At 47.6% G+C, this 132,648-nt stretch overlaps 4 protein-coding genes across 12 annotated transcripts; 1 reads left to right on the top strand and 3 right to left on the bottom strand.

The window, feature by feature from the left end:
• Positions 1-13,651: 13,651 nt before the first annotated feature.
• On the bottom strand, positions 13,652-35,344 carry LOC116967253 (LIM domain-binding protein 1-like). Of its 7 annotated transcripts, none has more exons than XM_033013721.1 (11): positions 35,238-35,344; positions 32,906-33,005; positions 30,292-30,336; positions 29,747-29,822; positions 28,813-28,915; positions 27,139-27,311; positions 25,152-25,274; positions 24,763-24,846; positions 24,312-24,435; positions 23,601-23,746; positions 13,652-14,577 (listed from the first exon to the last, which is right to left on the bottom strand). In XM_033013721.1, the coding sequence occupies exons 2-11, from the start codon at positions 32,923-32,925 to the stop codon at positions 14,551-14,553; spliced, it is 921 nt and encodes a 306-aa protein (XP_032869612.1). In that variant the 5' UTR covers positions 32,926-33,005; positions 35,238-35,344; the 3' UTR covers positions 13,652-14,550. The 7 variants fall into 7 exon arrangements, with proteins under 7 accessions (XP_032869612.1, XP_032869605.1, XP_032869609.1 ...); XM_033013714.1 differs by having other exon boundaries at positions 13,665-16,674; XM_033013718.1 differs by having other exon boundaries at positions 13,665-16,674; positions 29,747-29,819.
• A 1,358-nt stretch (positions 35,345-36,702) lies between these two features.
• ykt6 (YKT6 v-SNARE homolog) lies at positions 36,703-48,790 on the top strand. 2 transcript variants are annotated; one of them, XM_033013722.1, is made up of 8 exons: positions 36,703-36,787; positions 39,534-39,669; positions 39,750-39,832; positions 40,326-40,426; positions 41,706-41,810; positions 42,949-43,014; positions 43,957-44,058; positions 45,159-48,790. In XM_033013722.1, exons 2-8 carry the CDS (start codon positions 39,566-39,568, stop codon positions 45,192-45,194), a joined length of 597 nt encoding a protein of 198 aa, XP_032869613.1. In that variant the 5' UTR covers positions 36,703-36,787; positions 39,534-39,565; the 3' UTR covers positions 45,195-48,790. The 2 variants fall into 2 exon arrangements, with proteins under 2 accessions (XP_032869613.1, XP_032869614.1); XM_033013723.1 differs by having other exon boundaries at positions 36,716-36,778; positions 39,532-39,669.
• A 2,458-nt stretch (positions 48,791-51,248) lies between these two features.
• Positions 51,249-74,638, bottom strand: npc1l1 (NPC1 like intracellular cholesterol transporter 1). The gene is made up of 19 exons (XM_033013699.1): positions 74,424-74,638; positions 70,985-72,501; positions 69,913-70,013; positions 68,857-69,029; positions 67,779-67,907; positions 66,456-66,638; positions 64,481-64,595; positions 63,517-63,644; positions 62,689-62,826; positions 62,340-62,429; positions 61,168-61,358; positions 60,137-60,264; positions 58,306-58,435; positions 56,678-56,733; positions 55,746-55,896; positions 54,611-54,842; positions 54,252-54,365; positions 53,244-53,406; positions 51,249-52,307 (listed from the first exon to the last, which is right to left on the bottom strand). The coding sequence occupies exons 1-19, from the start codon at positions 74,475-74,477 to the stop codon at positions 52,060-52,062; spliced, it is 4,041 nt and encodes a 1,346-aa protein (XP_032869590.1). The 5' UTR covers positions 74,478-74,638; the 3' UTR covers positions 51,249-52,059.
• An 18,495-nt stretch (positions 74,639-93,133) lies between these two features.
• Positions 93,134-128,804, bottom strand: LOC116967493 (rab11 family-interacting protein 1-like). Of its 2 annotated transcripts, none has more exons than XM_033014107.1 (7): positions 128,725-128,804; positions 127,211-127,614; positions 108,105-108,550; positions 106,145-106,937; positions 99,357-101,396; positions 94,993-95,152; positions 93,134-94,051 (listed from the first exon to the last, which is right to left on the bottom strand). In XM_033014107.1, the coding sequence occupies exons 2-7, from the start codon at positions 127,564-127,566 to the stop codon at positions 93,833-93,835; spliced, it is 4,014 nt and encodes a 1,337-aa protein (XP_032869998.1). In that variant the 5' UTR covers positions 127,567-127,614; positions 128,725-128,804; the 3' UTR covers positions 93,134-93,832. The 2 variants fall into 2 exon arrangements, with proteins under 2 accessions (XP_032869998.1, XP_032869999.1); XM_033014108.1 differs by having other exon boundaries at positions 128,668-128,785.
• Between the last annotated feature and the right edge of the window lie 3,844 nt (positions 128,805-132,648).

Here is a 132,648-nt window from a genome sequence, read left to right as displayed (position 1 = left end):
TGTTTGTAACTTGTTCAGCTGCATGGCTTCAGGCACTAATGCAAATCTTAAAACATTATATAATCAGTAACCCTTGGACAGCCAATTCAGACTAGGCCCGCTGAAACAGAATTCAAATTCGGCGATTTCCCAGTCAAATCGCAATTTGGAATTAGGCCGTTCAGCCCCTTGAGTCTGTGCTAGCATTCAATACAATCAAGGTTGATCTGTGATCCCAACTCCTTAAGACCTGAAACAGTCCCCTGTTTGGCATGGAGAATGTGAACCCTCACAGTCAGGTTAGAGGACAATAGTTGCAGGAGTAGAGGCCATTCGGCCCTTCGAGCCAGCACCGCCATTCAATATGATCATGTCTGATCATCCACCATCAGTACCCCGTTCCTGCTTTCTCCCCCATATCCCTTGATTCCGTTAGCCCCAAGAACTAAATCTAACTCTTTCTTGAAAACATCCAGTGAATTGGCCTCCACTGCCTTCTGTGGCAGAGAATTCCACAGATTCACAACTCTCTGGGTGAAAAAGTTTTTCCTCATCTCAATCCTAAAGGCGGTGCAGGCTCGAAGGGCCGAATGGCCTACTCCTGCACCTAATTTCTATGTTTCTATGTTTCTAAATGGCCGACCCCTTTATCCTTAAACTGTGGCCCCTGGTTCTGGACTCCCCCAACATGGGGAACATTTTTCCTGCATCTAGCCTGTCCAATCCCTTAAGAATTTTATATGTTTAATGAGAATTCAAGTGGAGTAAAAAATGGGACTAGTGTAGATTAGTGCTTGATGTCTACTATGTTCTGTTGTGCTGAAGCAAAGCAAGAATTTCATTTTCCTATCAGGGACACATGACAATAAACTCACTTGAACACTTGAACTTGATAGTCAGCATGGACTCGATGGGCTGAAGGGCCTGTTTCTGTGCTCTGTCACTCTGTGACCCCCAATATCTTGAAAAATCAGCCTTCAATCTAACTTCCCCGAACAACAAGAGCAGTTTGTGTAACCTTTGTCACAATTTAATAGACTACAAATATCACGCATGAAATTCCAGCCTGCATTCCCTGCAAGGTTAACAGATCCTCCCCCAGGAACGGAGACAGCGCTGAGAGTTCTCCACTTGTTATTTAGACACAGAAACACAGAAACATAGAAAATAGCTGCAGGAGGAGGCCATTCGGCCCTTCGAGCCAGCACCAACATTCAATATGATCACGGCTGATCATCCACAATCAGTACCCCATTCCTGCCTTCACCCCATATCCCTTGATTCCTTTAAATCTAACTCTCGCTTGAATACATCAGGGCTTTGCACAAACATTCACCCACACCACCACTCCCCTTAACAAACCCTGAGTGCTCAGGATACGAGGGCCAGAGTTCCATCCTCCTCCGGATTATCTTGCAGCTTCATCATACTACACTAGGCTGGGAAGTACCATTCAAGAGGCATTTAGTCAGACGCATGTACAGGGGATAATAGACAGAGAAGGAGAAGAGACTTGGCTCGAAACGTCACCATTCCTTCTCTCCAGAGATACTGTCTGACCCGCTGAGTTACTCCAGCTTTTTGTGTCAATCTTCGGAGAATAGAGAGGGCAGATATGCAGACTAAATAGTATGCAGAGATATTATGGGCCGAAGGGCCTGTCTCTGTGCCGTAGGGATCTACAGATTCTCCTCAGGTAATGAACACCTAACTTATACAAACAGACACAGAGTGCTGGAGTAACTCAGCGGGTCAGGCAGCATCTGTGGAGAACATGGATAGGTGACGTTTCACAGAGTGCTGGAGTAACTCAGCGGGTCAGGCAGCATCTGTGGAGAACATGGATAGGTGACGTTTCACAGAGTGCTGAGAAACTCAGCGGGTGCAGCAGCATCTATGGAGCTAAGGAAATAGGCAACGTTTCGGGCCGAACCCCTTCCGGGTTTCGGCCCGAAACGTTGCCTATTTCCAGAAGGGTTTTGGCCCGAAACGTTGCCTATTTCCTTAGCTCCATAGATGCTGCTGCACCATAACTCAGCGGGTCAGGCAGCATCTGTGGAGAACATGGATAGGTGACGTTTCACAGAGTGCTGGAGTAACTCAGTGGGTCAGGCAGCATCTGTGGAGAACATGGATAGGTGACGTTTCCTTCCTTGGACCTATCTTAATCATGGACTCAGAATAGACACAGAACGCTTCATGGATTGACGCATACAAACAGGACTGAAAGGAGAATGTATTTATATTTCTGCAGAATCCTTCACGGCCACTGTGAAGGTGGGAATGCCGGGTATGTCGGGAAGTTCAGCAGAGAGCTGCAGGTCTGAGAAACCACGAGAGAAAACTGAAGACCTTCTGTGGTCAGAGTTGTAACGCAGTGGCAACTGGCAACATTCACTGTTTGTAACGTTGAACAAGGGATAAACACTAGAGGCATAAAGCATGGATCATAAGTGATAGGAGCAAGATTAGAACAAACATTTTAATTTTATAACGAGGGGTAGACTGTCTCCTTCAATGTAGTGAACCATGAATAAGTACATGTTCCAACCTGCATTATCGGGTCATTTATGTGTGTGGGTATTTAGTGCCGACTGGCATCTATCCACACTTCAAGTGTACTAAAGTACACGGATTATCTAGAGACTCGTGTGCAATGTAAAAGTACATGGAACGTGTGGACCGGATTATAAATAAGTCTCTCCTTGGTTTGACATCACAGACAGAAGATGCCTCTGGCAAGGTAGAGTGACTCAGCATCAAAGATCAGTAGAAATCCTTGTCACTCTTGTCAACGTGTCCTGGTTTTCTACCGATACTCAGACGTCTGCTTTGCGCAATGAAACTCTGCTGTTGCTCAGGGCTGGAGAGGTTTGCATGCCAACCAGAACAATAAACATTTGTACATTTCGTTCACTGTCAGAAGTTGAAACTACATTCTCTAAAGTAACTTTTTTTCTGGCTTCATCCCCCTTGTGATGAATTGGTGAATCGAAGGTCGACAGTACTCGCTGGAATTTAGAAGATTGAGGGGGGATCTCATAGAAACTTACAATATTCTTAAGGGGTTGGACAGGCTAGATGCAGGAAGATTGTTCCCGATGTTGGGGAAGTCTAGAACTAGGGGTCACACAGTTTAAGGATAAGGGGGAAGTCTTTTAGGGCCGAGATGAGAAAATCATTGTTCACACAGAGAGTGGTGAATCTGTGGAATTCTCTGCCACAGAAGGTAGTTGAGGCCACAGTTCATTGGCTATATTTAAGAGGGAGTTAGATGTGGCCCTTGTGGCTAAAGGGATCAGGGGGTATGGAGAGAAGGCAGGTACAGGATACCGAGTTGGATGATCATATTGAATGGCGGTGCAGGCTCGAAGGGCCGAATGGCCTACTCCTGCACCTATTTTCTATGTTTCTATGTTTCTATGACAGACAAAAATGCTGGAGAAACTCAGCGGGTGAGGCAGCATCTATGGAGCGAAGGAAATAGGTGACGTTTCATTGTGATCATGGCTGATCATCCCCAATCAGTACCCCATTCCTGCCTTCTCCCCATATCCCCTTGACTCCACTATCTATAAGAGCTCTATCTAACTCTCTCTTGAAAGAATCCAGTGAATCGGCCTCCACTGTGGCAGAGAATTCCACAGATTCACAACTCTCTGGGTGAGGATTCTTGCCGACGATCCTGATGTTGTCCAGCTGTGGTTTGTCGCAATTCCCCATCGCAGTCTGTAGGGAGCTGCACTGGGACACAATTCCCACCGTTGCAGTCATCAGGATGAACAGGCTGTTCATAAACTGTCCCTAGTCGACTCACAGCGGGGTAGAATCCAGAGGGAGTTCCTGGGGAGAATGAAATGGGATTAGTAGCAGGTTTGGTGCAAATCAGTGCTTGGTGGCCAGCAGGGACCCGATGGGCCGAAGGGCCTGTTTTTGTGCTGCATGGCTCAATGATTCTGCCACCTGAGATATTATTTCGGAAGTTGAACTAAATAAATGCCCCAAAAGAGAGTAGGTGATTTCCGATGGGATTTTAATCAAATTTAAACAAAGGAATGTGGAGGCACTGAGCTGGCAGCTGCACAAATTCCTTACTCAAATACAAATTACAGGGTAAATCGCAAAGTGTTGGTGGAACTCAGCGGGTTGGGCAGCATCTGGGGAGAGAATGGATAGGCAACATTTTGACTCAAGACCCTTCATGAAGGGACCTGACCCCAATCGCCATCAGTCGATCCCTTCCCCAGATGCCTCCTGACCCGCTGACTTCCACACCAGCATCTGTGGGCTATTGTGTCCCAGAATTAAAGAGTGATACAAATTCTAACAGCAAGGATCAAAACGTGTCAATATTTCAATAAATGGTCCATATCATTATATTGGGAATTCTGAGTCACAAACAGAAACAGGAACTTGCCCCATTTGCACAAGACCCACCTGCCTGAGTTTGGCCCATATCCCTCTTAACCTGTCCTATCTATGTACTTGTCTAAATGTTTCTTAATTGTTGGGATAGTCCCTGCCTCAACTACTTCCTCTGGCAGCTCGTTCTAGCCACCCAAGTTCAAGTGAGTTTATTGTCATGTGTCCCTGTATAGGACAATGAAATTCTTGCTTTGCTTCAGCACACAGAACATAGTAGGCATTGACTACAAAACAGATCAGTGTGTCCATATACCATGATATAAATATACACACACACATGAATAAATAAACTGATAAAGACAAATAACAGATAATGGGTTATTAATAATCAGAGTTTTGTCCGAGCCAGGTTTAATAGCCTGATGGCTGTGGGGAAGTAGCTATTCCTGAACCTGGTTGTTGCAGTCTTCAGGCTCCTGTACCCACCTGCCTTTGTGTAAAAAAGTTTCCCCTCAGTATATCCAACTAAATCTTTCCCCCCATCACCTTAAACCTATGTCCTCTGGTTCTCGATTCCCCTACTCTGGGCAAGAGACTCTGTGCATCTACCCGATCTACTCCTCTCATGATTTTATACACCTCTATAAGATCACCTCTCATCCTCCTGCGCTCCAAGGAATAGAGTCCCAGCCTGCTCAACCTCTCCCTGTAGTTCAGGCCATCGAGTCCTGGCAACATCCTCGTAAATCTCCACGCCCTTTCAAGCTTGACAACATCTTTCCTAGCACATGGTGACCAAAACTGAACACAACAGTCTAAATGTGGCCACATTGGTCTCACCAACATCTTCTATAACTGCAACATGACCTCCCAACGTCTATACTCAATACACTTACTGATGAAGGCCAATGTGCCAAAGCCGTTTTGACCGCCCTACCTACCTGTAACGCCACCTCCAAGGAACTATATACCTGCACTAAAGAAGGGTCTCGACCAGAAACATCACCCATCCCTTCTCTCCAGAGATGCTGCCTGTCCCGCTGAGTTTCTCCAGCATCTTGTGTCTATCTACCATTCACTGTTTAGAACTTTAAATCCTGCTCTTTTTAGACTTTCCAAAATGCAACACGTAACTCTTCCCAGTATTAAATTCCTTCAACCATTCCCAACCAACCGAGATCCTGCTGCAATTTTTACAATACCACCCACTTTAGACAGACACAAAAAGCTGGAGTAACTCAGCGGGTCAGGCAGCATCTCTGGAGAAAAAGAACAGGTGACGTCTCGGCCCCGATTCCTTCTGGGTTTTTCTCGCCTCCAGTTTATTTCCTGCCACACCCCCTCCCCCCACCTCGACTTTCCGTCTGAAGAAGAGTTCTGACCTGAAACGTCACCTATTCTTTTTCTCCAGAGATGCTGCCTGACCTGTTGAGTTACACCACCCACTTTAGCGTCATCTGCAAACTTGCTAATCATACATAGAAACATGTAACATAGACAATAGGTGCAGGAGGAGGTCATTTGGCCCTTCGAGCCAGCACCGCCATTCATTGTGGTCATGGCTGATCATCCACAATCAGTAACCCGTGCCTGCCTTCTCCCCATATCCCTTGATTCCACTAGCCCCGAGAGCTCTATCTAACTCTCTCTTAAATCCATCCAGTGACTTGGCCTCCACTGCCTTGTGTGGCAGGGAATTCCACAAATTCACAACTCTCTGGGTGAAAAAGGTTTTTCTCATCTCAGTTTTAAATGGCCTCCCCTTTAATCTTAGACTGTGGCCCCTGGTTCTGGACTCGCCCAACATTGGGAACATTTTTCCTGCATCTAGCTTGTCCAGTCCTTTTATAATTTTATATGTTTCTATAAGATGCCCTCTCATCCTTCTAAATTCCAGTGAATACAAGCCCAGTCTTTCCAATCTTTCCTCATATGACAGTCCTGCCATCCCGGGGATTAACCTCGTGAACCTATGCTGCACTGCCACAATAGCTAGGATGTCCTTCCTCAAATTAGGAGACCAGTGCTTATTCATCCAAATCATGGATGTAGCTGACAAACAGCAATGGGCCCAGCACTGAACCCTGAGAAACACCATGACACAGACCCCTAGTCTCCATCCATCCACCTCTGCATTCTTCCATGAAGCCAATTTATATTTATTCAGCTAAATCTCCTTGGATCCCGTGCAATCTAACCTTCCAGAGCAGCCTACCATGTTTATAATAGTCTCTTAATACTATTGCACTTCATCTGTTTATTTATTGTGTACATATGGTCTATGGTCAATAGACACATTGAACCTTTATCTGCCGTTGTGTATTATGTTTACATATTGTGTTGTGCTGCAGCAAGCAAGAATTTAATTGTCCTGTCTGGAACACATGACAATAAAACTATCTTGACTCTTGGAACTTTGCCAAATGCCTTGCGGCAATCTATGTATACAACGTCTACAGCTCTGCCCTCATTGTGTACAGTTTTGGTCTCCTAATTTGAGGAAGGACATCCTTGTGATTGAGGCAGTGCAGCGTAGGTTCACGAGATTGATCCCTGGGATGGTGGCATTGTCATATGAGGAAAGATTGAAAAGACTAGGCTTGTATTCACTGGAGTTTAGAAGGATGAGGGGAAGGGAGGAGGGTCTTATAGAGACATTTAAAATTATAAAAGGAAGCTAGATGCAGGAAAAATGTTCCCAATGTTGGGCAAGTCCTGAACCAGGGGCCACAGTCTCAGAATAAAGGGGAGGTCATTTAAGACTAGGGTGAGAAAATACTTTTTCACCCAGAGAGTTGTGAATTTGTGGAATTCTCGGCCACAGAGGGCAGTGGAGGCCAAATCACTGGATGGATTTAAGAGGGAGTTAGGTACTCTAGGGGCTAGTGGAATCAAGGGATATGGGGAGAAGGCAGGCACGGGTTATTGATTGGGGACGATCAGCCATGATCACAATGAATGGTGGTGCTGTATCGAAGGGCTGAATGGCCTCCGCCTGCTCCTATTTTGTCTGTTTCCATATTAACATTTTTGGTCAGAGTTTAAATATATCTCAAATCACGTAATGGGTATAAACTGCGGAAAACCTGACCTCACCCTAACCTCTTTGTTTCTGCCACCCTCCCTCCACCATCCCCCCTCCCTCCCTCCACCCTCCCTCCTCCCTCCCTCCACCCTCCCTCCCTCCTCCCTCCACCCTCCCTCCTCCCTCCTCTCTCACCAAATTAAAGCAAACTTGTTTTCTCACATTCCCAGCTCTGGTAAAGGGCACCCAACATTGAAATGCTGTTTGTTTCTGACCACAGGCGCTGAGAGTTTCAGGCAATTGCTCTTTATATTTCAGATTAACCATTTTTAAGTTTTTCCTCAGTTTGCTTTGCCTTGAAAGGAGTATTTCTGTCTTCCTTCTGATGGTCGTGCATTTCTGTTTGCGATCATTGTGAACCGAGGCCACACATGTTTTAGAATGTAGAAACAAGGAACTGCAGATGCTGGCTTGCACAAACGGACACAGAGTGCTGGAGTAACTCAGCGGGTCAGGCAGCATCTGTGGAGAACATGGATAGGTGACGTTTCACAGAGTGCTGGAGTAACTCAGCGGGTCAGGCAGCATCTGTGGAGAACATGGATAGGTGACGTTTCACAGAGTGCTGGAGTAACTCAGTGGGTCAGGCAGCATCTGTGGAGAACATGGATAGGTGACGTTTCACAGAGTGCTGGAGTAACTCAGCGGGTCAGGCAGCATCTATGGAGCTAAGGAAATAGGCAACGTTTCGGGCCGAACCCCTTCCGGGTTTTGGCCCGAAACGTTGCCTATTTCCAGAAGGATTTCGGCCCGAAACGTTGCCTATTTCCTTCGCTCCATAGATGTTGCTGCACCATAACTCAGCGGGTCAGGCAGCATCTGTGGAGAACATGGATAGGTGACGTTTCACAGAGTGCTGGAGTAACTCAGCGGGTCAGGCAGCATCTGTGGAGAACATGGATAGGTGACGTGTTGGTTTGGGACCCTTCTTCATACTGATTGTAGGGAAACAAAGCTGGAAGAGAGGAGAGGCAGGACAAAGTGGGGCAGGTACCAGGTGGACACAGGTGAGGGGGAGGTTTGATAGGCAGATTGTTGGAACAGAAAAGGCCTGAGAGTAAAGCAGAAGGTATGAGACAGTCCATCTTCCAGTATGAGACTGCCCAGTCCATCATCCAGACTTTGACACAACCCCTCCCCACCCCGACATCAGTCTGAGGAAGGGTCTCGACCGAATGTTCCATCGCTCCATAGATGCTGCCCCACCCGCTGAGTTTCACCTGCTTTTTTGCCGACCTACCATTCCTTCAATGTTCAGTTTTTAACACTTGTTCATTTTTTGGGGGTCTGATTGTCACTGGCATCTCTATTTGTCTCTGTCACTTCATCCCTAACTGGTCTAAGTGGATTAATGTATGATGAATGTACACAAAATTGCTGGGGAAACTCAGCGGGTGCAGCAGCATCTATGGAGCACCATCTCCTCAATGTATGATGAATGTTTGACGGCGCTGGTCCTGTACTCACTGGAGTTTAGAAGGATGAGGGGGGGGGGGGACCTGATTGAAACTTACCGAATAGTGAAGGGCCTGGATAGAGTGGATGTGGAGAGGATGTTTCCACTAGTGGGAGAGTCTAGGATCAGAAGGCACAGCCTCAGAATAAAAGGATGGAGATGAGGAGGAATTCCTTTGGTCAGAGGGTGGTGAATCTGTGGAATTCATTGCCAAGTCATGCCTCAGCCATGCCTGCACTCTCCCCCACAATACAAGAACACCTGAACCTTTAACAGGCAGACAGTATCTGGTTCATGTAACATTGAGTTTGTGGGGTTGCACTGCCACTCTGTGGCGAGGGCTGGAATTACCAGAACTCAGCGGGTGAGGCAGCATCTATGGAGAGAAGGAATAGGCGACGTTTCGGCTCGAGACCCTTCTTCGGACTGTACACAGTGAACTTTCGGTGGATACAAATTGCTGGAGTAACTCAGAGGGACAGGCAGTTGTAAACGCTGCCCAGTCCATCATCGGCTCTGACCTCCCCACCATCGAGGGGATCTTATCGCAGTCGCTGCCTCAAAAAGGCTGGCAGCATCATCAAGGACCCACACCATCCTGGCCACACACTCATCTCCCCGCTACCTTCATGTAGAAGGTACAGGAGCTTGAAATCTGCAACATCCAGGTTCTTAAACACAACTTCAAACAAACTATGAACTATAACAGCCTATTGCACTTTATCTGTTCATTTATGTGTGTGTATATATATTCTATGATATATGGTCACACTGATCTGATCTGTATTTATGCCTAAATATCCTGTTGTGCTGCAGCAAGCAAGAATGTCATTGTCCTATCTGGGTCCCATGACAATAAACTCTCTTGAATCTTATAGAAACGTACAAAATTCTTAAGGGGTTGGACAGGCTAGATGCAGGAAGATTGTTCCCGATGTTGGGGAAGTCCAGGACAAGGGGTCACAGCTTAAGGATAAGGGGGAAATCCTTTAGGACCGAGATGAGAAGAAACTTTTTCACACAGAGAGTGGTGAATCTCTGGAACCCTCTGCCACAGAGGGTAGTTGAGGCCAGTTCATTGGCTATATTTAAGAGGGAGTTAGATGTGGCCCTTGTGGCTAAAGGGATCAGGGGATATGGAGAGAAGGCAGGGATGGGATACTGAGTTGGATGATCAGCCATGATCATATTGAATGGCGGTGCAGGCTCGAAGGGCCGAATGGCCTACTCCTGCACCTATTTTCTATGTATCTATGTATCTTGACTTGACTCATCTGTGGAGAACATGGATTGGGGACGTACGGGGCAGGAACCTTCTTCAGACTAGCATCTGCAGTTCCTTGTTTCTACGTAAGATTGCACACTCTGGTTTACTCTCCAGTGATGCCCAATAGGAGATGAAGCAATATTAAAGCAAATAGTACAATGATCTTCATCATAACGAGAATGGAACACAAAGGGAAGTTTTGTTGAGATGTTACGAGGCTTAGAGACTAAGCTATAACTTTGGTCTCCATAAAGGAGTTAAACTTACCTGGGTGTATTTGTAGAACCAACTCATCAGATCGTTGTTGGGATGTAAACGTTGTCTTAGGCGGGGACCAAGGAGCTTTAACCTCTGTAGTTTGGTGTTTAGAAGCTCGAGATACGACTTCACCAAGGTGTACATGCTGAGCGGAGACATGATCGACATTTACAAAGTATTTCCACTCAATGGAGATCCAGGGGAGGGCACAGTCTCAAGGTGAGGAGTTGGCCATTTGGGATCAAGGTGTTTTTTAAGCATTGTTGCAAATCTCTCGACTTCTTCACCCGAGAGAGGAGCAGATGCTCAGTCACGGACCTGGCATTGACGATAGACACAAAGTGCTGGAGTAACTCAACGGGACATACAGGCAGCATCTGTGGAGAGAAGGAATGGGTGACGCTTTGGGTCTTCACACTGAGGAATATTAGTGGCTCCATCTCTTGGACTATCCCGTTGTGTCCATCTCGTTATTATAAATGGCATTGTGGCAGTCGAGAAGCACAACAAAATGCAACCAGGGCTGGCTCTGACTTTGGGACAGATCTGAACACAAAAGTGGATCACACACACTAAAGGAGGGAGCCGCGAAAGCCGAAAGAGACATTAGAAGCAAAGAGAATAAAGAATTGTCAGAGACATGTAGCTGAGAAAGGTTTTTATTTCAAATAGCTTAACAATTGTTAATGGAACAAAACAATAAGTCAATGTTCTAGTCTGTAGGGATCTGGTATAAAAACGTGTAATACTTCTGTACATGTTCAGAAACGTAAAAGTGGGCTCATTGTTACTTCATCTCATGCCCAGCATAAAAACAACACTGCTGGAGCTTCCAGGTCAAAGTCACACACGATTTCACTGTCTACTGAAGAGTGCTGGTTATGGAACAAACTAAACAGGACAGCGTGGGGAAGACCAAAAGAGTTCCTTTAATCCTAGATTTCATTATCACAATGTGTCCATTTCATCAGAACCTTACCTCAAGTGACAGTGGGGCACCACTGTCGATGGCACAGCAGCCTCAGTTCACAGTGGAAGACCCCGTAACATTTTAGCATAAGTAATGTCCAAAGCAACATACCGACCCCCCCTCCCTCCCCCACTTTCTCCAGGGGGTTAATAGGGACCAAGAACAAAGTACAACTGTTGCCCAAACCCGCCAGCCTATCACCCTGAATGATTCCTGCAATACCGCTCTATCCAGGCATCCACCATCCTACAGGACACTTGACACTCTCTGTTCCACACTGAGAGTGGTGAGTCTGTGGAATTCTCACAGAGAGTGGTGAGTCTGTGGAATTCTCACAGAGAGTGGTGAGTCTGTGGAATTCTCACAGAGAGTGGTGAGTCTGTGGAATTCTCACAGAGAGTGGTGAGTCTGCGGAATTCTCACAGAGAGTGGTGAGTCTGTGGAATTCTCACAGAGAGTGGTGAGTCTGTGGAATTCTCAGAGAGTGGTGAGTCTGTGGAATTCTCACAGAGAGTGGTGAGTCTGTGGAATTCTCACAGAGAGTGGTGAGTCTGTGGAATTCTCACAGAGAGTGGTGAGTCTGTGGAATTCTCACAGAGAGTGGTGAGTCTGTGGAATTCTCTGCCTCAGAGGGCGGTGGAGGCAGGTTCTCTGGATGCTTTCAAGAGAGAGCTAGATAGGGCTGTTAAAGATAGCGGAGTCAGGGGATATGGGGAGAAGGCAGGAACGGGGTACTGATTGGGGATGATCAGCCATGATCACATTGAATGGCGGTGCTGGCTCGAAGGGCCGAATGGCCTACTCCAGCACCTATTGTCTATCTAGTATCTATTGAAAACAATTACCCCAGTGCAATGGACAGGATTCGGTGAGGGCAACGAACATCAAAAGGTCCAGAGTTACAAGTTACCGAACATCTCATCAGGGAACTGTTTAGTAAACGGCACCAGTGATCTCGTGTGAGATTCACAAGTAAATGTTTGAGTTTCATGCTTAGGGAAAGAATCATTGGTTGAACAATAGTTAATAACCAGGAGTTTATTAAATGATTCAGTGCAATGATATTATAATGGCCAAAGATGGTAAACTTGGGATGAGAGTCAGCTGGTGACCAGACCTTTATCACATACATGCTACATAAACGCCAGGTCAAAGAAAATAAATGAACTTCAATTTTATACTAAGGTAGACAAACATGCTGGAGAAACTCAGTATCTATGTAGTCTCGACACGAAACGTCGCCTATTCCATCGCTCCATAGATGCTGCCTCACCCGCTGAGTTTCTCCAGCATGTTTGTCTAGCGTAAATAAAATAACCATTCCTGACGGGCGCAAGATGCAATATTTACACAGAGGAGAAAGGGAAGTTTAGGTCATTCAGAATGCTGGCACAGCAGAGCGTGCAGTTGTTCAGAGCACTCTGTTCTCCCTTGCTGACTTCACCATATAAATGTGGACAGACCCAATTCATTGCTCTGCTTTCTAAAGACGGTGTGTGGGACGGTGAACCCTGCAGGACTGGACAGCTTTTAGCTGGCTGTCTGACTGATTAAAGGCTGCAATTCAGAAAACAAATCTCGGACCTCAAGACACAGAAGAGTATAAACTAGACAACTTTGTTTTCTAACGGTTCCTTCCCAACATCTAAAAAGCTATATGCCAGAGAGAGGAATGAGCAGTACTATTTATTCTTCACTGGGAGAAATTCTCTCAGCTCTTTCCATTGGATCTCAATAACAGGGTAACGATCTGAACCAACACATGATGACTTGGGATAAAGCTACAGACACACTGAAGATAATTCAATACACTGAATATCCCAGACACACAAGATGCGTCTCTCACTGTGGATATAGGTGCGTCAGTCTGACTGGCCGCGTGCAACTGTTGCACATCAGGATGCATTTATTGGGCATCAAGAATGACATGCATGGTAGTGGACATGTCAGAGCAGTGACCTGGAAGTCCATCTGAAGCTGACAATAACATATTTACATACGGGAGACAAATCTGATCCCCAAAAAACTATAAAGACAAAGCACAAATTATTAACAGGTTATAAAAGGGAATAGCTGATGCTGGGATCTGCCCTGCTACCACCCAACCAACTGTAACCTGTCTCACAAGGACACAAGCTTCAGTAACAAGTTCAAGTGTGAGATGTGCAGAAGACTTGAAATGACCTCCCTGGTGTCACACCAGCCGGCGATCGAGGTGCACAGCTGCCCCAAATAAAAAAAACATTTGACATCCTTGAATAGCTATTTTTCCCACCTTTTTTTGGGGGGGGTGGTGGGGGGAAACCTCCCTTCTTTTAATCCCAGAGGAAGACAGTGGAATGGATATTCAGCATAATGAATTCTGAAGCAGGTTGATTTGACCCCCCCCCCCCTTGCTGCTGGGTCTGAGGGTTTTTCCAGGGTTTTCTAGTTTTACACAATGCAGCAGAGTCCAATGTGGGCAACATTTATCAGAAGCAGGTGGGCAGCTGCATCCAAAGTGTAGGTCTATCAGTATAGCAGGCACGACCCTTCTGCACAGCTCAACATGTACTGTACAATCAGCACTGGCTCCGTTAGTGACATATTAACAGTAAATGGACAAGACACTCCCTTTGTTCATTTCCCTTTTTCACTTGCATTCATTTACTCATCCGAATTTTCTTGTAATCGGACGTATTTAATATTTTATTTTTAACAAGTCGACTGTTCTTTTATGAAAGGTCGCCAATCACTATCTATGTGACAGGAAATGGGACAATGGTTGTTAAGGTAGACACAAAATGCTGGAGTAACTCAGCGAGACCCTACTTCAGCCTCAAGTCTGAAGAAGGGTCTCGACCCGAAACGTCACCCTTTCCTGCTCTCCAGAGATGCTGCCCGTCCCGTCCCGCTGAGTTACTCCAGCGTTTTGTGTCTATCTTCGATTTAAACCAGCATCTGCAGTTCGTTCCTACACAATGGTTGTTACGAGCTGTGCAGTGTGTACTTGCACTCCACGACACCATGCTGTGGACTGACCGGATGTAGTTCTGCATCCACAATTCTCCCGTGAAGCGAGTTCCGGGGAGACGGTGAGCATCAGCCCTGGACCGTTCTCACACGCCTCTCAGATGCCGAGCAACAGCGACATTGTCGGAGGCCTGGGATCAGGAGTCTGTCCTCTCAGCCTAAGAGTGGTGCATGGCATGGAGGATCTAAACAGACGGGAGAAATAAAAAATGACAAAGGAAAAACTGACCGTGAAGCCATCATTCATATCTCAGCAAGTTCTGGAATTCCTGAAAATTCCCAAAGAAATTCCAGAACTTCCGTAGCTGCTGGGGTTGGCGGGCGGGAGTGGAGAAGGGCAGAGCTCGCAGAAGGGAGTGAACCTTCCATTGTGATAAATCTTGACTCCAGATTTGTTTCACCAGCGGGACAAAAGTGACTGTGGGAAAAGTTCTTCTACTTAATTTACGTGGAACTATTTGAAAACCTGATGGGATTTAAGGAGCAACTTTTCAATTACTTGTTTTTTTGACAATGGGGTCCAAAACTTAATTTCAATTAAGATAAACTGTACAAGTCAAAAATTAACCCGTGCATTACAATAAAATCAATTCATCATCATTTTACATTTACAGTATCATACAGCACACCACCAAAGTATCAGTTGATTGCAGGGCAGAAATAAGTGCATTAATATCAGAACCACACACAAATTAAACAAAAGCCCTCTGTTTAAAATCTTGGTCCGCTTTTACAGGAAGTTCCAACAGAGCTCTTCAAAAATATTCCCACTTACTTTACTGGGCTAAATGCACTGAAGGAATATCCAGGGTTACTATTGCATTACATTTTCTGGGAAGAAAACCTTGGATTTAATTTTCCGTTAGGAAGAATCAATGGGTCGGAATCATCTTCCACCAGATTACAAAGAGGTTCAGTTAGTGCTTTCACATTTTGAAACCAGAAGAAAAAAAACAGGAATATAACTAACGTGGCAACTTTGGTGTCTCACAACTAATTACATTAAATGTCATTCTTAATACTTGTAGTTCTACTAATACAAAAAGAAACATTCTACCAGGGCTTGAATAATGCAACCAGATTGTATTCAAGAGAGAGTTAGATTTAGCTCTTAGGGCTAAGGATGTTGGGGAAAATGCAGGAACGGGACAATGATTTTGGATGATCAGCCATGATCATATTGAATGGCGGTGCTGGCTTGAAGGGCCGAAGGGCCTCCTCCTGCTGCTATTTTCTATGTTCATTCAGCAAGTTTCAAAATGTGAAAGTACATTCTGAAATTAGAGCTAGTTAGCTATCCCTTCACCAGCTAAACGAGGAAGTGACGATTGATCAAACACCCCTTATTCAATCAACTGGGAGTCCAGTTCATGGCAGCGTCCAATATATATTGAAGCTAAGCCCTCTATTAAACATGTGGCAGAAAGCACTGCACAAGTCTCAGTGAAACTAACGGCGAGGTTAGAATTTGAATTCAGACCTCTTGCTAGAGGCCAATGTGGAGGCGTCAATCCCCTTGGTCCAGCCTTTTCTCGTTGATCTTTCTGCTGTTACTCTTGGTGGGAGATTTCACTGCCCCTCAGTGGTGGGAGAGTTTCACTGCCATTGTGATTCTTCACTATCACCCTTCACTCAAGTGGAACGCATCAAGCGTGAGCAGACTGAGCGATTCCCAACTCACTGTTGACCCCAAGCCAGTTACCGTCCCAGTGAGAGGTCAATGCAGCACTCTCTCAGAAACTGGATAGGAATAAGGAGCAGGAAACAAGCCTAGCCCTCATGGTTGCATTCCACAGAGGCAGGCTAGATTGGGTATTGAACCTACATTGAAGGACCCTATTCAACGCAATACATCTAATGGGTGCAGTTTCACCCTCCTCACCCCCCCCCCCCCCCCCCAACAATAAAAAAAAGTAATGCACTTACTTTATGCCCTGGATCACTGTTCAAGAAACATTTTGTTCACAACTGAATACTTGCTTGTGCCGCAAGGGGTTTAAACCTTCGAATGCATCAGTCCCTGCAAATTCTTAAGATAGTTACTAGAGCTGTCAGTGCGGTTACTGAGACGTGGGGTTATCGGACTTGCTCTCCTGGCTCGATGGTGCTTTACTGTTCCAGGGACTGCTATTCCCCAAGGCTGGCAAGTTACGGAAGTCGTCCTCGTCATCGATACCATTGGCGGCATCATACTGGCCGTTCTCTAACCGCGTGATTAGACGCTCATCCTCGTCACCGAACTCCCCACCCATTAGTGCTGGCTCACCCACAACCATAACGTCCTACAATGAGTAGGTCGCAGCAATTAAACCACAGCAAAGACCACAAGAGAAAAGTTCCTCACACTTCAACTCAAGCACTTTCCTTGAATATAACCCAATGATTCTGTACGTACATGTGGAATGGGAGGAATAGGCCCAGACAATTTGGTTTTATTGCTAGTGTGTGTGTGTGTGTGTGTGTCCGTGTGTGTGTGTGTCCGTGTGTGTGTGTGTCCGTGTGTGTGTGTGTCTGTGCGTGCGTGTGTGTGTGTCTGCCTGTGCATGTGTGTCTGTGTGTGTCTGTCTGTGTGTGTGTCCGTGTGTGTGTGTGGCCGTGTGTGTGTGTCTGTCTGTGCATGTGTGTCTGTGTGTGTGTGTGTGTCTGTCTGTGTGTACGTGCGTGCGTGTATGTATATGTGTGTGTGTTTGTCTGTGTGTGTGTGTGTGTATACGCGTGTGTGTGTGTGTGTGCGTGTCCGTATGTGTGTGTGCGTGTCCGTATGTGTCTGTGTGTGTGTGTGTGTCCGTATATGTCTGTGTGTGTGCGTGCGTGTCCGTATGTGTGTGTGCGTGTGGGGAGGTTGGTCCTGTTGAATAAAACCTATCGACTAGGTCTAAGATTTTTCCCTGCTGTCAGAGTTAAGTAATGTGAAAAGTGGCTTCAGCAAGATTCATTTTGTTCCCAAATTTATCTTATGTGTGTTTACTTCTGTGCAGAAAAATACCATTTAAAAACGTTAGCCGAGTCACCTGGAGCATCAGATTGGTCACGTGAGCTCATGCACAAGCAGTGATCATATCTGCTTCTCTGAGGGAAGATTTGTAAATGGCCTGCTAATGGAGCTCTCTGCAATGGGAACAGCTTTGACCGCTGAGAAAGATCTCATCCCGTTCCACAGCAAGAGAGGCAATGCTCCACATCAAAGCTGGGAATGGAGGGATATACATCATGTGCAAGCACATAGGATTAGTTTATCTAGGCAACATTGTCGGCAGGCATTGTGGGCTGGAAGGGTCTCTGGGCTGCACTTCCAATGTTGTGTGCACCACTTCCTAACCCTATTTCACACGAGGTTAATTTAATAGTCCCAATATTTTCTTCTCAATGCCCTGAACTTTATACCCATATGTGCTGAGAACATTTGCTGGGAACTTAGATTTGCATAGAACCTTTCATGTCCCTTTGAGAACAGCCCAAAGTGCTTTATAGCCAATTAAACTAATCTCCTCTGCCGAAGAAAGACAAAATGCTGGAGTAACTCAGCGGGACAGGCAGCAGCTCTGGAGAGAAGTTAGGGGTGACGTTTTGGGTCGAGACCCTTCTTCAATCTGAAGAAAGTCACCCATTCCTTCACTCCAGAGATGCTGCCTGTCCTGTTGAGCTACTCCAACATTTTGGGTCTATCTTCGGTGTAAACCAGCATCTGCAGTTCCACCCTACACACAATCCCCTCTGCCTGCAGGCTATGACTAGTTTAAGGAAAGCATTGCATGTACATGTTATTAAGACATCTTTTCTGAAGAAAAACATGGGTCCAGTTGAAATGCAACAAAAAAAAAAACTCAATGGGTCAATAACCGAGCCAAAAAGCCGACCATTCCTTTGCTGCTTGACCCGCCAGTTGTATTTTTAGCTGCAGATTCCTGCATCTGTAGTTATTTGTGTCGTGGATCATGATGTTGCGTGGATCATAATGTATGTGTACGATAATGTTTCTTTCTAATCAGTCATCAATGCCCCACATCCATGCAGTGTTGATAGTGTTATTGGCACCCTACCAATGTCTACTGATTCCCCTTTAGTGTTGGGATCAGGTCAGGCCTCTACACAACTGACAATTTTAATATCTTGGATACTTATGGATACAAATTGGACATAAAAACATACAGAAATCTCAAAAATGCTGGACAACCCATCTACCAAATTTCAGCTACATTTGATGTCTGTTTAGGGTGCAGCTCCAACACGATGATCTTCTTTGCACTCATAATTCAATGTCTATTTGTTACAATAATTTGTTCAGGGAAGCTTTTAAAAAAAATAGTCTGGAGTTAACTCAATTCTACATGAAGTGGGAGAGAGGTAGATGTGATCTGGCCATTAACTTTTTTCATCGGGTTCAATTCCTGTTACCTTTCTTGGGTAGGGCAGAGTTACATCAGGGACTAGTTTGACCCCCAGTATCATGCCCCCCCCCCCCCTCACCACCCACCCCAGGGTCGTCTGCACCAATATTCATGACTAGGGTTTATCTGGATTATTCCAAACAAACCTCCAACGTTATAAAGAGCTACACTGTGCATAAAAGTTACTTTAAAAAAAAGGCTTTTCTGTGTAAAAAGTACACCAGTAACTGGCCAAAATCTGACCTGGAAGCTAAATGACCTTAACCCTGTGCAAACTAGTTCTCAACATTTTTGGACAGCTACATAGCCCTGACCCAGTAATTCACCGCTGAATTCTGGAAGGGCCAAATCTGGAGTTAAAAATAGAATGACCACTGATCTACCGAGGACAGCATTGCTCGGTTTGTCTCTCCCCCATAAAAGAACAAGCTATGAGCTTTATGAGTCTGATTCTCAAAGTGCAGAGTTAAATGCTGATGGGCTCAAGGCCATTCATTGTCACTCAGTCCCATTACCAAACCAGGCACGGATAGAATCAAAGGCTGGTTTTTGATTCAAGGAATAGAACTTATTTGGTTAGATTCGGGGGAAATCCTAACAGCATTAAAATGATCCCTTTAAGTAGGTTTGTACCTCTCTGTATCTACAACATGGAGGATAAGACAAAAACCAATCTTCTGAGTTTTCGAAGCAGTCTGCCTTGTCCCCAGCTGCCGAGACCCACCTAGTGTCTAATAACGTTCTACTTTGGCCCAGTGCTGGAGCAGGGTCACAAACCCGACCCTTTTAGCTCAGCAAGTTACTCTCAGGCTGAACCTGCAAGAGAAGAGGGCAATCTTAATCAAAAGTTGGTCTTGCCAAACTCATTCTCTACTTATTCGCCACATGCAAATCCTCAGCAGAGTTTATTTGGGAGTTTGTTTTTTTTAAATAGTTGAGAATGACTTGAATTTTTTTGAAATTTTTTTTTTAAAGATATTTTATTGAAAGTAAATTGCAGAAATCTGCTGTGTTCTTTAGCAAAGGCTTGGCGTGGGCAATTGTTGTTCATTCCCCTGTTCTACAATAATGGCTTAAAAGACTATGTGAATTTCAATCAATCCAAAGGAGTGTGGTCAATGTTGTTCATGACACTGTGTTTAAGAAGGAACTGCAGTTGCTGGAAAATCGAAGGTAGACAAAAATGCTGGAGAAACCTACAAAATTCTTAAGGGGTTGAACAGGCTAGATGCAGGGAGATTGTTCCCGATGTTGGGGAAGTCCAGGACAAGGGATCACAGCTTAAGGATAGAGGGGAAATCCTTTAGGACCGAGATGAGAAAAACATTTTTCACACAGAGAGTGGTGAATCTATGGAACTCTCTGCCACAGAAGGTAGTTGAGGCCAGTTCATTGGCTATATTTAAGAGGGAGTTAGATGTGGCCCTTGTGGCTAAAGGGATCAGGGGGTATGAAGAGAAGGCAGGTACAGGATACTGAGTTGGATGATCAGCCATGATATTGAATGGCAGTGCAGGCTCGAAGGGCCGAATGGCCTACTCCTGCACCTATTTTCTATGTTTCTATGTTAAACTCAGCGGGTGCAGCAGCATCTATGGAGCGAGGGAAATAGGCAACCTTTTTGGCACGAAACGTTGCCTATTTCCTTCGCTCCATAGATGCTGCTGCACCCGCTGAGTTTCTCCAGCATTTTTGTCTACCTTGTTCATGATACTGGTCACTGACGTCCAATGCAATGTCCGCTAGTAACACATATTAATCGTTACTGTATCAAGATGGACTGAACATTGACCGCATGATATTACTAATCCAGAATGAGGAAAGGAGCCAATGATATTACTTCGAAGGTGGACGCAAAACGCTGGAGTAACTCAGCGTGTGAAGCAGCATCTCTGGGGAGAAGGAATTCCCGACCCGAAACGTCGCCCATTCCTTCTCTCCAGAGATGCTGCCTCACCCGCTGAGTTACTCCAGCATTTTGTGTCCACCTTTGATTTAAACCAGCACCTGCAGTTCCTTCTTACACAATCATATTACCTCTCTCTGTAAAGACTGATTGATCCAATTATTCTTATCTCATTTAATTTCATGGAAGCCTTTGATGACACAAACTGGGCCTTGCAGGATGAGTGATGAAAATGTTGTCCCTCTAATACAAGAAATGTAGCCAATCAACCCACAACATTGACTGATCAACAACCTATTAACTTCCCTGGCAGCTGAGAGTTTTGCAGAGCCAAACCATTCAGGATCTGGGACTCTGAAGAAGGGTTTCGGCCCAAAACGTTGCCTATTTCCTTCGCTCCATAGATGCTGCCTCACCCGCTGAGTTTCTCCAGCATTTCTGTCTACCTAGGATCTGGGACTCACTGATGCCCTCGACCTGCGCTGTAACCAAGATTGCAGCTGCTATGTGCAACTTATCAGCCACACACCATGAAATTAGTTCAACTGGTCTGCACTGAAAAAGGAGCCACTATCACAGTTTTTCAGTTTTCTAACACTCACATACCCACAGATATACCTAACCCTCATTGCAGAGTAGGACTTTAAGGCAGCAAAAAATAAGGCAGGGACAATTCAGATTAAAAGGGAGTTTGCAACTGGAGTTTACAAGATCAATAGGAGTGATGGTTCTGCATTGCTTTAGGTCAGTGAGTGCTTGTGGTTTTTAGTAGCAGTAATGCTATAATAATTCATAAATCTCACCATGTAAAGAACACAGCAGGTCAGTACTACACCGAAAACAGACACCTCCATAAACCTTACTTCCCACACCTTAGAACATTTAGTGTTAGGACTAGTTAAACATTCGACACGGTTGTTAGAAAGCGAGTACAAGCGACTACTGACAGCTTCAGAAAGGGCAGCCGCCATCTCCAATCACAAACTGTTCGGTGTGTTTGAAGATGGTTCTATGGTTGAGGCCAGTCAGCTGCCAGAGAGGATGTAAGGGTGTCAAAGCTGGCTGGTTAGCTACCCCATCTATATAGGCATCTCAAGCACAGACCCACACATGAATCCAGCAGACCTGTTTACACAGCACTCACACCATAGTTACAACAGAGAGGAAGGAGACTGAACTTTACTGCTTTCCCTCAGTGGGGAAACGTTGATTCCGCTGTGTGGGGGATGTTCATGGCAAATTATATGGTGTATTCTGTTCTGTTTATTCGTATGGCTGTACGGGAACTCGAATCTCACTGTACCAATTGGAGCATGTGACAAGAAATGTAACAAAGTTGATTTTCCATTCAGACCCAAAAATGCTTGGCTTTTCTTAGTTATTTTCCAAAAGGAATTGGTTGCCGAGTTAGGCCTAGGGTTCTGAGGTAAATGACAGCACCTTAAGTAGGAAATCAGGCAACTCTATTTATCGAGATGTTTTATTGTCATGTTTCATCCTCTAGTTTGGCTAGCATATCATTTATCTGTTCCTCGACTTTATTCTCCTATATAATAACCATATAACAATTTACAGCACGGAAACAGGCCATTTCGACCCTTCTAGTCCGTGCCGAACACGTATTCTCCCCTAGTCCCATATACCTGCGCTCAGACCACAACCCTCCATTCCTTTCCCGTCCATAATCCAAAGAACCCCATTACAGTTTACAAGGTCATCTTTGTAGAGCTGCATAGGAACTGTAACTTAATTAAATTTCACCACTACCCTCATCACAACTTCAACTATTTTTTCCAAACTGTATATTAGTGTTGTCAGGTCGGGGGGAGTTCCCCCCGCAACGGGTACCATGTAATCCTGTGCTACCTGCTCCATGGTCGGATAGTCGGCGACTAAACCGTCTCCCCCACCTGGTTTGCCAGGTGAGGAGGGGGCTGTGGACCCCCAGCAGGACCAAAAACAAGACCTGTCAAAGGGCGGATGAGCTCCTAGCGAGCCAACGGCCATCCACACTTCAGTGGAAGTTGCGATCACTGTCGTACACGGCATTGTAAGGAATGATGATAAAGCACACACACGAAAATCCTATTAAATCCTATAAATTGCCCTGAGTGTGTCAGGAGTGGATGGGGAAAGTGGGATAACATAGAGCTAGTGTGAACGTTGATGGTCCGCCTGGACTCGGTGGGCTGATGAGCCTGTTTCCGTGTTTATCTCTAAACTAAACGTCGAAAGCAGCATCTATGGAGCGAAGGAATAGGCGACGTCTCGACCCGAAAAATAGATGCTGCCTCACCCGCTGAGTTTCTCCAGCATTTTTGTCTACCTTCGATTTTTCCAGCATCTGCACAGTTCCTTCTTAAACACACTTTTGTAGTATGATTGCTGTTATTTATCTGTTCCACATTAACGGGACATGAGGCTTGTCCATAGAAACATAAAAATTAGGTGCAGGAGTAGGCCATTCGGCCCTTCGAGCCTGCACCGCCATTCAATATGATCATGGCTGATCATGGCTCCTCACCTGGCTGTCCACTGCATATACATTCTGTACTAGGAAAGAAACTAGAGATCTAATCCAAGACAGAAAGCTTCACTTATGTCCAGCACATTGAACTCATAAGGTCATAAGTGATAGGAGCAGAATTAGGCCATTCGGCCCATCAAGTCTACTGCGCCATTCAATCATGGCTGATCTATCTCTCCCTCCTAACCCCATTCTCCTGCCTTCTCCTCATAACCCCCGACACCCATACTGATCAAGACTCCACCTCAATGATCTACTGGACCTGTTGCTTGCAAACTGCCCCAACTCACCCATAGTGTGTGTGTGTAAAGAGGCTGGCTGGTTTCACAGTGTTAGTGACAGCCAAGACAGTGCTCAACACATTTACAGAAGGATGTTTACAGGTACCTGAGTGGACAGACTGAAGCCTGTGGCAGGGCTGCTCTTCCTTTTGCTGGCTCCACTGCTGGTACTGGATGCCCCAACACTGGCCACGTTGCCTCCAGATTGTTTCCTCTTTCGCCGCTTAGCGGTCGGTGGTCTGACAGGTTCGGCTGGGTGAAGACAAGAAGAAAAGCCGAACAGCAATTGCAAATTATTATGTGCGACGGACATTAGTTCCCCAGTGGTGGAGCACAAATGTTCATAAATACACACTTTCAGCAAATGGGTGAAAGATGGTCTGGAGTAAATACTTCAGTCTGAAGAAGGGTCCCGAATCAAAACCTCCCTATCCATGTTGTTCAGAGATGCTGCCAGGTGTTGCAGATATTCCCAGGCATTGGTCGCTTGCACCCCGGCCACTCCCTCTTGTCCCCTCTCCCATCAGGCAAAAGGTATAGAAGTGTGAAAACACACACCTCCAGATTCAGAGACAGTTTCTTCCCAGCTGTTACCAGGCAACTGAATCATCCTACCACAACCAGCGAGCAGTCCTGAACTACTATCTACCTCATTGGTGACTCTCGGGCTATCTTTGATTGGACATTACTGGCTTTACCTTGCACTAAACGTTATTCCCTTATTCCCTGGTTCGATTGTAATCATGTATTGTCTTTCTGCTGACTGGTTAACATGCCGGCAGTCTGACGCCTCTCCTCTGCACCTTCAACCACTTACCAGGTGGAGCCACCATCCGCTGCCACTTCTGAAACAGGCAGGTCTTCAGACAGTCGCGAGGGCTAAGGTTATAGGTCTTGTGCCTGGACATGAGTTCCTGCATTGGCTCCAAAATGACACAAAGCTGGGTTGAATAAAAGGAAAAATAGAATTCACATAATCAGACCAAGATTTCTGAAGGTTAGACCAAGTGCGTTATCAGTTATCGGAGCAAAGTCCTGAGCACAAGATGCGTTGCAGTTACCTCTTACTGAAGTTTCCTACACTTCCATTACATGTCACTCATACGAGTTAAACTCCACGGAAAATACTTCTGCCACAAATATGATCGATTAATATAAATCTTCAGGTTTGGGAAGATTATCGTTGTCCACCTGGGTTTGAAATATTCCACAACTGTTTCCACACTGTATGACACAGACCTAGGCTCGTGCTTTCTCATCACACTTACCCTGAGGTAGTTGAGAGTGAAGTTGGAGAGACCAGAGCGGGTGATGCTGTTGGATAACTGTTCCAACATTGGAGGATCCTGGGCCTGAAACAAACAACGTGCCGGGGTCACAAACACCAAATGACAAGATCGTTAACCGTACATTTCACAACAACCGCAAGTTAATATTTCATTTAACAAAAATAATATTTTGGGACCCGTAAAGGGTCTGGCCCACTTTCACGACTTGCCAGAACTCGTCATAGTCGCAGCAGGTCACCAAACATTTTCGACATATTGAAAATCCAGCGGTGCCCAGAAAAAGGTACGACTCTTTGGGCGACTACTCACCACCAAACACCGCGGGGTGACACCTGTATGTCACATATAAATAAAACTGCAACACTCACGTGTGTCGCGAGGATGCTACGTGACAGCAGCTCGCGGTTTTGTCTGATATTAAAATGCCAATTCTTAATGCGCATCAAATCATCAAAGGTAAATTCCAGGTAAAGGCGACCTTCCGTGCACACCTGAGGAAACAAGCAAGCAAGTACAAGCTAAAAAACAGCTCATGTGCAGGAAAGTACTGCAAATGCTGGTTTAAATCAAAGGTAGGCACAAAATGCTGGAGTAACTCAGCGGGACAGGCAGTGTCTGTGGAGAGAAGAAATGGGCGACGTTTCGGGTCGAGACCCTTCTTCAGACTAAAAACCAGCTCACCTCACTGCTCTTTATTTTGTCAACATTACCAAGTTTCTTCAAATTTGCTCTCTGCCGGCTCCTAAATTCAAAACATAATTCTTATTCTGCAGTGTTTAAGAAGGAACTGCAGATGCTGGAAAATCGAGGGTACATAAAAATGCTGGAGAAACTCAGCGGATGCAGCAGCATCTATGGAGCGAAGGAAATAGGCAACGTTTCGGGCCGAAACCCTTCTTCACACTGAAGGAAATAGGCAACGTTTCGGGCCGAAACCCAGAAGGGTTTCGGGCCGAAACGTTGCCTATTTCCTTCGCTCCAAAGATGCTGCTGCACCCGCTGAGTTTCTCCAGCATTTTTGTGTACATTCGTATTCTGCAACATTGTTCTATTGAAACCAAAACTCTGTTGATTCATTGTCCTACAATTTCGACCAGAATTCTCAATTAAAAACCAAACAAGACTTTAAACTAAAAAGTTGTCCAAATACTTACAGCTTGGAATTGATTTTCTGACAGTATTTGTAAATTATTTAGGTCAAATTCATCAACTTTCTACTGTGGACATACAGGAGTTTGTTTTTTTTAAGTTTACACCATATTTGAGACCCAGAGGACAAATTAAATTAGGAAAAATAACGAAACAGAATGCCTGACCCCCTGTGTAGGAAGGAACTGCTAGATGCAGGAAGATTATTCCCGATGTTGGGGAAGTCCAGAACTAAGGGTCACAGTTTAAGGATAAGAGGGAAGTCTTTTAGGACCGAGATGAGAAAATCATTTTTCACACAGAGAGTGGTGAATCTGTGGAATTCTCTGCCACAGAAGGTAGTTGAGGCCAGTTCATTGGCTATATTTAAGAGGGAGTTAGATGTGGCCCTTGTGGCTAAAGGGATCAGGGGGTATGGAGAGAAGGCAGGTACAGGATACTGAGTTGGATGATAATAATAATAATAATACATTTTATTTAATGGGCGCCTTTCAGACTTCTCAAGGACACCTTACATAGTAATCGGAATAAAAACATATAATCGGAATAGAACAGGTAAAAAAGACATCACAGAGACACAAATTAAAAACAGAATTCAATCCAAAAACAGAAAATCAAAAACACAGTGTGAAGAGAGAGCAGCGGCAGCCAAAGCGCGCCAGCGTCCACTCTCTCTTCACGGCAGCCATCTTGGACACAGACCTACAGGACTACAATTAGACAAAAAAATCATCCCCCCACAGTGGATAGCACTGTGGAGGAAGGCACAATGTCCAGTCCCCACCCCATGTTCACCCCAAAGTCAGGCCTATTGAGGCCGATGATCAGCCATGATCATATTGAATGGCGGTGCAGGCTCGAAGGGCCGAATGGCCTACTCCTGCACCTATTAACTATGTTTCTATGAACTGCAGATGCAGGTTTAAACCCGTAGACACAAAATACCGGAGTAACTCAGCGGGACAGGCAGCATCTCTGGATAGAAGGAATGGGTGATGTTTCGGGGCGAGACCCTCTTCTTTCTTCTGAAGAAAGGTCTCAACCCAAAACATCACCCATTCCTTCTCTCCAGAGATGCTGCCTGTCCCGCTGAGTTACTCCGGTATTTTGTGTCTACCTGCCCTCCTGGTTCATTATCTGTGTGTACACGGGAAATGGCAAGAACTCACACCACCCACCATTGATGGATGTATCTGCTTATCCTACCTTGGTGAAGATAGGTTTGCTGTGTAGTGTGACCATGCTGCATAGATCACAGTCCAGGATCACCAGGTTGCCATGGAATGATTCTTTCGAGTGCTTCAGGTTAAAATAAAGATCGGTCGCTCCGCCATCAAAGATGCTACGAAAATAGCGAGGGATCAGGGTCCGCCCAATTGCTTAGAAATAAGAGACAAAAACTGATAAGTTTCAAGATTGTAAACCAGGTTTTATCTCACAATGAACTTTAAACAATCTAACGTTCTGCAATGTGTTGGCATTTTCCAGCTGCTGAGGGAATAAAAACAAACAGCTGGAGGAAATCAGCATCCGTGGATAGAAATCTGTATGTCATGTTGTCACTTGCGGGCGGAGCACCAAGGCAAATTCCTTGTATGTGAATACTTGGGCAATAAACTCATTCATTCATTCAAGTGGACAGGTAACGTTTCAGCTTGACCCGCTGAGTTGCTCCAGCTGCGTCTTGTGTTCAAGGTGGCAGGACATTTACCACCTCTCACTTCTTCAGCCTGTGATCGCCACATGCTTTAAATGGACATCCACGAGAAGAGCACGGTGACATATCTCAAGGACTACAGACCAGTGGCCCTCATGGCCTTTGCGATGAAGGGCTTTGTGAGCAGTTATGACCCAAATCAACTCCTATCTCAGTAATAACTTTGAGCCACTTCGATTTGTCTACCGTCACAGCAGATGGACAGCTTTGCTCAGTCATCACCGGTACTGACCTCCCCACTGTCGAGAGGATGCAGGGAGCACTGCATCATCAGATTCCCACACCACCCTGGCCACACTCTCTTCTCACTACAACCATCGGGATAAAAGTAAGGCAGCCCGAGAATTGTTACCCCCTGATTCAAGAATAGCTTCCTCCCATCAACCACGAGGTCTCTGAACTACTCTGCATGATGCTACCTCAGCCACGATCCAAACATTACACTACTATTGCTGTGAGACGTACTTTGGTTTTTGCAATTTCATGGTCTGGTTTACTGAGAATAACAGATAATTCATTGTACATTTATTTGTTGTTGCTGCTCCATAAAGTTGCTGCAAGTAAGACCTTCACTTTCCGTAGACTTGGTTCCTCCCACACTGTGGAGTGCATTGGGCAGCAAGCTTTCGCCATCCTGTTCGGTCATGTGCGACGTCTCCCACCCTCGATAGGTTTGTGTCCCAGGCTTCCAAATCCTTCCATGTGAGTTTTGGTCAGCCTCTTTTCCTTCATACATCAGGCTGCCAGGTCGTTGCTATCTTAGGTGCACGTTCTAGTGACATTCTGAGTACATGTCCTGCAGATTTCATCTGTTGCAGTTTCAATGACAACAAAACTTTTGTATCGATGTACAGGATATTTGCAGAAGTCATTTTACGATAGTTGACCAGTGATTCATGTTTATTCATGCTAATCTTTGAGCCATGACATTATAGCACAGCCTTCCTTAGCTAACTGCTTCATCGGATGGATTTTCAAATTGACGTTGGTGTCATTTGTTTGACATGTTCAGGGTATAGAGTGATACAATGTGGAAACAACTTGCCCACTCCGGCCAACATGTCCCAGCTACACTCGTCTACCTGCCTGCATTTGGTCCATATCTCTCCAAACCTGACCTATCCACGTACCTGTCCGATACATGGACACTAGGAAATACTCACTATATCGTTTTGGTCCATCTTCCAAGCAGCAGGCCACAGTTAATATGGCATCATCTTCAAAAAATTCTGCGGTGAAAGAATCCCACCAAAGGTTGTCACATTCCTGGAGTGAGAAAACAAAAATCACCCCCACTGTGTACTCATCCTTAACATGTGTTGAACCCAAACAACATGTTTAACTGCCACCTGATGCAGGAAAGCACAACAATGAAATCAAAAGAGAAACACTGAGGCATGCAGGCTGTTATCCCTTCGACTACAATGAATTAGTGGGCAGCTGAATACTGTAAACATTTGTTGTAAGACTTGTCTCAATTCCAAACTCCGTAAACCATGACCACCAGACTAAATAACGGTTTCTTCCCAACAAACATCAAGCCCTTGAACACGATGGCACAGTGGATGCAGGTTCAATCCTGACCACGGGTGCTGTATCTACAGAATTTGTACGTTCTCCCCATGGGTTTTATCCGAGATCTTCAGTTTTCTCCCACACTCCAAAGACGTACAGGTTTGTAGGTTAATTTATGTAATGTTGCCCCTTGTCTGGACCTTGAGTCCAAAATAAAGTTTATTATTATTATTATTATAATAAAAATGGGCAAGAGGAGAAAATTCTAAAAAAAAGATAAAATCGGTATTTCCTGCAGGCAGCTTCTCCTCCTGATGGGATGGATACAAGATGGGTTATTCTCAACTTCTATGGACCTGCCTCCAACTCAACCAGTTCACATTCCCATCTCACTTTGGTGGTCACTTTGCTATTTATAATGCAAGCTCAACTAAACACAATAGTTTAGCTCAACTATGAACTTCTCTGGTTGGACTAGGACTTTGAGTTTATTTTGTGGTTATTTATTGATAAGCTAATAAGCAACTGTGACGATATGGCTTCTTTAAACACTTACTGAATAACTGGCTTGGAATGACTCACCTCTGTCCAGTTCTGCAGGCGCTTGTTCAGTTGATAGATCCTATACTCTGGCTGCGACATATAAGGTGTGTGTCTTCTGAAATTGTAGGAATTAAAAATTGTGAAATGGGTCCAGAATATATATTACCCCCTAGAAATATATGCCTGCTACTGAAGAGTATTATATGAATTAAAGAACCATAATTAAAAAAATGATATCAAGATAGTAGCTGCCTATGAAAGCAATTATGTATCTGATATTATACTTTGAACTGGGAAACATGGTTCCGATTTTCACTTCACTCACAATGTACAGCAGATATATAGCTGGTTTATTTGTATACATATCACAGACAAGGTCTATAATCAGTTAGTTCACCAGCAGAGATCTACTTTTTTTGGCAAATTCTCACTGAATTGCTTTACTGGCAGAAGTAAAATCACAGATGTTAAGATTTTAAAGTATAAAGTACAGAGGTCACAAATGTGGATATGTAACAAATGAAAGGTCCCCTCCTGCAGAGATACATCAAAGACACCAAACAACGGAACCAAAATGTCCTTACCCAATACTGGGCTCCGGATATGTAGGAGGATAAGACGGTGTCGGACTACAAATGAAGATGAAAGTGGTGACGTTAATTGCTGCTGCACTCAGTACCAGTATTTTTCATTTAAAGATAACATTCTGTACTTTTCCTGGGCCATGCACTCCCACAAAGCTGAGCATAGGTAGCAAGCCTTCCCCTGAGAGCTGAGGATGTGCCACTCTGAACTGGTCAATAAGGAAGATGCTGGACATATATTAGGGATGGTGAACGGAAAGATACAGATCCCTCAGAGTTAAGTCTGCAGTTTGATAGATTAAATGTCGAAACCCATGACCATGTGTTAGTGCATACTCCCAGCATTCCAATGTTGCAAGCCATTCATGCAGGACTTGCTGTTCCAATTCTGACTAAGAGAAAATAGTAACCAACAGGCATTAAATATATTCACACCAAATGAAAGAAAATCTCCGTTAACAGAGACTACCCATTAAAAATACAACAGTAAGCTCTAATTGAGCAGCCTTTGTTTATGGTATTAAAATATTCATATCCGTGTACTGTTGCCAAATTTGACACTGGACTGCTTGCATTGCTGATCCACACTGAGCCGAGAACTAAATATTAACAGCAAGCTGGATTCAAATATAGTTTGCAACAATACTCTACACTTTCCACGTGGAATCCAAATATTCTGCTATCACAAGTTCAAAACAACCCCAGCCTAGGATTCCTTTTAAGGCATCAAAGTTCTGATCGATTAACCAAATTACCACACACTCAAACTGCAGACAAACCACAACTAAGCTTTAGTAACTAATCTGTAATAAATGCTAGGGGGAATGTCCTGTATATTGTAAGGCTCTGTTCAAAACCATACCAAGAGGGCTGTCAAAGTAGAAAGAACTACTGTTTAAGAAACATTTAGACGGGTACAAGGAGGGATATGGGTCAAACGCAGGCAGTTGGGACGAGTGTAGATGGGGCATGTTGGTCAGCGTGGGCAAAGTGGGCCAAAGAGCTGTAAGACTCCAGGACTCTATGATTATCAATTATAGATTTGGGCAGAGATATGGCAGATAGAGTTTAATCCAGACAAGGGTATGGTGGTGCACTTTGGAAGGAGGTGCTGCCAGGAGTGGGGCGGTAGGAGATAGTGGCATTTAAAGGACTTTTAGATGGGCACAAGAATATGCAAGGAATAGAAGATATGCATCACGTGAAGGGATTCATATAATTAGGCATCACATACGGCACAGATATCATGGGCCTAGACGGTCTGTTCCTGTACTATGCTGCATATTACACACAGTGGACTGTTAGTGGTCAATTCTCAATCCTAATGCTGAATGCCTGCCTCATCCTTTACTAAATTCAACATCATTAAACGGCAATAACACCAGCTAGTCACATATATCGCAGCGGCCCATTCCACAGGCAACTAGTACAATCTGCTTAGCCCACTTGTTAAAAGTAACACTGGCTCCCGTCGTGAAACGATGAACTTGTCTTGATTCGATATCTGCAAGCTGGCCTCATTTAAATTACACCTGCAAGCATTCCTGGATAACACGGAATAACAACATATTGCATAAGTTATAGCACAGATGCAGGTTATCTGATGTTGGAGCTTGTGTCTTCACCCACAGCCAGGCCTTCACCCTATCTTAGGTGTGCATCTAGCTGGTCTTCATAGGCTCAACACTATTCCCCTAAACTCCAGGTGACCTCTACATTACGTTGAAGGAAGATCCTACAAAACAGTCCGTATGGAGATATTCTGGAATGCAAAGCCACACCATCTACACGTGTGAAAAAAAAAGTAATTATCTATTCAAGTTTATTGCCCCACAAAAATTCCAGCTGATTTTATTCTGTATCTCAAATTTTTGTGCAATGATCTGTGAATTTCTGGGTAAATGTCTCTGACCTGAACCATTATAACACATGGCTCAGCGTTGCAAACTTTTCTGCATCCAGGTTGAAGAAGCTTCTGAGAAATTACTTTACTGCCTTACATTAGCTCTGCTGTAGGACCATCCCACTATTTGAACTGGCCTATGATAAGCTGTCCCTGTTCTTATTTTTTTTGCAATAAAAAGCACCAGCCTGATATTGCTTTCCCCATTTCTGGCCTTGTCAGCCTCGTAAAACTTTAATATATCTTCTTCCAGTCCACTGGCTGCTTAAGCTGGACAGCAACGGACCCATTGTGAGGAGGTTTAAGAAGGAACTGCAGATGCTGGAAAATCGAAGGTAGACAAAAGTGCTGGAGAAACTCAGCGGGTGCAGCAGCATCTATGGGGCGAAGGAAATAGGCAACGTTTCGGGCCGAAACGTTGCCTATTTCCTTCAGGGTTTCGGCCCGAAACGTTGCCCATTTCCTTCGCACCATAGATGCTGCTGCACCCGCTGAGTTTCTCCAGCACTTTTGTCTACCACCCATTGTGAGGGGGCAAGGAACGCCAGCCACATCTGACAGTCAAATGATCCTGGCTTTCAGCCTCTATCCTGGTTGACAGTCACATATCACTCTCAAACACCATCCTTCTGGAAGACACAGCTAATAAATGAAAACAAGCAGACGGACACGAGATAACACATCAGCAGCAGAACGCTCCGTTTGACCCACCCGAGATCTCGGTCCAGCATGGCTCCCTCAGTCTCCGGAATGCACTTCAGGTTGGAAAATTAGTGAAATGGATTTGAGCAAGAAACCTTGACAACGTAACCTAAAACAGACAAAGACATAAATCAGGAAAACAGACAAAGACATAAATCAGGAAAACAGACACAACTGACCACCTTTCATCACGACATTTTAATATATCAGCAGTTCCAAAGTTTTACTGACAGAAAGAAGCTAAGGAGAGCATGATCACAGGATTCTCTCCATCGGGATTTAAGAGAGTTAGATAGAGCTCTAGAGGCTGGTGGAATCAAGGCAGGCAAGGGTTATTGATTGTGGATGATCAGCCATGATCGCAATGAATGGCAGTGCTGGCTCGAAGGGCCGAATGGCCTCCTCTTGCACCTATTTTCTATGTTTCTCGAAATGAGCTATAGAAAATATTCTGACAGGATGCACCTCAGCCTGATATGGCCACTACTCTGCTTTTGACTGCCTGAACCTGCAGACAGTGGTGAACAGTCCATCACAGGGTCATCGTTTCCTTCCATCCAGTCAATCTTCATGGTGCATTGCATCAAGAAGGCTGGAAGTTCCGTCAACAATGCCAGTCACCCTGGCCGTTCCTATTTTTTCTTCTACCTTATGGCAGATGATACAGGAGTTGGAAAGCCTGGGAGTCCTGACTTAAATAGCGCTTCTTCCCGACTGCTATCTGACTGAACCATTCACCTCACATCCCCGAAAAAACCCCTAGGAATCATCTAAAACGTCAATGTTAGGGTGACTGTGCTTATGTACGGGGATAGTTTTGCGAAGATGTATGCAAACAATGTATTTCACTGTACCTAATACACGTGACAATAAAGAAACCATTGAACCAATGTCACAGGCTCCTGGCAACAATGTCCTGCACTTGCTATGAAGACTAAAACTGCAGAGCGTACTCTGGAAAAGGTCTCACGTCTACAATCTCAGCAAAACACCAGAAAACAGAGAGGATCAGACGGAGTTTCTTCCCACAGGCCATGAGGACTGTAAACTCTAATCTCACCAGCAACTAACTTACTGCTGTGTGGTGTCTTTTTATTTTTCTAAAGTGTAAATACTGGTCTGTTCTGTTGGTTTGCACAATCCGCAGGCATTGCCACTTTCATTTCACTGTACATCTTGTGACAAATACAGTTGACTTGTGTATTCCAGAGAAGTGAGTGACTGCCTTTGAAATCCTTTTCCATTACACCAAATGTGGCAACAACCAACCAGCCTCACGATGCCCCCAAGTCAATGGAAATGGCTGGAAATACATCTCGCCTGAAGAGAATGTTCTTTGTTGCAGATGAACCTGCCCATCCAGGACTTTAGTGCAGGAGTTGAATGAATGAATAAGTTACTCAGGGCAGTGACCTGGGCTCAGACATTTGTAGCCTCTGTCTCAATGATCTGCCTTCCATCAAAAAGGCCAAGGTTGGAATGTTTGCTGACAATTGCACAAGGCTCAGTTTCATTTACAATTCATCAGGAAATGAAGTCCATCCCTGCATGCAGCAAGACCTGGACAGTCTGCAGGCATAGACTCATAAATAACAAGTCATGTTTGCCTCATCTGCACTCCCTCCCCCTCACAATCCCAATGCCCAGCCCACAGGCGAGTCCCGGTTCTCATACCTCCTTCCACCCCCTCTTCATTTCCTCTCATTGCCCCTCCTCCTCACCCCCCCTCCTCCCTCACCCTCTCTCCCTCATCCCCCCCCCTCTCCCTCACCCCCCCCTCTCCCTCATCCCCCCTCTCCCTCATCCCCCCTCTCCCTCACCCCCCCCTCCCTCATCCCCACCCTCTCCCCCCTCTCCCTCATCCCCTCTCCCTCACCCCCCTCTCCCTCATCCCCCCATCTCCCCCCCCTCTCTTCCTCATCCCCTCTCCCTCACCCCCCATCTCTCCCCCCCCCCTCTCTCCCTCACCCCCCATCCCCCCCCCTCTCTCCCTCATCTCCCCCCCATCCCCCACCCTCATCCCCCCCTCTCCCTCACCCCCCCCTATCTCCTCCTCTCACTCCCCCCATCTCCCTCACCCCCCCCCTCCCTCATCCCCCCCCTCCCTCATCCCATCTCCCTCTCCCCTCACCCCCCACTCCCTCATCCCCCACCCTCTCCCCCCCCCCACTCCCTCACATCCATCTCCCTCCCCCCCTCCCCACTCTCCCTCATCCCATCTCCCCTCACCCCACCATCCTCATCCCCCTCTCCTTCACCCTCTCTCCCTCCTCCCCCCTCTCCCTTCACCTCCCTCTCCTTCATTCCCATCTTCATCCCGACCACTCATTCACTCACTCACCGATCCACCGACGCCGCTCGATTTGACCCTCACTTCCGGCGGAAGACAGGGGGCGGGGCGGAGCGGCGCGCACGCCCGGTGACGTCAGTACGCATGGGCGCGCTCCCTCCCGTTCACGTCGGTGCCGCGCATGACAGAGGGGGGGGAGGGGAGGGGAGAGGGGGGGCTATTGTCTAGTTGACTGTTACAGTAACCACTATGTTTACATCCTGTGTTGTGCTGCAGCAAGCTAGAATGTCATTGTTCTGTCTGGGACACACGACTCTCCTGCTCTGCTATTTCATTCTATTCTTCACATGTTTAAATTATAATGTTTTATTTTTAATTGTGTAGAAACATAGACAATAAGTGCAGGAGTAGAGGCCATTCATGCCTGCACCGCCATTCAATATGATCATGGCTGATCATCCAACTCAGTATCCCATCCCTGCCTTTCACTCCATACCCCCTGATCCCTTTAGCCACAAGGGCCACATCTAACTCCCTCTTAAATATAGCCAATGAACTGTGGCCTCAACTACCTTCTGTGGCAGAGAATTCCACAGATTCACCACTCTCTGTGTGAAAAATGTTTTCCTCATCTCGGTCCTAAAAGATTTCCCCCTTATCCTTAAACTGTGTGACCCCTTGTTCTGGACTTCCCCAACATCGGGAACAATCTTCCTGCATCTCGCCTGTCCAACCCCTTAAGAATTTTGTAAGTTTCTATAAGATCCCCCCTCAATCTTCTAAACTCTAGCGAGTACAAGCCGAGTCTATCCAGTCTTTCTTCATATGAAAGTCATATTTACAGTGCGCTATATTTACATCCTGTGTTGTGCTGCAGCAAGCTAGAATGTCATTGTTCTGTCTGGGACACACGACTCTCCTGCTCTGCTTTTTCATTTTATTCTTCACATGTTTAAATTATAATGTTTTGTTTTTAATTGTCTACTGTATATCGTGTTGTTGCCCTTGTGAGCAAAGCACCAAGTGCAGATTCCTTGTAGGTATAAATACTTGGCTAATAAAATGTATTCCATTCAATTTCAATTCCATTTCAATTTCAATTCAATTTCAATTCAATTTCATTTCAATTTCATTTCAATTTCATTTCAATTTCAATTCAATTTCATTTCAATTTCATTTCAATTTCATTTCAATTTCAATTCAATTTCATTTCAATTTCATTTCAATTTCAATTCAACTGTTTTACTGTTCTTTTTACAATCCATGTTCTCGGGGTATCTAAACCAAATGTTATTATTTATTTATGTTATGACATCGGTTGGAAGCTGCATACCAAATCTCGTTGCGCTTATGTGCAATGACAATAAAATATATTATTATTATTATTATTATTAATTCAATCCATTCCCATTCCATTCAATTGACTCCCCTGGACCTGGCGTCAGTTGTCGGGGGGAAGGTAAAAAGGCGTGGGACCAGGACCGGCGCCTGCGCACTGCCTGCTGGCGGGGCCGGGGAAGGACTCGAGAGCTGGACCTGCTTCCGGTTGTGACGTGTTCAGCTCGGGCCCTGTCGGTCGGCGGCGTCTGTGGAGCCGGGAGGTGGGAGCGGGGTCGCGGGGCGGGGAGGGGTCGCGGGCCCCGGGTGTGGAGGGGACACTGGGCCCCGGGTGGGGAGGGGACACTGGGCCCCGGGTGGGGAGGGGACACTGGGCCCCGGGTGTGGAGGGGACACTGGGCCCCGGGTGGGGAGGGGACACTGGGCCCCGGGTGGGGAGGGGACACTGGGCCCCGGTGTGGAGGGGACACTGGGCCCCGGGTGGGGAGGGGACACTGGGCCCCGGGTGGGGAGGGGACACTGGGGCCCGGGGTGGGGAGGGGACACTGGGCCCCGGGTGGGGAGGGGACACTGGGCCCCGGGTGGGGAGGGGACACTGGGCCCCGGGTGGGGAGGGGACACTGGGCCCCGGGTGGGGAGGGGACACTGGGCCCCGGGTGGGGTAGCGGGGACACTGGGGTCCCGGGTGGGGTAGCGGGGACACTGGGCCCCGGGTGTGGAGGGGACACTGGGCCCCGGGTGTGGAGGGGACACTGGGGCCCCGGGTGGGGAGGGGACACTGGGCCCCGGGTGGGGAGGGGACACTGGGCCCCGGGTGGGGAGGGGACACTGGGCCCCGGGTGTGGAGGGGACACTGGGCCCCGGGTGGGGAGGGGACACTGGGCCCCGGGTGGGGTAGCGGGGACACTGGGTCCCGGGTGGGGTAGCGGGGACACTGGGCCCCGGGTGGGGAGGGGACACTGGGCCCCGGGTGGGGAGGGGACACTGGGCCCCGGGTGGGGTAGCGGGGACACTGGGCCCCGGGTGGGGAGGGGACACTGGGCCCCGGGTGGGGAGGGGACACTGGGCCCCGGGTGTGGAGGGGACACTGGGCCCCGGAGAAGACGGGGATTGAGGGCAGGTTGAGCCCAGGGAGGCGGGGAGCGAGGGCCCGGGCAAAGGTCCTATGGCGGAGCTTGCTACCAAAGATATAGGATCTTTGCTTGCTCCGCTATAGGACCTTTGGACCTGGGTGTATGGGAGGATACAGGCCTGGTGGGAACCGGGGCTGGGCTGAGCTGGACCAGGGGAGGGCGAGTCGGTTGGAGGAGGAGGGGGTATTAGTTGGGTTTGGCGGAGGCAGTATGGGTTTATTTGGGGGGGGGGGGGGATATTGGTTGGGCTTGGGTTAGTGAAGGAGGGGGGAGTTGGGGAGTTGGAGAGGTTAAGCTCAGGGTTGGAGGACTATGAGTTGCCTGTGCTGCTGGGGGTGGGTGGGGGAGATTGGTTGGGCTTGGGTTAGTGGAGGAGGTGGGGGGCGGGGAGTTGGAGAGGTTAAGCTCAGGGTTGGAGGACTAGGAGTTGCCTGTGCTGCTGCTGGGGTGGGGTGGGGGGTAAGGTTGCGGGACTGGGATCTAGGTCACTTAGCCAAAGAAGTGTAAGGAATGTAAAGAATTACATCGAGTTATGAACTGCATGGACTAGTATCTGAATGGATGTAGTTGAGTTATAACTTTAAGAAGACAATTGGATCAGGGGACGCAGAGAAAGAAGCTTGCGTGCTCAATCTGGTTTAGTTCTGCATTATAGCTTGCATTTGAAATATGCCTGGGGTGGATGGGTGGTGTGGGTTATGTTAAATATGCTTGGGAATATAGTTGTCCTCTATGGAAAGGTTTATTAGAAGTTGCCTGTATCAGCCACAGGTAGGAAGAGTTAAAACTCTTTGAAGCAGTAGATTTGGGTTTGTTATTGTTGCGTGTACTGAGGTACAGTGAAAAGCTTTGTTTTGCATGCTATCAAACAGATCAGATATACATTTTGTACATGGATACAATCAAGTTAAACTCGTACAATAGAAAGAGTAAAGTGATAATTTTAGACTGCAGACTATGGGGTTGATGCTGAGAACCTGTTTCCCTTGATTTGTGAAACTAAAACTATAAATTCTAATCTCAGGGCCACTTTGGATTTTGGCCAAGAGGTTGTGAATCTTTGCAGGTAGACAAAAGTGCTGGGGAAACTCAGCGGGTGCAGCAGCATCTATAGAGCTAAGGAAATAGGCAACGTTTCGGGCTGAAACCCTTCTTTGCGTTAGAGGACTGTGGATGTTCAGTCCTGGAGTATATTCAAGAGTGACTGTCTGAGGCACAGTTTTGATGCTTGGGACCATGTTGTGCATGCTGCCAGCTTGGTTTCCATCTTACATCAATAACATTGAAATCAAATTGAACCATTTTTGAAAGGCTTTGAGATATTTTGAGGTTTAAATGACTGGCAGTAGAATTTTAAAATATGGAGGTCTGAAGAAGGGTCTCGACCTGAAATGTCACTAATTCCTTCTCTCCAGAGATGCTGCCTGTCCCGCTGAGTTACTCCAGCTTTTTGTGTCTATGTTTCAGTTTAAACCAGCATCTGCATTTCCTTCTTACACATTCATGGAGGTGTTTCGTATTATTGTGGTGGCGCAGCGGTAGAGTTGCTGCCTCACAGCATCAGAGACCTGGGATCGACCTGACTATGGGGCCTGTCTGTACGGCATTTGCATGTTCTCCCTGTGACCGCATGGGTTTTCTCCAGGTGCTCTGGTTTCATCCCACATTTCAAAGATGTGTAGGTATTTAGGTTGATTGTCTTCTGGAAAACAAAATGACCCTGGTGTGTAGGTTAGAAGGTGTGGACTCGGAGGGCCAAAGGGCCTGTTTCCACACAGTATCTCAAACTAAACATGTTCTTAAAAATAACCTTGTGTGATATCTGGTAACTGGGTGTAAGCCTGGCACCACATCTTATCCTGTGTTTACCTTGTAGAGGCGATTGGAAGAGGTGGCAGCAGTGCAGACATGAAGCTCTACAGTCTGAGTATATTATACAAAGGTGCCACCCGGGTTAACCTACTGAAAGCTGCTTATGATGTCTCGTCCTTCAGCTTCTTCCAGAGATCCAGGTGTGGAGAGTTTCAGTGTTTGTATCTAAGGGTGATTCCAGGAGTGTGCTTGGATTAATACTTCTGTTTGTAACCCGCAGTGTGCAGGAGTTTATGACTTTCACAAGTCAGCTGCTTGTGGAACGTTCGCAGAAAGGAAGCAGAGCTGCGCTGAAAGAGCAAGGTGAGGAACTGCACACTTCCCGGGTCTGTGGCGCTGTTAGGCAGTAAATCTACCCCTGCACCCCTGTGCCTGCAGCAACTCCACCCCTGCGCCACTGTGCCGCACAAGCCTTCGTAGTTCTGCACTGACCTCCCCGACTTCAACTGTCCCATTCTGCCCCAATTTGTGCTTGGCTTTTTTCAAATCCCTCCACGATCATCACTCCTCCTTCATCCAACCTCCGCCAGACTTACAGCTCATCAAGGCATATGAAGTGCATCTTTGATTTTAATCACCTCAATCTCAAGTCATTTTGATACTGGCTTTCCCACTCTGAAGCTCTTAAATGATCTATTTTAAAAAATATATCTTTGTCACAGTTTGTGATATTCCCTAATATTTCTTGAATGGTTCAGTGTCAAGTTTTGTTTGATAAAATAGCCATCGCTGCATTGGGTTATGGAGTGTTGCAGTCGCCTGTGGTCACATCTGAAAGCCGTGCTTGTTTTCACAGACTACCTGTGTCATGTCTGCATCCGCAATGATTCGCTGGCGGGAGTAGCAATCGCCGACAGCGAGTATCCGTCGAGGGTTTGCTTCACGTTACTCGACAAGGTGAGGCACTCCGGCAATAAATATTCCCCAGAAACTGCGTGGCTTTGGGTTCGGGAGGTCACCACCTCGTCCGGGAGGTCACCACCTCCTTCCTGAGCTCTTCATTTGTTGCATTCCTGCTTAACGTTCCCCTGAATCCTGTCCATTCTCCACATCCCTGATTTTCCTTGCCCATCCTCCCACACGCACCTGTCCTTAATGCCCCTTAAGGATTGTGCCCTGCAGAGCTGGGAACTCCGTGCAGGAGAGAGAGATTAAGATGAGCAGCTTTTTCTTGACTGGCACTCACGGTGTGTTGTGCCGGCCTCCTGAGGCATAAATGTTTTTTAAACATTTATTTAAAAAAACCTCCATTCTATTGATATAGAAATTGTGACAAAACAAATATGAATCTGACGCAGCTTGTATTCCTTCACTCCATCGATGCTGCCTCACCCACTGAGTTTCTCCAGCATTTTTGTCTACCTTCAGCTTGTAGACAAGATGCCTCACAGCTTCTATGACCCAGCTTTGATTCAGACCTCCGGTGCTGTCTCTGTGGAGCTTGCATGTTCTGTGACTGTGTGACCTTCCTCTGTGTGTGTTCAGGTTTTCTGCCTCATCCCAAAACCTGGCGACTCTTGCATATGGTCTCGGAGGGCTGTTACTATACATGGTGTACTTAATCTGAGAATGTATTGTGGTAGAGTTGCTGCCTTAAGGGCCTGTCCCACTTTCACGACCTCTGCCGAGTTTGCCCTTTTTCCAGCATGATGAAAAATGTCCACGTGTAAAAAAGGTCGTGAAAGTGGGACAGGCCCTTTACAGCGCCGGAGACCCGGGTTCAATCCTGATTACGGGCGCTGTCTGTACGGAGTTTGTACGTTTTCCCTGTGACCTGCGTGGGTTTTCTCCGGGATCTTCGTTTTCCTCCCACACTTAAAGACGTGCAGATTTGTAGGTTAATTGGCTTGGTGTATGTGTAAATTGTCCCTTGTGTGTGTAGGATAGTGTTAATGTGCGGGGATCGCTGGTCGGTGTGGACTGTGTTTCCGTGCTCTATCTCTAAACTAAACTAATATAGTGTTTGTACAGGATTAGTGTAACAATGGCTGCTTGGTGATTGGAGTGGGCTGACGGGGCAACTTCTGTGTTCTATCTAACAAATGTAATTCTAACAAATGTAAGGCACTTTGGTCAACGAGAGTTGTTTTTTAAATGTGCTATATAAATAAATGTGACTTGACTATCTCCCTGCCTCGGCTGGTTCATGGCTGTGATATATTTTCTTTATGTTTAGGTGTTAGATGACTTCTTCAAACAGGTGGATAGCATAGACTGGCCATCGGGAAATCCAAACACTATTCAGTACACAGGACTGGATGCTCAACTCGCACGATATCAGGTAATGTGCCAGCTCCAAGTTGTCGGATTTTCCTTCTAAGCAGCTAATTATTCTGAGTTTCATTGCAGGAAGTTGTCAGATGTGGATTGTGGCTGCATTGAACTGCAATGGGATCTCTGTAAATCAAAGATCCTATAGCGAGCAAGATACTCCACTCGACGAAAAAGACGTAGTACGGTCATGGGCAGATTCATGGGTAATTTTCGGCCCCATTTCCGTAACCGCCTTCCGTCTCCGCACCAAAGATCCCGTAGGATACTAGTGCGGAGACGGAAGCCGGTTACGGAAACATCCTCGTAAAAATAAAAGTTATTTGGGGAAAATCTCCTCATTTTCAGAATTTAAATTTATTAACACAAACTGTTCCCCCGCAACGTTGATTACACTGCGAGTCGGGTCTGGTTACGGAAATGGATTAAAAAAAAGGCCCACGTTCCGCTCCGTTGCGTACTACACGTCAGCCCATTGCGTTTAGCAGGAGTGGTCTATAGGATCTTTGCTGTAAATGGCCTCTAATGAAGTTAATCGTGACAGCTAGCTACCAAAGAATAATCACCTCTTTTGTTCATTAAATTGATTCTTTGAACCATCTTTCACACAGTGAAGTGTTGGCAAAGGCACAGCATGGAATGAAATCTGGTTGATCCATTACGCTACGCGAACACAATGAACGAGCAACCCAATTACACATGCTCCCCTGCTATCTCCCCCTTGTCCACTTCACATCATTGTTTTTCCCAGTTTATTTGGAACCTTTTTTTAGTTTAGTGTAGAGATGTGGCGTGGAAACAGCCCCCCCCCCCCCCCCCCCGAGTCCACGGCGACCAACAATCACCCCAACATTGGTTCTACCCGGCACACTAGGGAGAATTTACAGAAGACATTTAATCTACAAACCTACATGCCTTTGGAATGTGGGTGAAAACTGGAGCACATGGGGGGGGGGGGGAACCAGCACCCGTAGTCAGGATTGAACCCGGGTCTCCGGACTTTCACCCTCAATTTCCAGATTAAAGTTGATCATCTAGCCTCTGCTTCTTTAGCCAATTGCATGAAATCTCTGACCGTTGTATATTATACGTAGTGGTCTCCAAAGATGACTCGTTCTTTCACTCACTACATTTCTGCCTTCATACAGAACCCACGAGAAGCTGACGCTATGAGTAAAGTACAAGCGGAACTGGACGAGACCAAAGTCATCTTGGTAAGAGTCAGTCGATGACTGATGTGCACTGGTGAATACTGGAGCTGGTCCACTCAGTCTCCGCTCTCTGTCCTTGACCCCTTTCACCCATCACCTGCTTCATTGCTTTGATCCTGTTGCAACCTGTGCTCCACCATATTATACACCCTCCCTGCTCACAGTCTAGAACCTCACGGCTGTCTTCACACACAAGGAGGGTTGCTGACCCTTTCACAAACCCACATATCAGGTGTGAGTGTTCACCAAGCACATGCGCCCGCTCCACCAAGGCCCACTGGACCTCTTCACTGCTGACCAGCTGAAATCCCCATCCTATTCTCATTCTGACCTTTCTGTCCTGAGCTGTCTCCATTGCCAGAGAGAGGTCGTGTGTAAAATGCAGGAACTGCAGGTATTCCACTTCAGCTTCCAATATGAACATTGAAGTAGCCAATACTAGTAAACTATAACCCTTCCCCCTCCCCACCTCTGTGCCCCACTTGGGTTCACACCTATTTCCCCTGTCTCCCTCCCCCTCCCACCTACACTCTTTCCTCCAGCCTCACAACTTGCAACTCTGCAATTATTTTGTCTCACACCTTCGGTCTTTTCATCGCTGGCCTTTGTCCACTCTCTGCCCATCAACCCCCCCCCCCCCCCCCCCCCCCCCCCATTTAAACATTTATAAAAAAAACAATTTTCAGATGTGTGCCAAGTTCAAAAATGTAATTTTTTTCTTTTATCAACTGCAAATATTTGCAAACAGTAACACGTTGATGCACTTGTATGTGTGACTGAAGCATAATAACATAAAGAATTGTTACCTGTAAATCTGAAGGAACTGGACAGGCCACGAGTTCCTCGAGCATGTTCTGCTTTGCTCAAGATTCCAGCACCTGTAGACTGTTGTGTCTGTATTTTAACCTGCGAATCTGCTTGGTTTACCACTGTGCTACTTTGCAGCATAGCACGATGGAGTCGCTGCTAGAACGAGGAGAGAAGCTGGATGATCTCGTGTCAAAATCAGAAGTTTTGGGCACGCAATCTAAAGCTTTCTACAAAACGGTACGTGTGTGCTGCTTGAACAGTGGAACCGCGGCCTAATTAGCGGAATGTCCGATTTCAAGGGAAGTCTTTGTTTTACAATCCCTGGTCAGGATAATGGTGGGAAGATTTATCAAAAAATCCAAATGTCAGAGCAGTCACAGGTCTAAACTTGCTCAGGGTTATCTATCTTTCTCAGTCGAAGAACTGTACAGAATGGACACAGGACCTTTGGCTCACCTTGTCCATGTTGGTATATTAGGCCACACCCATTTGCCTGCTCAAAGCACTCTATACATCCTGGACAATACAGCTCACCCCCTCCATGACACGCTGGTCAACCTGAGGAGCAGCAGACTGGCTCCACCAAAATGCAGGACAGAACACCACAGGAGATTCTTCTTCCCCTGTGGCTATCAAACTGTACAACTACTCCCTCTTCTGTTGTGTGGTAGACTGACCACCCCCCCCCCCCCCCCCCCCCCAAATCTATGCACATCCCCAATCCTTTTCACTCGTCACTTCTCCAGACCCAAAACGTCACCTATCCATTTTCTCCAGCGATGCTGCCTGGCCCTCTGAGTTACTGCAGCATTTTGTTTCTGACTTTGGTATCAGCATCTGCAGTTCCTTTTTATTACATTATATTCCAATTAGATTTGGGGGGGGGGGAGGAGTTTGTGATGGAACAACTGAGACGAGCTACATGGTCACCTCACCCTGAGTTCAAGAAGGAACTGCAGATGCTGGAAAATCGAAGGTAGACAAAAGTGCTGGAGAAACTCAGCGGGTGCAGCAGCATCTATGGAGTGAAGGAAATAGGCAACGTTTCGGGCCGAAACCCTTCCGGGTTTCAGCCCGAAACGTTGCCTATTTCCTTCAGGGTTTTGGCCCGAAACGTTGCCTATTTCCTTCGCTCCATAGATGCTGCTGCACCCGCTGAGTTTCTCCAGCACTTTTGTCTACCTGAGTTATGTTCTGATTGTTCTCTACGCTGGAACCATTCCAGTCTGATTTAAAGTTATCGACCTGATTCAAAGTCCAGAATTTGCAACATGCCGATCCTCAAAAGCAGCTTTTAGTTTTGAATAAACGTTATTTTTTCTTTTTTCCCCCTTCAGGCTCGCAAACAGAACTCTTGTTGTGAGATCATGTGATTGGGGCGCAGGCCCCCCACTCCTCTGCCTTCTGACGTTTGTTTTTTTAATGAGAAATGCCTTCATCCCGTCGAGCAAACAGCAGTTCCACCGTGGACGGGAGGCCGCAGACATCAGGCAGTCGTCACCGCCGCCGCCGCTGCTGTGGGTCAAAGACGGCTATTTATTTTCTATTTTGATGTCTGTCAGCGAGAGGAGGGGCGGCCAATCTGCTGCGGGAGCTGTAATCATTTCCTGTGGTTGCTGATGGGTGTAGTGGTAATCGCAGTCGCTCCCGTCTCTGCTAGTGTCATGTACCTTGTTGAAGTCAGTCTGTCAAAGCTGGTGTGGCTGCCGCTAAACCCACTGTGCAGCATTCACTGGAGAAATGACACAGCTGATCCACATTGCCATCGCACTCCCTAATGTGACGGTGTGTACAGTGATCTATAGAGCACTCCCTGGATACACCTGGTTCTTATTGCATCCATCACAGCTTAACACTGTGCACTCCCCATCTCCGTCAGGACTTGTCTGTCTGACCAAAAACACAGGCTCTCGCTCCAGTCAGGTATTGTGAAGGCTTGTCTTGTAGGTTACCTTTGTGCTAAACTTTATGGTGTGAGTTCATGTCTGCATTTTTCCGGTTAAGCTGTGGAGAGGAAGCCTTGTTATCACAGAGCAGGGTTGATCTATTTACATTCAGACCACCCAGACATGACGCTGGAACAGAGTAGCGGCCTTAGCCCCTCCTGTTCACTTGTGCGCTGATCTAGACTCTCCTGTGTCGGCATCTAGTTACTGACCTTGAATGAGTGTACAATGACACTGATCAGAAGCTGCCATGTGGCCATTGAAACAAAAGAGTGCAGGGACCAGTGATGGGGGTTCTTCTATCTCTGGTTCATTCTTGAGAGGCGAGAGTAACTTCCAGTGAATGATTGCCGTCACTGTGTGAACCTTTGTCCTGCCTCTCCAGATTTTCTCTCTCTCTCTCTCTCTCTCTCTCTCTCTCTCTCTCTTCTCCCCCCCCCCCCCCCCCCCCCCCCCCCCCCCCTCCCCCAGTGAACTTTACACTGCTGGTTAGGTTGTGGTTCCTCTTTGCCAATGTCATTTGCAAACCAGTTGTGAAGGTGTGAGTGATTCAGAGTTTGTTTGCTTTCTCTCTGCCCTCTTTAACTGGACTGCAGATGAGTTTTGGGGGGGGGGGGGGGGGAAGAGAGAAGCCTGTGCCCTGCTCCGACTCTGGTGATGTGGGTGGGCCGACTGATAATGTGTAAACTGTTAACATAAAGCTGCTCGTTTTATTCCAGTTATTTGTCCCTTCCTCTACCAGTGTCTAGTTATGTTTTTGTGCAAAGTCACCACAAGGCATGACTGATTCCTTGTCTGTTTCCTCTGTCTCCAGCTCAGGAGGTGAGCTCGGTTAAAATGAGAAGATTATCTTCAGATGTTGAAATTTAATTTCCTTTTATTTATATTTTGAGGTCAGGAACAACACAGGCATTCCAATTTTCGATGATGTGGCTTGTAGGCTAGTTGTTATAATATAATATAGCTCATGTCATGTACAGCTCCTCAGTCCGTCTTAAAACTAACCATCACGTCAATGATCCAGGGATCGGCACTGGCAGATTCTGTAGATTCAGTGCTTTTACAAGCAGAGTTTGTCGTGATGAATTGTCCAGAACTTGGTCTATTTGGAAGCAGATCTGTTTGAGGCAAGTTCATGTCCACAGTTGGTAACAATCGAAAGTTTGATCCCACAATAAATATAAATGCAGCTCCAGCAAGTGAGGCCAGCATCCACGCTGCACTTCACACTGCAGGCACTTTGGCAGCAACTATGAACAATCTTTCTGGGAAACGTTTTCCTTGTACCATTTTGCTGCAGAACCTTTTAGTATTAGACAGCAGAGTGAGCCATGATTGCAGTAGCAAGACTTAGCCTGTTGAGGGCAAACTATTTCAGTTTAAAGCTCCACCTGTTATTCCCCTGTCAAATACTTTGCTGATCAGTCTTTTGTATTTTGGGCAAATATAAATTTCACTGGATGCATGTGAAGTTTACAACCTGCTTAATGCAAATGCTGAGGCCCACACAGGCTAGTCTGATTAAAATCTATCGAATCTTACTGCTACACTAGCCCCCACTGTGGCTTCCAATCTTATGGTTATCAGGTTACTGTGCAGCCTTTGCTCCACTTGTTGTAAAATCTGTTTACTTCTGCCATTCCACAGCTTGCATTATATTGTTAGGCATATTAACACCTAAAATATACTTTAAACGGTCCATTAATTGCACTCTGACAGCTTAAATGTAAGCATCTTGCATTTCATCCCACATTTAGTATTGTCCCACATGTACTTGCCCCTGCTGTATGGGTTTGAGTTGCTCCAATATTTTTGAAGCCTCTGCACAGACTCGGCCTGTTGACACTCCATAATTTAGACCGGGGATGCTGTGGTTTCTGACTTTAGGTTGCTCTTGTCAATAGCAAAGTTTGCCGTGATTCCTTGGCTCCTTAATGACCGGACGTGACCAGTCTGGGTCTTTCCAAGTACATTTAGGCAAAACACCCAGATTTTTCTTGCATCAATGCATCCGTTTGGAATAGTCAACACGGACTCTTGATCCACACTGCAGTGTCCTCTAGTCTATGTCAACTTGCACTGTCAGGTATTGTTTGTGTGCTGTTGCTTCCTGAGGTCCATTGAATGCAACAAGGAGAGTGTCAGTTGCCCAGTGCTGTGGTGAACTTTGGAATTTATTGCAGATTTATGTGGCAATGTTGAGCTAAGCTGCTCTAAAAAGGTCTGCCTTTTTGCTTAAATACATTTCCATTGTTTGTTTTTTTACTCCCACTTGAATAAGGCAAAGGCTGACCCCCATGGCTAGAACACAGACCACTGCTGTTAGTTGCTGAATCTTGCTGTGGAACTGGATGAACAATTCCCTAGACAACCTCTCTAGAGGGTGCTGGTGGTAGCAACACACTAACAGTGTGGAGGGCAAACGATTTTATACCTGGCCTTTTAGAAGGTATTCCTTCATCAGGACTATCTCTTCCAGCGTCTCAGCTGCCACCCGGGTCCAATCAATCAGTGAAGGGAGTCTTACTTGTGGTCAATCATACGGCTGTGCCTAAACAAGGTATTTGGATTCACACATCCTTGGAAATGATGTAGGGATAAGATGGGACAGTGGTCTGTGGGCATCAAAACACATGGCGGGATATTTACAGCAAACCTACTTCTGTTTTTCTACCCGCTGGAAGCTGCAACCATGAATGGATGGTGCACACCCTGCAGAGGTGATGACAGAATGGGGGGCAAATGGGCAGTGGTACCATCTCAAGTGATGAAGGACTCGGAATAATGTACTTTCCAGAAGTCGGCATTAAGTACACTTTGTACAAGTATTTTGCTTTTTTCTAATTGGGCAAATTGTAAATGTGCTGTAACAAATTTTAGTCTTATTTGTAAATTAACAAATGCTCGACTGGACAGCTTCAATTGAAACTTATTTGAAGTTGCTAGCTTATTTCTAATGTATTGATTGTTTACACGGTTGTAATCTTGCCTTTTCAATATGTATAAAGTTTACTTTCAAAGTTCTTGGCAATTTATAATGAATGTTGACACCTGGATAGTTTGTACTGCACTGTGACAAAAGTAGAAGTAGGATTTGATAAACACAGGCCTCTGATTTAACAATTCAATCCAAAGTATTTATACAGGCATTTAATTACAGTGCCCTCCATAATGTTTGGGACAAAGACCCATCATTTATTTATTTGCCTCTGTACTCCACAATTTGACATATGTAATTGAGAAAATCACAAGGTTAAAGTGCACATTGTCAGATTTTATTAAAGGCCATTTTTATACATTTTGGTTTCACCATGTAGAAATTACAGCTGTGTTTATACATAGTTCCCCTCCCCATTTCAGGGCACCATAATGTTTGGGACACATGGCTTCACAGGTGTTTGTAATTGCTCAGGTGTGTTTAAATGCAGGTATACGAGAGCTCTCATCACTAGTCTTTCCACCTGTTTTTCCATCACCTTTGGAAACTGTTATTGCTGTTTATAACATGAGGACCAAAGTTGTGCCAATGAAAGTTAAAGAAGCCATTATGAGACTGAGAAACAAGAATAAAACTGTTAGAGACATCAGCCAAACATTAGGCTTACCAAAATCAACTGTTTGGATATTCATTAAGAAGAAAGCACTGGTGAGCTTACTAATCACAAAGGGACTGGCAGGCGAAGGAAGTCCTCAACAGCTGATGACAGAAGAATTCTCTATAATAAAGAAAGATCCCCAAACACCTGTCCGACAGATCAGAAACACTCTTCAGGAGTCAGGTGTGGATTTGTCAATGACCACTGTCCGTAGAAGACTTCATGAACAGAAATACAGAGGCTACACTGCAAGATGCAAACCACTGGTTAGCTGCAAAAATAGGATGTCCAGGTTATAGTTTGCCAAGAAGTACTTAAAAGAGCAACCGCAGTTCTGGAAAAAGGTCTTGTGGGCAGATGAGATGAAGATTAACTTGTATCAGAATGATGGCAAGAGCAAAGTATAGAGGAGAGAAGGAACTGTCCAAGATCCAAAGCATACCACCTCAACTGTGAAACACAGTGGTGGGGGTGTTATGGTCTGGGCATGTATGGCTACTGAAGGTACTGGCTCACTTATCTTCATTGATGGTACAACTGCTGATGTAGCATAATGAATTCTGAAGTGTATAAATACATCCTATCTGCTCAAGTTCAAACAAATGCCTCAAAACTCATTGGCCGGCAGTTCATTCTACAGTAAGACAATGGTCCCAAACATACTGCTAAAGCAACAAAGGAGTTTTTCAAAGCCAAAAAATGGTCAATTCTTGAGCGTGATTTTTTCCCCCTCTATTACAAATCACAAATTGTGGAGTACAGAGGCAAATAAATAAATGATGGGTCTTTGTCCCAAATATTATGGAGGGCACCGTAAATCACGACCAGGTTGTACATCCACATATCACTGCAGCAGAGAGGGAATTGTCCTGGGTGTACAGACTTCAGTGTCGTCATTGGTTGAATGAAGCATGGAGGGGGAGGATAGGGGGGGGAGAGGTCGGGTGGGAGGGGGAGGAGGATGGGGAAAAGAGGTGGGGAGAGAAAGAGGGGGTGTGGGGATGAACAGGGGAGGGTGTGTAGTTAGAGGTGACCTAAAATAGAAGAAGGGTCTCAACCCGAAACGTCGCCCATTCCTTCTCTCCACCTGTCCCGCTGAGTGACTCCAGCACTTTGTGGAGAATTCAATGCTGCCCTTTCAATGATGGGCAAGCTGACTTTGAGGAGTGGTGATTGTCCACCATCTGAGCTGCTGCACGACCACAGAAGGCTACTTGCAACCACTTTAAACAAAGACAGCAAACACCACAATCTGGGGGTTTATTTCTTTATGGGATCGGGCTGTGCCCTGCTGTGGAGGCTGGGTTACATATAGTTTCCCCTTTACACCCATTGTGCAAAAGCTAAGTTTAACTAAGAGCTGAACATCTGACCCTGGAAGCACGGTTACATTCTGTTACATTAAATTACTTTCACAGATGACATTTCTAATAGACAATATATTAAATTATTAAAGTGCAGTTTGTTCCACGGTCCTGAATCAGTCGTTGCCCAATCACCAGTGACATCATCATATTGTTTCACCGCCCTTGTACATCAGTCTATGAAAGTAAGCATGCAGGTACAGCAGGCAGTGAAGAAAGCGAATGGCATGTTGGCCTTTATAACAAGAAGAATCGAATATAAGAGCAAAGAGGTCCTTCTGCAGTTGTACAGAGCCCTAGTGAGACCACACCTGGAGTATTGTGTGCAGTTTTGGTCCCCTAATTTAAACAAGGACATTCTTGCTATTGAGGGAGTGCAGTGTAGGTTTACAAGGTTAATTCCCGGGATGGCGGGACTGACATATGTCGAGAGAATGGAGCGGCTGGGCTTGTACACTCTGGAGTTTAGAAGGATGAGAGGGTATCTCATTGAAACATATAAGATTGTTAAGGGCTTGGACACGCTAGAGGCAGGAAACATGTTCCCGATGTTGGGGGAGTCCAGAACCAGGGGCCACAGTTTAAGAATAAGGAGTAACCATTTAGAACGGAGACGAGGAAACACTTTTTCTCACAGAGAGTTGTGAGTCTGTGGAATTCTCTGCCTCAGAGGGCGGTGGAGGCAGGTTCTCTGGATGCTTTCAAGAGAGAGCTAGATATGGCTCTTAAAGATAGCGGAGTCAGGGGATATGGGGAGAAGGCAGGAACGGGGTACTGATTGGGGATGATCAGCCATGATCACATTGAATGTGAATGGCCTCCACTCCTGCACCTATTGTCTATCGTCTATGCCTCTCTCACATTGACTGACCTGCTGGGACATTGGAGGGTTTGAGATCAGGGGTGGGACATTATTGTCCGGCTCCCCCCCCCCCCCCCAGGGGTCAGAATCTGGAGCCCCCCAGGACTGGATGGGAAGCGTTCTCTGGGACGGAGAGGGTGGAGTTGGGCGGAAGGGCCGGGGAGCTCCGAGACAGAACGTGGTGGAATTTCCATCCAGCGCCCAGGTTATGGAGAAGATGGAGACATGTTGGGAAGCGGTGAGGTGTACAGGTCTCAGTGGGAACCAGCGAAGAGGCAAGGAGCAGAGTAAGAGACGTGTGGGGCGGGGTGGCACGGTGAGACACAGGAGGCTGGTGCCCGGCCGACAATGGGTTCGATGGTAACCGTTGACTTCCAGCGAAGACGCCGCTGGGAAAATCCATCGCAATGTTCTACCGGAGCTGGAGATTCGACCAGGTGTTGACACCAAGAGCCAAACACAAAGCAGTCTCACAATGTAGAGATGGTGGAGATGGTGGCGTGTGTGTGGTTTTCTGAGGGTTTCTCTGTGAGGGTGTTTGTGTGTCCAGGGACCTTGTCTTGTCCCAGCTGGGTTGTCCCGTTACAAAGTGCCATGGGTGGCGATTCTTCGCCGTCAGGGCCCAGCTTTGGGCAGTAGCCGTTGCCATGGGTGGTGTCCAGCGCAGGTCCCGTGTCACCATGCGTTGGCGAGAGTGCTGCAACTTTGACACCCGGGCCTGCAAATGCACGGCATGCGTTAATGCACAGACACATGCGACACAATCTTCACAGTGTACGGTGGGTGGGTGGGGCACTGGGTGTGTTGTCTAGCAGAGGGATTTAGGACCACAGGTACACAGTACCCTGAAGGTGGCGTCACAGGAGATAGGGTGGTCAGGGTGGTAGATAGGGCGGTCAAGAAGGCTTTCTCCAGCCAGGGAATTGAATACAGGGGCTGGCACGCTCCAGTTGTACCAGACGTTGGTGAGGCAGCGTTTGGGCACTGCTTGCCTGGATCAGAGGGTAATAGTTGCAACAAGAGGTTGGACTAACTTAGACTGTTTTATCCGGAGCACCAGAGGCTGAGGGGAAACCAGACGGGTTCATCAAATGATGAGAGGGATGGAGAGGGTGAAAAGTCAAAAAGGTTCTCCCTGAGTGGAAATGTCAATGACTAGAAGCCAGAGAGAGGAGGAGAGGAGAGGAGAGAGAGGGAGAGAGAGAGAGAGAGAGAGAGAGAGAGAGAGAGAGAGAGAGAGAGAGAGGGAGAGAGAGAGGGGTGAGAGAGGGTAGAGAAGGAGGGGGAGAGACATGGAGAGAGAGAGAGAGAGAGGAGAAAGAGGGGGAGAGGGAGAGAGAGGGGGAGAGGGTGAGAGGAGAGAGAGGGAGAGAGAGAGGAGAGGAGAGGAGAGATAGAGAGAGGGGAGAAGGAGAGAGAAGAGGAGACAGAGAGGAGAGGAGAGGAGAGAGAGAGGGGAGAGAGATGAAAGGATAAAAAGAAGAGAGGGGAGAGGAGATGGAGGGAGAGATAGAGAGAGGGAGGGGAGAGGAGAGAAGAGAGAGAGAGGAGGCTGAAGTAAAAAAGAGAGAGAGAGAGAGAGTATGGGTGCTTCCTACACGGATACCCATGATGCAGGTACACCTGTCGAAGGTAACGGAACATCAAGACTTACCGAAGTAGCTGAGCAGTACGGGGAGGAAGACCAGTCCGTGGGCCAGCCCCAGCAACGTGATCACCAGGTTCAGACGGAAGAAGAATACCTGGATGAGTTGGGCTTTGGCGAAATACAGGACCACGATGCCTGGAAGGTTGGTCAAGGCAACACCTGCAAACACCTGGATGGGGCAGAGAGGTGCGACAGGTGAGTGGTGTACCGCCCCCGAAACTGCTCAATGTGAGACCACACCTGGAGTATTGTGTGCAGTTTTGGTCCCTTAATTTGAGGAAGGACATTCTTGCTATTGAGGGAGTGCAGCGTAGGTTCACCAGGTTAATTCCCAAGGATGGCGGGACTGTCATATGCCGAGAGAATGGAGCAGCTGGGCTTGTACACTCTGGAGTTTAGAAGGATGAGCGGGTATCTCATTGAAACATAGGGCTTGGACACACTAGAGGCAGGAAACATGTTCCCGATGTTGGGGGAGTCCAGAACCAGGGGCCACAGTTTAAGAATAAGGAGCAAGCCATTTAGAACGGAGACGAGGAAACACTTTTTCTCACAGAGAGTGGTGAGTCTGTGGAATTCTCTGACGGGAAAATAGCATTTTATGGAAAATCAGTTTGACTTGTATTGTGGTGGTGGGTTTATTTTGAATAAGTTAGTATTGTACATATTATTGCAATTTGTCGTGTAAAGTATTTTTTGGTTAAAAATAAATTCAACCAATGAATTCTACGCAGCTCAGTCCCATACAATCTTGTTGTTAAACTCCCCCCCCCCCACCCAACCCCCGACCCCCCCCCCCCCCCCCCCAACCCCCGACCCCCCCCACCCACACCCCAAGACCCCACCCCCCCACACCCCCCACAACGACACACCACCCCCGACCGCCCCCCCCCCCACATAAACCTACACCGCCCCCACACCCTCACCCCCCCCCCATGCCACACCCCCCCCCGCCCCCCCCCCCCCCAACACCCTACACCTCACACCGCCCCACACCCCTCACCCCCAACATACCGCACTCCCCATGTTGACGGTGGCCTCCTTTGCTCGTTCCACTTTATTCTCCTTGGTGCTGACAGCAAACGAGCGGGTGAGGTGGGAGACAAATTCCACAGACATGCCGACCGCCTGGTGGGGAAAGCACAGAGTCAGGCAGGCAGGCAGGGGGCGGCAGCACAGGGTCACATCCAATGCAAGGACAGCGGCTTTCTTTGTTAATTCGTAAATTATTTTAATAATATTTTAAATACACACACGGGTATATATATATATATATGTGTGTGTATCTGTTTGTCTGTGTGGGTGTGTATATATATGGGGGGTCAGGTCTCTTCACAGCTATGTCCACTCAGGGTGGGAAGGTGCAAGCTCACCGTGACCAGGTTGATGAGGGAGACAGCATTGAAGTCGATGCTCCACAGGGTCATGGCTCCCAGTGTGTCCACAATGATCATGATGATGGTGAGGAGGTTGAGCAAGCCCGACTGCACGTCCATGCCCAGCAAGATGCAGCAGACCAGGAAGGTGGGGATGAGGCAGAGGCCCACATTGAACAGCCCCTCGTTCACCACTGTCAGGTACTGCTCGTAAAACACGTAGGTGATCCTGCTCCCAAACAGAAGAGACAACCTTAGCACAGAGTGAGGGACATGTACACCCGTGCATGGACATGCATGCATGCACACCATTACATTCTCACGCATAAATGCGCACACACACGCACATGCCACTGCATTCTCACGCATGCATACACACGCACACACACACCATTACAATCACCTGCATGCACGCACACCCATATACACCATGTACGCACACCCATGCATGCACCATGTAGACCTATGCATGCACGCGCATGCAGGCATCCCTTGCATGCACTCCCACATGCACGCACGCCAATGCAAGCACACACACACAGGCCAGGGCGCGTAGACTTGCGCACACACACCAGGCACACAACCTGCAAGTCCGCGCCCACCAGCGACCACCCCGTATACTCGCACTATCCGACACACCAGGGACAATTTACAGAAGTCAATGAACCTACAAACCTGCACGTCTTCAGCGTGTGGGAGGAAACCGGAGCACCCGGAGAAAACCCACGGGGTCACAGTGAAAACATGCAAACTCCGTACAGACAGCGTCCGTAGTCAGGATCGAACCCGGGTCTCTGGCGCTGTGAGGCAGCAACTCTACCGCTGCGCCACAGTGTTGAGTAAGGTGTGAAATAAAGAACCATAAGATTGAGAGCAAATGCCCAATTAATTATGTGCTGGGAGGAACTGCAGATGCTGGTTTACACCGAAGATAAACACAAAGTGCTGGAGTAACTCAGTGGGACGGGCAGCATCTCTGGAGAGAAGGAATGGGTGACGTTTCGGGTCGAGTCTGAAGAAGTGTCTGTGTCACCCATTCCTTCTCTCCAGAGATGCTGCCTGTCCCGCTGAGTTACTCCGGCATTTAGTGTCCAATTAACTAGTCAGCTAACATACGTGAATGTAAACATACGTGTAAGGGAAGACTTCGAAGTTGGGGTCAGTGCCGGGGACCTTCCTCATGCTTGCCGTGATGTCGTCCGCGAGCATTCGGGCAGCTTTCAGGGCAGCCGTGTACTCCAGAGAATCCTTCAGAGGCACATGATAGGCCATGAATCTGGAGGCTGGCAACACAGGCATGCGGTCAACAGAAGATAGACACAGAGTGGCCAGAGCAACTCAGCCCGACAGGCAGCAGTGTCTCCGGAGAGAAGGAATGGGTGACGTTTCGGGTCGAGACCCTCCTTCTGACTGAGAGTCAAGGGCCTGTCCCACCTACCGATTATTTGAAACATATAAGATTATTAAGGGCTTGGACACACTAGAGGCAGGAAACATGTTCCCGATGTTGGGGGAGTCCGGAACCAGGGGCCGCACACAGTTTAAGAATAAGGAGTAAGCCATTTAGAACGGAGACGAGGAAACACTTTTTCACCCAGAGAGTGGTGAGTCTGTGGAATTCTCTGCCTCAGAGGGCGGTGGAGGCAGGTTCTATGGATGCTTTCAAGAGAGAGCTAGATAGGGCTCTTAAAATTAGCTGAGTCAGGGGATATGGGGAGAAGGCAGGAACGGGGTACTGATTGTGGATGATCAGCCATGATCATATTGAATGGCGGTGCTGGCTCGAAGGGCCGAATGGCCTACTCCTGCACCTATTGTCTATTGTCTATTTCGGGTAAGTGGGACAGGCCCTTCAGGGGAGATAGAGACAGAGGTACAAACTATCCACAGGAGAGGGGAGGCCACCGGTTCTCCTCCAGGTTGGGAGAAGTTTCTGCCGTGATCGTTCTCTCCGTGAGCTACTCATTGACAATGCCCCACACAATGCCCCACACAATGCCCCACACAATGCCCCACACAATGCCCCACACAATGCCCCACACAAGGTCACTGCCCCCCACTTACCCAAAATCTCCCCTCCCTCTCCTATGTTCACGGCATTCCCATACGCTCCCAAACCTCTGAAAAACAAAAGAACGCACGCTCTTCACAACTGGGCCGATCTTCTCCAGGGTCGAACGTGATCGTTGAACAATTGGAAATATCATGCAGGGAGGGGGGGCTGTGTATATGAGTTTGAGGGGGGGCTGTGTATATGAGTTTGAGGGGGGGCTGTGTATCTGAGTATGAGGGGGGGGGGGGTGTGGCTGTGTATTTGAGTTTACAGTTATTTGAGGGGGGGGGGGGGACCTCAGTGAAACTTACCAAATAGTGAAAGGCCTGGATAGAGTGGACGTGGAGAGGATGTTTCCACTTGTGGGAGAGTCTAGGACTAGAGGGCACAAACCTCAGAATAAAAGGATGTACTGTACCTTTAGAAAGGAGATGAGGAGGAATTTCTTTAGTCGGAGGGTGGTGAATCTGCGGAATTCATTGCCACAGACGGCTGTGGAGGCCAAGACTGTGGATATTTTGAAAGCGCAGATTGGCAGATTCTTGATTAGGAAGAGTGTCAAAGGTCATGGGGAGAAGGCAGGAGAATGGGGTTGAGAGGACAAGATAGATCAGCCACGATTGAATGGTGTAGACTGTATGAGAATGGCCTAATTCTGCTTCTATGACATGAACATGGAAATATTAGGCCATGCGAATTCCTTGTGTCAGATGCTGAGATATATTGTTGGTGTTGTTATAGTGATATAGCACGGAAAGAGGCCCTTCAGCCCAACCCTCCCATGCCCACCCCCCAGCTACACTTTCTTTTAAACAAAACTAAGTAATCACAACTAAAACAATATTCGAAGAGGACGCCAATCTTAAATATAGAATATACATGATACTTGGAATATCAGAACAAAGCTTAACACTCACAACAAACCAAAGAAACTTCCTCAACTACAGTATAATAACCGGAAAAAAATTAATATTAAAATTTTGGAAAGGCCCTACAACCCCCACAATTAAAATGTGGATTACGGAAATGTCGGAGACCCTATACTTAGAAAGAATTAGACTTGTCTTAATGGACAAACAAGATCTTTTCCATAAAATTTGGGCTCCATTCATTAACTATCTGAAGGGATAGATTGGCACAGCACGAGGACCCAACTGAAACTTGAACTCAGGAACAGATGAAAAACTATACTTTATACTTTATAACCTACGAACCTATCTCCATTGATGTATTACAGGTAACCCATTCCACCTCCCTTGTTTTTCTGTTGTGTTGTTTCTTGTTTTTTTTGTTGTTTTTTTTTCTTTTTTATCTGTAACTTTCTACCCTCTTTTTCTCGCTAGAATATACATGATAGCATTAAACTAAAGCATTGTAACATTCACCAAAGGGCCTGTCCCAATTCGGTGATTTTTTCGGCAACTTGCCTGCACCCGTCATAGTCACAGCAGGTGGTTGAAAATGTCCAACATGTTGAAAATCCAGCGGGGACCAGAGAAAGGTACGACTCTTTGGGCGACTACTCACGACCACACAGGCGTCACCCCACGACATGTCTTGCAGATCTGTGGGCAACATCTTGTGTTTCCCTGCACCTTGGTACAAGGCAACACCACAGACACCGCTGACCATGACTTACCCCTTGGAGCATTTCAGGGTGGGGGTGTCGTTCAGGAAGCTGGGCAGGAATTTGTCGAACTTCTCGCTGGAGGGTCGGATAATCCCGCTGAAATTTGTTGGGAGGCAATTCTTGAAACAGAGCAGTGAATCTGAAGATCGATAAATGGAATTAGAGTCACCTCGTACATCTAGATGTACACTACATCTCAACAGAAACCCCCACACTCTGGCGACTGGAGCTTGGATGGCAGAGGGTCAGACATAGCAGAACCAGGCCCTTCGGCCCATCGTTCTGTGCTGACCATCGGTCACCCATTTAACACCAATCCTTCATTAATCAAATAAAAAAAAATATATACTCCACATTCCCATGAAACTTAAACTCCATGTTAAATCTATTTGTTTAAGAAGGAACTGCAGATGCTGGAAAATCGAAGGTAGATAAAAATGCTGGAGAAACTCAGCGGGTGAGGCAGCATGTTTATTGGCTCGCTAACATCCTTAAGTTCCTTGTGTTGCCCATTTAGTATGTCAGTTATTGGGTTAAACATATAACAAACTACTAATCTTACTTTAGTTGTGTTTAGTTTAGAGATACAGCGCAGAAACAGGCCCTTCGGCCCACCAAGTCTGTGCCGACCAGCGATCCCCGCACACTAACACTATCCCACACACACTAGGGACAATTTACACTTGTACCAACACAATTAACCTACAAACCTGCACGTCTTTGGAGTGTGGGAGGAAACCGAAGATCTCGGAGGAAACCCTCGCAGGTCACGGGGAGAACGTACAAACTCCGTACTAACAGCGCCCGTAGTCAGGATCGAACCCTGGTTTCTGGCGCTGGGAGGCAGCAACTCTACCGCTGCGCCACCGTGCCAGCCCTTTAATTAATTTAAAAAAATGTATATCACCCATCCCCTCAGCCTTCTATATTCCAAGGGAAATAATTTGTCTCAACTCTCCTCAGAGCTGGCACTCCACCCATAAACCACCCTCACTCACTTATGGTGGGGGGGGGGGGTAGTTGTTTGCAGTTCTGTCGAGGTTCTTATCCATTGCAACCTTGTGATTACAGCTTTCTCACTGTGTTTAGCAGGCAAGACTCCCAAAAGTTAACAAACAGCATTTTTACAATACATAGACACCAACAATTTTCCCCACAGCTACATTGATATATGTTAGATGCATGGGAGAGAGATTGCCAAAAGAACAGGAAACGATAGGTTAAAGATAACTTCGGGGTAAGGCAAAGATGAAAAGCTACAAAGACATTGATCGATGATGATTTATTTCAACTTCACAAGGAGCCATTGTATCATGAGAAAATGAAAATGCTGTAGGTGCTGTGAATCTTTAAAACACTTTGGGTTCTCTCAGAGTGTTTACAAGTGACTTCTGTTGAGGTCTTCAGTAAACCGACTTGTTGGATAGACTCACCACTGATCTATCATCTGTTTTATTTTGGGTCTGTGACCATCTGAGTAAACCCACATATGGGGCATGCGCAGAACACAAAATAACGCTAAATTCCCTCTAACACAGAGGGTGGTGGGTGTATGGAACAAGCTGCTGGAGGAGGTGGTTGAGGCAGCTATCGTAATCTTCAAGAAACATTTATTAATTTTAGCTATTGCTTGGCCAAATCTGGCAATGGGATTAGCATTAGGCAAGGTCTGAAGAAGGGTCTCGACCCGAAACGTCACCCGTTCCTTCTCTCCAGAGATGCTGCCTGACCCGCTGAGTTACTCCAGCATTCTGTGTCTATCTCCGGTGTAAACCAGCATCTGCAGTTCCTTCCCCCACATTTCGTCGTCACCAAGTTCAGGTTGGAGGGGGGAGCTTACTTTTGTCGGCTGGGCAGAATTCACCAGTGTTGGGGCCGAAGCTGAAGAGTCGACAGCACCGGGACATTGGGTTCAACCAGTCGATAAAGTCGTCCACCCAGGAGGAGGCAGGGATACCTATGTAGGACCTGGAGAGGGAGGGAGATGCAGGATGAGGGGTGTAATCAGTTGTAACACAATCTCCATGTTAACAGCAGCAACGAGCAGCTCACCCCCACACCCCGTCTATGCTAAATCACCACACTCCATCTTCCACCACACGGCACAGTGGTGCAGCGGGTAGAGCTGCTGCCTCACACCGCTAGAGACCCCGGTCCAATCTTGACCTCCGGTGCTGTCTGTGTGTGTGGAGTTCGCACGTTCTCCCTGTGACCGCATGCTCCAGCTTCTCCCCACAACCCAGAGGACACAGGTTCAAGGTGAAGGGGAAAAGATTTAACAGGAATCTGAGGGGTAACATTTCCACACAAAGGGTGGTGGGTGTATGGAACAAGCTGCCAGAGGAGGTAGTTGAGGCTGGGACTATCCCAATGTTTAAGAAATAGTTAGACAGGTACATGGATAGGACTGTTTTGGAGGGATATGGACCATGCGCAGGCAGGTGGGACTAGTGTAGCTGGGACATGTTGGCCAGTGTGGGCTAGTTGGGCCGAAGGGCCTGTTTCCACACTGTATTACTCTATGACTCTCTCTCTCTCTCTCTCTCTATAATATATATATTTGTCGGCATGTATGTATATATATCTATATGTGTGTATATGTATATTTATAATGTATATATATGAAATACGTATATATATATATATATATACACACACACACACACACACACACACGTACACACAAGTACACACACAAGTACACACACAAGCACACACACAAGCACACACACACACACACACACACACACACACACACACACACACACACACACACACACACACACACACACACACACACACACACACACACACACACACACACACACAGGTGAGTGTATGGGATACACAGCTCAGGCCAATGGGACTCACTGCTTGGGGAATTCGGTGGCGTACTGGATCTTCTGGGTCATGGAGTTGGTGTCACACGCCACGCTGGAACACACCCCGTCCATGCCGGCTCTGCTGGAGAAGTTGTAACCGGCCGTGGTGACAAAGTACACGGGGACGCCCACCTCTAAGTAATTGTTGAGGCCAGCAAAGTAATCCAGCATGTACGAGTCCTGCACATGGGAAAGAGACACTTAGTTTAGTCTGAAGAAGGGTTTCAGCCCGAAACGTTACCTATTTCCTTCGCTCCATAGATGCTGCTGTACCCGCTGAGTTTCTCCAGCATTTTTGTCTACCTTCGATTCTCCAGCATCTGCAGTTCCTTCTTGAATTCTTTACACAGAGGGTGGTGGGTGCCTGGAACGCGCTGCCAGGGGTGGTGGTGGAGGCCGATATGATAGTGGAGTTGCAGGGAATGGAGGGATAATGGGTCATGCGCAGGCAGATGAGATCAGTTTAACTTGGCATCATGTTCGGCATGAATATTGCGGGCCCAAGGGCCTGTTCCTGTGCTGTTCTACGTTCTATGCTCTATGTTCTGTTCTATGTTCTATGTATGTTGGAGTGAAGGGGGTGAGAGGGTAGTATGAGGGCGGGGGTTGTGACCGGGACCTGGGGGGGGGGGGGGGGGTTGGAGTGAGGGGGTGGGGGTGAGGGAGGGGTGTGTGACCGGGGGGTGAAGGAGTGACCTATGTTCTATGTTCTATGCTCTATGCTCTATGTTCTATGTTCTGTGCTCTATGTTCCATGTTCCATGTTCTATGTTCTACGTTCTACGTTCTATGTTCTACATTCTACATTCTACGTTCTATGTTCTACATTCTACGCTCTATGTTCTATGTTTTACGCTCTATGTTCTATGTTCTATGTTCTACGTTCTATGTTCTACGTTCTACGTTCTATGTTCTACGTTCTACATTCTATATTCTACGTTCTACGTTCTACATTCTACGCTCTATGTTCTATGTTCTATGTTCTACGCTCTATGTTCTATGTTCTACGTTCTACGTTCTATGTTCTACGTTCTACGCTCTACATTCTATGTTCTATGTTCTACGTTCTATGTTCTACGTTCTATGCTCTATGTTCTACGTTCTATGTTCTATGACGGGGGATATGATGATATGGAGAAGAGGAGATGGTTGGGCACTGACCGTTGGCAAGGCCAGCTCCTGGTCGAGGCCCACACGGACGTGTAGCGCCAGAAACACCGCCGCGCACAACATGAAGAGGAAGACGATGACCTAGAAATAAAGGCAGAGCAGTCAGTGGAGTTTGTCACTGGTCACCCAGCCAGAGGATACAGATGGACAATGTGGTGGTGAGACACGATGGAGAGAAGGAATGGGTGACCTGAAGAAGATGTCTCGACCCGAGACGTCACCCACTCCTTCTCTCCAGAGATGCTGCCTGTCCCGCTGAGTTACTCCAGCATTCTGTGTCTAACACAAGGTTCCAGCATCTGCGGTTCCATGTAGACTCTGTGTAGTAGAGTTCTCTTACCACAATAACCCGTGTAACAGAGTGTAGCAGGAACGGAGCGTAATACTCTCTCATTAACATCAGCAAGAAACCCTCTTTCTTCTTCCGCTTCTTCCTTGTTTTGGAGCGCACGCAACAACAAATGTCGAACCTCGCTGCCTACAGGAGAGATGACAGCAAGATCAGTGGGCACAATGCTTCACACACCGTTATCATAAAGAACATAAGTTCATCAGTCATAGGTCGGGGCAGAATTAGGCCATTCGGCCCATCGAGTCTACTCTACCATCCAATCATGGCTGACCTATCTTTCCCTCTCTACCCCATTCTCCTGCCTTCTCCCCATAACCCCTGTTACGCTTACTCATCCAGAATCTATCTATCTATCTCCACCTTAAATATATCCATTGACTTGGCCTCCACAGCCGTCTGTAGCAACGAATCCCACAGATTCACCGCCCTCTGACTAAAGAAATTCCTCCTCATCTCCTTTCTAGAGATACGTCCTTTTATTAGATCCTTTTTAGAGAGACGATTCCAGCTACCAAGACAGATGTGTACAGCAATTCGTTCTTCCCCCGCACAATTAAAGCATGGAATATTCTGAGGCTGTGCCTCTGGTTCTAGACTCCTATTAGTAGACTCAATGGGCTGAATGGCCTAATTCTGCTCCTATAACATATAAACATAATTGATCCGGGGTTGCAGATGTTATAATCCATCATCTTATTATTATTGGGAAGGATTGTGACCATCTCCTAATTGATACCAGCAGTGATCGCTGCTGCTTGAATGTACAACAGATTTGGAGATATTGACAAAGGTGAAGGTGGAGATCGTGGACCATACCTCCTCTCTCCGAGCGTCCAGGGACAGCAGGGCCACGAACGCTGACATCTGTAGCAGGAAATCGAGGAAAACGGCCAGGGCTGCATACAGCGCAAAGGTACGCACCGCGGGCATCTTGGTTAGAGCACCTGCACCAAACCCAAACCAATTAGGAGCAGATGAGGGCATTCGATCCAATTTGTGATTCCAGCTACCAAGACAGATGTGTACAGCAATTCGTTCTTCCCCCGCACAATTAAAGCATGGAATAATCTTCACCCTACCATAGTTACCCAACCAGATACAACTAAATTTAAGGTAGCTCTTTCTTCCCAAAAACCCTTCCTGGCTTAAGTCCTCCCTCCACCACCTCCATTTGGAGGACCAAGAAACCAAGAACCTGTGGCAAGATCTCCCGTTAGACCAGGCAGTCACCCAGCCCACTCTAACCGCACCAGCCACCCACACCAATCCCGGCACCCACACTTCCAAACGCTTTTGGACTGGCACAGCCCTGAAACAGGCCCTTCAGCCCAACTTGCCCATGTTGTCCCATCTACACTAGTCCCACCTGCCTGCATTTGGCCCATATCCCTCTAAATCTATCCTATCCAAGTTGAGATGCTTCTTTCAGATCTCAACAAGTCTGTAGCTATTGAGAAACAATTTATCGTTTCATCTGTGTATGTAAGTACTCAGTTAAAATGACATGAAAGTAAATACTGAATACTGAATATTCCCCTAATCCAGGCATCAATCTGCGCCTCATGGCTGCCCAAGTTGCCAGAGATGCTCAGACATTTTGGTAGACAGAATATCCAGAAAAATATATTGCTCGACACTCACAAGATGTTCCTATCTAAGTGAATCAGAGGCCGGGGATTTAAGTTAGCTGGAAAAATAATCAGGAGGAATTGGAGAGAAACGTTTCCATATTCCATGATAATACTGGAGGACATCTGGCCCACCAAGACCCAACTCTTACCAAGAAAGAAGCAGATGGACTCTGAGAAGCTGCAGAGAAGCATGCTGGGGCCCACGTCGCCCAGCACCCGGCCAATCTGCTCCTCACGACTCTCTCCCGCTCTCCTCTCGTCCCTCTGTCAAGGCAAGACTAGAGTCAGGGCACACGTCCTCATCAATCCCAGTGCAGAGCTCCATGTCCTCATGTTCCTGCCCACAGCCAGCAACTCACCACACCCCCAACACGCAAATCTTGAGTCATTTATCTTCAGAGATACAGCGTGGAAACAGGCCCTTCGGCCCACCGGGTCCGTGCCGACCAGCGATCACCCCGTACACTAGCACTATCCTACACACACTAGGGACAATTTACAGAAGCCAATTAACCTATAAACCTGCACGTTCTTGGAATGTGGGAGGAAACCGGAGCACCCGGTGAAAACCCACGCAGGTCACGGGGAGAAGGTGCAAACACCACACAGACAGCACCCGTAGTCAGGATCCAACCTGGGTCTCTGACGCTGCAAGGCAGCAACTCTACCCGCCGCACCAAGGATGGCTTCAAGGGGAAAGTATTTTGTGGTCACAATGGTGTCTCCTGACTAATTGAAATCTCCAAGCACAACCAAATAATCCAGAAATTGTCGTTATTGTGTTTCACTCCAGAAAAAAAACAAATTTTCAGTTGGATAATACTGAAGGAATTGATAAATACAATTGAAGATGGACACAAAACGCTGGAGTAACTCAGCGGGACAGGCAGCATCTCTGGAGAGAAGGAATGGGTGACGTTTCGGGTCGAGACCCTTCTTCAGACTGACAGTCAAGTCACTTTTATTTCTATAGCACATTTAAAAAACAACTCTGGTTGGCCAAAGTGCTTTACATTGGTGGAGGTACTAACGTTATACAGCATTGCTTCATAGATTAAATACATACATCACTACATACAGAGTCGGGGAGAGGGAGACTAGAGATAAAGAAGGGTAAAGTGTGAAAATGAAACATCAAAGGGGAAGTTGTTCAAGGGAAATGTAAAATAGATCATTGTTAGCTGGGAGAAGGTGACAACGAAGTAAACAGAGATAAAATGTAATCAGGGACAGTCGGACAGGTCGGAGAACAGGGAAGGGGGAGGGATGGAGAGAGAGGGAAAGCAAGGGTTACTTGAAGTTTGAGAAGTCATAGCAAAAGGATTTGATTCATAGCAAAAGGATTTGAGTATAAGAGCAGGGAGGTTCTACTGCAGTTGTTCAGGGTCTTGGTGAGACCACACCTGGAGTATTGCGTACAGTTTTGGTCTCCAAATCTGAGGAAAGACATTCTTGCCATAGAGGGAGTACAGAGAAGGTTCACCAGACTGATTCCTGGGATGGCAGGACTTTCATATGAGGAAAGACTGGATAGACTCGGCTTGTACACGTTGGAATTCAGAAGATTGAGGGGGGATCTTATAGAAACTTACAAAATTCTTAAGGGGTTGGACAGGCTAGATGCAGGAAGATTATTCCCAATGTTGGGGAAGTCCAGAACTAGAGGTCACAGTTTCAGGATAAGAGGGAAGTCTTTTAGGACCGAGATGAGGAAATCATTTTTCACACAGAGAGTGGTGAATCTGTGGAATTCTCTGCCACAGAAGGTAGTTGAGGCCAGTTCATTGGCTATATTTAAGAGGGAGTTAGATGTGGCCCTTGTGGCTAAAAGGATCAGGGGGTATGGAGAGAAGGCAGGTACAGGATACTGAGTTGGATGATCAGCCATGATCATATTGAATGGCGGTGCAGGCTCGAAGGGCAGAGTGGCCTACTCCTGCACCTATTTTCTATGTTTCTATGTTTCTAAGTCAACATTCATATCGCTGGGGTGCAGGCTGCCCAAGTGAATCGATTGAAACTCTGGCAGAGAAATCATTGCGACAAGATAGAGGAAAACACCAAAAATTAAATGCAAACAAACCCAGACGAGGTTGTGAATGATTGACGGAGCAGGGAACTAACCTGGTATTGGAGAACGAGGATGAATATGTTGTCTGCGCCCACGGCAAGCACTAGAAAGGGGACCACCTCGAGAACAATGAGGGAGGAGGGAACCCCAATGTAGGCGTAAAAACCCATGGATGAAAGGACTGCTCCCAACACAACAAAGATTCCGCCCAGTCCCAGCGTAATCTTCGAGTCAATCTGTAGAGGCAATGAGTTCAGAAATAAATCAATGGCCCATTCTGTTGATGGTGGGAGAGTCATAAAGTTGTTCCACCAGAAACAGGCCCTTCGGCCCAGCCTGTCATCTACACAAGACCCACCCGCCCGCATTTGGCCCAAATCCCTCTAAACCTTTCCTGTCCATGTACCTGTCCACACGTGATCTTAATCAATGGACGAGCAGAGAACAGGCCATTCGGCCCCTCTCTGGGCTAAATACAACTTTTATTTATTACGTTCTTTTTTATAAATCATGTTTCTCTGGGTATCTAAATTTTTGTTGTTGAAGTTATGACATTGGATGGAAGCTGCATAACAAATCACATTGCATCTCTGTGCAATGACAATAAAATATATTATTATTATTATTATTAATCAGTAACCCTTAGATCCAGATTCCTCCCTTCAGCAGCCACTTGGTTTAGTCTAGAGGTACAGCATGGACACAGGCCCTTCAGCCCATCGAGCATTGATCACCCTTTCACACTAGTTACGTGTTATCCCACTTTCTCACCCATTCCCTGCACACTGGGGACAATTAACCTACAATCCCACACGATCGCAGGGAGAACATGCAAACTCCACACAGACAGCACCCAAGTTCAGGATCAAACCCGTGTCTCTGGCGCTGAGAGGCAGCACCACTGTGTCGCATTTAAAAAGACATTCAGGTAGTTAAATGGATAGGAAGGGATTAGAGGGCCTCAATGGGATGAAGCCAATATGCAAATGTGGTGGGCATGGACATGGTGGGCCGAAGGGCCTCGTCCCATGCTGTCTGACTCCACGACTCTACAAAATGAAACATTCTCTCCACACCCACCCTGACAAAACCCCCCATGGTCTGGGCAACAGTGAGATTTGAATGTCTAAGAAGGAACTGCAGATGCTGGAAAATGGAAGGTAGGCAAAAATGCTGGAGAAACTCAGCGGGTGAGGCAGCATCTATGGAGCGAAGGAAATAGGCGACGTTTCGGGTCGACCCTTCGCTCCATAGATGCTGCCACACCCGCTGAGTTTCTCCAGCATTTTTGTCTACCAAGTAAGATTTGAATGAAAGCTTGATGAAAGGTTTGAGTACAACATGTGATGGACCAGGTTTAGCAGCGAGCCACGTACCAGGACGGTTCTCCAGCTGTTGTACTCTCCCAGTGCCAGGGCAATATAGATGAAGATCACCAGGTAACTGATGGCGAAAATTGGGATATCTTCAGCTGTGGTCCTGTTGATCTCATCTTCCAGAGAACGCTGCAAACACAAGCGGAGTCGAGGCTTTAAATCTTAAAACCAACCTTTATTGTCATCTTGCAAAGCAACAGTTGTACAGTGCAAAATGAGAAGACGTTTCCCAGGGAATACCAGAGCATCGCACATGAAACTTAAAACATTCCACACATAATAACAGTAAAAAACAATCCAGTCCCTGATGAAACAGTATAAATAGTTAAAAGCAGGTAAAACAGCAACATTAAAATACAGTAAAAACAGTCATTAAAATGTCCAGGGCAGCTGATTTGAGTGGCCAGCGCCAGAGTTATTAAAATGTCGGTGCAAAGCCGCAGAATCAGGTGACTGTGAGTACAGAGTGACTGTTTAGCAGCCTCACAGCCTGTCTGGTAGTCCGGGCTTTGATGCTACGGTATCTCTTGCCTGATGGCAGGAGATCCAGGTAATAATGGATGGGATTTATATAGCGCCTTTCTAATACTCAAGGCGCTTTACATCGCATTATTCATTCACTCCTCAGTCACACTCGGTGGTGGTAAGCTACTTCTGTAGCCACAGCTGCCCTGGGGCAGACTGACGGAAGCGTGGCTGCCAATCTGCGCCTACGGCCCCTCCGACCACCACCAATCACTCACACACATTCACACACAGGCAAAGGTGGGTGAAGTGTCTTGCCCAAGGACACAACGACAGTATGCACTCCAAGCGGGATTCGAACCGGCTACCTTCCGGTTGCCAGCCGAACACTTAGCCCATTGTGCCATCTGTCGTCCCAAAACCGGGTAGACCGCACACCACCACATTCAAGAATAGATTCTTCCCCCCTGTGTTATCAGAACCTCAAACGGACCTCTCGTACACAGCTGATATGTTCCCAACTTCCAATCTGCCTACGCCGAGTGGCCCACTTGGATCCTATCCCCTCCTGTTCGTGCACCTGTTAGTGTTCCATCCTCTGGAAATGCCATACCTCAGCCATGTAGACAAAGTCAAAGTCGATGGATTTGTCATTCTTGTACTCTTGTAGAATTCTCAAGTATTCTTTCTCCCAGAGCAGCGCGAACTGGTATTTGGGGTCATCGGCACTGTAGCTGTTTAGGGAGAAGGTCATGATGAATGCTTGGGCTTGAGTGAAATCTGCACCTGATGGGCAACAAAACAGGGGTTAAAACACACACACACGCACACACACACACACACACACAAGCGCGCGCACACACACACACACACACACACGCACACACACACACACACACACACACACACACACACACACAGGCACACGCACACGCACACACACAAGCGCGCACACACACGCACACACACACACACACACACACACACACAGTGCTGGAGTAACTCAGCGGGTCAGTCAGCATCTCTGGACAGGTGATGGTTCAGGTCATCAGAGGTTAAAGTGGGCATCTACCACAGAAGCAGGACCTGGACTTAACCCCAGTCAGCCCTGACCCAGTGGGAGAGGACATTCCCCAAACCAACGTGTCAAGGAACAAGGAGACAGACACAAGAGACTGCAGATTCAGAAATAAAGGACATTCTTTTAGGAAGGAGATGAGGAGAAATGTATTTAGCCAGAGGGTGGTGAATCTGTGGAATTCTTCGCCACAGAAGGCTGTGGAGGCCAAGTCAGTGGACATTTTTAAGGCAGAGATAGATAGATTTTTGATTAGCGCGGGTGTCAGAGGTTATGGGGAGAAGGCAGAAGAATGGGGTTAGGAGGGATAGATAGATCAGCCATGATTGAATGGTGGAGCAGACTTGATGGGCCGAATGGCCTAATTCTGCTACTATCACCTTATGAATCCCGAACAAATCTGTAACAAATCTTAAAAATACCCAATGACGTGGCCTCCAAACCATTCCTGCGTATTCCAAGAACCAAAACCACTAAATGAAAGAGGGGGGAAATTGTTGTGGATGGATGTTTGGTGGCGGTGGATGCATGGACGCGGTGGGCCGAGTGGCCTGTTTGTGTGCTGATAAAACTGACGGCTGATGCTCTCACCTTCGTAGCCACCAACAGCCAAGAATGGGAAGACTGGCGCTCCGTAATCTGCCATGCAGCTTATTCCCATCACGGTGTTGTCCTTGAAGGATAGGGGGGAGCTGCGGAGAGTGAGAGTTTTACTATGGGGGGGGGCGGCCAAAACGAGACATGGTGGCGGTGGGGGGAGTTATTCCCTTTACCCTGTACACTGAACAGCTTGGTTGTAATCAAGTATATTGTATTGTCTTTTCGTTCACTGGATAGCAGGCAACAAAAAAGCTTTTCATTGTACCTCGGTATAGGTGACAATATCAACTCAACTAACCTAATAGACTAACTATCTAGAACCAGCGAATTACAGGTGCTGCTTTACAAAAAAAACCACAGAGTACTGGAGTAACTCAGCGGCTCAGGCAGCATCTGTGGAGAACATGGATAGGTGACGTTTCGTGTCAGGACCCTTCTTCAAACTAACTAACTATCTAACTGGATCCAACTCCAGCTGTTGCCCACTCTTCAGCTGCCCTCCAGCTGTGCGTCTCTCCAGCTGTTGCCGATTCTCCAGCTGTGCCCCACTCTCCAGCTGTTACCAACTATCCAGCTGCCCTCCTCTCCCCAGCTGTCTTTCTCCAGATGTGCCCAACTCCAGATGTTGCCCACTTTCCAGATGTGCCCACTGTCTCTAGCTGTGTCCACCTGTCTAGCTCTTCATTTCTCCTGATGTGCCTCGCCCCAGCTGTTGCCCATCCTCCAGCGGTTGCCCATTTTACAGCAGCCCCCCTCCCCAGATGTGCCCAACTCCAGCTGTTGCCCACTCTCCAGCTGTTGCCCACTCTCCAGCAGCCTCCCCCCCCCGCTGTGCCTCTTCCCAGATATGCCTCCAGATGTGCCCAACTCCAGCTGTTGCCCACTGTCAATAAGTGCCCAACTCCGTTTGTTTCCCACTGTCCAGATGTGCCCAACTCCAGCTGTTGCCCACTGTCCAGCTGCCCCCCCCTCCCAGATGTGCCTCCCCCCAGATGTGCCCAGCCCCAGATGTGCCCAGCCCCAGATGTGCCCAGCCCCAAATGTGCCCAAGCCCAGCACGTACTTGGCGCAGTAGAGGAAGTGGTCCCTCCAGTCCACAGTGCCGGTCACGCCGTGTATGGTCTGGTTTCCCTGGGCATTGATGAGGCCCCTGTTATTCTGGAAGTACTGGAGCAAGCTGTTCACGGCGCAGTCTCTGGTGTCGGGCGAGTGAGGGTGGAGGGGGGCGAAGCAGATGTCCCGCAGCGAGATGTTCCTCTGCGCTTCCTCTGACCACACCTGGATGTCCTGTAGCCTGGTCTGGAAGTCGAGTAGTTGCAGCACGATGTCCTTGTCGAACATGCCGGAGAATGTGTTCTCCCCGAATAGTACCGAGTTGTAGGTGTAGTCCGGGCGGCCGGGCACTGTGATGATTACCTGGTTGGTCCTGAAGAAGGGGCCGAAGTTGGCATCGTGGTAGTCCTTCTCCCGGCGGGCCCGGCTGTCTGGGGCTGACCACAGCTCCACCGGGTCGGTGGTCAGAGATATGTAACTGAGACCGGCCGACAGGACGATGACCAGGACTAGAGAGGCGGCGATCACGGGCAGCGGGCGCCGGGCAACTGCGGTGCCCCAACACCTGAACACGTTGCCCAACCACACCTGGCTATCCCTGCTCACCTTGGCCGAGCAGCCCGTCCCCGCTATAGAGGGAGATCTCTTCCCCCCGCGCCCTCGGCTCAGGACCAGGAACAGGATGAAGAGGGCGAGCAGGACGAGGAAGGCGATGATACACATGAGCAGGGAGCCGGGAATTTGACCCACTGTCCAGGGTGCGGGGGGAGGAGAGGGAGAGGGGATAACGGGGCAAGACTCACTGCAGTCCTGACACGAACACGCCTGGCCCTGCGCGGACACGGGCTGGTCGCATCTCCAGAAGCGCCCGGTGTACGGGACCATGCCGCCGGCCACGGGGGTCTGGTTGGCCACCAGCACGAAGTTAATGTCCAGCGGGGCCAGGCCGTTGCTGGAGTCCCCCTGGAAGCCCAGCCAGCGCTCAGTGTTGCACAGAGTGGCCCCGTACCGTCCACACATGGGCGAGATGGCCAGGCCACCGGTCGCCGGGATTCGCACGTCCTTACACGAGTTGAAGGAACCGTCGGCGAAGTGTCGGCCGTAGTAACAGCTGTACTCCATCACGGCGTCCTCAGGCTGGCCCGACATGTTGTAAGGGAGGGTGCGGGTGACATTGATGTGGAGGCTCTGGTCTGGGCTACAAGTGTTCTGGCAGTACAGGTTGGTGAAGCTGCTTACACACGATGGGCAGCGGACCAACAACGCCTTAGACATGGTCATGCTGGCGTCTAGCGCCAGTAGCTGTGGGTAAGTACAACACACCCTGGTATTCTGGTCGCCCGTGTACAGCATCGGGCACACGCGCTTCAGCCTCTCCAGCTGGGCCGGGGCGAGGGTGAAGGCCGGCTTGTTGAACACACACGGCACCTTGGATGGGATCAGAGGGTTCTCCACCTCTGGATTCGTGCCGCATTCCCCGCTGAACGCGCAGTAGCCCGGCTGGTGGATCACGGTGGCACAGGTCACCTGGTGAACACAGACACCTCTTAGACACGTCCTACACCGGCCCAGACCCTCCACCCACCCACCACCACCTACCCGCCTGCCTGCATTACATTGCACCTGTGTCCCTGGGAACAATCCGCAAATCACACAACTCTCAGTTCCGGAGTTGCTCGGCATTCATGTTCATAAATGATAGAAACATAGAATCATAGAAAATAGGTGCAGGAGGAGGCCATTCGGCCCTTCGAGCCAGCACCGCCATTCAATGTGATCGTGACTGATCGTCCCCTATCAATAACCCGTGCCTGCCTTCTCCCCAGAACCCTTGACTCCACTAGCCCCTAGAGCTCTATCTAACTCTCTCTTAAATCCATCCAGTGACTTGGCCTCCACTGCCCTCTGTGGCAGGGAATTCCACAAATTCACAACTCTCTGGGTGAAAACCTCAGTCTTAAATGACCTCCCCTTTATTCTAAGGAGCAGAATGAGGCCATTCGGCCCATCAAGTCTACTCCGCCATTCAATCATGGCTGATCTATCTCTCGCTCCTAACCCCATTCTCACGCCTTCTCCCCATAACCACTGACACCCGTACTAATCTAGAATCTATCTATCTCTGCCAGACATCCAAAACTATCAATCGACTTGGCCTCCACAGCTCTCTGTGGCAATGAATCCTACAGATTCACCACCCTTAGAATTCATTGCATTCCCTCCTGACTTCACGCCTGAACCCTCCAGCCTCTACATCTATCCCTCTGTGTATCCTGAGAGCACTCGCTGTATTGGCGATCGCTCTGTCCTGCACTCCTGGGGCCATTCTGTGCCAGATAGACACAAAGTGCTGGAGTAACTCAGCGGGACAGGCAGCATCTCTGGGGAGAAGGAATGGGTGACGTTTGGGGTCGAGACCCTTTTTCAGGATCTGGAGTTAGTTATTGTGCTGCATTGTATGTGGAGACAGTTTAGACACTACCTTGACATTCGGGTTGGCTTTCTTGGTGTTATAACACGTTCATTTGTGTTTTAATAGTAATGTCGATGTCTATGGCCACAGGTGGATATTCAAGGTAGAGTCGAATACCACGACGTGTGTTTGATTTGTCAGTGTTACATTTAAATCTCAGGTTAATATAATCAGTAAACAGGATATAAAGGCAGCAATTGGAATCATGTTCAATGGAGACAAATCTTTGGGGAGAAGGAATAGGTGATGTTTCAGGTCGATACACTTCCTTAGATTGAATTAGGATCTAAAGAAGGGTCTCGACCCGTTCCTTCTCCCCAGAGATGCTGCCCTCCCTGCCCGCTGAGTTACTCCAGCATTCTGACCTGCTGTTACTCCAGCACTTTGTGTCTGTCCTCGGTTTAAACCAGCATCTGCAGTTCCTTCTTGCCATTTTGTGGAACCTCGGTGTAGGTTATATGATGATCTTATACATTTAACATTCCTTAGTCTGAGAAGCAGAAACTACTGAGGAATCAATAACCAGAGGATGTGGGTTTAAGGTGAGGGGGGAAATATTAAATAGGAACCTGAGGGGCAACTTATTTTACACAAAGGGTGGAGGGTGAATGGAACGAGCTGCTGGAGGGGGGTAGTTGAGGCTGGGACTATCACAACATTTAAAAAGCATTTGGACAGGCACATGGATAGGACGGGTTTGGAGGGATATAGGCCAAACGCAGGCAGGTGGGACTAGTGTAGATGGGGCATGTTGGTCGGCATGGGCAAGTTGGGCCGAAGGGCCTGTTTGCATGCTGTACGACGACTCTAAAACTGTAGACCGACACAAAAAATATGCAACAATTACATAGAAACATAGAAATTAGGTGCAGGAGTAGGCCATTCGGCCCTTCGAGCCTGCACCGCCATTCAATATGATCATGGCTGATCATCAATAAGTATTACGATTTAAAAAACTGGTTAAAATAAAACTCACGGCGAAGAAGAGCGTGAACGGCAGCAGAGCAGCGGCGGGGGGTCTCGTTGTCATTCTGGGTGGTTTTTATTTTATTTCATTGCGTTAGAAATGTGATGGTTGAACTGATGCAGGTGGACAGAAGCAGTGAGTTAATCCCAGAGTGGAAGCAGCGAATGGAGGGAGGTGTGGTCGACACTGAGATCCTCCGGCAGATTTATCGGTTTTTCGTTATCGTTGATCTGGTGTGATGGGACACAACCAGTCAGGACGGTGTAGACTTGTAAAACTTCCACTTATTAACCCATGAGCTTGAGCTACTGTCAATGATTACCAGAGACAGTGGTATCCGTGTGGTTGGGCTGTGGAGCTCAGATTCAGATTCAGATTCAGATTCAGATTCAGATTCAATTTTAATTGTCATTGTCAGTGTACAGTACAGAGACAACGAAATGCATTTAGCATCTCCCTGGAAGAGCGACATAGCAAATGACTCAGTCACTGAGTGGGCTGGGAATGTCCCTGCCTTGATGCGGAGTCAATAGACAATAGGTGCAGGAGTAGAGGCCATTCGGCCCTTCGAGCCTGCACCGCCATTCAATACGATCATGGCTGATCATCCAACTCAGTATCCCATCCCTGCCTTCTCTCCATACCCTCTGATCCCTTTAGCCACAAGGGCCACATCTAACTCCCTTTTAAATATAGCCAATGAACTGTGTGGCCTCAACTACCTTCTGTGGCAGAGAATTTCACAGATTCACCACTCTCTGTGTAGACAATAGACAATAGACAATAGGTGCAGGAGTAGGCCATTCGGCCCTTTGAGCCAGCACCGCCATTCAATGTGATCATGGCTGATCATCCCCAATCAGTACCCCGTTCCTGCCTTCTCCCCATATCCCCTGACTCCGCTATCTTTAAGAGCCCTATCTAGCTCTCTCTTGAAAGTATCCAGAGAACCTGCCTCCACCGCCCTCTGAGGCAGAGTATTCCACAGACTCACCACTCTCTGTGTGAAAAAGTGTTTCCTCGTTTCCGTTCTAAATGGTTTACCCATTATTCTGGCCACCCCACCCCACAAATATGCCCCTTCTCTCCCACGTAATACCAAACTCAGCTATTCTCGTTCAGTAAAAGAAAAGAACTGCCAACTAGAATTGCACATGGCGGGCTCTGAGACTAAAACATGATTAGTCTACGGCAGTAAAATAGAGACACGAGGAACTCCGGATACTGCATCTTCAACAAGCACTTCCCAGACCTACTTATATTTGACTAATCTTTGAGTCATCCATCGTAATATGTTTACTAGTCTGGAGAAGGGTCTCGACCTGGAACGTCACCCACTCCTTCTCTCCAGAGATGCCCCCTGTCCCGGGTTCGATCCCGACTGCGGGTGCTGTCTGTACGGAGTTTGCAGGTTCTCACCGTGGGTTTACTCCGAGATCTTCGGTTTCCTCCCACACTCCAAAGACGTGCGGGTTTGCAGGTTAATTGGCTTGGTGTACGTGTGTGTAAACTGTCCCTGGTGTGTGTGTGGGGGGGATAGTGTTAGACATACACGTGGGAACTCGTTTAAACTCGTGAACATAAACTTGGAATCTCGTAGACAACCACGAGTTTGATTTTTTTCTTTCAGTCGGGATCACTCGTGGATGGACTCGCACCGTGAGACAGGGCCAGAGTGTGCGGGGATCGCTGGTCGGCGCGGACACGATGGGGCGAGTTAATGCTCCAGGATTAAAACCCTGTGAAAATCAAATGGTATTGATTAGCCATGATCATACCAACCTCCGCAGTTTTGGGGACAGAGCCTTCTCCAGGGCAGCTCCCAGGCTCTGGAACTCCCTCCCCCAACTGATCCGTAATTCCATGTCCCTCCCCATCTTCCAGTCCCGCCTCAAGACCCATCTCTTCACCTCTGCCTATCCTTAGCCCCACGTCCCCCTCCCTTTTCATCTGTGCATTAATTGCCTCATATTGTGTTTTGTATTGAATTCTGTCTTTACTTTGTGTACTAGTCATGTCTCTACTATTTATTTCATTCCCCTTACATGTTTTTCCTCTACATGCTCAATTTTTGTAAGGTGTCCTTGAGACTCTTGAAAGGCGCCCATAAATAAAATGTATTATTATTATTATTATATTGAATGGCGGTGCAGGCTCGAATGGCCGGATGGCCTCTACTCCTGCACCTATTGTCTATGTTTCTATGTCTCTATTCCTCGAGTATTTCCAAACACATATTTATCAGTGGCCTCATCAATCCACCTGATCGCATCAGCGGTGTTTGCACGAACAGGGTGATACGGACAAGCCGCAGTGTAAACGCGAAGGCTTCATGAGAAGAAAGAGCTATCAGTGTGTAAAGGTCCATCTGCCTCAAGGACACCAGATAAGCAGAAACCAAAGCCCATCAATTACGGTAATCAGCAAGGTCCTGCAGTTCAAGGTCACGGGTTGATTTGACGTGGATTCAAAGTCTACTGCGGCACCTCTCCAAATCAGCCAGTGAGAGCTGGCCAGTCGCCAGTGGCCAATGCGTGTCCGTTGATGTAGATGTCAACACAACACAGCATAAATCCATTGTGTCCAAACGCTACACACGGGAGTCCAAGCAAACCGCACTAGTGTGCAAGTCACAGAATCACACAGCATGGAAACAGGCCATTCGGCCCCTCACGCCCATGCTGTCCGTTAATCCCATTTTACAACACATGGCAGAGGTGATCCATTCTCGTCTCCACACTTGGAGTGATTTTGTGTCTGTCTCAGTTACTCTAGCAGTTTGTGTCTCTCTGAGTTACTCCAGTATTTTGTGTCTCTCTGAGTTACTCCAGCATGTTGTGCCTCTCTGAGTTACTCCAGCATGTTGTGTCTGAGTTACTCCAGCATTTTGTGTCTGAGTTACTCCAGCATGTTGTGTCTCTCTGAGTTACTCCAGCATTTTGTGTCTGAGTTACTCCAGCATTTTGTGTCTGAGTTACTCCAGCATGTTGTGTCTCTCTGAGTTACTCCAGCATGTTGTGTCTCGAGTTACTCCAGCATGTTGTGTCTCTCTGAGTTACTCCAGCATGTTGTGTCTGAGTTACTCCAGCATTTTGTGTCTGAGTTACTCCAGCATTTTGTGTCTGAGTTACTCCAGCATGTTGTGTCTGAGTTACTCCAGCATTTTGTGTCTGAGTTACTCCAGCATTTTGTGTCTGAGTTACTCCAGCATTTTGTGTCTGAGTTACTCCAGCATTTTGTGTCTGAGTTACTCCAGCATGTTGTGTCTCTCTGAGTTACTCCAGCATTTTGTGTCTGAGTTACTCCAGCATTTTGTGTCTGAGTTACTCCAGCATAGAAACATAGAAACATAGAAATTAGATGCAGGAGTAGGCCATTCGGCCCTTCGAGCCTGCACCGCCATTCAATATGATCATGGCTGATCATCCAACTCAGTATCCCGTACCTGCCTTCTCTCCATACCCTCTGATCCCCTTAGCCACAAGGGCCACATCTAACTCCCTCTTAAATATAGCCAATGAACTGGCCTCGACTACCCTCTGTGGCAGGGAGTTCCAGAGATTCACCACTCTCTGTGTGAAAAAAGTTCTTCTCATCTCAGTTTTAAAGGATTTCCCCCTTATCCTTAAGCTGTGACCCCTTGTCCTGGACTTCCCCAACATCGGGAGCAATCTTCCTGCATCTAGCCTGTCCAACCCCTTAAGAATTTTGTAAGTTTCTATAAGATCCCCTCTCAATCTCCTAAATTCTAGAGAGTATAAACCAAGTCTATCCAGTCTTTCTTCATAAGGCAGTCCTGACATCCCAGGAATCAGTCTGGTGAACCTTCTCTGCACTTCCTCTATGGCAATAATGTCCTTCCTCAGATTTGGAGACCAAAACTGTACGCAATACTCCAGGTGTGGTCTCACCAAGACCCTGTACAACTGCAGTAGACAGCATGTTGTGTCTCTCTGAGTTACTCCAACATTTTGTGTCTGTCTCAGTTACTCCAACATTAGTGTCTAACTTCTTCAAGACTGTCACTGACTGACTGCTCCCATTACTCACTCGAGCAGTGAGCTCCAGGTATTCACCTCTCTCTGCGTGAGAAAGGCCTCCTTTCAAATCCCTTCTAATTCATTTCCCCCTGACCCTAAACCTATGTCCTTTAATTTTATTTACCTCTGACATGGAGAAACACTTTCCTGCCGTTTACCTCTCCCTCCAGCCTCATCATTGTGTTTATCTCATTCGTGTTTCCTCCTTCACTCCAGTCTCTCCACTTGGTCTTTATTCCAAACAACTCACTGAAGAAGAATCCCGACCTGAAACGTCACCTATCCATGTTCTCCACAGATGCTGCCTGACCCGCTGAGTTACTCCAGCACTTTGTGAAACGTCACCTATCCATGTTCTCCGTAGATGCTGCCTGACCCACTGAGTTATGGTGCAGCAGCATCTATGGAGCTAAGGAAATAGGCAACGCTTCGGGCCGAAACCCTTCTGGAAATAGGCAACGTTTCGGGCCAAAACCCGGAAGGGTTTCGGCCCGAAACATTGCCTATTTCCTTAGCTCCATAGATGCTGCTGCACCCGCTGAGTTACTCCAGCACTCTGTGAAACGTCACCTATCCATGTTCTCCACAGATGCTGCCTGACCCGCTGAGTTACTCCAGCACTCTGTGAAACGTCACCTATCCAATACCTGCGGGCCAGGTAGCATCTCTGGAGAATATGGATAGGTGACGTTTTGGGTCGGGATCCTTCTTCAGTTCATAAGTGATAGGAGCAGAATCAGACCATTCGGCCCATCGAGTCTACTCCGCCATTCAATCATGGCTGGTCTATCTCTCCCTCTTAACCCCATTCTCCTGCCTTCTCCCCATAACCCCCTCCAGCATTTTGAGTCTTTCTTTGGTAAGGCAGCATCTGCAGTTCCTTGTTTCTATACTCAGGCAGGTGCGTTTATATCAGTGTTATTACTGTAATTGCACGCATACAGAGAATAGACTTTGCTCTTTGCAATAACTGTGGCAGCAGATTTAGTTTTTACCTCTTCCTGGTTTGGTTGGTCGAGAGATATATACGGTGATATAGAGAGATGTAAAAAGTAGTGTTGATAAAGGAATCTGGCCATTGTTAGAGATTACTCTGGTCCTAGACTCTCCCACTAATGGAAACATCCTCTCCACATCAACATTCTCCAGACCTGAACAAGAGCCCGTACATCATTCTCCAGACCCTCTTCACTAAATCAAAGCCCACCCAGAGGTGGACAAGCATCTCCTCTCCATCGTCCTGAACGGAGAACGCATCCACGCCTTCTTCAACACCTAGAGTTAATAGGAATCTGAGGGGCAACATTCTTTACACTAAGGGTGGTGGTTATATGTAACGAGCTGCCGGCGGAGGTAGTTGACGCAAGCACTATCGCAATGTTTAGACAGGTACATGGAAAGGTTAGAGTTAAAGGGATATGGGATAAATGGAGGCAGGTGGGACTAGTGTAGATGGGGCATGTTGGCTAGCATGGGCAAGTTGGGCTGAAGGGCCTGTTTGCATACTGTGTGACTGTGACCACAGACAAGAAATGCAGCCTCAGCTGATTGTGAACGTTAGACAAACACCAGTTTAACTGCTGGAAATGTATCGACAATTACCCAGGGCAAGAACATTATTGAGTAAATGAAAACAGCCAATAAAGATAAGCTGAGATAAGCTGAACTCCTGAATTTAGCTGGTTGTGTAAAGGGGGAAAAGGCCGATAGCTGTGACCAACTCCCCCTGGCCCCATCACACACGCCACCCCCCGTCCCTCTGCTCCTTGTCTATCATTCATACACTTATGTCCGAGCCCCCCCCCCCCCCGTTTCCCTTCAATCCCCCCTCATTCCCAAAACCAATTCAGAGTTCAGAGCTATATTTAAGAGTTAGATGTGGCCCTTGTGGCTAAAGGGATCAGCGGGTATGGAGAGAAGGCAGGTACAGGATACTGAGTTGGATGATCAGCCATGATCATATTGAATGGCGAATGGTGCAGGCTCGAAGGGCCGAATGGCCTACTCCTGCACCTATTTTCTATGTTTCTATGTCTCACAGAAGAAAATCCAAACTGAGACTGGAGCAATAAGAATCACACAACATAGAATCGTACAGTGCAGGAACAGGCCCTTCGGCCCGCAATGTTTATGCTGTACATGATGCCAACTTAAACTAATCTCCTCTGATGCTCGTGATCCACACCCTGCATATCATTGTGCCCCTCTAAAAGCCTCTTAAACACCACAATTGTAACTGGTTCGACAGCCACCCCCGGCAGCCCGTTCCAGGCACCCACTACCCGCTGTGGGAAAGTATGGCAATACCACCCAGTACCAATCACAGGCCTTAGCAATGTGAACCAAAATAGCAAACCAACTCTTCCAGCAAACCCCTCTCTCCGGCTTTACATTTCACTCCTTTTCTGAGAGTTGTGAATCTGTGGAATTCCCTGCCACAGAGGGCAGTGGAGGCCAAGTCACTGGATGGATTTAAGAGAGAGTTAGATAGAGCTCTAGGGGCTAGTGGAGTCAAGGGATATGGGGAGAAGGCAGGCAGGGGTTATTGATTGGGGACGATCAGCCATGATCACAATGAATGGCGGTGCTGGCTCGAAGGGCCGAATGGCCTCCTCCTGCACCTATTTTCTACGTTTCTATGATAGCAATTTGTCTCCTTTTCACCTCCAGGGTGACACAGTTGCACAGTGGTAGAGTTGCTGACTTACAGTGCCAGGGACCTGGGTTCGATCCTGGACTACGATCCAGGCTCCTGTACGGATGAGTTGGCCCTAGTGTGTAGGATGTGAGAGTGGGATAACATTGAACTGGTGAGGGAAGAATTGCAGATGCTGGTTTAAATCAAAGATCGACTCAAAATGCTGGAGTAACTCGGCAGGACAGGCAGCATCTCTGGAGAGAAGGAACGGCTAACGTTTCGGGTCGAGACCCTATGTTCTGCCAGTCTGAAGAAGGGTCTCAACCCGAAACGTCACCCATTCCTTCTCTCCAGAGATGCTGCCTGAACCGCTGAGTTACTCCAGCATTTTGTGTCTATTCCCATTAAAAATGGTTCCATTTTACTACCTGTATATCATGTTTACTACTTATGCTGAGATTTAAATGTAACATTGTCAACACCAGCACACATTGGGGTATATGAGCACTCAGGAGGTACAGTGCGCTCTGCGTAGGATCAATCCACGCAAGGCTGCAGGCCCGGATGGAGTACAGGGAAGAGTATTAAAGGACTGTGCTGGACAGCTGGCGGAGGTATTCACGAGAATCTTCAATCTATCTCTATCTCTGGCAACGGTCCCCAAGTGCCTGAAAACAGCCACCATAGTGCCGGTGCCGAAAAAGTCCAAAATCACCAACCTCAACGACTACCGGCCGGTTGCCCTGACTCCAATCCCAATGAAGTGCTTCGAAAGGCTGGTCCTCTCCCATATTAAATCCAGCATCCCTGCCTCACTGGACTCTCATCAATTTGCATACAGGGCAAATAGATCAACAGAGGATGCCATCTCTCTGGCCCTTCACACTGTCCTGACTCACCTGGACAGACAGGGCACGTATGTGAGGATGCTCTTCGTTGACTATAGCTCTGCATTCAATACGGTCATCCCCACCAAGCTCACCACCAAACTCCACCAGCTAGGCCTCAGCTCACCGATATGCGCTTGGATCCTGAACTTTCTGACGGAGCGACCGCAGGCAGTGAGACTGGGCCCGCACCTGTCCTCCACCATCACCCTGAGCACCGGCACACCACAGGGTTGTGTACTAAGCCCCATGCTCTACTCCCTCTTCACTCACAACTGTGTCCCTGCATTCGACACCAACACCATCGTGAAGTTTGCAGACGACACAACAGTGATTGGGCTGATCACCAACGGTGATGAAACAAAATACAGAGCGGAGGTGCAGAACCTGGCGGACTGGTGCGCCAATAACAACTTGTCACTAAACACCTCCAAGACCAAGGAGCTGATTATTGACTTCAGGAGGTCCTATTCTGGAGAATACGCCCCAATCTCCATTTACAGGGAAAGTGTGGAGAGAGTGTCCAGCTTTAAGTTTCTGGGCACTCACATTTCAGAAGACCTCACATGGTCCACAAACACCGCTGCGCTGGTCAAGAAGGCACAGCAATGACTGTTCTTCCTGAGGACATTATGCATCCACAGCTGCTGACAACGTTCTACCGCTGCTCCACAGAGAGCATACTAACGTATGGCATCTCTGTGTGGTATCTCAGCTGCACGGAGGCGGAGAGGAGAGCTCTTCAGCGCGTCGTCAACAGAGCGCAGCGGATCATCGGGACAGAGCTACCAGCCTTGGAGGGCATCTACCACACGCGGTGCCTCAGGAAGGCCCTCAGCATCCATAAGGACTCATCACACCCCTGCCACGGTCTGTTTCAACTACTTCCCTCCGGCAGACGTTACAAGGCCTTCTACGCCCGAACCTCCAGACTCAGGAACAGTTTTATCCCAAGAGCTATAGCGGCTCTGAACCGGCCCTAATGAGTGCCCCCCCACCCACCCCCTGTGGACAGTCTCCCTCAGATGGTCACGTCAATCAATTCAGCTTGTTTATTTATGTATTGTATTTATTTACCTTTCTTGTACATCAGTGGAGCTGCACACTAAATCTCGTTGCACTGACGTGCAATGACAATAAAAGATATATTATTATTATTATTATTATTATTATAAACATTATAGTCTCAGCAATGAGTAGGAGCAATAATGGCAGCCTCATGATTCACATGTAGCGAATACACTCGAAGTTGATATCAAAAGATTTGGTTAATGTTTAGTGAACATACCTGGCCATCAGCGGTTTTATATGCGATTTATCAGAGAAAAGGTCACTCATGAGATAAAGTGAGATAATATTTCTCTTCATAATCTTTGCATGCCTAGATATCGAATAAACTATATTGCACAGTTACACACTAATTAAACGTTACAGAACTTTGCGGCACAGATCAGTCCAAAGTGGCTGTCAGGATATGGGTCAACAAACAAGGGTTTTTCCACAAGGAGAGGGCAATAGATCCTGATCCGTCTAAGCAAGGGTCCCAACCTGAAATGTCATCTGTACATTCTCTCCACAGATGCTGCCTGACACGCTGAGAAGGCATTGTCAAGATGCGAGCATCGTCAGCCTCTTGCGTCTATAATGTATTGCCTCTGTGCGTAAGAATCTAGTGTGTGTTGTTGTCAGATGCATCGTAAGCCTGTCTCAGTATCTCAGCGCAGATACAGGCCCTTCGGCCCAACGAGTCCGCGCTGACCAGTAATCACCCCGAACACTACACTATCTGTCATATGCTGAGAGAATAGAGCGGCTGGGCTTGCACACTCTGGAGTTTAGAAGGTTGAGAGGGGATCTTATTGAAAGATACAAGATTAATAAGGGATTGGACACGCTAGAGGCAGGAAACATGTTCCCGATGTTGGGGGTGTCCAGAACCAGGGGCCACAGTTTAAGAATAAGGGGTAGGGCCATTTAGAACGGGTCATCTGTCTATTCCCTCCACAGATGCTGACTGACCCGCTGATTTTCTCTAGCCCTGTGCAGAATATTTACGTATATAATGGTATATGGACACACCGATCTGTTTTGTAGTCAATGCCTACTATGGATTAATTGAAAGATATGGTGTGGAAACAGGCCCTTTGGTCGACCAGCGATCGATGTTATCGCACTATCTCATCCACTCCCTACACACTAGCGCCAATTAACCTCCAAACCAGCATGACTTTGGGATGTGGGAGGAAACCGGAGCACCTGGAGAAAACCCACCTGGCCACAGGGAGAACGTGCAAACTCCAAACAAACAGCGCCCGAGGTCAGGATCGAACCTGGTCCCTGGCGCGATGAGGCAGCAGCTCTAACCACTGTGCAATTGGCTTTTGACTTTTATCACCAACAGTTGTGCAGTGATTACTTAGTAAGGTTTGCAGTGGCAGAGTCAAACATTAATCCCACGTATTAATAAGAAATTGCAGCTGAACAAATTAAATGTATTGATAACAGAGGCAAGATTGCCCCCATTATCTCCAGGCAAGAGTTCATGTGATGTAGATTTTCAGTCTGAATGTGTAAGTAAGTAAGTAATATATATAGCATGTTTAAATCAACTCGCGTTGAAATCAAAGTACTTTACATAGAAAAAAATAATTAAGTTTCCGTACATCCATAGAATTTTTTTTTTTAAAAGGCACAACACATTAGAGAATTCAACATGAGCATCCCCCCCACAACAGAATCAAATATTTCCACTGTGGGGAAAGGCATCAGAACATTTCAGTCCTCTTCCTCAGCGATCAGTGGCCAGTCAGAGGGGACACACACGCACACTCTCTCTGATGTCTTGGGTTGTAAGCAGGAGGTCTCGAGGTAAAATGATGAGTCACTTTAACCTTAAACCACCTTGGCTGGCGTTGAGTAAGAGCTTTAAGGTGCCATAATGATCTTATCGCAGCCTTAGAGAATCACGGAGGTGTGTGTATGAGGACTTGCACAAGTTGCACTGCTCTGCAGCCAGGTCTTTGGTGAACCTTAACACAACAAAGAGTGTCCGGTGATTTCTGCTGAGCTTGTTGCTCTCATACACGTCTCCCTTCACCTTGGCCCTTGTTCTCCTCCACCCCCGCCATCCTGAGCGGGCAACTCCGCTGGAAAGAGCACCCAACAAAGGAATTGCATTGAAAGCAAGTACGTTGTTATTCAAGTCAAGAGAGTTTATTGTCATGTGTCCCAGATAGGACAATGAAATTCTTGCCTTGCTTCAGCACAACGGAACATAGTAGGCATTGACTACAAAACAGATCAGTGTGTCCATATACCATTATGTATGTAAATATTCTGCACTGTACTCCCCATTCCAGTTGGTCTCACTGTAGATTTTAATTTACTTTAGACTTACAGAGTGGAGACAGACCCTTCGGCCCATCGAGTCTGTGCCGACCTGCTATCACCCGTACATTAGCTCTATCCTGCACACACTGGGAACAATTTACAATTTAAGGATAAGGGGGAAGTCTTTTAGGACTGAGATGAGAAAATTAGATGGGATACTGAGTTGGATGATCAGCCATGATCATATCGAATGGCGGTGCAGGCTCGAAGGGCCGAATGGCCTACTCCTGCACCTAATTTCTATGTTTCTATTTAACGGAAGCCAATTAACCTACAAACCCGTACATCTTTTTAGTGTGGGAGGAAACTGGAGCGCCCGGAGAAAACCCGCGCGGTCACAGAGAGAACGTGCAAACTCCACACAGGCAGCTGCTGAAGTCAGGATCGAACCCGGGTCGGTGGCCCTGTGTGGAGGCAGCAACTCTACCACTGCGGAGCACTTGTGTGCAGATCTGGTCGTCTAGCTTAAGAACAGAATGTCATTAAGTTTGAAAGGGTGCAGGAGAGATTGACCAGGGGGGGTGTCTGGGCTTGAGTTATGGGGAGAGGATGCTTCAGCTGTGACGTCGTTTACCCAGAAAATGAGCAACAGTGATCCCAATTAGTGCATTCACAAGTTAGGAAACTACTAGTTACATTAATACTAGTTGTGTGTTTTATTTTCCTCTCTCCCCTTCACTCTCTTCATGCAGGGAAATGGCATGAATGTGGATGCCGAAAAGGGTTGGCATGTGCATAGTGGGGTCAAAGGATGTTTCTTTGTGGTACGACTGTGTGAATTTTGTCTTCATCTCTCCACCTCCTCTTCCCACGTCAATCTCTATCCCCCTCCCTCTATCTTCCCCCCTCTCCGCCCCTCATCCCCTCTCCTCGCCCTCTTTCCATGGGATGTCAGGACTTTCATATGAAGAACGACTGGATAGACTCGGCTTGTTCTCGCTAGAATTTAGAAGATTGAGGGGGGATCTTTTCTCCACCTCTTGTTCTGGACTTCCCCAACATCTTTTCTCCACCCACCAGGTGGCAGTGGGGGACCACGTGGACCATGGCCAGAGAAATTGACAGCTACCCAACCATGACTGACCTTGCTACTTGTCCTTCATTATATGGAGGTCAGTGACCAGTCACCCGTTGCAGAGTTACCTGCCTGACCTCTCCCCATACCCAATGCCTGGCTTTGCTTCATGCATCCTTCAGTCCCCTGATCTACCCAGGAACACCACCTCATATTCCACTTGGGGCAGCTTACACCCCAGCAGTGTGAACATTGACTTCTCTAACTTCAAGTAACCCTTGCTTTCCCTCTCTCCCCGTCCCTCCCACATCCTTGTTTTCCGACCAGTCTGACTGTCCACCCGATTCAATTTTTAAGAAAGAACTGCAGATGCTGATTCCTGGGATGGCAGGACTTTCATTTGAAGAAAGACTGGATAGACTCGGCTTGTACTCGCTAGAATTTAGAAGATTGAGGGGGGATCTTACGGAAACTTACAAAATTCTTAAGGGGTTGGACAGGCTAGATGCAGGAAGATTGTTCCCGATGTTGGGGAAGTCCAGAACAAGGGGTCACAGTTTAAGGATAAGGGGGAAATCTTTTGGGAACGAGATGAGAAAAACATTTTTCACACAGAGAGTGGTGAATCTGTGGAATTCGCTGCCACAGAAGGTAGTTGAGGCCACAGTTCATTGGCTATATTTAAGAGGGGGTTAGATGTGGCCCTTGTGGCTAAAGGGATCAGGGGGTATGGAGAGAAGGCAGGTACAGGATACTGAGTTGGATGATCAGCCATGATCATATTGAATGGTGGTGCAGGCTCGAAGGGCCGAATGGCCTACTCCTGCACCTATTGTCTATGTTTCTTGCCCCCACCACCTCTACCGCCTCTGTCTGCCTCTCTCCGCCCACGACACCATCACCAACTGCAGATCACACTCTTTCAAAGACACTTATCTTGCCAACAGTTAATGTTCAACAGGTGCCAATGTACAGTAGTCAGCGAGTATCAAGGCCACAGTCAGCTTTTAAAATAGAGCAATTATAATTGACCTGCAGATATGGGGAATATGTCATCTAACAAAGCTCCTGAATCATTGCTTTGGCAGCAGCCACCAATCAATGTCATTGATCATTCCACAAGATTCCTCACGCACACACCCATTCCAACTAAGGGCCTCAAACTGATTAATGTGGGTGACAAACCCCACCTCACATCCTGAATCACACTTCCAATGGGCTAGCTGAGGCAGAATGGGCGAACAAGGAGAGACAAGGAACTGCAGACACTGGTTTACAAATAAAGACACACAGAGTGCTGGAGTAACTCAGTGGGTCAGGCAGCATCCCTGGAGAAGATAGATATATACCTACAATACGTGACTGAGCTGCTTTTGAGGAATGTGATCGTGGATTAGATTAGTGGGCCATGATCCAAAGGCAATTAATTGATCCACCCACGTTTGTATCGGTTAGTAAGGTGACTGTTTCACTTTCACCCTCTTCCCCAGCCCCGGATTCATTCTCGGAGGCTCGGATGGACGACATTACTCTGGCTGTAAGGTGTTTTTACGGGTGGTAAAACCAACACTGGGGTCTTACCAGTAAGTGTGGTCCCCACATTGGTATAATGGCCAAGATAGCACACCACAGACGGCACTGAAGGGTGTAAGATCTGCATGCCACAGAGATCACGCAAGTGGGACAGGCCCAAAGGTGTGCGGGGATCGCTGGTCGGCACGGACCCGTTGGGCCGAAAGGCCTGTTTCCGTGCTGTATCTCTAAACTAAACTAAAACTATCCACGTTCTCCAGAAATGCTGCCTGACCTGCTGCGTTACTCCAGCAGTTTGTGTCTATCTGTGGCATAAACTAGCATCTGCAGTGAGATATCGTTCCTTCCTTCAGATGAAATTATTTTCTCCACCCACCAGGTGGCAGTGGGGGACCACGTGGACCATGGCCAGAGACATTGACAGCTACCCAACCATGACTGACCTTGCTACTTGTCCTTCATTATATGGAGGTCAGTGACCAGTCACCCGTTGCAGAGTTACCTGCCTGACCTCTCCCCATACCCAATGCCTGGCTTTGCTTCATGCATCCTTCAGTCCCCTGATCTACCCAGGAACACCACCTCATATTACACTTGGGGCAGCTTACACCCCAGCAGTGTGAACATTGACTTCTCTAACTTCAAGTAACCCTTGCTTTCCCTCTCTCCCCGTCCCTCCCACATCCTTGTTTTCCGACCAGTCTGACTGCCCACCCGATTCAATTTTTAAGAAAGAACTGCAGATGCTGATTCCTGGGATGGCAGGACTTTCACTTGAAGAAAGACTGGATAGACTCGGCTTGTACACGCTAGAATTTAGAAGCTTGAGGGGGGATCTTATAGAAACTTACAAAATTCTTAAGGGGTTGGACAGGCTAGATGCAGGAAGATTGTTCCCGATGTTGGGGAAGTCCAGAACAAGGGGTCACAGTTTAAGGATAAGAGGGAAGTCTTTTAGGACCGAGATGAGGAAAACATTTTTCACACAGAGAGTGGTGAATCTCTGGAATTCTCTGCCACTGAAGGTAGTTGAGGCCAGTTCATTGGCTATATTTAAGAGGGAGTTAGATGTGGCCCTTGTGGCTTAAGGGATCAGGGGGTATGGAGAGAAGGCAGGTACAGGATACTGAGTTGGATGATCAGCCATGATCATATTGAATGGCGGTGCAGGCTCGAAGGGCCGAATGGCCTATTCCTGCACCTATTTTCTATGTTTCTATGCTGGAAAAATCGAAGGTGGACAAAAATGCAGGATTGCATTTAACTCAGAGGGTGAGGCAGCATCTATGGAGCGAAGGAAATACAAGGGTTAAAAGTAGCAATGAAAGATCGAGATGATGCTGATTTCTTTCAATCTTTATCACTTTAAAATGAAGCCAGAACACACCTGTCATAAAAAGTATATTTTTATTTTTCAAGCTTTTTCTAAGTTATAAAACACATCAAGTGGCAGAAAATTGCTACATTCATTTACTGGTCTTAATGGCGGATAAAATCAGTATAACAAATATTGCCATTTTCATAAGGTTTAACATGCACGAGCTGTACATTCAATAGGCAATAAAAAGTGTTGAACATCCTGTAAGGTATTCTCATCCAGTCGCCACCAATGCTGGCTATATCGCTCATCTTCCACCCAGTGCAAGAGTTTATTGGGAGGTGGTTTCTGGCTGTACATCATTGCCATGTGGAGAACAGTTTCCTGTACACAGTCTGTATTGCCCACAAACACATCTTGTCTTGGATCCTGTATGTTCATGTTGGTGGCATTCAGAGCAGTTCTACTGGGAGAGAGCTTATCTAAAGATGGTTGGTGTGACTGCAGGACACTGGTGCAGAAACACCACCCCCCCACCCACCCACCCAACACCAGGAGGGAGAGATAGATCAGCCATGGTTGAACGGCGCAGTAGACTTGATGGGCCGAATGGCCTATTTCTACTCCTATCACTTATGACCTTAATTGCACTCAAATATCCAGCCACTGGATTTCCATTTGCGAAGAGTTCTGTACAATAGTGTTCTACCCAGTATAAGGAGCTATACAGCAGCATTGGAAAATACTCGACTCCACAAATGGAAGAGTCAAATGTTTCACAGCAAAAAATAAAAGGCAAGTGCAGATGATCACCTGGCCTTAAAGATTCCAAGGACCAGTCTGCACTGATAGCCATCAGAAGCAAAGGTTGTATTGCCCATATTAACACATAACGTACCAAGCAATGCAACCTCAACACTGTTCAACACACAATATGGCATCAGTATCATAGATTTAGTCCACTATCTGCCCTCGCATTGGCTGAACATTAGAAGCCCAATGGAAGACACTGATTTGCTTCCATTGCCTCTGCTCGATAACACCCCCAAACTACTGGGCCAGCCAGGGTCAAAGCTGAGGCTTAGTTTAGTTTAGAGACATAGCATGGAAACAGACCCCTTCAGTCCACACCCACCATCGATCACCTCTGTATAAAGGATGGGTAGGGAGTTACTTATTCATTTGTTGACAGCTTTATGGGCCTGGAGGTAGAAGCCATCGAGTCTTGTTCTACTCCTGGCACAAGAGGCAAATAACAAAGGCTTGAAAACGTGGATCTTTTGGATTTAATTTCCGGTGGGAAATCGGAAACAAGACTGTGACATTATCAGCTGCATGGAATAGATGGGACATCACAGTAAGATGCATTTGATACAGCCCGCTTCAGTATACTGGGAATAGACAGCAGTGGCACAGAGGTACAGCACCAGAGAACCAGGTTCAGTCCTGACTCCAGGTGCTGCCTGTACGGTGTTTGCACGTTCTCCCCTGTGTTTCCTCCCACATCACAGGGACATGCAGGACCATCAAACACTGTGGATTGCCACTTACCTATGCACGAGGGGCAAGTTCTGGAATGAATGGGAATGATTGGAGGTAGCATGGACTCAAATGGACTGATTATATATTCCCTCTATATCTCAAAAAAATACAAACGCTCGGATTTAAAAGGAGAGATCAAACACGTCAGGAACTTCATCACTGGGCTTTGAAAGGCTAGAGGATGGTTTGTTCCAAATTTGTGGGGACTTCAGAGAAGGGTCTCGACCCAAAACGTCACCCATTCCTTCTCTCCAGAGATGCTGCCTGTCCCTGCCAAGCATTTTGTGTCTATCTTTAGATAAACCTTTATGTACAAAAAGAGTTTGGGATACCTGCACACATGGATCTATTCTTGATATTCCATCCCAAAGCAAGGACTATCTGTAATCAGCAGAACATTGATTTGAGACAAGGGTGGACTGTAGGATCACAGATCAGCCACCAGTCTCACCGAGGGCAAGTGGTCTTCAGAACCATAGCGACTTTTTCCATAAAGTCGAATAAGCATAAACTGTACATTCAACAGCTGTCCATTCTCGACAGTTCTGGGCACATCTGTGCTCACTGGAACCCAGTCCTGTCCTGTCAAAAACTTTCACCCTCATAACATTTCTATTTCTATTTCCATCTATAATTGGATTGAGATGTGATAGATTTTTTTCAATGCTTCACGCAAAATAAAACACTCAGGATCCACTCAAGAAACACACACGCACGCGCGCACAGTCACACCCCAAAACATTACATCTCCAACCAGGAACATTTGGATAGCAATGAGTTATAATGCACCCCCAACCGTACCTGCACACATTTAAATCTCACCAATATATTAGGTTGCATAAAATAATATGTACTGTACAAATCCAGCCTAAAATGCTGATCATTCACCAAAATGGAGTTACAAATCCAACCTAAAGTCTTATCATCCCAGTTGTGCAAATCAGTTTTAAAAAAAAGATGCATTTTATTCTTATGTTTATCTAAAAATATACATATCATAAGCTTCCCCTCACACTGTTTAGTTGCTAGTCTAACACAATGTGCAATGTTTTACTCTGTTTTTTGGATTAACTAAATCCGTGAACATTTTAAGATGTAGTTACATCTACAATAGCTAAGCAGGAATGGGTATTTCTAGTTGACTTCACTAGGCTGGGGGCAGTAGTACCAAGTGTTCTGAAGAGAGGTCTCCTTCCTGCAGTCTCCCGACCAAAGGCCTGGACAAGTGGGCAGGTGAAGCTGTGGGGATGGCTGCGTGGTGGATAGCGAAACCACGATGGACAACTCTAAAAATCGGCACAATATTAGGAATCTGCTGCTGTCTCTATCCAATCCTTTAGGCTCTGCAGCGATGGAAGGCGATAATTTGCTTTGAAAGTTTAGTTTAGTTTAGAGATACGACATTGAGACTGATCCACCAAGTCCACACTGACCATCGATCGGTCGTTCACACCAGTTCGATGTTATCCCACTCCCTTACACACCAGGGACAATTTACAGAGGCTGCTTAACTTACAAACCCACTTGTCTTTTGAACGTGGGAGGAAACCGGAGCACCCGGGACGAAACCCCCGCGGTCACGGGGAGAACGTGCAAACTCCACACAGACAGACAGCACCCAAGGTCAGGATCGAACCCGGATCTGTGGCACTGTGTGTGTCACTGGAATAAAGAAAAATCAGTACAGAAGTCAAACGGTTTTAAATTTGACTTTTCAAAGAAATGAATTATCATTTCTACAGATTATAATCTGTTGCCTCAAATAAAAACATAAAACCACAAAATTATTTAAGAATTTTAGCAATTAAGCAACTTTGTCCCAACTTCAGATCATGCTTTGACATTGTGCAGAGTGACTCATAGTTCAGGGTAGATAAGTGGAACCTCTCATTAGAACAAAACAGAATGCCACACTAGTATATTTCCTTCTTGCTTGTAATCCTGCAAATTTAAAATATGTTCCAGGCCAGTGCAGGGATGACCTCCTCTCTTTTCCAGCTTTCTTCCCCCTATTCCAGTCGGTCTGCAGAAGGGACCTGCCCAGAAATGTCATCAGCCCAGTCCCTCCACAGAGGCTGTCTGACTGACTGAGTTCCTCCAGTACTTTGCATTTTAAACCAAGCCCCAACACACAGCATTCACACGCACCTAACATTTCCAAAGATCCCAGTTCCCAGTCTAAAGAAGGGTTTCGACCTGAAACTTCACCCAATCCTCCTCTCCAGAGATGTTGCCTGTCCCGCTGAGTTACTCCAGCATTTTGTGTCTAACCAGCATCTGCAGTTCCTTCCTACACATACAAACCTTCCCAGCTCACTATGCTTGTACAAAACTACAGAAGGTCACATTTATTTTAGGTGTTTAAAAACAGCCGAACAATCGCAAGGGCGTCTTAATTTCATGTCAATACAGGAAGTCTGGAAACATGATGATGCACAGATTGTAATGGGGTGGGTCAAAGTTAATTCTGTTCACAGGTCAAAGGTGATGTGTGTGGGCGGTGACACTCAGAGAATCGATTTAACCCAACGGAGAGATCACGCACAGATCGCCGCTGTGTTGTGTTCTTGTTCTGAAAGGCAAGGGGGTTGGGGAGGGGGGGGTTGGGGAGGGGGGGTTGGGGAGGGGGGGTTGGGGAGGGGGGGGTTGGGGAGGTGGGGGGGGTTGGGGAGGTGGGGGGGGTTGGGGAGGGGGGGTTGGGGGAGGAGCAGGGCCATTATTGGATCAGACCTGCCTAACACAACGCATTTCCAGACCCGTTCCCTTCTCCCGACACTCAAACCCAGACTTGTGAAGACACAATTCTGGAGCGTTATCAGACTTGGACAACTGCTCCGGTACTTGAGGCACCTGAACATCACTCGAGGGGAACGTTGGATGGGGATCTAAACCGGAGCCAAGACCCCACACCCGCGTTCACTGGGTCAGCTTCCACCCAACGACGAACCTTTCAGTGTACGGTTTGGTGCAAGGCATCATCTTGGAGCTCAGCGCCAACGTCCTCGATCTCACTCCTCGCCTTAGCTCGGCCTTGGTCCCCACTCCCTCCCCCGCCTCACACTCTCTCCGCCCTCCTGTTGGGCGGGCAGGCCACCCGGAGGATGTTGGGGGTCTCCTCCATCACGCGGACCAACAGGTTGTCGATGTAGTTTTCCAGCTCCCGCACGTGGCCATCCTTCTTGGTGATCAGCTCCTTCTGCTTCAGGACCAGCTGGATCAGCTCATCATGTGTGAGCTGGGCGTAGGCAGAGGCTGGGTCAGAGCGATTGTAGTCCTGGGGGTAGAACAGGACAAGAAAGTTAGTTAGAGGGTGGTGAATCTGTGGACTTTAGTCAGAGGGTAGTGAATAATAGACAATAGACAATAGGTGCAGGAGTAGGCCATTTGGCCCTTCGAGCCAGCACCGCCATTTAATGTGATCATGGCTGATCATCCCCAATCAGTACCCCATTCCTGCCTTCTCTCCATATCCCCTGACTCCGCTATTTTTAAGAGCCCTATCTAGCTCTCTCTAATGAAAGCATCCAGAGAACCGGCCTCCACCACTCTCTGGAGGCAATCATGGCTGATCTACCTTTCCCACTCAACCCCCTTCTCCTGCCTTCTCCCTGTAACCATTGACACCTTTACCGATCAAATACCCATCAATACATGCTTTAAAATTACCCAAAGTCTTGGCCTCCACAGCCCTCTTAAATATAGCCCTCTTAACTATAGCCAATGAACTGGCCTCAACTACCTTCTGTGGCTGAAAATTCCACAGATTCACCACTCTCTGTGTGAAAAATGTTTTCCTCATCTCGGTCCTAAAAGACTTCCCCCTTATCCTTAAACTGTGACCCCTTGTTCTGGACTTCCCCAACATCGGGAACAATCTTCCTGCATCTAGCCTGTCCAACCCCTTAAGAATTTTGTAAGTTTCTATAAGATCCCCCCTCAATCTTCTAAAATCTAGCGAGTACAAGCCGAGTCTATCCAGTCTTTCATCATATGAAAGTCCTGACATCCCAGGAATCAGTCTGGTGAACCTTCTCTGTACTCCCTCTATGGCAAGAATGTCCTTCCTCAGATTAGGTGAAGAATAAACTTGACTTGACAGCACAAGGGTGCCGGAGTGCGGTGCAGTTCAGGGAAGCTGTCCCCAAACTTCACAATTTGACAACTGAAAACAACATGAATAAATTTTAAATGATAAATGTGTCCAACTTCACCCACCTTGGGATGACTTTGATTTTCATTGACTGCAAAAGAGTGACCAGCGGAAGACTTGGTCACCAATAAACTCGTATTCTTGATCTTTGTCTTCAGATTCTCCTCCGAAGCTATTTCATTAGATCTTGTTTCTGCAGCATTCATGGGCTTCACAGGGTGAAGTCTGGAAAATAAAAGATGAACAGGAAGTTTACACTCACATACTTTTGCAACACAGAGCGTGGCCATTCAACATGTTATGTTGGTCCAAAACCATTCCTCAACATCTCTATCGTCCAATCTCCGAACCCCCATACCCCCCCCCCCCCCCCCCCCCAATTCTCAAGCTGCAGAATTAAATCTGGGATAACCTGGAGCCAATTGACCATACATCCTTGGGATGAGATGGGGAAACTCCACTATGGTATCTGCCAGAACATGCAAACTCCACACAGACAGCACCACGGTTCAGGAACGAACCCTGGTCTCTGGAGCTGCACGGCATCAGCACTAACTGCTGCACGACTGTGCCACTCCATATCGCTACAAAACATAGAAACATAGAAAATAGGTGCAGGAGTAGGCCATTCGGCCCCTCGAGCCTGCACCGTCATTCAATATGATCATGGCTGATCATCCAACTCAGTATCCTGTACCTGCCTTCTCTCCATACCCCCTGATCCCTTTAGCCACAAGGGCCACATCCAACTCCCTCTTAAATATAGCCAATGAACTGGCCTCAACTACTTTCTGTGGCAGAGAATTCCACACATTCACCACCAATAGTCCTACATTGGATGGAGATACAGGGAGATTTAGTGCTGCTTGTCTGTTCTGGAGGAGCCCAGTGGACACGGAACCAGACTTGCTCTCCCTGCAATTAGCCAGCACCTGCCGGTATTGGTGAAATGAATCTCGATGTGCAGGATGATTCCCATGAAATAATGTCAAATGTCTTAGATATAGAAAAAGTGGCAACATCTAAGTGTAAGGAGATTACACAGCCCCCAATGGCCAATCATCTACAATAGAGTGACAAGGTGGGACTCCTGGAATCCTTGCTTTGTGCAAACTCTCAATGGTACATCGTAGACCATCTATGAACTGATCAATCACGCCCACACTACCTCTCGAGTCAATATACTGAATGGATTGATTGAAAGATATAGCATGGAATCAGGCCCTTCAGCCCATCGAGTCACAGCCAAACAGTGATCAGCCGCTCACACGCGTTCAACTCCCTACGATGCTGGCTCGAAGGGCCAAATGGCCTCCTCCTGCACCTATTTTCTATGTTTCTATACACGGGGAGGGGGGGGCAATCTACAGTGGGCCAATTTACCTCCAATCCTACACGTCTTTTGGATGTGTGGTGAAACCGGAGCTCCTGGTGGAAACCCACGCAGTCACAGGGAGAACGTGCAAACTCTACACAGACAGCACCCGAGGTCAGGATCGAACCCGGGTCTCTGGCGCTGTAAGATAGTTGCTCTACCAGCTGCGCCACTTTAGATCCAGTACTTGGAGATGCCCACATATCACTGTGCCTTAATTGGTACACGTGACACTAAAAGACCTTTGAAACATTTGAGGGGGTGGAGGGGGGGGTGTGGATCACGTACAGGCAGATGAGTTTTACTCGGCATCGTGCTCATCGCAGACATTGTGGGCCAAAAGGGCCTCAGGGACGACAGATGGCACAATGGGCTAAGTGTTCGGCTGGCAACCGGAAGGTAGCCGGTTCGAATCCCGCTTGGAGTGCATACTGTCGTTGTGTCCTTGGGCAAGACACTTCACCCACCTTTGCCTGTGTGTGAATGTGTGTGAATGTGTGTGAGTGATTGGTGGTGGTCGGAGGGGCCGTAGGCGCAGATTGGCAGCCACGCTTCCGTCAGTCTGCCCCAGGGCAGCAGTGGCTACAGAAGTAGCTTACCACCACCGAGTGTGACTGAGGAGTGAATGAATAATGCGATGTAAAGCGCCTTGGGTATTAGAAAGGCGCTATATAAATCCCATCCATTAAAGAGTCCGATCCTGTTCTGTTCTGTTCTATGCAGGTTAGAGTAGCTGTGCAACCCAAGAACCAGGGTGGCGAGAGTTACAAGTTGCACAAATATTTGCATGGTCACGAGAGAAGGAGAAGTAAGAATTTGCCTTTGGACCAAAACAAAGAGCGGCAGGTCTGGGCAACTCCCCAACTAGTTCCTGCTCAACAGATTAACCAAAACAGCTACACTCTTGCCCAAGCACGCCAGGATCAAACCTGATCAACAGGAATGTGGAAACAGATCTAACATCAAGCCGACGTGGAACTGGATGTATAACGAAACAAAGTCTTCCGGACAGGAAGTAGAGGAACAATGACAAATTCCTAAAGACACCAAAGGGCCTGTCCCACTTGCCGATTTTTTTCGGCGACTGTCGGCGTCATATCAGTTTCGCCAAAAGATTTTCAACGTTTCAAAATCCAGCGGCGACACAAAAAAAGTTGCAACACTTGAAAAAACATCAACATGTCATCACCCCGCGGATTATTTGGTGACCTGATACGTCAGTCAATGATGCCGGCTGTCGCCGAAAAACATCACCAAGTGGGACAGACCCTTTAATGTAAAATTAGCGGCATATTCAAACATGATATCTATAAGGGCGTTGGAAGGTTTAAATCAAAGATAGACACAAATTGCTGGAGTAACTCAGTGGGACAGGCAGCATCTCTGGAGAGTTTCGGATCGAGACCCTTCTTCAGCTTTTTTCAGATCTACAAGGGTGCTGCCCACAAATTCAGCTTCCCTCCCGATTACTAACACTGCCCCGGATCATACTGAGGTTTTGGTGATCCAGTGGGTAAAACACCAGACAGCCACTATCCAGCGAACCAGAGGACAGTTCAAATCCACTTGGGAATTTAAATTCAAGTAATAACTACAAATAGGTTCCATATAATAAAAGCTGACCTTGAAATAATGGGATAGAAACATAGAAATTAGGTGCAGGAGTAGGCCATTCGGCCCTTCGAGCCTGCACCGCCATTCAATATGATCATGGCTGATCATCCAACTCAGTATCCCGTACCTGCCTTCTCTCCATACCCTCTGATCCCCTTAGCCACAAGGGCCACATCTAACTCCCTCTTAAATATAGCCAATGAACTGGCCTCGACTACCCTCTGTGGCAGAGAGTTCCAGAGATTCACCACTCTCTGTGTGAAAGAAGTTCTTCTCATCTCGGTTTTAAAGGATTTCCCCCTTATCCTTAAGCTGTGACCCCTTGTCCTGGACTTCCCCAACATCGGGAGCAATCTTCCTGCATCTAGCCTGTCCAACCCCTTAAGAATTTTGTAAGTTTAATCGTCATAAAATCCCATCTGGTCTGCTTTTGCAAGGAAAAATATACAAGTTCACAGAAAATATGTGAAAATTCAGCAGGTCAGGTCAGGCAGCATCTGTGAGAATAGAAACCGATCAGAGACCCTTCATCGCAAGAGGCAAAGAGTATCAAGTGGCAATTTTAAATTGAGGCAACACAGAAGATAACTTAAAATTATCTTTTAGTACCCTAATTTAAAATTACTATTTTTGTATATTTTAATAAACTTTGACCCCCTTCACCTCTCTTCCCCAGTTCCAAGGACGGGTCACAGATCTGAGGCATTTACTGTTTCTCTTCTAACAGATGCTGTTACCAGGCTGAAAAATGTTCCCGCAGTTTGAGTTTTGTTTCACATTTCCAGCGTCTGCAGTTTAAAAAAAAATACTTCAAATATAAATAGAGTGTTCACCGCAGCCGGATAACATCGAGGCAATAAGGTGGGATGATTTTACCACCTCCTCGACTCATTGGTGATGGAGGGTGGACAATAAATGCGGGCATTTACCACCGAACACACGTCTGTGAACGAGAAATAAACTTTCTCATATTTGCCCTCAGTTCAGAATAAAGTCTGAAAGTCAATCCCTCTCCCCATTCATCCCAAACACAACTTTCTACTGGTCAAACTGACTGGACATCGTGCAGGAAGTATCATTTCGGTCCGACAATTGTGGCCATGATTGGTCAAGAGATCTATTTTTTCGTTTTTGAGATACAGCGTGGAAACAGAGCCGAGAGTCCATCGAGCCACATTCCAACAAGCAATCAGCCCGTACACTAGCACTACCCTACACACTAGGAACAATGTACAGAAGCCAATTAACCTACAAAGACCACTGATTTGGAAAACAGACGGAGCACCTGGAGAGAACCCACCCGGTCAGATGGAGAACATACAAACTCCGTACAGACAGCACCCGTAGTCAGGATCGAACCGGGGTCTGAGGCAGCAACTCTACCGCTGCACCACCAATGAGGTCAAGGGCGCTTTGAGATTCAGTTTGGCAAACCCTCACCTGCGTTTGTAAAGTGCTGTTGCTGCATTGCCCGGGGGATGGATTGGTTGTGTCTCGGTAGGCACAACCCTCGCTTGAATCAGCATCTTCTGGCCAGAGTGCTCCACTCCGTGGGATCTCCCTGCTGGAGGGGGGTTGTCGGGCAGGGGGCAGGCAGGCCGTGACAGCACAGAAGGAGACAGAGGAGGAACCAAGAACCCGACAGAATCTACAGTTGCAGGTGAAGCCTCAAGCCGACCAGACCCAACCGATGGGGTGGAAATGGAAGAAACCACAGCTGCCCTCTCAGAAGCTTGTAGCTCCTGTCCAGTGAAGGTCTCGTCTCCCATGTCCAAAGTAACGGCAGCAATTTCCAGAGTAGCGGGGGTGGCCGCATTAGCCGTTAGTTCTGGATGGACACGGTCATCTTTCATGGGTAGTTCTACACTCTCGCGTTTATTGGTGAGGGCTAGGCTATGTTCGAGAGATTCTCCACCTTTGTCAGAGGTCACTGCATCGTGGCCTTTGATTCCGTTGACCAACCATTGGTTGGCATTGCCATCATTGGGTTCGATCGCCACAGGCTGCAAGTTGGCCGGATGGTCAGAATCGGCTGGGGTGACGTGGGTCAGATCTGGGTTGGGGTCAGGAGAGGTCTGGGCTTCTGCCTGCCAGACCAGGGTCACAGCGGGTGGAGCTGGAGGTCCTGGAGGTGGTGACACATGACCAACATCACCCACCACTTCTAGCTCACTTGCCAAAGGATCTTCTGCAACATGTTCCATCTTCTCAGGAAGTACCATCTGCCCGCTGGGCTGCAGAGTGGAAGGGCTGTCCATGTCCATGTCCACGTTCTCCTCCTCCACCACCACGAGTGGGTAATCATCAGTCATCTCCGTTGGAGAAGCAAGGTTCAGGCCGGAGATGGAGCAAGGCTCAGGCTTGTGTGTGGCCACCAGCGGGCCACCGTGGTCATCTCCCTGTGGTTCACACAGGGACAGATTGTTGACAGGTGTCCCCGCTGCCAAAGTACCATCTGTCCCTCCACCTGCAGCAGACTCTGTGACTGGTTCCGCATCCCACTCAAAATGCATCAAGTCCTTCAGAGGCTGCCCTTCTGCAGATCTCGATGAGGCATCAAGGGCGACTGCTTTGTTCATCGTGGGCAAACTCCTTGGGGCAGGAACTGGTGGGACATTTTGCTCCGGTTTCGGAGCAGGAGGTGCCCCTGAACTGGGCACACTGCTACGGGGTGGCACTTTGGGCACAGGCGTGGTGGGATGGCTGGTGGTTGATGTTCGGACAGGATTAGGGTTGATTAAGGCTGGATGGTCCATGGACATCTTTCCTTGTGAAGCATCACTGGCAGGCATCTTCACAGGGCTCACATCTTCACTGCCCACCCTCTCATCTTCACTGCCCACTCTCTCATCTTCACTGCCCACTCTCTCATCTTCACTGCCCACCCTCTCATCTTCACTGCCCACTCTCTCATCTTCACTGCCCACTCTCTTGCCTTCCTCCAGGATTACAGTTGTGTCCACTGGAATAGTTTCAAGTGGAACATCTTGAGATGAACCATCAGGATGCACAATGGCAGAGTCCTCCTCTCCATCAGATGGGGATCGCTGGTCACTTCTTGCGTTCTGTCCCCTTGTGGTCAGCTCCTGGAGCAAGAGTCGAGGCGACACCTTGCTCCCTTGCCTGGGTGTTGCCCCAACCTCCAAAGGCCTTCCTCCAACTATCTCAGGGCTGGGCAGCTGGTTCGTCTGGGTATCTATGGCCATGGAAGAGGAGGAGGAGCCTGCAACAAGAGGCAGAAGCGAAGGGGTGAGGCCGGACTCATCTACACGAGATGGCCGAAGTCCCAAGGAGTCTGACTTGGAGGGCAGGGGTGGACTATTGGTCAAATGTCGGCTGGAAAGGTCAGAGCCTCTCGGGCCGATGGCAGGAGCTGAGCTAAAGGGGTCGCTGGGAGCAGAGGAGGAAGGAGAAGAGGGATCAGAAAGGAAAGATGACAGAGAGTTGGCTTTGGTTTCGAACTTTGGAGACACGTCCAATCTGTAAAAAGGACAAAAGACCAGTCAGCTGGGCGGGGCATCACCACCCCGGGATAGTTTTTGGGGACAGGTTAAAGTTCTCCCTCGCCAATTAAACTAAATACTCTGGAGAAATGGAATAGTTGGTTTTGGATCTAGACCCTTCTTCAGAAGGGGCTTGACACGAAACATCACCCATTTCTTTTCTCCAGCGATGCTGTCTGTCCCGTTTTACTCCAACTTTTTGTGTCTATCATCTGTTTAAAACCAGCATCTGCAGTTCATTGCTAAACAAAATACTCTATAGTATTGCTCTCAATAGTCTCCAAGTGCCAGTGGAAAGCTCCAGCAACCTTCACAAGACCTGGTCTCTGTAGATTCCTTTACTGGAGCTATGTGGAAGGTTGGAGGTTACGTTTCTGGTCTAGTCAGCTCACCGATTCATCTATTCCTCCCACTTCAGATCAAGCATCAGGGATTTGTGTGTTAAATTTCCAAATAAGAAAGAAACCACTCAAAGCAGGGACACTCTGTGCAGAAAAAAAATCTATAAACTGGAAGAAAGAATATCAAAGGTATTTTTTTTTTTTTTTCCGAACTTGATCCAAATGAAATGAAAGTATCCAAAATAAATTCTAGTGGCATAAATGTTTGAATAGGAAGCAAAACCAAACGGCATTGGGTTAGTACAGTTAATATCCTGAAGGTTTAGATCACTAAGTTCAACAAAGTTGGTTCGATCAAAACAGCTAGAGTAATGGCCCTGTCCCACGGTACGAGTTCATTCCAAGAGCTCTCCCGAGTTAAAAATAAATAAATCAAACTCGTGGTAAGCACGGAGAATGAACGTAGCGGGTACGTCGGAGCTCGGGGACGTTTCTTAGCGGCACGTAACGCTAACGGCAGGTACTCGGGAAGACTCGCTAACGGCAGGTAAGCACGGGAAGACTCGTGAAGATTTTTCAACATGTTGAAAAATGTCCACGAGAGCCCCTGACTACCGACGAGAGGCCATTACCCGTAAATCTCCGAGCAAACTCGGGAGAGCTCTTGGAATGAACTCGTACCGTGGGACAGGGCCTTAACTTAGCTGGACAGGCAGCATCTTTGGAGAACGTGGATAGGTGACGTTTTAGGTCAGGACTCATCTTCAGACCCAAAACATCCATCTATCCACGTTCTCCATAGATACTGCCTGACCTGCTGAGTTACTCCAGCACTTTATGTCCTTTTGTGTATTAACCAGCATCTGCAGTTCCTTGCATTACACTTTACTGTTTAAGAAGAAACTGCAGATGCTGGAAAATCGAAGGTAGACAAAAGTGCTGGAGGAACTTAGCGGGTGCAGCAGCATCTATGGAGCGAAGGAAATAGGCAACGTTTCGGCCCGAAACCCTTCCGGGTTTCGGCCCGAAACGTTGCCTATTTCCTTCCGGGTTTCGGCCCGAAACGTTGCCTATTTCCTTCAGGGTTTCGGCCTGAAACGTTGCCTATTTCCTTCGCTCCATAGATGCTGCTGCACCCGCTGAGTTTCTCCAGCATTTTGTCTACCATCTACACTTTACTGTTGGTTTGCTCAATAAGCAGTGTTTTAACTGAAGATAGACACAAATGTCTGAAGAGTTACGACCCGAAATATCACCCTGCTCCTTTTCTCCAGAGATGCTGCTGCACCCGCTGAGTTCCTCCAGCATTTTGTGTCTATCTTCAGTACAAACGACACACGTAGATCCTTCCAGCACAATGTTTTAACTGAGCTCTCCGGAAGGGCAAGGTTTTAATCCAGATATGTTGCGGACACGATTCTCACCGGCATTATTTAAAGCTTGGCGACTACTCAGTTATACAAACACTGTATCTTTTGCCATAAACTAATTTACCAATATTTAATTACATAGAAACATAGACAATAGGTGCAGGAGTAGGCCATTCGGCCCTTCGAGCCTGCACCGCTATTCAATATGATCATGGCTGATCATCCAACTCAGTATCCTGTACCTGCCTTCTCTCCATACCCCCGATACCTTAAGCCACAAGGTCCACATCTAACTCCCTCTTAAATATAGCCAATGAACTGTGGCCTCAACTACCTTCTGTGGCAGAGAATTCCACAGATTCACCACTCTCTGTGTGAAAAAAAATTTCTCATCAATTCTGATGTAAAACAGTGCTGGAGTAACACTATGGGTCAGGCAGTATATCTGTGGAAGGAGTGGATAAGGTGTTTCATCAGACTCTTTTTTTATTTCTTCAGAGTCTGAAGAAGGGCCCAGATGCGAAACATCTTCTATCCATTCCCCATGTAGATGGTGGCTGACCTGCTGAGTTCCTCCAGCACTGTGTGTGTGTGTGTGTGTGTGTGTGTGTGTGTGTGTGTGTGTGTGTGTGTGTGTGTGTGTGTGTGTGTGTGTGTGTGTGTGTGTGTGTGTGTATTGCTCAAGATTCCAGCATCAGCAGAGTCTTACGCCTTGATTCTGATGTCGTTTTCCAGTTTCAAGACCAAGACAATGCAGACGGCAACTGTGGAACAGAATGAACTATGTTGTAGTTTCATTTAGTTCAAAGATACAGCACAGAAACAGGCCATTCGGCCCACCTATTCCATGCCAACAAGCGATCCCTGCACACTAACGCTATCCTGCATACACTAGGGACAATTTACAATTATACCCTATACCAAGCCAATTAACCTACAAACTTAGAGAAGGGGGGAGAACCAGAGGTCACGGAGAAATCGCACGCTGTCACAGGGAGAACATGCTAACTCCGTACAGACAGCACCCGCAGTCAGGATCATACACGGGTCTCTGGCGCTGTGAAGCAGCAACCTTACCACTGTGTCACTGAGCTGCCCTGAGGGCCAATACCTGTCAGATTTGATCCACTCAACCTTTGCTCACTGCTGAGGACCCTCAGGCCAAGTTAGTGCAGTTAACAGAAGACTAAATGACCCAAGACCCGAGCACAACGCTGCTGCAGAAGACCCGATCCCCACCAGCTCCATACCGACCAGCAATCACCCGCACACCAGTTCCTTCCTGCACATCAGGGACAATTTACAGAAGGCAATTAACCTGCAAACCTGTACGTCTGCGGAATGTGGGAGGAAACCGGAGCACCCGGAGAAAACCCACGTGGTCACAGGGGGGGGAAGAGTGCAAACTCCGTACAGACAGCAGTCATAAATCAGGATTGAACCCGGGTCTCTGGCGCTGTGAGTGAGGCCACAACTCTACCGCTGTGCCACCGTGCTCCACAAGGCTATCGTGATCTCCTGCTGTGTTGTAAACCTGGTCATTTCAACGCTGCATCTTACTTTGGCCACTTGCACATTTCTCCAAACAGAAACGGCAGCCTGGCCAGTTTCCATCGTCCAGCGAGCCACTTTGGACAACTGCCACTTGGTTCCCATGCAAGGGCCGGAGAGGCCACTTGCCCAGACAAGCCAGCAGTAACCTCCCAAAGACGCAGAGCAACCGAGTGTAGGGGGGGAAGCCAGAGGAACGTTCATAGTGTACCTTCATCTCCTCCCCATCCATAATAGGACCACTCTCCCAAGGCCAGTATTGGCAAGATGGGCCGAATGTCCACTCCCATGCTTTCCCCACCCAGATTCTATACGAGGCAAGAGTGTTTAACTGCTACTCTTCAAACCCATCTCACATCTTCTGCTTTTATCCCTGGTCTTAGTTCCAAACATCTGCCTATCGTAAACCCCCCTCCCCTCGCCTACATCCACTCAGTACCTGCCACGCTGTCTCCTGCCCCCCCCCCCCACCCCACAATCAGTCTGAAGAACGGTCTCAACCCGATCCATGTTCTCCACAGATGCTGCCTGTCCCGCTGAGTTACTCCAGCACTCTGTGAAACGTCACCTATCCATGTTCTCCACAGATGCTGCCTGACCCACTGAGTTATGGTGCAGCAGCATCTATGGAGCTAAGGAAATAGGCAACGTTTCGGGCCGAAATCCTTCTGGAAATAGGCAACGTTTCGGGCCGAAACCCTTACGGGTTTTGGCCCGAAACATTGCCTATTTCCTTAGCTCCATAGATGCTGCCTGACCCGCTGAGTTACTCCAGCACTCTGTGAAACGTCACCTATCCATGTTCTCCACAGATGCTGCCTGACCCGCTGGGTTAATTCAACACACTTTGTATTTATCTTCAACATTGTAGGCCTGTTCTGCTGCTGCATGAAAGAATGACATGTCCCATCAGCCAGAGGGTAAAGACAGGGCTCCACCCTGCACTGAACATTGTGACATGGGCCGCTTGGCTTGGCTGGGCTTGGCTCAGCGACTCGGCCCAACAAGCTGTGAATGAAGATGGACCTCTCAAGGAACCAACTGTTGAGTGTGTGTTGGCTGCAGACTGGCATCAACGGTACCACATCCCACATTTGTTTAGTTTAGAGATACAGTGCAGAAACAGGCCCTTCGGCCCACCGAGTCCGCACCGACCAGCGATCCCCGCACACTAACACTACCCTACACACACACTAGGGACAATTTACACACACTTACACCAAGCCAATCAACCTTCAAACCTGCACGTCTTTGGAGTGTGGGAGGAAACTGAAGATCTCAGAGAAAGCCCACGCAGGTCACGGGGAGAACGTACAAACTCCGTACAGACAGCGCCCGTAGTCGGGATCGAACCCGGGTCTCCGGCGCTGCAAGCGCTGTAAGGCAGCAACTCTACCGCTTCTCCCCCGGAAGTGAAATCCCACCTCCCTCTAAGTCCATTGCAAAGACAAGGCAAGACTTACTTGGGTTTGATGGCTGCAGTCCTGGTTGACCACACCGAGGAGGATGGTGGCTTCTTTGCCTCCACTGTGTCAAAGGGGTTCAGTGGCTCCTTTGTGTTGGAAGCTTTGACGGCCTCGGTCTTCCTGGGAAACAGGGACATTAAGCCCCCACGTTTGGGCTCCTCCTTTTTGGTCACCCCTTCGTCTTTAACCACCTCCGCCTTGGGCACTGGCCGAGCGATCCGCTCCTCTTCCTTGATCCCTTCCTCAAAGGGGTTGAGGGGCTTTGAACCTGCTCCAGGGGCGTTGGAGGAGTCCGCGTTTTTACCCCCCTCCTCTTCCTTCCCGGAGCTCCTGGAGAATCCGGTGTCCTTCTCCTTTGGCCCATCCGGCCTCTGGACAACGGTCAGGTCACCAGTGCTGCCGAGTCGCTGGGGGCCGGGCGGGGCGACAGATTTCAAGGCTTGGTCACTGAAGCCCGCGTGCGGTTGGGTCTCCAAGGGAGAGGGGGACAACTTGGAAGGTAGGTCCTCCAGAGAGGCGTAGAACTGGCTGTTGGACTGCAACTTCGAATCGCTCTTTGGTTTGGAGTGGAGAATGGGGTTGGGTTCCTCTGCGTACACATGGCTGCCGTTGATGCAGAGATTGGACTGCGACACAGGGTCACTCTTTGGCCTCAGGCCACTGAACAACGACAGGGTCTCCTTCTTCCCCGCCGTGGATGGGGCCAGAGTCAGCTGCTTGGTGTCTTCACTAGAAGACCTTTTGTGGCCCATGATCTTCGGTACATGCATATCCTTGCTCGCGTCCTCCTCTGCAAACACAAGTGGTGACAATTACAGCCCTCTGTGTGGCAATCCCTTCCCACATGGACCCCAATAATATGCAGATACTGCTTCACATAGAAGGCAGACACAAAATGTTAGACTCAGCCTCACCCACCGTCTATAGGAGCCTGAAGACTGCAACGACCAGGTTCAGGAATAGCTACTTCCCCACAGCCATCAGGCTATTAAACCTGGCTTGGAACATTATCTGTTATTTGCACTTTTATCAGTTTATTTATTCATGTGTGTATATATTTATTTAATGGTATATGGACACACTGATCTGTTTTGTAGTCAATGTAGTACAGCCATGATCATATTGAATGGCGGTGCAGGCTCGAAGGGCCGAATGGCCTACTCCTGCACCTATTTTCTATGTATCTATGTATGTTCTGTTGTGCTGAAGCAAAGCAAGAATCTCATTGTCCTATCAGGGACACATGACAATAAACTCTCTTGAACCCCAGCATGGCAGAAAGATTCACCAGCCTTCGAGAAGGCCGACAAACTCCCTGTGGGAATGAAGACATTGGATTAGAACTCTACACAGACAGTACCCCAGGTCAGGCACTACCAGTGTGCTATTGTGCTGCCCTTGCAGGCAACTGGTTCAGGGTAGAGTTGCTGCCTCAGAAGCCCCTTTGTCACAGAAGGCTGTGGAGGCCAAGTCAATGGGCATTTTTAATGGCAGAGATGGATAGATTCTTGATTGGTACGGGTGGCAGGGGTTATGGGGAGAATGGGGTTCGGAGGGAGAGATAGATCAGCCGTGATTGAATGGGGGAGTGGACTTGATGGGCCGAATGGCCAATCACTTATGAGCACTTCATGATGGCGGGTTCTATCGAACCCGCCATCATGAAGTGTTCATAAGATCAAGATTGAATCGTGTTGTAAATGGTCTTGTAGTATTGATTGATTGATTGATTATACCTTTAATAATCCTTTACAGGAAATTACAGTGCCACGACAGCTTCAAGACAGACATAACACCACACATTTCCTCAAATGGCTTCCATACTTAACAAGTTAAAATACAAGTTAAAATACAAGTTAAAATACAATTAATTTAAAAAAAAGTGCAGTTATTTATGCGCATTATATAACCTTATAATGTATTAACACACGGTTTGTTGTAATTCGCACTGTTTTACCTTCAGGGGAGGTGTGCAGCTGTATCTCAGTGAAGTCCTCATCAGCGAAGGTGCGAGCTTCCTTGTTGAGGTCAGCTGGAGAGGATGGGCCGGTGGGGATGACGGACATGGACTGCGACAGGGATGTCCGCTGCAGGTTGGATTTGGGGAACAGCATCTTCAGCTTGGATTTCTTCTTCTTCTTCTGCCCCGCTACCATGTTCTCATCATCGCTGTCCACTGGGGTACTGATGCTGGGGACAATGGCTGAGGCGGAGTCAGAGAACCCATCCTTCTTCTTTCCCTTCAACTTGTCCTTCAGCTTGCCGAGAGTCGACCTGGACTTGTCCTTCATGGAGAGGTCGAACATGCTGGCCGTCATATTGTTCCTCACAAACCTGATGTCCACCTCGATCTCCCCTCGTTCCTTCTCCTTCTTACCCTGCCTGGACTGAAGCTTGTGCCATCTGGTGGGGTGTGGGGGGGAGAGGAGAGAGTGGTTAGGACAAAAAAATGATAAGGCACGTAGGCACCAACATGACAAGTAAAGATATCAAATGCCAGAGTAACTGGGTGGGCTAGGCCAGTGGTTCCCAACCTTTTTTAGCTCATGGCCCCCTTGGGATCTTTTAATTTTTCTGTGCCCCCCCCCCCCCCCCGATATTCAGTTTAAGGATAAGGGGGAAATCTTTTAGGACCGAGATGAGGAAAACATTTTTCACACAGAGAGTGGTGAATCTGTGGAATTCTCTGCCACAGAAGGTAGTTGAGGCCACACAGTTCATTGGCTATATTTAAGAGGGAGTTAGATGTGGCCCTTGTGGCTAAAGGGATCAGGAGGTATGGAGAGAAGGCAGGTACAGGATACTGAGTTGGATGATCAGCCATGATCATATTGAATGGCGGTGCAGGCTCGAAGTGCCGAATGGCCTACTCCTGCACCTATTGTCTATGTTTCTATGTTTCTATTATTAGAGGTAAAAAAAGTACTTCAATATTATACCATCCATAAAAATATCAGTGTCTATTAATTGCAGATATATTCTCTTTTATTCTATTCCACAAACATCAAAAATATTTCAACTACATAGATTTAAATTTATTAGAACTGATATTTAGGAGGCAACAGGGTGGTAGCTCTGTGACCCCCTTCATTGAACCTGTGGCCCCCTAAATCCCAACATTTTTCTGTGGACCCCCCCCCCCCCTGAAATTTGCCATGATATGGCTCCAGGTTGGGAATCACTGGGTTAGGTGACATCTGGATCAGGAGATCATGGATAGGTGACGTTTCAGGTCAGGACCCTTCTTCAACCTGATGGTGAATTAGGGATGAGGGGGGGGGGGGGGGGGGGGGGTTTGTGGATGAAGGCGGCTGGAAGAGAGAAGAGAAGGGCTGGACAAAGCTTGGCAAGTAAGAAGGGTCTCGACACGAAACGTCACCCATTCTTTCTCTCCAGAGATGCTGCCTGTCCCGCTGAGTTACTCCCGCATTTTTGTGTCTACCTTGGCAAGTAATAGGTGGATACAGGTGAGGGGGAGCAGAGCGGGAGTTGATAAGCAGATGATCGGACGAAGGGGCAGAGATGAAAACACAGAACATAACCTTAAAAGATTGGAAGAGTTGCAAATTGTGAAGCTGGAGGAAGGAATGCAGATTGAAAGGAAGGAGTAAAGGAGAAATAGGTGCAAGTCTGGATGGGACACAAGGGAAAAAGCCCTCTTCCAGCTTTCTAACCCCCTCACCACAATCAATTTAAAGAAGGGTCCCGACCAAAAATGTCACCTATCCAGCTTCCTGAGCCACTGAGTTAAGCCCCTGTCCCACTTAGGAAACCTGAACGGAAACCTCTGGAGACTTTGCGCCCCACCCAAGGTTTCCGTGCGGTTCCTGGAGGTTTTTGTCAGTCTCCCTACCTGCTTCCACTACCTGCAACCTCCGGCAACCACCTGCAACCTCCGGGAACCGCACGGAAACCTTGGGTGGGGCGCAAAGTCTCCAGAGGTTTCCGTTCAGGTTTCCTAAGTGGGACGGGCATTGCCCCAGTACCGTAAACCAGCATCTCCAGTTTCTTGTTTCTGCTCAACAAAAGATGAGAAGTTTGAGCCGACAAGCAAGAAGGGTTTGTAGGATGGAGGGCTTTAGATTCCTGGGGCATGTCCTTGGGAAGACCAATATCCTTGCACGGGTGGGTTTAAAGTGTTTAGGCAAGGGGGCGGGAAGCTTGAATGGAATTCGGAAAGGAGGGAGGAATCAAGGTAACGAGAGATTGTAAACAAAATCAAAAAAATGTGGTTATGCAACTAATGTAATATGTCCACACATGATTCATATTCTACAATATTAGAATAGATCAAGTACACACCTAGAGAGTGATAGTCAGTCCACCAGGTCAACATCGGGTGGGGTGCAACAAATATTGGAGGACCTCACACTTATTTATCGGTACAGAGTTAGGCCATTCGGCCCATCGAGTTCACAGCAGCCAATTGGGAGAGCAATCCCATTTGCCCTGCACATTCTCTCCTCTCTGGCAAGCTCTCTCTGCAAGTACGGAACTGACCCTGAGCGCATCGTGTTAGGAAGCTCAATACTGAAGGCAGAAACACAATTATTCTGAAATCTAAAGGGGAGAAGAACGAGCTGGTTTGTATCAGCTTTATGACTTGTAGAGATACAGCATGGGAACAGGCCCACTGAGTCTGCGCCTGTCAGCGATCACCCCGTACACTCGCACTACCCTACACACACAAGGGACAATTTACTATTTTACCAAAGCCAATTAACCTACAAACTTGCATGTCTTTGGAGTGTGGGAGGAAACCGGAGCACCCAGAGAAAACCCACGCAGGTCACAGGGAGAACGTACAAACTCCGTACAGACAGCACCCGTTGTCAGGATTGAACCCGGGTCTCTGGTGCTGTGAGGCAGCGATTCTACCAGGGGTGGTAGTGGAGGCAGATAGAATAAGGCTTTTAAAGAGGTTTTTAGAAAGGCATGTGCAGGGTGTATAGAGAGATGTGGATTATGTACAAGCAAAGGGGATCACTTTAACTTGAACCATGATTAATTAAATATAGCTGTAACATGTTACCCACTGTAACAGCAGAAGAAGGGTCTACACCCGAAATGTCACCCATTCCTTCTCTCCAGAGATGCTGCCTGTCCCGCTGAGTTACTCAAGCATTTTATGACTGACTTCAGTTTAAACCAGTTCCTTCCAACATATAGAACTAAAGGTATATGGATAGAGGAGGCTGAAGGGGATATGGGCAAAATGTGGGGAAATGGGGCTAACTGAGACAGGCATGGATGATTTGGGATGAAGAGCTTATACCCCTGATGTGTCTCGGTATTGTCTTTACATCAGCAGTGCATGTAAATGTAATTGAAGAATATAGTCAGCATCAGATTACTGTCGGAACATAATCTCTTTTGTAGTGCAGCTCGTGTCGAAACCATGACATCATCCTATCAAAGTCTACTCCACTCCTCATTCACCATGGAGAAAACATCCCTGAAGTTTAAAGTTTCTCCATCAGTCTGAAGAGGGGTCTCGACCCGAAACGTCGCCCATTCCTTCTCTCCACAGATGCTGCCTGTCCTGCTGAGTTACTCCAGCGTTTTGTCTTTGTTTTTGTTTGTTCCTCTCAGAATGATGGCGGCTCTTTCCCTCTCCCCGCCACAGTGCATGGGGAAACTATCCATGTTTGACCAACAAACACCTCTTACTGTTGATAATACAATCAAGTCGCTTTCACAGAAAGACCAGCTTCCATTCAAATCAATTCGACTTCCTTGTAACCCAAGATTTGCATGTAATCGGTTTCATTAAAAGAGTTGGAGGTCGGCTCAATGATGCAGCCAGACACACGGGTTTGATCCTGACCTCGGACTCACTGCCTGTGTGGAGTTGACACGTTCTCTCTGTGATGGTGAGGTATTTCCTCCGGGTGCTCCAGTTTCCACCCCTTATCCCAAATGTGGAATTCTCTGCCTCAGAGGGCGGTGGAGGCCGGTTCTCTGGATGCTTTCAAGAGGGAGCTAGATAGGGCTCTTAAAAATAGCGGAGTCAGGGGATATGGGGAGAAGGCAGGAACGGGGTACTGATTGGGGATGATCAGCCATGATCACATTGAATGGCTCGAAGGGCCGAATGGCCTACTCCTGCACCTATTGTCTATTGTCTAAATACGTGTGGGTTTCATAGGTTAATTGGCCTCTGTAAATTGCCTCTGTTGTGTAAGAACTCAGCGGGTGAGGCAGCATCTGTGGAGCGAAGGAAATAGGCGACGTTTTGGGTCGAGACCCTTCTTCAGACTGATGGGGAAACTTCAAACTTCAGGGATGTTATCTCCACTTGGTTAATGATTGAACTATACTTTGATAGGATGATCAGTCTGAAGATGATCAGTCACATCAGTCTGAAGAAGGGTCTCTGCCCGAAACGTTGCCTATTTCCTTCGCTCCATAGATGCTGCTGCACCCGCTGAGAAACCCTTCTTCAGACTGAAGGAAATAGGCAACGTTTCGGGCCGAAACCCTTACGGGTTTCAGCCCGAAACGTTGCCTATTTCCTTCGCTCCATAGATGCTGCTGCACCCGCTGAGTTTCTCCAGCATGTTTGTCTACCTTTGATTTTCCAGCATCTGCAGTTCCTTCTTAAACATCTGGTGTGTAGGAAGTGGATACAAGTGTGGGACAATGTAGGACTAGTGTGGACAATGGTCAGCGTGGACTCGGTGGGCCAAAGGATCTGCATCCATGATGTATCCCTAAACTAAAGGGAAGACTTGCCTGGTCAACCCCGCTGGCTTTCATCTCTTCCCTGCCCAGCTAAATGTTGTATGAACGAGCTCATCTATGAAACTAACTCTCCAGCACACACGGAACAAAACTAGACAAGTTCAAGTGAGTTTATTGTCATGTGTCCCAGATAGGACAATGAAACAAGACACATGGGTGAGACAGAAGTCTACAGGCATCCTTGGGGCAGAGAGATCAGATTATGTCCCAGCCTTGTTACCCATGGTTATGTCGTAACGTCCACTTGACAAGATCGCATCCTACCAACCCTTACCTCACTACATCAAGGGTTGGCCTTGCCATAGACTGGTTCTACCCTCAATGATGGTCCATGTACCACCCAAGGCAAGACCTCACTTGAGATACAGCATGGAAACAGGCCCACCCAGTCCACCCGTGCAAACTAGTTCTATGTTGCCCCACTTTTATATCCATTTCCTACACACTCGGCCAATTAACCTACAAAACCCACACGTATTTGGGACAAAGGAGGAAGCACTCACCATCACAGGGACCATCCCAACTTGCCATGGACAGTGCACATCGTGCAAACATTTCCATTCATTCATACGACCCAACTCAGGATCATAAAGTGCCTAAGGGGCTGAGGGAGGTCAGGGGGTCAGCAGAGAGGAGAGAGAGAGATGAGGGCAAGTGAGTTCTGCAGTAATTAAAGCCTTAAAAAGAAGGTCGATGGTCAGGTAATGAGAGGCGCGGCGCTTCAAGAATCTACAGAGGGCCCCAAGGCATGAAACCTAGTTGAAGAGTTGATTGTTCTGGGCACAATCTACAGGACACACAACCGATATAAAGCAACAGGTGGTTGAGCTGTAAAGTCATTAACTAATCATCTTATATCGTTTTCTCAGAGTTTTCTACTTGATTTTGTGAGCAGCCCATTTGTTAGATAATAAATTATAGGTGGGCACAAGATGCTGGTTTTCAAAAATCAGAAACAAGGTGATATGGTTACTCAGCGGGTCAGGCAGCATCTGTGGAGAACATGGATAGGTGACGTTTCAGGTCAGGACCGTTCCCCAGAATAAACATGTTTATTTTGTAACGATGGCTTCCTTCTCTTGTGGACGAGATGTAGAAAACCATATTTAAAAAAAAAAAAATAAGTTAGTGGATTGAGAATGTTAAAAAAGCAAAAAGGTTGTGTAGGAAGGAACTGCAGATGCCAATTTAAACCGCAGACACAACAAGTTGCAGTAACTCAGCGGATCAGGCAGCAACTCTGGAGAAAAGGAACAGGTGACATTTCGGGTTGGACACCTTCTACAGAGTTGACCTGGGATCCCAGGGAGGGAAGAGACCCAATAGTCCAGAAAATCCACCAATCTAGCACCAAAGTTCCAGGCCATTGGAGGTTTTACATTGAGATAGGTTTTCCACTTGTACAGTAGTTGTTATCTGGGCCACGGCGCAAGGGTTCAAAGTTCCATGAGACAGGCAAACAAACACGACGCCTGGAATAATTTGGACCCTGGCACCTGTCCCAGAGAGGGAGACCTCTACTGCCTCGATATTATACATTCTTCAAGCACTAACTCTCCACAATTCCATAGATTCATTCAGTCAAACTCAATGAGGTGACCCAACATGCACCCACGTGATTAGATTCAGATTCAATCTTCTCCCCATAACCCCCTGACTCCCGCACTGTTCAAGAATCTATCTATCTCTGCCAAACATCTAAAACTCCTCCAACCTCATCTACTGCATCCGCTGCTCTAGATGTCAGCTGATTTACATCGGGGAGACTAAGCGTAGGTTGGGCGATCGTTTCGCCGAACACCTCCGCTCAGTCCGCAATAACCTACCTGAACTCCCGATGGCTCAGCACTTCAACTCCCCCTCCCATTCCCAATCCGACCTCTCTGTCCTGGGTCTCCTCCATTGCCAGAGTGAGCAACAGCGGAAATTGGAGGAACAGCACCTCATATTCCGTCTGGGGACCTTGCGACCGGATGGCATTAACATTGAATTCTCCCAATTTTGCTAGCCCTTGCTGTCTCCTCCCCTTCCTTAACCCTCTAGCTGTCTCCTCCCACCCTCCCATCCGCCCGCCCTCGGGCTCCTCCTCCTCCTCCCCTTTTCCTTCCTTCTCCCCCCCCCACCCCCACCAGTCTGAAGAAGGGTTTCGGCCCGAAACGTCGCCTATTTCCTTCGCTCCATAGATGCTGCTGCACCCGCTGAGTTTCCCCAGCAATTTTGTGTACCTTCGATATTCCAGCATCTGCAGTTCCCTTTTGAACACATCTAAAACTATCAATTGACTTGGCATCCACAGCTGTCTGTGGCAATGAATCCTACAGATTCAGATTCAATCTTTATAGAAACATAGAAACATAGAAATTAGGTGCAGGAGTAGGCCATTCGGCCCTTCGAGCCTGCACCGCCATTCAATATGATCATGGCTGATCATCCAACTCAGTATCCCGTACCTGCCTTCTCTCCATACCTTCTGATCCCCTTAGCCACCAGGGCCACATCTAACTCCCTCTTAAATATAGCCAATGAACTGGCCTCGACTACCCTCTGTGGCAGGGAGTTCCAGAGATTCACCACTCTCTGTGTGAAAAAAGTTCTTCTCATCTCTGTTTTAAAGGATTTCCCCCTTATCCTTAAGCTGTGACCCCTTGTCCTGGACTTCCCCAACATCGGGAGCAATCTTCCTGCATCTAGCCTGTCCAACCCCTTAAGAATTTTGTAAGTTTCTATAAGATCCCCTCTCAATCTCCTAAATTCTAGAGAGTATAAACCAAGTCTATCCAGTCTTTCTTCATAAGACAGTCCTGACATCCCAGGAATCAGTCTGGTGAACCTTCTCTGCACTCCCTCTATGGCAATAATGTCCTTCCTCAGATTTGGAGACCAAATTGTCATGTGCAGTGTACAGTACAGAGACAACGAAATGCAGTTAGCATCTCCCCAGAAGAGCGAACATAGAATAATGGAACAGTAAAATATATACATGTACAAACTGTAATTTTTCTGGGGGGGGAAGGAGTGTCCGGGAGGGGTGACTGGCAATCACCAAGGTGCAGAGTTAAGTAGTGTAACAGCCACAGAGATGAACAATAGTGGCCCACACCTCATTTCAAACCACAGACCCAAATAACACGCTGGTTTAGTTTAGAGATACACTGTGGAAACGGGTCCTTCAGCCCACCGAGTCCGCGCCGACCAGTGATCCCAGCACACCAAAGGGCCTGTCCCACTTGCCGATTATTTCGGCGACTGCCGGCTTCATATCAGGCAAAGATTTGGAACATTTCGAAATCCAGCGGAGACAAAAAAACGTTGCGACACTTGAAAAAACAGCGCGCGTCGATACGTGGTCACGCCACGTGTTTTCCAGTGACCCGATACGTCAGTCAATGATGTTTTAAGAAGGAACTGCAGATGCTGGAATATCGAAGGTAGACAAAAGTGCTGGAGAAACTCAGCAGGTGCAGCAGCATCTATGGAGCGTAGGAAATAGGCAACGTTTCGGGTCGAAACCCTTCCGGGTTTCGGCCCGAAACGTTGCCTATTTCCTTCAGACTGAAGTAATAATAATAATAATGGATGGGATTTATATAGCGCCTTTCTAATACTCAAGGCGCTTTACATCGCATTATTCATTCACTCCTCAGTCACACTCGGTGGTGGTAAGCTACTTCTGTAGCCACAGTTGCCCTGGGGCAGACTGACGGAAGCGTGGCTGCCAATCTGCGCCTACGGCCCCTCCGACCACCACCAATCACTCACACACATTCTCGGCCCGAAACGTTGCCTATTTCCTTCGCTCCATAGATGCCGATGCACCCGCTGAGTTTCTCCAGCACTTTTGTCTACCGTCAGTCAATGATGCGGGCAGTCGGCGAAAAAAAATTGCCAAGTGGGACAGGCCCTTAACACTATCTTATGCACTTTGGGGACAATTTACAATTATACCAAGCCAATTAATCTACAAACCTGCATGTCCAGATGTGCAAAGCAAGATCCCGTAAAGCAGGTATTTAGTAAACCAGGATAAAGCTTTTGTGACACATGGAAAAGATTAGGCAGGATCAAGAGGAGAACAGTCCTGCTTGCATTCAAAGTGGCATCAGTTAATCTCCCCAGATACTGGATCGGCAGATCTGACTCTCACATGAAAGCCAGCTACTCTAACAAGGCAGCACATTCCTTTCATTCAGCAGACGTGTCAATTAGCCACTGTGCGTGAAAATTAAGCCTCTCAACAAAGTTGCAGTTCTCCCCTGTTTCGGTCCACCTATACCCCTCCCCCAGGCTTTACATTCAGAAGCATCTCGACCCCAAAAAAAAAATATCTATTCTTTTTCTCCGGAGATGCTGCACGAGGCCTGTCCCACTTACGTGATTTTTTCGGCGACTTGCCGGCACCCGTCATAGTCGCAGCAGGTCGCCGAAAATGTTCAACGTTGAAAATCCAGCGGCGACCAGATAAAGGTACGACTCTTTGGGTGACTGCTCACGACCATACAGGCGTCACGTGTCGACATGACCATACAGGCGTCAATAGACAATAGGTGCAGGAGTAGGCCATTCGGCGCTTTGAGGCAGCACCGCCATTCAATGTGATCACGGCTGATCATCCCCAATCAGTACCCCGTTCCTGCCTTCTCCCCATATCCCCTGACTCCACTATCTTTAAGAGCCCTATCTAGCTCTCTCTTGAAAGCATCCAGAGAACCTGCCTCCACCGCCCTCTGAGGCAGAGAATTCCACAGACTCACAACTCTCTGTGCGAAAAAGTGTTTCCTCGTCTCCGTTCTAAATGGCTTACCCCTTATTCTCAAACTGTGGCCCCTGGTTCTGGATGCCATACGTGACGACATGTCGATACGTGACGCCTGTATGGTCGTGAGTAGTCGCCCAAAGAGTCGCACCTTTTTCTGGTCACCGCTGGATTTTCAACACGTTGAAAATCTTCAGAGACCTGCCGCGACTATGACGGGTGCCGGCAAGCCACGGAAAAAAATCACGTAAGTCTGACAGACCCTTGACGCATTGAGCTACTCCAGTACTTTGTGTCTATCTTCTGTTTAAAACAGCATCTGCAGTTCCTTCTTAATCATTTATATTTCACTTTTCCTTTCTCCTCATCTTCAAATTTGATTTTCAAATAATATATCTTTGTGGGACAGTGAAGGTGTATTATTCATGCAAGCTGTGCTGTATTAAAGTACTTCTATATTCTGATTGTCATAATTAAATTCCAATTCTTTATCTCCAGAGATGTTGCCTGACCCGCTGAGTTACTCCGACATCCTGTGTCTGTACATGGATAGGACAGGTTTGGTGGGATACGGGCCAAATGTAGCTAGGAGGGACCAGTGTAGATGGGGCACATTGGTCGGCATGGACTAGATGGGCCGAAGGGCCGGTTTCCTTGCTGTACGACTATGACAGGATTCTAGCTCACTTGCATATGTTTGGCTTCAGGCTCTGATCCAAGTCGATCAGGCAGATTAAACTGGTCTGACATTACGTATGCTGGTTGGTATGCAAGCCTCCTGCCTGCCCGAGAACAACGCAGTATTTGTTTACACAGCAATGCTTCAGTTTTCCACTGTACAAGCAGCAGTACCTGATGTAGAGGGTAGGAAGGCTGCCAGGAACGGCAACGTTTAATTAGACATTGCTACGGCCACTGAGAATGCCTACAAATATGCCAATAGACAGCCCTGGGCTAGTTTGTGCAGAATCATCACTCGGTTACCAGCCACCTCCCTCACCAGCCAACATGTCCCACCTACACTAGTCCCACCTGCCTGCATTTGGTCCATATCCCTCCAAACCTGTCCTATCCATGTACCTGTCTAACTGTTTCTTAAATGTTCGGATAGTCCCAGCCTCAACTACCTCCTCTGGCAGCTCGTTCCACACACCCACCACTATCCAAGTGAAAAAGTTGCCCCTCGGGTTCCAATGATATCTTTCCCCTCTCGCCTTGAACTGTTTGTTCTTCCAACACGTCCACTAGATTGTTCCGCTAATAATATACCACAAATGAACCACAAGGGAGGGAAATAGAAGCAGCTGATCAAAGGGCCAATTATTTCCCCAACAATGACCTTAATTTCAACAGTGACACACCCCCTTCGTAAATCTAACTGCAAAACAGTAAATGTGAAACATGTAGTCATTACAGAACTGGGTCAGTCGGGTCAAAGGTCAGCACCAGTCTGTCCTCCACATAGGTAGCACAGTGGTAGAGTTGCTGCCTTACAGCGCCAGAGACCCAAACTGCACACAATACTCCAGGTGTGGTCTCACCAGGGCCCTGTACAACTGCAAAAGGAGCTCTTTGCTCCTATACTCAACTTCTCTTGTTATGAAGGCCAACATGCCATTCGCTTTCTTCACTGCCTGCTGTACCTGCATGCTTACTTTCAGTGACTGATGAACAAGGACCACCAGATCTGATTGTACTTCCCCTTTTTCCAACTTGACACCATTCAGATATTAATCTGCCTTCCTGTTTTTGCCACCAAAGTGGATAACCTCACATATATGCACATTAAACTGCATCTGCCATGCATCTGCCCACTCGCCCAACCTGTCCAAGTCAACCTGCATCCTCATAGCATCCTCCTCACAGTTCACACTGCCACCCAGCTTTGTGTCATCTGCAAATTTGCTAAGATCATTTAACATTTATGCTCAGTGCAAAGAGGTAATTTGGTGCTAATTATAACTGGTTGCTAGTTCAAACCAACTGATGGCACATTCTACGGTAGCTATGCATTGACACAGTGCAAGTCCTCCAAGAAAGATTTTAAACCCTTCGACTATCAGTTGAGACTGAAGCTTAAGGGCCTGTCCCACTTATGCAATTTTTTCGGCGACTTGCCAGCACCCTTCATAGTCGCAGCAGGTCGCTGAAAATGTTGAAAATCCTTTGGCGACCAGAAAAGGGTACGGCTCTTTGGGCGACTATTCACGACCAAACAGGCGTCACCCCGCGACATGTCGACACGTGACGCCTGTATGGTCGTGAGTAGTCGCCCAAAGAGTTGCACCTTTCTCTGGTCACCGCTGGATTTTCAACATGTCGAAAATTTTCGGCGACCTGCTGCGACTATGACGGGTGCCGGCAGTCGCTGAAAAAAAACACGTAAGTGGGACAGGCCCTTGAAGTTTCCAATGCCACTAACTGAAAACGGGTTTTAATCTAAAAAAGGCACAATGCACTGCAGTAACTCAGCAGGCACGGCAATATCTCTGGAGAATATGGATAGGTGACGTTTTGGGTCAAGAGGTATAAATAGTTTCTACCCTGCTGTTATCAGGAGGAGGAGGAGGAGCCATCTTGGGGAACGGCTGCTAACCAGTCCGTTTAATTCGCTTTTTTTTTGGGAAGTTTTTAGTAATTCCTGTGCTTCGTCCTTTGGAGAAATTGACTTTTTAATGTGGGGGGTAGGGGGTAATTTTACTTCTAGGACCCTACCTGGTCGGTGAGGCAGCTTTTTCTCCGGGCTGCCCCGTCGACCTGCCCTCGTGGCCTACCAGCGGGCGTGGAGCGCCGTTTCCTGGCGGGGACCGCCCAGCACCTCGGCCTCGGTGGCGGCACAGCGCTGGAGCGCTATCGTGGAGCGGAGCGGGCGATGCCTTGCCTGGGTCGCCGCGCTGGATCGACGCGCTGGAGCTCCAGTGAGCTGTGACCGCCGTGTTCAACACCTCCGGCCTGCGGAGCGGAGCGGGCGGCGCCGACTTTAACATCGGGAGCCTGGGAGCTCCAAACCAGCACGGCCTTGTCGGCTTCGGAAGCCGCGGTCCCCAGCTAGGAAGCGGCCGTTCCAGGTGGCCCAGCCGCTGAGAGGACTCTCCCGACGCCGGGGCACCACCACCCGGCCAGAACGGCCAGGAACATCGGGCCTCCGTAGAGGCAATAGCGGTGGCCTCAATAGGCCTGACTTTGGGTGAACTGGGGATGGGGACTGGACATTGTGCCTTCCCCCACAGTGGTAACCATTGTGGGGGGATGATTTTTTCCTGTGTGTAAGTTAATATGTTAGTCTGTGTCCAAGATGGCTGTCGGAAGGGAGAGTGGACGCTGGCGCGCTTTAGTTGCCGCTGCTCTCTCTTTCACATTGTGTTTTTTGATTTTTTGTCTTTGGAGCGATTTCTGTCTTTAATTTGTGTATTGGTGATGTCCTTATTATTTATTTTATTCCGACTATACGTTTTTTCTCTTCTGTTAATTTCTGTAAGGTGTCCTTGAGATTTTGAAAGGCGCCTGAAAATAAAATTTATTATTATTATTATCAGGCAACTGAACCAACCTCTCCACAACTTGAGAATGGACCTGATCTCTCATCTTCCTCATTGGAGACCCATGGACTATCTTTAATCGTACTTTACCTTGCACTAAACATTATATCCTTTATCCTGTATCTGTACACTGTGAACAGCTCGATTGTAATCATGTACAGTCATTTAGTTGACTGATTAGCACGCAACAAAAACGCTTTTCACTGCACCCAAGGTACACCTGACAATAATGAGCTAAACTAACAAACCAGATCTCTAGTTCAAAAATAGACACTAAATGCTGGAGTAACTCAGCGGGACAGGAAGCATCTCTGGAGAGAAGGAATGGGTTCGGTGGGCGGCACGACTTTCGTCAGCAGCGGCCTCTGCAGTCCGTCTGCGTTTTTATTATTTTATGTCTATGTTTTTATGTAGTTTTTGTTATTTTTTGTTGGGGTATGTGTGTGGGGGGGTGGGGTGGGGGAGGGGGTAACTTTTAAATCTCTCCCTGCACGGGAGACCCAACCTTTTCTTTGTCGAGTCTCCGTTGTCGTTGGGGCTGCAACGAGGAGCAGCCTCCAACAGGAAGACCGGGGGCTGTGGTGCCGACTACTCACCTCACCGTCGCGGAGCTGGCCGAGTCCAGAGCGGGTGGAGCTGTGGTGGACGCTGCTGCGACCCAACCCCCGGAGTTTCGGAGGCTGCAACTGCGGGTTTGGCGGACGGCGGCACCGGGAGCCCGCGGGTCCCTGGAGGGAGACCGCTTTTCAGGGCTCCCGCAACGGCGACTTCTCCCGCCCGAGTTGCGGGGTTGAAGAGCTCCTGGAGCGGGGCCTTACATCATCGCCCCGCGCGGCTTGGAATGGCTGCGGGACTCTGCGAGCGCACGCCGGGGGCTCTAACATCAAGACCCGGTGCGCGACCTTGCATTACCCGGCGTGGCTTTAATGGCCGCGGGACAATTCGCCATCGCCCGCCGGGGGCTTTGACTTTGACTCTGACATCGGGGGGGAGAGTGCAGTGGAGAGATAAGTTTTTTTGGCCTTCCATCACAGCAATGTGATGGATGTTTATGTAAATTATGTTGTGTCTTGGGTCTATTTGTTTGTAATGTATGGCTGCAGAAACGACATTTCGTTTGGACCTCAAGGGGTCCAAATGACAATAAATTAAATTGTATTGTATTGTATTGTATTGAAGACCCAAAACGTCACCCATTCCTTCTCTCCAGAGATGCTGCCTGTTCCACCGAGTTACTCCAGCAATTCATGTCTATCTTCGCTGTAAAATAGCATCTGCGTTTCCTCTCTACACAGATCTCTAGTTCCTCGTTTTGAAAGTTTTCAATCTCTTTGGCAATATTACTTGAGCAAACACAGACCAATTTGCAAGATCGAGCATGTGAAAGTCGGTGCCACAAGTGACTACTTCACATTCGAGTCGTCAGATGCAAAAGTAGTTGAAAGGTGCAAAGGAAATGAAGACAACACTGACCTTTCAAGAAGAAACGTTAAATTGTCCGTGTAGCAATTCACCGCATGTCTGACTACTAATTACAAATGTACTAGTTTGTTTGAGTTTCAGGGTGGTTCCTATTTACAAGTTGATACTGCATACAAACATATCATTTAAACTAACTGGGGATAATAATAATAATAATAATAAGTGCACGTCAGTAATGAATATGCACTTTTAAACAATTCTTTACAAGATACAGCGTGGAAACAGGCCCTTCGGCCCACCAGGTCTGTGCCAACCAGTGATCCTCGCACACTAACACTATCCTACACCCACTAGGGACAATTTGTACATTTACCAAGCCAATTAACCTACAAACCTGTAGGTTTTTGGAGTGTGGGAGGAAACCGAAGATCTCGGAGAAAACCCACGCAGGTCACGGGGAGAACGTGCAAACACCATACAGACAGCGCCCGTAGTCGGGATCGAACCCGGGTCTCGGGCGCTGCATTGGCTGTAAGGCAGCAATTCTACTGCTGCGCCACCGTGACTGCCTTTACTAACTAACCTGGGCCAGCCCAGACGAACCATGCAGAACTGTCTGTTTGGAGCCAGGCCAAGGGTTTATTTGGAGGTACAGCATTGAAAATGGCCCTTCCATCCATGCCGACCATCGATATTCTCCCACCTTCGCATCCACTCCTTACAGACAAGGGGCAACATCACATGGGCCAACTAACTTACAAATCCACACGTCTTTGGAGTGTGGGAGGAAACCGGAGCACCCAGAGAAAGCCCACAGGGTCACAGGGAGAACGTGCAAACTCCGTACAGACAGCACCCGTAGTCATGATCGACCCCGGGTCTCTGGTGCTGTGAGGCAGCAACTCCAGCGCAGCCCCACCGTGCCGTCTATGACTAGCATTTTGCTTCCACAGATGCTGCCTGACCCACAGAGTTCTTCCAGCGTTTGTTTTTGCGTTTAGGCCTCACTCACGCCGCCAGGTCAAATACATCTCGTGCTACTTTTCCCAAGTTCTTGTCACTCACCTGGCATATGTACACAGATGATGTTCTTGGTCTCAGCAGCATGGCCTCCAGAAACATTGCAAATAGTGATATAAATATTCCACTTCTTCCCTTGCACAAGTCGTTTCCCCCCCCCCCCCCAAACACCTGCCTGACTTCCTCTTCCATTTCTCACGGACCAGAGTAACTCAGAGAGTCAGGCAGCATGTCAGGAGAAATGGTATAGGTGACGTTTCAGGTCGAGAACCTTAAATCAGACACTGATATGTACATCAGATATGTACGCACTTCAGAGACACAGGAATTGAAAGAAAGATTAGCAGAGTGGTTCCTTGAAGGTGGAGTCACAGGTACTTAGGGTGGTCAAAATGGCTCGGCACATTGGACTTCACGTCAGAGTATAGAGTATGGAAGTTGGGAGGTCATGTTGCAGTTGTATAAGATATTGGCGAGGGCGCATTTAGAATATTGTGTTCAGTTCTGGACACCATGTTGCAGGAAAGATGCTGTCAAGCAGGAAAGGGTACAGAGAGGATTCACTGGGGGTATGTTGCCAGTATTAGAGGGTGTGAGCTGTACAAAGTTGGGTGGGCTGGGACTCTATTCCTTGGAGCGCAGGAGGATGAGGAGTGATCCTATAGAGGTGTATAAAATCATGAGGGGAATAGATCGGGTAGATGCACAGAGTCTCTTGCCCAGAGTAGGTGAATCGAGGACCAAAGGACATAGGTTTAAGGTGAAGGGGAAAAGATTTAAGAGGAATCTGAGGGGTGACTTTTTCCACAAAAAGGGTGGCGGGTGTATGCCAGAGGAGGTTGTTGAGGCAGGGACTGTCACAACATTTAAGAAACAGTTAGACAGGTATTTGTATAGGACAGCTTTGGAGAGATATGGACCAAAAGCAGGCAGGTGAGATGAGCGTAGCTGGGACATGCTGGCTGGTGTGGGTAAGTTGGGCTGAAGGGTCAGTTTCCACATTGTATCACTCTGTGACAGAGTGACATAAACAGGAGACGGAGGAGGCTTTGGGAAGATAAATACTTGTCTGAAGAAGGGTCCTGACCCAAAATGTCACCTATCCTTTTTCTGCAGCGATGCTGCCTGGCCTGCTGAGTTACTCCAGCACTCTGTGTCTATCTTGCATGGACCTGTTGGACAGGTTTTGTCCTATAAATAATTCCAGGCATACCCGAAAACTTATCTTCTTGGGCCAAGCCTCGACTACTGTGCTATTTATCATCTGCATCAAACTTCCAGCCACATGTTCAAATTCTTCCTCAGCTTCACCCCTCCCAACCACTGAACTCACTCACTTCTACACCACTTTAATCCTGCATGTCGCAATTTGAATTATTCTGTCACTGGTGCCCAACCCCCAAACATTCTGTAATTCCCCGGCTAAAACCTCTTATTAGTCAACCTTTGCCCAACGTTGCTCATTGTGGTCATTTTGTCACAATTAAATGGTGCGACATAAAGATGTGGTCACTGCACTATTGGTTTTGCAATACACAGTTTCTCTCACCTCCACACTGCCCCCTCCCCCCTCCAAAATACTTGAGCAAAACACAAAGTGCTGGGGGAACTCAGGTGAGGAAGGGATGGACAGGTAACGTTTTGATTCAGAACCCTTCTCCAGACTGATTGTGGGGAGAAAGCTGGAGAGGAGAGGTGGGACCAGGACAAAGCCTACCTGGCAAGTGCGAGGTGGACACAGCTTAAAATGGTTGATATTCCCATCACCAAGTTAGATTCGTCCCATCTACTCTACGAGTCACATGTTGTCAGCCTTAACCCAGATCCCCAGCTTGCAAACTAATTAGGTCAGTGACCAAACTTTGTAAATTGTATTTTACAGCTGGCTGAACTATTCCTAAAAATAAAAACACACACACACACACACACACACACACACAGAGAAGAGTTTGCAACTTCCTGTTAGTTTGCATTTACTTCCCTTAACGTGGCTGTCCGCAGCACTAGACATTTACTAATGCAGAATAAATAATTTGGACATCCTGCCCATAGACTCGAGAAATTAAAATATGTAAATAGATTTTAAAATGTGCAAACTTTTGCCCAACCTCTCCTTGATAACAGATCTAAGACTGCATTAAAAAAATCTACTAAACAGCAAGAAACTGCTGATGTTGTAATCTTGAGCAAAAACAAAGTGCTGGAGGAACTCAGAGGGTCAAACGGCATTGGGGAAGGAATTGACAGACGATGTTTTGGGTCGGGACCGGGTTTGAGAAGTCCCCGCCAGAAACATCTTCTCCCCATTTCCTCCACAGACGTTGTCCACCAGAATTCTTATCCCTCCATATCCACGTGCCTATCCAAAAGTCTTTAAATGCCACTATTGTGCCAGCCTTACCCACCGCGCCAGACAGCTAGTTCCAAGCACCCACATCCTCTGTGTAAAGAACATGTTTGCTCCACAGAGGTTTGCTCCGGTTTCCTCCCACATCCCAAAGACGTGTGGGCTTTAGGTTAATCGGCCCCAGGGTGCATCGGAAGTGGATGAGAGAGTGGGATAATATAGAACAAAAGCAATCTGAATCTCACTGCATCTTGCTTGGTACATGTGGCAATAAACAAACCATGAACCTTGATGGTCGGTGGGGACTCGGTGTGTCGATGTGCCCGTGTATCTCTGAACCACCCCACTGTTCCCTAGGTAGACAAAAGTGCTGGAGAAACTCAGCAGGTTCAGCAGCATCTATCAGTTTCTTTATTCATGTGTGTTTATATAATGGTATATGGACACACTTATCTTTGTAGTAAATGCCTACTATGTTCTGTGTGCTGAAGCAAAGCAAGAATTTCATTGTCCTATACAGGGACACATGACAATAAACTCACTTGAACCTGAGCATCTATGGAGCGAAGGAAATAGGCAATGTTTCGGGCCGAAACCCTTCTTCAGACTGACCACTGTTCCCTAGTCTGCCAGACAGGAGCAGGGAGAAGGAGCAATGGCCGGGATGGGACAAGGCAAGGGGGCAGTGGTTCAATGGAGCTTCTATGGGCACGCGTGAGAAGTGGAAATGCATGGTGAAATTATTCTCTTACAAACAGTCCAGTGTTGCATTACATTGAAGATAAGACACAAAGTGCTGGAGTAACTCAGTGGGTTTGGCAACATCTCTGGAGAAAAGGAATGGGTGACGTTTCAGGTCTGATGAAGGGTCTCTACCCAAAACATTACCTATTCCTTTTCTGCAGAGATGCTGCCCGATCCACTGAGTTATTCCAGAGTATTGTATTTGTCTATCTTCAGTGGAAACCAGCAGTTCATTCCTACATAGAGTATTATCACACCCCCCACCACATCAGCATGAAGAAGGGTTTCAGCCCGAAACGTTGCCTATTTCCTTCACTCCATAGATGCTGTTGCACTCAGATTCAGATTCAGATCCAGATTCAATTTTAATTGTCATTGTCAGTGTACAGTACAGAGACAACGAAATGCACTCGCTGAGTTTCTCCAACACTTTTGTCTACTTTAGAGTATTATGTAGGCCGGGTTTTACCACTAAGTCGGCAAGAGCTGCTTACCCCACTTTGTTATTGGTCTTGTGATGGTAGAGTTCCCTCAGGTCGATCACCGCCTGTCCCAGGAACTTGTCCAAGCCCACCAGAGCCCGGTGGGTTACGATGAGATAGAGGGTAGTGCCCTTGTCGGGGCTGGCCTGTTGCAGCAGGGGCGGCAGCTCGAACTCGGCCTCCTCCCTCCACAGCGGCTCACGGCTCTTCTCGGCCACCGAGCTCGAGTACTTCTCCTTACCCAGTTGCATGATGACAAAGGCGTCGTTGGTTCCGTCCCGGCCCTTGGCTCGGAGCCCCCGGGCGCGGAGTACCACCACCTGGACATGTGTGGGGAACCATCGCTGGCTCTGTCCCAACAGCGACATGTCAGCCCGGCCGGCCCGTAGCTGGGGAACACCAGGAGAGGAGGAACGCTGCCCGCACCGTCCAACAACAACAGCAGCAGAAGCAGCAAAAAGAAAAACGGGAGGTCCCAGTTAATGTAACGAGAAACAACAACAAAAATAAGTGTCTGAGTTACTGTAGCAAAAAAACTAACAAGTCTAAGATACTGTAACAAAAAAAGAGAAACAAGAGTCTGAGTTACTGCAAGGAGACTTTTCTGAGAACCAACTCTGGTCGTCTAACTCCACCCCTGGGCACCTCCCCGCCTCTATCATAAGGAACGGGAGTAGAATTAGGCCATTCGGCCCATCAAGTCTCCTGACTCCGCCTTTCAATCATGGCTGATCTATCTCTCCCTCCTAACCCCATTCTCTTGCCTTCTCCCTGACACCCGCACTAATTAAGGATCTCATCCATCTCAGCCTTAAAAGGACAGACCCCCATCAAGAGTGTTTTACTGTCATGTGTCCCAGATAAAACAATTAAATTCTCACTTGCTGCAGCACAACAGAATGTGTAAACATGGTAGAGTGTAAATAGTATGATAAACGAGAAAGAAAAAGACACACACACACACACACACACACACACACACACACACACACACACACACACACACACACACACACACACACACACACACACACACACACACACACACACACACACACACACACACACACACACACACACACACACACACACAGGTCGTAGAACCACCATACCACAATAAACCAATTTAAAACACTTTGCGTTTAAACTAAAAGTCTAACTAAAAGCCTATTTACTTGGCCCACAGAACTATTATGTTCTTTGGAATCATACAAGGCATCTGGGGTAAAAAAACTATAGCCAAAATGTAGAGGTGTTGAGTGCTTTCAAAGGGGGGGCACGAAATGCTGGAGTAACTCAGCGGGACAGTCAGGCAGCATCTGTGGAGAGAAGGAATGGGCGACGTTTCGGGCCGAGACACTTCAGTACTTTCTGTAGAAGGGTCTCGACCAGAAACATCAGCCCATTCCTTCTCCCCACAGATGCTGCCTGCCTGTCCCGCTGAGTTACTCCAGCATTTTTGTGTGTACCTTTGCAAACACTTTGGGGATGGGCTGCACAGTATCGCCTGTACCTCTGCCTCCTACCTGGGCTGCCGGGGAGTGGGTTGGAGCCGCCGGGGAGTGTGTTGGAGCCGCGGCCGCCGAGAGCTCGTCTCCTCTGGGCGCGTCTCCACCACCTCGCCGCAGCTCCCGTCCCGCCCGCCCATTGGTCCAGCCGCCCGTCCATCACACGAGAGGGGGGGCGGGTCCCGCCTTCCGCGTCCCGCCATTGGTTCAGCCGCCTGCCCGTCACAAAGGACCCGCTCTGATTGCATGATTCACCTGTCAGTCTGTACAGCTAAGTCCCGCCCCCTCCCCAGGATGGGGGCGGGACTTAGACACAGCTAAGTACACAGAGTGCTGGAGTAACTCAGTGGGTCAGGCAGCATCTGTGGAGAACATGGATAGGTGATGTTTCACAGAGTGCTGGAGTAACTCAGCGGGTCAGGCAGCATCTGTGGAGAACATGGATAGGTGATGTTTCACAGAGTGCTGGAGTAACTCAGCGGGTCAGGCAGCATCTGTGGAGAACATGGATAGGTGATGTTTCACAGAGTGCTGGAGTAACTCAGCGGGTCAGGCAGCATCTATGGAGCTAAGGAAATAGGCAACGTTTTGGGTCGAAACCCGTAAGGGTTTCGGCCCGAAACGTTGCCTATTTCCAGAAGGATTTCAGCCCGAAACGTTGCCTATTTCCTTAGCTCCATAGATGCTGCTGCACCATAACTCAGTGGGTCAGGCAGCATCTGTGGAGAACATGGATAGGTGACGTTTCACAGAGTGCTGGAGTAACTCAGCGGGTCAGGCAGCATCTGTGGAGAACATGGATAGGTGATGTTTCACAGAGTGCTGGAGTAACTCAGTGGGTCAGGCAGCATCTATGGCGCTAAGGAAATAGGCAACGTTTTGGGTCGAAACCCATAAGGGTTTCGGCCCGAAACGTTGCCTATTTCCAGAAGGATTTCGGCCCGAAACGTTGCCTATTTCCTTAGCTCCATAGATGCTGCTGCACCATAACTCAGTGGGTCAGGCAGCATCTGTGGAGAACATGGATAGGTGACGTTTCACAGAGTGCTGGAGTAACTCAGCAGGTCAGGCAGCATCTGTGGGGAACATGGATAGGTGACGTTTCACAGAGTGCTGGAGTAATTCAGCGGGTCAGGCAGCATCTGTGGAGAGAAATCAAGAGAGTTTATTGTCATGTGTCCCAGATAAGACAATGAAATTCTTGCATTGCTGCAGCACAACAGGATATTGTAGTCATTACTACACAACAGATCAGTGTGTCCATATACCATATAATATATATATATATATATATATACACACATAAATAAACAGATAAAGTGCAATAGGTTGTTGTAGTTCAGAGTTAGTTTGAAGTTGTGTTTAATAGTCTGATGGCTGTGGGGAAGTAGCTATTCCTGAACCTGGATGTTGCAGATTTCAGGCTCCTGTACCTTCTACCTGAAGGTAGCGGAGAGATGAGTGTGTGGCCAGGATGGTGTGGATCCTTGATGATGCTGCCAGCCTTTTTGAGACAGCGACTGCGATAGATCCCCTCGACGGTAAGGAGGGAAATGGACAGATGATGCTTTGTGACCATTCTTTAGACTGATGAAGAAGGGTCCCAAAGGCAGATGTTCCCCTGGTGAAGACTGGAGGGGTAGAGGAGGGGGTGGTGGTAGAGAAAGCTGGATAAGAGAGGGGCACAGAGTGCTGGAGTAACTCAGCGGGTCAAGTCAAGTCAAGTCAAGTCAAGTTTATTCGTCACATACACATACGAGATGTGCAGTGAAATGGAAAGTGGCAATGCTCACGGACTTTGTGCAAAAAGACAAACAAACAAACAACCAAACAAACTACAAACAGAATCACATATTCTTTTACATATTAAATATTGTGGGCGGAAGGAAAAACATTCAGTAAAGTTAGTCCCTGGTGAGATAGGAGTTTACAGTCCGAATGGCCTCTGGGAAGAAACTCCTTCTCAACCTCTCTGTTCTCACCGCATGGCAACGGAGGCGTTTGCCTGACCGTAGCAGCTGGAACAGTCCGTTGCTGGGGTGGAAGGGGTCTCCCATGATTTTATTGGCTCTGGAGTTGCACCTCCTGATGTCAGGCAGCATCTGTGAAGAACATGGATAGGTGACGTTTCACAGAGTGCTGGAGTAACTCAGCGGGTCAGGCAGCATCTGTGGAGAACATGGATAGGTGACATTTCACAGAGTGCTGGAGTAACTCAGCGGGTCAGGCAGCATCTGTGGAGAACATGGATGGGTGACGTTTCACAGAGTGCTGGAGTAACTCAGCGGGTCAGGCAGCATCTGTGGAGAACATGGATAGGTGACGTTTCACAGAGTGCTGGAGTAACTCAGTGGGTCAGGCAGCATCTATGGCACTAAGGAAATAGGCAACGTTTTGGGTCGAAACCCGTAAGGGTTTCGGCCCGAAACGTTGCCTATTTCCAGAAGGATTTCGGCCCGAAACGTTGCCTATTTCCTTAGCTCCATAGATGCTGCTGCACCATAACTCAGTGGGTCAGGCAGCATCTGTGGAGAACATGGATAGGTGACGTTTCACATAGTGCTGGAGTAACTCAGCGGGTCAGGCAGCATCTGTGGAGAACATGGATAGGTGACGTTTCACAGAGTGCTGGAGTAACTCAGCGGGACAGGCAGCATCTGTGGAGAGAAGGAATGGGTGATCTTTCGGGTCGAGACCCTTCTTCGGACTGAGAGTCAGGGGGGAGGGACACATGATGGTAATAAACTAAACTGAACTAATTTTGTGACTGAAGCGAGAGTGGGTGCATGTGTGAAGAAGGGGACAATTGATTTGCTTTGTGTCCTGATGTTTGCAATTACATTTTGCTGACTCACTATTCTGTGTGTTTACACAGATCCTCCAGTGCAGGTTGCTAAGTTCTGATTGTCATGAGGTATGTTGGAACTTTGTCAGTTTAACCACGAGGGAGAATGAGAGCTGCTGAATCTGTTTCCGTGCTTGTTTAAGGTCAGGGTTCAGCCGATTACTGTCAGTGCACTGTTGGCTTCTGGGGTTGGTGCTTTTAAACCCAGTTGTGGTTCATCAGCAACTATACCAAACTATTGGGGGTTTTTTTTAATAGAGCTTTCGACTCTGCTCAACTACCTCCTCTGGCAGCTCGTTCCATACACCCACCACCCTCTGTGTGAAAAAGTTACCCCTCGGATTCCTATTAAATCTTTTCTCCTTCACCTTAAACCTATGTCCTCTGGTCCTCGATTCCCCTACTGTGGGCAAGAGATTCTGTGCATCTACCCGATCTATTCCTCTCATCAAAAGGGACTAACTTTACTGAACTGTTTTACTGTTGTGTGGTGACTTTTTAAAATTGCTGTTTTTTTCCTTTTTTTTCCCTACCACAAATATGTAATATGTGAATATGTGATTCTGTTCCATTCTGTTTGTTGTTTGTTTGTTTATTGTACAGTTCGCGAGCATTGCCACTTTTCATTTCACTGCACATCTCGTATGTGTATGTGACGAATAAACTTGACTTGACTTGATCAAACGTAGAGCTGTCGAACATTCATCATATGTTAAGCCGACAGCTAGCAGATCACCCATTCCTTCTCTCCACAGATGCTGCCTGTCCCGCTAAGTTACTCCAGCACTCTGTGAAACGTCAACGTGCAGCACTGTCAACGTGCAGTCAGTGCTAAGATGCAGGAAAGCCAGCGGTCGATGTTCACATACTGTAGCAAGCTCTTACTAATAACAACATGATCATGGCCAGCTCACCACCCTCACACTGGTTATTGAGAGATAACTATTGCCCAATTTGCACCATGAGCTAAAGTAGCTAAAAATAACAAGAGTAGAATTGTAACTACCCGTAAATGAAGAAAAATGGAAAACTTTGTTTGGTCATTTTCCATTTCATCAGTGTCACTCCTCTGGTTCTGACTCATCTCCTCCAGTGTT

This window comes from Amblyraja radiata, chromosome 39, assembly GCF_010909765.2.
Source record: "Amblyraja radiata isolate CabotCenter1 chromosome 39, sAmbRad1.1.pri, whole genome shotgun sequence".
Taxonomy (NCBI): domain Eukaryota; kingdom Metazoa; phylum Chordata; class Chondrichthyes; order Rajiformes; family Rajidae; genus Amblyraja; species Amblyraja radiata.
The sequence above is the reverse complement of the archived record's forward strand: the minus strand, read 5'-3'. Positions and strand labels throughout refer to the sequence as shown.

Coding starts and splice junctions, on each gene's coding strand:
- LOC116967493 (XM_033014107.1), bottom strand. CDS start 127,566: ATGTCGCTGTTGGGACAGAGCCAGCGATGGTTCCCCACACATGTCCAG. Junction 95,153..99,356: donor ACAGCACTTTACAAACGCAG/GTGAGGGTTTGC, acceptor TTTATTTTCCAG/ACTTCACCCTGTGAAGCCCA. Junction 94,052..94,992: donor AAAATCAAAGTCATCCCAAG/GTGGGTGAAGTT, acceptor TTCTACCCCCAG/GACTACAATCGCTCTGACCC.
- LOC116967253 (XM_033013714.1), bottom strand. CDS start 32,925: ATGCTGGACCGAGATCTCGG. Junction 24,847..25,151: donor GTAGCATCCTCGCGACACAC/GTGAGTGTTGCA, acceptor TGTTTGTTTCAG/GCCCAGGATCCTCCAATGTT. Junction 23,747..24,311: donor GCGGATGGTGGCTCCACCTG/GTAAGTGGTTGA, acceptor GTCTTCACCCAG/CCGAACCTGTCAGACCACCG.
- npc1l1 (XM_033013699.1), bottom strand. CDS start 74,477: ATGACAACGAGACCCCCCGCCGCTGCTCTGCTGCCGTTCACGCTCTTC. Junction 66,639..67,778: donor ACAGCTGGAGAACCGTCCTG/GTACGTGGCTCG, acceptor TTGCCTCTACAG/ATTGACTCGAAGATTACGCT. Junction 61,359..62,339: donor AGGAGCTGGCCTTGCCAACG/GTCAGTGCCCAA, acceptor TCCCATGTGCAG/GACTCGTACATGCTGGATTA.
- ykt6 (XM_033013722.1), top strand. CDS start 39,566: ATGAAGCTCTACAGTCTGAGTATATTATACAAAGGTGCCACCCGGGTT. Junction 39,833..40,325: donor AGCTGCGCTGAAAGAGCAAG/GTGAGGAACTGC, acceptor TTGTTTTCACAG/ACTACCTGTGTCATGTCTGC. Junction 40,427..41,705: donor GCTTCACGTTACTCGACAAG/GTGAGGCACTCC, acceptor CTTTATGTTTAG/GTGTTAGATGACTTCTTCAA.